The sequence below is a fragment of the Peromyscus californicus genome, unplaced genomic scaffold (genome assembly GCF_007827085.1).
Source record: "Peromyscus californicus insignis strain IS unplaced genomic scaffold, ASM782708v3 Scaffold_4__1_contigs__length_199733344, whole genome shotgun sequence".
NCBI lineage: Eukaryota > Metazoa > Chordata > Mammalia > Rodentia > Cricetidae > Peromyscus > Peromyscus californicus.
The window spans coordinates 121,437,594-121,559,978 of record NW_026294562.1 but is presented as its reverse complement, the minus strand read 5'-3'; the positions used below and the strand labels follow the sequence as shown (position 1 = coordinate 121,559,978).

At 49.2% G+C, this 122,385-nt stretch overlaps 7 protein-coding genes across 20 annotated transcripts; 4 read left to right on the top strand and 3 right to left on the bottom strand.

Moving 5' to 3' along the window:
- The first annotated feature begins 3,047 nt into the window (after positions 1-3,047).
- Positions 3,048-27,011, top strand: Vps33b (VPS33B late endosome and lysosome associated). 2 transcript variants are annotated; one of them, XM_052714540.1, is made up of 23 exons: positions 3,048-3,460; positions 7,824-7,904; positions 8,250-8,311; positions 10,155-10,204; positions 10,513-10,580; positions 14,485-14,530; positions 17,182-17,276; positions 18,556-18,660; positions 19,036-19,132; positions 19,344-19,421; positions 19,604-19,677; positions 20,070-20,156; positions 20,309-20,399; positions 20,625-20,699; positions 20,915-20,979; positions 21,085-21,139; positions 22,009-22,055; positions 23,887-24,019; positions 24,927-25,000; positions 25,759-25,860; positions 26,038-26,095; positions 26,218-26,334; positions 26,671-27,011. In XM_052714540.1, the coding sequence occupies exons 1-23, from the start codon at positions 3,365-3,367 to the stop codon at positions 26,748-26,750; spliced, it is 1,836 nt and encodes a 611-aa protein (XP_052570500.1). In that variant the 5' UTR covers positions 3,048-3,364; the 3' UTR covers positions 26,751-27,011. The 2 variants fall into 2 exon arrangements, with proteins under 2 accessions (XP_052570500.1, XP_052570499.1); XM_052714539.1 differs by having other exon boundaries at positions 26,038-26,113.
- A 117-nt stretch (positions 27,012-27,128) lies between these two features.
- On the top strand, positions 27,129-53,562 carry Prc1 (protein regulator of cytokinesis 1). 6 transcript variants are annotated; one of them, XM_052714532.1, is made up of 15 exons: positions 27,129-29,443; positions 34,082-34,214; positions 34,680-34,802; positions 38,493-38,726; positions 38,803-38,973; positions 42,380-42,529; positions 42,802-42,949; positions 43,803-43,939; positions 45,998-46,093; positions 47,079-47,225; positions 47,407-47,517; positions 48,861-48,971; positions 50,345-50,521; positions 50,850-50,891; positions 52,517-53,562. In XM_052714532.1, the coding sequence occupies exons 1-15, from the start codon at positions 29,382-29,384 to the stop codon at positions 52,586-52,588; spliced, it is 1,914 nt and encodes a 637-aa protein (XP_052570492.1). In that variant the 5' UTR covers positions 27,129-29,381; the 3' UTR covers positions 52,589-53,562. The 6 variants fall into 6 exon arrangements, with proteins under 6 accessions (XP_052570492.1, XP_052570497.1, XP_052570494.1 ...); XM_052714535.1 differs by lacking the exon at positions 27,129-29,443 and adding an exon at positions 29,450-29,715; XM_052714537.1 differs by lacking the exon at positions 50,850-50,891 and having other exon boundaries at positions 50,345-50,444.
- On the bottom strand, positions 47,298-62,737 carry Rccd1 (RCC1 domain containing 1). 7 transcript variants are annotated; one of them, XM_052714551.1, is made up of 9 exons: positions 62,009-62,737; positions 59,144-59,465; positions 58,610-59,006; positions 58,401-58,522; positions 55,830-55,928; positions 55,382-55,552; positions 54,646-54,675; positions 54,150-54,311; positions 47,298-47,409 (listed from the first exon to the last, which is right to left on the bottom strand). In XM_052714551.1, exons 2-8 carry the CDS (start codon positions 59,310-59,312, stop codon positions 54,160-54,162), a joined length of 1,140 nt encoding a protein of 379 aa, XP_052570511.1. In that variant the 5' UTR covers positions 59,313-59,465; positions 62,009-62,737; the 3' UTR covers positions 47,298-47,409; positions 54,150-54,159. The 7 variants fall into 7 exon arrangements, with proteins under 7 accessions (XP_052570511.1, XP_052570507.1, XP_052570510.1 ...); XM_052714547.1 differs by lacking the exon at positions 47,298-47,409 and having other exon boundaries at positions 53,831-54,311; XM_052714550.1 differs by lacking the exons at positions 47,298-47,409; positions 62,009-62,737 and adding an exon at positions 61,762-62,002 and having other exon boundaries at positions 53,831-54,311.
- Positions 62,738-62,849: 112 nt separating this feature from the next.
- Unc45a (unc-45 myosin chaperone A) lies at positions 62,850-78,069 on the bottom strand. Of its 2 annotated transcripts, XM_052714530.1 has the most exons (20): positions 77,963-78,069; positions 77,626-77,787; positions 77,383-77,419; positions 76,908-77,083; positions 74,823-74,915; positions 74,201-74,368; positions 73,704-73,872; positions 73,038-73,208; positions 71,686-71,857; positions 70,137-70,437; positions 67,730-67,824; positions 66,968-67,109; positions 66,468-66,608; positions 66,127-66,254; positions 65,880-65,946; positions 65,354-65,467; positions 65,012-65,127; positions 63,867-63,984; positions 63,605-63,760; positions 62,850-63,452 (listed from the first exon to the last, which is right to left on the bottom strand). In XM_052714530.1, exons 1-20 carry the CDS (start codon positions 77,966-77,968, stop codon positions 63,195-63,197), a joined length of 2,790 nt encoding a protein of 929 aa, XP_052570490.1. In that variant the 5' UTR covers positions 77,969-78,069; the 3' UTR covers positions 62,850-63,194. The 2 variants fall into 2 exon arrangements, with proteins under 2 accessions (XP_052570490.1, XP_052570491.1); XM_052714531.1 differs by lacking the exon at positions 77,963-78,069 and having other exon boundaries at positions 76,908-77,226; positions 77,626-77,703.
- A 3,101-nt stretch (positions 78,070-81,170) lies between these two features.
- Hddc3 (HD domain containing 3) lies at positions 81,171-82,749 on the top strand. Its single transcript, XM_052714556.1, has 4 exons — positions 81,171-81,291; positions 81,589-81,644; positions 81,756-81,996; positions 82,296-82,749. The coding sequence occupies exons 1-4, from the start codon at positions 81,180-81,182 to the stop codon at positions 82,424-82,426; spliced, it is 540 nt and encodes a 179-aa protein (XP_052570516.1). The 5' UTR covers positions 81,171-81,179; the 3' UTR covers positions 82,427-82,749.
- Positions 82,750-82,806: 57 nt separating this feature from the next.
- LOC128095509 (uncharacterized) lies at positions 82,807-94,809 on the top strand. The gene is given in 3 exon segments (XM_052714528.1): positions 82,807-82,920; positions 84,298-88,630; positions 88,633-94,809. Coding segments are annotated over 2 exon segments (5,361 nt in total). The 5' UTR covers positions 82,807-82,920; positions 84,298-87,061; the 3' UTR covers positions 92,425-94,809.
- Positions 94,810-95,103: 294 nt separating this feature from the next.
- Man2a2 (mannosidase alpha class 2A member 2) lies at positions 95,104-116,642 on the bottom strand. The gene is made up of 24 exons (XM_052714529.1): positions 116,464-116,642; positions 116,094-116,291; positions 114,974-115,121; positions 114,015-114,272; positions 113,800-113,944; positions 113,509-113,680; positions 113,181-113,308; positions 112,825-112,998; positions 112,267-112,453; positions 109,780-109,957; positions 109,278-109,480; positions 108,945-109,127; positions 108,679-108,793; positions 108,394-108,461; positions 108,098-108,263; positions 106,962-107,198; positions 105,278-105,400; positions 104,879-104,993; positions 104,512-104,645; positions 103,824-103,965; positions 102,026-102,159; positions 99,003-99,197; positions 98,770-98,877; positions 95,104-97,750 (listed from the first exon to the last, which is right to left on the bottom strand). Exons 3-24 carry the CDS (start codon positions 115,103-115,105, stop codon positions 97,598-97,600), a joined length of 3,450 nt encoding a protein of 1,149 aa, XP_052570489.1. The 5' UTR covers positions 115,106-115,121; positions 116,094-116,291; positions 116,464-116,642; the 3' UTR covers positions 95,104-97,597.
- Between the last annotated feature and the right edge of the window lie 5,743 nt (positions 116,643-122,385).

Here is a 122,385-nt window from a genome sequence, read left to right as displayed (position 1 = left end):
GGGCTTCCTAACAATCAGCGAATCTATTGTGGTGGTAAGCACCGCCTTTTAGGCTTGCCATCTTACCCAGACCTCAGCCAAGGTACACAAACTTCCCCAATGACCTTTCCTGCTGTGTCCTGTGGTCTCAGATACTAACTCACTGGTGTTAGCATCATGTGGGGTTGAATACAATTCCAGTTCTGTATCCCCTGGGCAGTGGTTATAGGATGAAGAACATCACACTGAGTGACGTAGAGCTGTACTTTGGAGCACAGTTGCCATGGGTGGTGGAAGAAGAAACAGGTAACGAGGTTTCACTTGAACTGCAAAGGGCAGCCACAGAGGAGTGGGCACCTCACCAGCTTGGGTTGGCAGAATGGACACGGCTGCACCACAGAGGCACACTTCACTGCTCTAAGAAACGGGCAGTGAAGGCATCTCAGGGAACCTCTGTCCCCCAGTGCAGCACACATCAACCTAGAGAGGACGTGTGAGGTCAGGCAGAGGTCAGCATAAATGAGCGGAAGCACTGTATGAGCTCAGGCCTTGTTTTTTTTTAAAGTTTAACTTGTTTATTTTAATGGTGCTGGAGATTGAACCACCCAGTCTGTTTTATAAGTGGCTTTCCCAGTTGGTTTGTTTTTCAAACAGGATTCATGTCAAGTAACACTATTTTGTTGGTATGTTCCTTAAGTCTTTTAACCCTTTCTGGGGACTAAGGTAACAAATTCATGAGACTAGGGAAAAAGAAGCTGTTGTTAATATACCGTTCTGCAGAAAGGGATGCCAGCATGGAGAACAAGCAAAAATGGCTGGGATGCTGATTTGGTGCAAGATGGTAGTTTTTAAACTGACCATGAGAAATTCCTGCCCTCTCTTCCCCATAGGCTGTTTGGGATTCACAGTCTAGCATAGCCCCCTTCTTTCAAGTTCATCCTATTGTCTTAGGAGACAACCCCCCTTTTTAAAATTTATTTATTTTTATTTTGTGTGCATTGGTGTTTTTGCCATGGGTGTCGGAACCCCTGGAAGTGGAGTTACAGACAGGTGTGAGCTGCCTTGTAGGTGCTGGGAATTGAACCTGGGTCCTCTAGATGAGCAGTTAGTGCTCTCAACCACTGAGCCATCTCTTCAGCCTGAGGCAAAACCTTTTAGTAAGCAGCTGGAGGCTTGAAGCTACTCCCCTTTTTGTAGCTGACAGTAACTTTTTATTTATTTAGAGATAGGATCTGGGGAGCACCAGCTGTATTGGAACTATGTAGACCAGGCTGGTCTTGAACTCACAGAAGACCCTGCCTCTGCCTCTACCTCCCAGTCCTAGGATTAAAAGCAAGGGCCACCATGCCTGGCCTTCATAATGTATTTATGTATGTATGTATGTATTTATCATTTTTTGTTTGTTTTTTTTTTTTTTTTTTTTTTTGGAGACAGGGTTTCTTTGTGTAGCTTTGGCACCTTTCCTGGAACTCACTCGGTAGCCCAGGCTGGTATTTATTTATTTATAACTTATTTCATGTGCATTCTTATCTTGCCTGTATGTCTGTCTGTCTGAGGGTGTAAGATTCCCTGAAACTGGAGTTACAGGCAGTTATGAGCTGCTATGTAGGTGCTGGGAATTGAACCTGGGTCCTCTGTAAGAGCAGTCAGTGCCCTTAACCGCTGATCCATCACTCCAGCCCCCATAGTGTATCTCTTAAACCTTAAACCTTTATTGTAGAATAATCCTGCGTCTCACATCTTTTCCCCGTGGCCATTATTTTTGAGAAGCTAGGCCATTTGTCCCAGATGAGTTTCTGCTCTGGGTTGGGGGAGGGAGAAGTCCAGAGGTTGAGGTGGAGTCCTTGATAGCTCTCCAGTTTATCTTTTGAGGCAGAGTCCTCTGCTGAACCCCAAACTAGGCAATTAGGTTAGTCTAGCTAGACAGCTTGACTGAGGGATCCGAAGCCTCTGACTCCAGTGCTGAGGTTACTAAGGGGATGCCACGCCCACTTAGCATTTTTGTGGGTGCTGGGGATCCAAACTCTAGTCTTCACCCTTTATCCACTGAGCTGCCCCCCTACCCAGCTTTCCTTAACCCTCTTCTCCCTCCCTTCCTTCTTGGAGACAGTCTTGTGTTGCCCAGAATAACCTTGAACTGATCTTCCTGCCTCCATCCAAGAGCTGGGATAACAGACACCCACCGAGATGCCAGACCTGTTTTTTTTGTTTAACAAAGTCTTATACATTGCCCGTTTCCCCATACTTTCCTCATTTATGTATTTCCTCGGTCAATTCCCATATGCAACAGTATGGCCTACATGTCGAGACCTTGTCTCAAAAACAAAAACTATGTAAATAGCACCATACAGAAGTACTTCTGTGTTTTGCCTCCTTGATTTATTCTTTTGCAGCATGACTATGCCACAAGTTTATTCATTTTTCCCCCCATAACGGCCAATAACAAATCAAAACTCCGATAAAGGTCACAGCTGGCAAGCCTTGACTTTCATAGTCCAACATATTCATTCTTCTTCACCCTGCTCAAACTCACACCTACCTTCCACCACCAGGAAACCAAGGACTGCATAGTCGGAGGCTAGTTGACAGTTGAGACTTCAGCAATCAGTACTCTGCAGACTAGGCTTCGCCCGCTTTCCGAAACTTAAAATACAGGAAGGGCCCAATCTCTACTTGAACGGAACAAGAGTCTGTGTATTCTTAAAATGTATCCCTGCCTGGGATCTGGAGTTTGACGAATAAGCAATTAACAAGGCATAATTTCTTTATCCGAGGAAAACTCTGGTCACGAATGGGGTTGGAGAGCTCCTAAGCGGTCAAGAGCGTTCCCAGCACTCGCGTCTTGCAGCTCAGAACCGCAGCTTCAGGAGGTATGGTTCGCTCTTCTAGTTTCTGCAGGCACCCGCACACACATAGCATACATTCACACACGCACGCACGCACATAAATAAAAGTATACCTGTAAAACAATGTTAGCTCATCGCCTCCCGTTTTTAAATGTCCCTCTCCGGACGCCGTCCTCTCCCAGCACTCCCAGAACCGGACTTCCGGGAGGTCGAGGAAGTCGCTTTTCTCCGGGTTGGAGGCGGGGTTCTCCCGGCGCGTTGCCGAGTATGCGGCTGTAGTTGGGAATCCTGCTGACAGACAGTGGACTTGGGCGGAGCCCGGTGGCTGCCCGTCTACCAGGAGAGTCCCCTGACGTCTGCCCGGGAGGTGGTCATTCATCCCGCTAGTGCGGCAGAGGAGCGAGGGCCCCGCCGGGGTCCTGGGTCTCCGAGCCCAGGCGTGCAGGGTACCAGCCTGCGCTAACCCTGGGCTGTCGCTGGCCTTTTCAGAACAGAGGCCGTCCTTCTACTCTCACACCGTGGCCCAGGTGACCGCTCTCATGGCTTTTCCCCATCGACTGGACGCCCCTGAGCTTCCGGACTTCTCTATGCTCAAAAGGCTGGCTCGAGACCAGCTCATCTATCTGCTGGAGCAGGTCAGTGCCTGCCACGCCTGGCGCTTTTTACTGCGTCAACCATGTGGCCCTCGGTGTGACTTCTTTGCTGAGTCCCTCGGTATTTTCCTTGGAGCTTCCTCGGCAGGTCCAAAATGGGGCATTCGACAGGAAAAACCAAAAGAGTAGTCAGAGTTGCTTGCCACCTGACCAGAGAATAAATGGAAATTGCCAGCCTCCGTGCAAGAGAAAGACACACTTGTGCCAGGCATCACTGGAGATGGAAATACAGTTGAAATGCCTTTGCCGCTAGTTACATTCCAGTAGGTGCCCTATGAAACAATGACACCTAGGGTATTGGGTGGGAAGTGAGTGACTGCTAGACTTCCTGAGGAGTTCAGAATAAACAACAGCAGCAGAGGGCTTCGGGGATGATCTGTGCGTTTCCTGGAATCTGGAGTTTGAAGAATAAACATACTCTTTGGAGCAGGAAGAGCATGTTCCGTTCAGGCTTTAGGGCTGCTAGATGCTTAATTGAGACACCAGGGAAGGACTTAGTGTGAGTAGAGGAGAGAGCTATCAGAAGTGACATTGTAGGAGCTAGGAAGATAGTGCAGTGGTTTAACAACTGCCTATGCACAGTCCTAGGTTTTACCCACTGCACCCCATCTAAAAGGAAGTTACACAGTCAGGCGTGGTTATGCACACCTTTAATCCCAGTACATTAATTCATTCCCAGGCAGAGGCAGGCAGATCGCTGAGTTCCAGGCCGTCATTGTCTACAGAGTGAGTTCCAGGACAGACAGGGCTACACAGAGAAAACTGCCTTGAAAGACAAACAGACAAACAAAACTACACCCAGCAGGCTGAATACCCACACACATTTGGAGCATGCGGCAATACTTGACGTTTTTGCAATAGTGGTTTGTAAAGTGGAACAAATGGACAACATAAAGCCAGTTAGGAGAGCACTGGTTAAACTGCCCCCCCCCCCCCCACAAAAAAACCTGGTGGGAGTAGAGGTGAGAGAAAGTGGTGGAGTTTGGTTGTTGGCATTGTTTCTTTGGGTCTTACTATATATTCCAGGCAGGCCTCTGTCAGTACCTCTGATTTATCCTGCCAAGTGCTGGCATTACAGGACTTTACCAGCCCACATGACCTGTGATAGATTTGTAAGTTACAGTGAAAGAAAATTCAAAGACGTTGATTAGTTGTAAATGTTGAGGGAGGAGAAAAGTTTACTTGCCCTTTTAATCCGTGTTATTGTGAAAATAATGTTGCTACTGTCATTGCAGTCATTTGCTTATTGTTTGTGTTCATTAGCTTGGAAGGTTCTCAGGTTTAGGAATTGTATCTATTCTGCACTATATACCTAGCATTGAGCACTTAGCTTAGAGTCAGGCACATAGCATGTGCTTAATCAATATTTTGTGTCAACGTTGGACGAATGAAAAGCACACACATACAAGTGTAGTATGTGTAGACACAAAGATGCATACACATGTACAAATGAGTGCACACATACACACAAACATACATCTAGAGGAAGAGGCTAGGTGAGGGAGTGGATTGATTTAGAGCTGAAGTTAAGGTTCTAGTAGTGGAGGGGCTGTGGGTGTTCCTCACTGTACAGTTCCCCTCCTTTGGAACCCTGGTTCAATCGTAGCCCTGGAGAGGATGTAGAGGGAGAGAGAGAGAGAAAAGAGAAGAGAGAGGGAGGGAAGGAGCAGCTGACTAGTTGCGGGGGACTAGGATGAAACTTGGAATGTGAGAGAACCTCAGGGGACCCAGGACCATATGTTATTTCTCTTTTGTGTGTCCCATAATGCTAGCATAGAGATTTGCACATGAATGGGTCTCAACAAGTATGTGAAGAATAGAAAAGGTAAGTGCTAGAGAGTAGGTAAGACTAGGGATAGAAACTTAATAGTGGAGTATTGTGGAGGAAGAGGTAACTCAAGGTCACAGGGAATCTCCAGGCAATAATTCCTTCCTTGTACTAATTTCTATTTTGTGTGTGTGTGTGCGTGCATGTGGCATGTATGCATGCATGTTTACATGTGTATGGGTACTTACACATGTGTACATGTGTGGGGTGCCCAAGGTTGACATTAGTAGTCTTTCTGCATCACTGTTCACCTTATTCATTGAGGCAGATTTGCTCAGTTGAACCTAAAACTTGCTGATCCTAGGCAGCTTATGCTAGAGATCCGTTCTCTGCCTAGAGAGTGCTGGAATTACAAGTGGGCCACCACTCCCACCTGACGTTTACATGGTTTCTTCACACTTACAGAGCAAGTACTTTATCCACTGAGCCATTTCCTCAGCCCTGTCCTTTTTAATGAACACTGTCTTCATATGTGACTTTAAAATATAAGTATTCTCCAATATACAATACAATATAGAAAATATATTAAAACAAAACACTTCTAGCTGGGTGGTGGTGGTGGTGCATGCCTTTAATCCCAGCACTCGGGAGGCAAAGGCAGGTAGATCTCTGTGAGTTCTAGGTGAGCCTGTTCTACAGAGCAAGATCCAGGACATCCAGGGCTACGCAGAGAAACTCTGTCTCGAAAAACAACAACAAAACAAACAACAACAACAAAAACCGTGTTTACTCCTATCATGCCAGCATATGCAGTGTTAACTCATACCCTTCAAGTATGGAAACTATTTTTTCTTGTTTGTTTTCTGAAACAAGGTTCCTCTGTCGCCCTGGCTGTCGTGGAACTTGATCTGTAGCCCAGGCTGGCCTCGAACTCAGATCTGCCTGCCTCTGCCTCCCGAGTGCTGGGATTAAAAGCGTGCACCACTGCTGCTGCCACCACCAGCACCGCTCTGCTTGGAAACTATTTTTTGTGGGGCAGTGGGAGACACAGTGGGTAAAGGCACTTGTGGGGCAGTGGGAGACACAGTGGGTAAAGGCACTTGTATGTGCAGGCCTCTTGACCTGAGCTTGCTCCCTGGAAGCCACATTTAGGTGGAAGGAGAGAACTCCACAGTGTTGTCCTTTGACATCTATCCTACACATAACATGGCACACACGTTCACATACAAACATGCACACACATTACACAGCAGCATCTCATGTTTGTCTTCATCCATTTTGTTCACACTCCCGCAGCCTGAAGCACGTTCTCATTACTACATGCTTGGCTTCTTGGTCTGTTCCATTAACTTTCTAAATGAGTGTCTAACTCCAGTTTCTCATCTCTTCCACTTATTTTTATCTATATTGCACATCCCCCTAAAATTTCTGGCTGAGTTGTGCTTTAGTATACAAAAGTTTTCTGTTTCCCTTGTTCCTCTAAGGGTCAAGTCCAAACTCCCTGCCTACTGGCATTGGAGCACTGATGCCCAGTTCTAGTCAACTGTTCCAAACCATTTCCCACCATTTCTTCTGCGTCAGTATTATTAATTCTTGGTACTGCAGACATCTTGAGTGTGCTAATTCCATGTTGTAGGGCCTGTCCTGTGCACTGTGGGTGGCCAAACAGCATTCCTAACCTTTTTGCACTATATGCCCACCACCCTCTTCCAGATAACCCCGAATGTGTCCAGGCATTGTCAGATGCCCCCAGCTAAGAACTGCTGCTGCTATCTATGCATCATACGCACCTACCCAACTGCATTGCTTGCTCAGCTGTCCTCTCTACACCTACCCTTGTCTCCCTGGTCCCTAATTGATTGTTCTATAAACATCACTCTCAACTTTCAACCATATGTCAAGGCCGAGTTGAAAGGAACCTTCCAATGACTTAGCCCTTCCTATCGCTAATTGTGACCTCCTTCTCCTGTACAAACGAGAGAGCAGCATCCAGAGTGTTGGTGCTGGGATCCCGTGGTGGGTCTCATGCAGTTGGTGTGGGGAAGTGAGTACTGTCTGGGGTTTTCTTTTCTTTTTTTCAGGGATGGTGATTGAAATTGGGTCCTCATGCATGCAGCATACATACTGTAACATTGAGTCATACATCCAGCCCTGCCCTGATTGTTTAAGTTCTACATTAAGCATGTCATTTTTGTAACTAAAAGAAAAACGCCACTGGAAAAGTTATTTAGCAGTTAGTTAAGGGATTTGCAGGATGCAAGGTGGGATTTTGTTGAATTTGACTTGGTTAGTAAACAAGACACTGTTATGAGGCAAAGTAGAAGAGCTAGTAGGGAACAGAGACACTGACCAAAGTCACAATTCAGTGACAAGGAGTCAGGCCGAGGAAGTGAAGTATTTTCTATATGCAAAGAAGTGTCAGTCGTGAATACAGACAGTCAACGCGATGCTTAGCCAGACGCCTAATGCCCTTTCAGCTCAAGATCAAGTTTTTGTTACATGAGTGCCCAGACAAAGTTTCAATTGATGGGAGCTCGTGTGACCTATGAGTGATCAACCATGCTTTCTCTCCTTCAGCTGCCTGGAAAAAAAGATTTGTTCATTGAGGCAGATCTCATGAGCCCTTTGGATCGAATTGCTAATGTCTCCATCCTGAAGGTACCAGCCCTTTTCTCAGGGAGTCCTGTCCTCTTTCCTCTTGAAGCATGTTGTTGTTGTTGTTGTGTTGATGATGAACATAGCCGGTTCCTGAAGAATGATGCCCTTGATAGGGTAAAGACAAGTCAGCTCACCTGGGCAGGCAAGCAGGGACTGATGATGATGTTTGTGTTGTGTTTTGCATTTGGTTTTCCATTGACAGTAAGGGAGCATGGGACAGTGAGTGGGATGGTTGTCAGTGGAGCAGATTGACTTGTGGGATTAAAGCTTCAGGTGTTCCCTTCTTGTGTCGTGCTTGGGCTTTCACAACTCTTCTGTCCATTGTCTTGTCGGTTCTCTCTGCAGCAACATGAAGTAGACAAGCTGTACAAGGTGGAGAACAAGCCGGCCCTCAGCGCCAATGAACAGTGAGTGTTGGGGATTCTGTGGCCTCCATGCTGGAGGAGGTCCCTAGTGGGAGTCCCTGCTTGTCCTTGCCTGAGAACTGCGCCCACAGTGCCTGTGACATGGCCCAGCTCTGTGAATGTTGGCAGTATCACGGGCAGGTGTTAATCTTCCTTCTGCAGCCCCTCCCACTCTGTCCTCTCTCCTCCATGTTACTAGCTACACTAGAGTTAGTCCTTGTCCAAGCGTTGTCACTCCACTCGCAGACTCCTCGGGCGGCTGGAAGACGGCTCGGCCTCAGGAAGCGGGGGAAGCACCGCTGTGCAAGTCCAGGGATCTGGGTTCATCTCGGGAGCGCAGGGCAGGGGAGGGGAGTTCTGCTCTGCTAGCTGTCCTGACTTCTGCATCCGGGCCTGCACTCGCACACAGCAGTGATAAACGGAAATCATAAACAGAACCTCCAGGGTCAGTGCAGTGGCTTAGTAGGTAAATACTTGCCACCATGCCTGACAAGACAGCCTGAGTTTCACCCACATAGTGGAAGAAGAGAACCCACTCCCACAAGTTGTCCTCTGACCTCCACACGAGCTGTGGCACATGTACACACACACACACACACACACACACACACACACACACACACACACACACAAATAAGTGTTAAAAGGAAAAAAGGTCCAAGACTTCACACAATTTATTGGATGTAGTCCAGCTGAGCATCCTAGGTTCCAAGGCCTTGTTGCTTCCTATATAGTCTTGTTCCTCGTATGTCCTTTCAAGCCTCTGTTGACATGTGCTTCCACACATATCTCAGAATGTGCCGCTCCAGTCACTCTGCCTAAAATTCTCTCCTGTCCTTTACTTCTATAAAGCACACCAGGTCTTCAGGCCAGCCCTACTCTTCCACGAAGCTCCCTTCCAGGCCAGGTTTTTTAATTTTCTTCTCTAGATTTCCAGGGTATTTTGTGTTGTCCTGTCTACATGTCACGCAGTCACAGTCTGTTGTGCTGGAGATCAAACCAGGACTTTGAGCAAGTGCTCTACCATTGCACTATGTCTCCAGCCCTTTGATTTGTTTTAAATGTTTCCCAAACTTGAGTAGTGTATACTTTTCCTTAGAGGGAAAATCCATGCACACATTCCAGTTCCTATTTTTAGTACTTGATTGAATACACACACACACACACACACACACATACACACACACACACACACACACACACACACACACACACACACACACACAATTTTAGCCCATTGAATTACCAATTTTTTAAGAACAGGAACTCCTGGATCTACCATAGAGCCAATAAGACACTCATATCATCACATTGTACCTGTTGTAATGAGGAATGGCTTCTGTGGGTGGCACATGGTAGCTCAGAGATCTGTAGGCCTGGTCAAGAAGGGCAAATGAGCCGGGCGGTGGTGGCTCACGCCTTTAATCCCAGCACTCCGGAGGCAGAGCCAGGCGGATCTCTCTGAGTTCGAGGCCAGCCTGGGCTACCAAGTGAGTTCCAGGAAAAGGCGCAAAGCTACACAGAGAAACCCTGTCTCGGAAAAAAAAAAAAAAAAGAAAAGAAAAAAGAAGGGCAAATGAGTGCTGGGCTGTGGTGGTGCACGCCTTTAATCCCAGCACTCAGGCGGCAGAGCCAGACGGATCTCTGTGAATTCAAGGCCAGCCTGGTCTACAGAGTGAGTTCCAGGACAGGCTCCAAAACTACACAGAGAACCCTCTCTCGAAAAACCAAAAAAAAAAAGAAGGGTAAATGATTAAAGACTTGTTTTCATTTTCATTTTTTCTTAGATTCTATCACCATCATCATGATTTTTCCTAGCTTTCTCCTGTTTCTTTCTCATCCACAGATTGTGCTTCTTGGTCAGACCCCGCATCAAGAATATGCGCTACATTGCTAGTAAGTGAGCCGTGGTACTATGTGGAGCTAAGAGCAGGGAAAAGGTGGGCAGGTTAGAAGCGCCTTGGCCATAAGGACCCTTTGATAAGAAAAGACCTGCTGCGCATAATGGTGTACATTTATAATCCCTGCACTTGGGAGGCCTAGGCAGAAAGAATCCAAGTTGATGCTGGCCTGTGCTACAAAGCAAGATCTTGGCGGGGAAGGGTAGGGAGGGGGCATCAGGAAGGGCAGAGTAGTTCTGCTTCCTTGTTTCTTGTCTAACAGATGGCCCATGGCTTGCTGGGCTGCACTCCTTCTCTCTATAGATCTTGTCAATGCTGACAAACTGGCGGGCCGAATTAGAAAATATAAAGTCATCTTAACTCCTCAGAAGGTGAGTTTGGATCCTAGAAGGAGGGGGATATGAGAGTGAACCAGGAGGAAGGCTTATTGGGGAGACATGAATAAACATCTACTCACCCCAGATAGGGAACTGACAACAGACTGAAGTATGGATACACCAAGTCCAACTTGGTGAACCAATGAATTTTATTGGAGTTATTTACAGGGGTATGGGAGGGGTAACTTACAGGAACAGAAATGACTCAAAGACAGCTGCATCTTTACCAAAGCCCACCCCTAGCATGGGTGACAGTCACAAAAGCTAGAAACCTGGAGTGTCTGCAGGCAGCTCAACAGGCTGGAGAGTATCCTTTTCAGGTGACTCAGTTGGTCTCTGTTTCTTCCATGGAGCTGGGCTTGGCTGAGACTGACTCGAGGTAGTCTGTATTGCTTATAAACTCTTGGGAAGGGAGGGTCCTAGTGAATTTGATCAGTTTCAGGGACTTCCTGAAGCTATTTTGTTGTTTACTCATTGTTTTAAAGAGCTTCCCTGGAGGACTGAGTTTCAGTGTCAGACGAAACTATTTATGCAACAGGACTGGAATAAGTGGCCAGTGGCATGCTGTCTTTTCCTTACATGTCTGTAATTATTAAATAAAGGGTCTGACATCAAACTGCCCCCAAAGAAAGCATTGTGGAATTGTGAATTTTAAGAAGTGACTTCTGGCCAGGTGGTAATGGCACACACCTTTAGTCCCAGCATTGAGGCAGAGGCAGGCAGATCTCTGTGAGGTTGAGGCCAGGCTGGTCTGCAGAGTGAGTTCCAGGACAGCCAGAGCTACACAGAGAGACCCTGTCTCAAACAACAACAACAAACAAAAAAAAAGTGACATCCATATAGCTTCCTTTGTAATCTCTCTCTGTGTCTTTATGGGGGTTGGGACGGGGATGGTAGGGTGCTAGAGGGTCTAATCAAGGTCTTGGGTATGTTAGGTGATCACTCCACCACTGAACTATATCCCCATTCCTAAATAGTTTGAATAGCTTTATATGTTTGAGAAAGCTCCTGTTGTGTCCCTGCCAACACACATTCCTGTGTAGTCGTACATGGTACTGTTTTCCTGCTCAGTGTTTGCTCCCTGATTCTGTACTCTGTTCCACGTTTGTTTTGGTTATCCCTGGATTCTTGTCCTTAACCCTCTTCATGTAATACACACACACACACACACACACACACACACACACACACTTTTTTTTTGAGATATAGTCTATGTAACTCAAGTTAGCCTTGCACTTGCTCTGTAGCTGATGACCTTGGACTCCTGACCCTTCTGCCTCTGCCAAGTTTGGAGTGCTGGGATTACAAGTGTGCACTGCTGTCCCTGACTCCTCCTTATATATATTTTTTCTTAGATAAAGCTTGACATTTCGGGGGGATAGGATCTTACTGTATAGCCTAGGCTTGCCTTGAATTTATGATTCCTGCCCAAAATGCTGAGTTTACAGGCTTATCACATCATGCCCACCTCAGACCATTTAAATACGGTACATTGCCTCCAGGGCCAGATCTCAACATCTCACTGTGTCCAGAGGCCTCATGGGTGTGTCCTAAACAGAACTCCTTACTCCACCCACCTCTCTCCTCTGTGATTTCTGGAACACTTGCATGTCATTCTTCATAGTTGTCCCAGCACAACTCTTCCCCCAAAGACAGCTAAATGCCTACTCCTTTATAATGTTTTCCCTGTTTCTAAGGGAGATGGACAAGCATAGTCCATCAGTAAATTGGTGAAAGAGAAATGAAATTTGGGCTGCATGGTTCTAGTGGTCCATTTTTTAAAAAAATTTATTTCTTTAAAAAATAGGTTTATGCTGGGCGGTGGTGGCGCACACTTTTGATCCCAGCACTCGAGAGGCAGAGGCAGGCGGATCTCTGTGAGTTCAAGCCCAGCCTGGGCTAAAGAGTGAGTTCCAGGAAAGGTGCAAAGCTACACAGAGAAACCTTTTCTCAGAAAAAATCAAAACCAAAAAAAAAAAAAAAAAAAGGTTTATTTATACACATTATGTATATAGGTTCTGCCTGCATGTATGCCTGCATGCCAGAAAAGGGCACTCGATCTTCTTATAGATGACTGCTAGCCACTATATTTACTGGGAATTGAACTCAGGATGTCTGAGCTATCATCTCTCCAGCTCTCTAGTGGTCCATTCTAAATTGATGAGTTTGGGTATCCTATCTTGTGGACTCTGTGATTAATAGCCTCACCATTGACTGTCTCAGGTTATTTCTATTCCTGTCATGAAATACCTGAGACTGTAATGTATAAAGACTTACTTTAGTCCATGTTCTGTAGGTTTAGGATGGAAGGGGTATGTCTGGCGATGGCTGTCTTGCCAGCAGAGTCCTGTGGTGATGCAGACCCTCATGTGGTGAAAGCACACCCATGTGCTCTGGTCTCTGCCTCCTTTTGTAAAGCTACCAATATTCAATCATGGCGCCTCCACTCTTGTGACCTTACTTAATCCTAGTGAATTCTAAAGACTTTCCCCTGAACACCATAATTAGATTAACTTTACACTCTCTTAATATCTCACAGCAGCGATTAATTCAACAATGGGCTCTCAGAGGATGTTCTCACACCTTATTGAAACCTTGGTGCCGACTGTAGATGAACTCCAGAGATGGAAGAATAGGGCCAAGGGTGTAGCTTGCTAGTAGAGTGTTTTACTAGCTTGTGTGAGGCCCAGTTATTTTTAAAAATGATTTATTTATTGTGTGTGTATACCACACTCAGGCACATGGGGATAGCAAGTGCCATGGTACTTGAGTAGGAGTCAGAGGCCAACTTTTGGGAGTCAGTTCTCTCCTTTCACCATGGGCCTAGGGATCAAACTCAGATTGTTAATCTTGCTGAGACATCTCACTGGCCCTTTTTGTTTTTGAGACAGAATGTCACTAATTAGCCTGGATGGCTTAGAGCTTACTATTCAGCACAAATCTTCCTACCTCAGCTTCTTGAGTGCTGAGATTACAGGTGTGTACCACCACTCCCCACTGAGGCCTAGGTTTGATTCCCAGTATTGCCATTCAAATTTTCATCGATGTGACAGATACACCTGCAAGAAAGTTTAAAGGAAGAAAGATTCTTTTTGGCTCTGGATTTTTAGAGGTTTCAGTCCATGGTTAACTAGCTCTATAGGTTTTTTTTATTTATTTTTTGTTTGTTTGTTTGGTTGGTTGGTTTTGTTTGAATGTTTTTATTTTTTGAGACAGGTTTTCTCTGTGTACCCTGGTTGTCCTGGAACTTGCCCTCTAGACCAGGCTGGCCTCAAATGCAGAGACTCTCCTGCCTCTGCTTCTGCCTCTGGAGTGCTAGGATTTAAGGCATATCCTTAATCATACCAGCTCTATTTCTGTTGCTTTAAGCTGTTTACCTCCTGGTAGCCAGGAAGCTGAGAGACGGGAAGTAAACAGGGTCCCACAATCCACTTCAAGAACATGTCCTTAGCCACCCACTTTCTCTAACCAGCACTTGGGAGGCAGAGCCAGGCGGATCTCTGTGAGTTCGAGGCCAGCCTGGGCTACCAAGTGAGTCCCAGGAAAGACGCAAAGCTACCCAGAGAAACCCTGTCTTGAAAAACAAAAAACAAAAAAACAAAAACCGTGTGCAGTTACACCACCTCTGTTAGTCTATTTAAATTTTGAATCCATTGGTAGATTAAGTCTTTGATTAGGTCAGATCTAGTTTAGGTCAGATCATGATTTAGCCATCTCTGGAGATACCCTCACAAGATACACCTAGCAGAGTGCCTTACCAATCTTTGGATGTCTCTCAATCCAGTCAGGTTAACAGTCCAGTTTACCATCACATCTAGCATCAGAAAAACAGGGAAGAACAGAATCAAGTTGTTAGTAATCCCATTTCCTAATCAGCTAATTGACTTTTCTCTTTCAGTTTTATGCATGTGAGATGGTGCTTGAGGAAGAGGGAGTCTATGGAGGTGAGAGGAACTGAATGTGAGTGAAGACAGAGAACACATGAAGAAAGAAATAACTCCTGCTTTCCACTTCCCAGCTCCCTCTCTGGGTCCTACTCCTGGTGGTCTAGTGAGAAGTTCCTGGGAAGAAGCTTGGGAGTAGGACCCAAATGAGAACAGCATGGGAAGCTGGGCCTAGAGTAAAGAGGGTCCAGCTGCTGCTTCTAAGATTGCCCCAGACTCCTCAGCATGGCCTGCTGTGTCTCCCACAGTCAGACTCTGTCCTCTCCTTTCCTTAACTTGTCACCTTTTCACTCCCGGGACTTTGTGCTTGCTTTCCCTCCTGCTTAGACGGCCTCTACCCTGAGAATTTCCTCACCAAAGTCTAACTCACTTTCTAAGCTCTACTGTTACTGTTAGGGAGGTATTTCCTTCTGTAGCTCAGGTATTACTGGTGTGTCTGGACAGGATGTTCCCACATTTTCTTGGCCTCTTAGCCAAAGGATTGAAAATAAGGGCTGACATGTATCTGTAAAAGAAGCAAAATTACTTAATTTGGAGTTAAGTGATAGTACATATTATAAAGGGATACATGTTGAGATTGGCAGCCATCTGCTTGAGTGAGAGTACTCAAGGTCCCCAGGCTAGCAATGGCTCTCTTTCTCTTTTTGAGGCAGGGTCTCTATATAGTCCTAGCTCTCCTAAAACTCACTATGTATATCATGGTCTCTAACTCACAGGGATCTGCCTGCCTCTGCCTCCTGAGTGCTGGGATTAAAGATGAGAACCACCACACCTGGCCTGTGATCCCTTTTTATGGGGTCTAAAGGAAGGAAGGGCTGGTAACAGAGAATCATAGTTTGGGTGATTCCTCATTTTGATTGATACATTAAGTCATATATTTATCTTTTCTATTGCCCAAATCTCTTCCCATAATTTTTCTAATTTTAATCATATGCAGTCCCAATTATGCATAAACATAAGATGGTAAAGAGGAGAGTCTCCCTAAGAGGTCACTTGAGGATGTAGTTTAAGCCAGATCAGCCCTTCTATTCTTTGTACCTGATATATTGGAAATACACTTGAATAAAAACTGTCTAAATTTGATTGTTACTACAGGTGGAGAAACCTATAATATTGTTTAGAGATGGGAATAGGTGTAATCCAGTGCAGGTGGAAGTTTGACGGGGCTCTGAGGTTGCTAAGTTCTGAGGAGACATTGGACAGGAGTGTGTGTGCATAGTATGTGCAAGCTAAGGAACTAGGCTGCCAAGTTTATAAGGGCCAGGGGAGCTATACATAAGCAAAACCAGATAGAGTCTCAGGCTAAACGCTCCTATGCTTGCCTGCTTTACAGGCAGTCCTTGAGCTTGTCATCTTGCCCCACTTTCCTGCATAGCTGGTCTTACAGGCCTGTGACATTAGGCTTGGCCTTACTTATTTGAAGTACTGGGTATTGTATAAAGGACCTTGTGTATGCTTGACAAGTGCTCTTCCACTGAGCTATATTATGGCTTTTTTTTAACTTTTTATTTATTTTTTTGGAGTCAAGTGTCTCTCTATGTATCACTAGCTGGCCTTGAACTCAGAGATCTATCTGCCTGCCTCTGTCTCCCAAACACTGGGATTCAGGGTGTGTACCATCATGGCCGGTCTCTTTTACTTTCTTATATTGAGTCAAAGTTTCACTGAGTTACTTAAGCTGCCTTTGCACTCACTCTATAGCTCAGACAAGTCAGGAAATCATACCTTTACCCTTAGTTATATTTGTGCTCATTGGTGTCCTGATTTGTTTTGTGATGAGACTAGAACCCAGGGGCTCATATATGCAAAGCATGTATTCTACACCACAAGTCCAGGGCTTGCTAGTTTGCTTTTTTGGGAAGTACAACTATAATAAATACTGTGTAGGTGGAGTTTTCCTGTCCCGCAGCCACTCTCTTATAATATTAATATTAATTACAAATGCTCAGCCGATAGCTCAGGCTTGTTACTACCTAACTCTTGCATTTAAATTAACCCATATTTCTTATGTCTGCTTTGCCACATGGCTTGGTAGCTTTTTTCAGTACAGCATGCCCATCTTGTTCTCTCTGAGTCTCTTGGCAACTCTCTCTCCGCCCCTCTTCATCCCAGTATCCTCAGTTTGATTGTCCCACATAACTTTATCCTGCCTTGCTATAGGCCAATCAGCGTCTTTCTTAGCCAATAAGAGTAATACATATTCACAGTGTACAGAAGGATTATTCCACAGCAATATTGTATCATAATTTGTCTGCTGCATTTGTCCACCACTAGATCATAAATTCCAGAAGACTGAGAGGGAGCCCATTTTGTTCACCGCTGTCTCCCCAGTGCTTGATATAGTCCTCCATGTAGGTGAACTTCAGTGTTATCTGCTCAGTTATAAATGCAGATGAATGTTTTCTCAACACTGGTTCTTGACCCCCTAATACAAACCGCTACTTACCACACTGCATTGTGAGCTGCTGTGTACATGTCTTCTTCTGTGACTGCACTGGATACTCCTTCAAGGCAGACTCTTCCTTACTCTGAGTCTCCAGCACTAACTGTAGTAACCGGCATAGAGCAGGCACCCAGTATTTGTTGCATGCCTATAGCAGAGCTTCATTTAGTGTGGAACCACATAAGGCTGATGTTCTCTGTCTCCACAGATGTGAGCTGTGATGAATGGGCCTTTTCTCTGCTGCCTCTTGATGTAGATCTGCTGAGCATGGAACTGCCGGAATTCTTCAGGGATTACTTCCTGGTAATGCAGGGCCCTTGAATCTTGGTATTGAGATGTATGGGGTCCAGTGGACCAGAAGTATTGACACATTTTTCCAATTCATATAACTTATTATGAGTGACTGATTTCACAGTGGAAGACTGCAGCTTGTTTTGGATAGAACTTCTGTCAGGACTCTCAATTCATTATTGCCGTGGTCAAACACCTGAGAAAGCCCCTTACGGGAAGAAAGATTTATTATTTTCTCTCATGATGTCAGGGGTTTCAATCGATCCTGTCTGAGAGGGCACAGCAGAACAACTCAGGATGGCCAGGAAGAGAGAGAGAGAGAGAGAGAGAGAGAGAGAGAGAGAGAGAGAGAGAGAGAGAGAGAGAGAGAGAACCTGCATTAGCAGGCTTTCTCCTGTTCCCCTTATCCTGCCTGAGGACTTACCTGGTCATGTATGGTCTGTTCCTCCTCAGGGCAGTCTTACCATGCAATTATCCTCTCTGGAGACACCCTCACGGATATACCCCGGGTTAGCTTTACTCTGGAGACATCCTCACAGATATACCCCGGGTTAGCTTTACTCTGGAGACACCCTCACGGATATACCCCAGGTTAGCTTTACTCTGGAGACACCCTCACAGATATACCCAGGGTTAGCTTTACTCTGGAGACACCCTCACGGATATACCCCGGGTTAGCTTTACTCTGGAGACACCCTCACAGATATACCCAGGGTTAGCTTTACTCTGGAGACACCCTCACGGATATACCCCGGGTTAGCTTTACTCTGGAGACACCCTCACAGATATACCCAGGGTTAGCTTTACTCTGGAGACACCCTCACGGATATACCCAGGGTTAGCTTTACTCTGGAGACACCCTCACAGATATACCCAGGGTTAGCTTTACTCTGGAGACACCCTCACAGATATACCCCGGGTTAGCTTTACTCTGGAGACACCCTCACAGATATACCCAGGGTTAGCTTTACTCTGGAGACACCCTCACAGATATACCCAGGGTTAGCTTTACTCTGGAGACACCCTCACAGATATACCCAGGGTTAGCTTTACTCTGGAGATACCCTCACGGATATACCCAGGGTTAGCTTTACTACGCTCCTAGGTGCTTTCCACTCCATCAGGTTGACTGTCAGGATTAACTGTCACAGGAGTCCATAAAATGAACTTCTCCCGCATTCCCAGACACCACCATTCCACTCCAGGGCATCTAGGGCTAGCCGTTCTCCACTGTGTCAGATGGGTTGACAGGGGTCTTTGTGGGTCTTTGTGGCCCATGTGGTCTCTGCAGGAAGGTGATCAGCGTTGGATCAACACTGTGGCTCAGGCCTTGCACCTTCTCAGCACTCTTTATGGACCCTTTCCTAACTGCTACGGCATTGGCAGATGTGCCAAGGTAAGAGTGCCAGCAGAGCTCTTGTCCTTAAAGCCCATTTTCTGTTTTCTTTACCAACAAAGATGATACCTAGGCATCTATGGCATAAGGAATATTCATTTCCTGGCTTTTATGTCCCAGAATGGTTGCCTTAAGAGGAAAATCTGTGTGGCCAGTAGATAAGCAAGAGCTTCTAGGTCCCACTCCTAAATCTGTGTCTCTGGGGCAGGGGAACGTTTTCCCCAGTGCTGTGGGAGGGTAGAAGTGAATGGGGGTAGAATAGGCTTGTATTCCTCACAGTTGACCCCTTCTTGGGGACAAGACAGGATGCCATGGGAGGTATGGGGCTCCTAGAGGACCTGGACTCAAAATTGAGATTGTCTTGGGCTCTGGTAGATGTCCTATGATCTCTGGAGGAAGCTGGAGGAGGAGGAGGACAGTGAAACCAAAGGTCGAAGACCAGAGATCGGACACATCTTTCTCCTAGATCGAGGTAAACGTTGCCCGGTACGCTCCCATCCTTGGGTCTTAGAAGGCAGGAATATGGACAATGTGCTGGCAAAGTTGGGGTCCTAAAGTTAGGGCTGTTAATTTCCATATTGGTTATGAACATGGGCACTCGTGGGAAGTTCTTGAGCTGATATTGAGCAAACTGAATAGAAAGCTGGTCTGGGGAATCTTCATGGTTGGGATCTTGGTTTCAGACATGGACTTTGTGACAGCACTTTGCTCCCAAGTGGTTTACGAGGGCTTGGTAGATGACACTTTCCGAATCAAGTGTGGTAAGTGCTATGATCCCCTGCATCTTGATAAAGTGGAAATGACCCCAGCCTCTGGTGACTCCCATATAGGGCAGTACTTGTAGGGGAGAGTGGGGACCATAGGAGACCTTTAGTAGGGATCAGAAATGAGTAGGAGAAGACCTCAGTGGAGGTCCTAATAGCTGTCCTCTCTGCCCTCCAAGGGAGTGTCGACTTTGGCCCAGAAGTCACATCCTCCGACAAGAGCCTGAAAGTGCTACTCAATGCTGAGGACAAGGTGAGGGTACAGGTGTAACGGTATTTACCCAGGACCACTGCTACACAAGGCTGGGCTCCCGCCCTGCACACGAGGCCAGATCCCTGGGAGGTTCACCTATCAATTAGGATCAGACTCAAACCAGGATGGTGGTACCCACCTGTAATTCTATCTTGGAAGATGAAAACAGATAAAGTTCAAGGCCAGCCTTAGCTACATATGACTCTTTCTCAAAATCCAGAAATGAAAAATAGCCCGAAAGAGTAGATCCAGAACTGAGTAGGTGGACCTGATACCCACTTTGTATTACCAGCTCAGCTCTGGTCATGCTTTGGCTGGTACTGTACTCATGAGCAGGCTGGGGCTGTTACTCTTCTGACACAGTCAGTGGGTCCTGTCTCGTTCTTTCACAGGTGTTCAGTGAGATCCGTAACGAGCACTTCTCCAATGTCTTCGGTTTCTTGAGCCAGAAGGCCCGGAACTTGCAGGCTCAGTATGATGTAAGGCTCCAAGCCCTGCTCCTCTCTTGGGCTTCTTTAGCATTCCCTTTCTAATCCTATGACAGGCCTCCTGTGTCTGCTCATGGATGGGTAGCAGCGGAGGGAGATGGAGGTTTCTCAGGGGGTGCTGACCTTTGGGGACATCTCCACAGCGCCGGAGAGGCATGGACATAAAGCAGATGAAGAACTTTGTGTCCCAAGAGCTCAAGGGACTGAAACAGGAGCATCGCCTGCTGAGTCTCCGTAGGTGCTAGCCTGGGGGTAAGGGAAGGTGACTGCATGGCCTCCAGGGGAATGCTGCTGAAGGCCATGACCTTCTTCCAAGAGCAGACTCTTGCTCTCCTGCAGACAGCCTCATTGGTTTAAAGCAGGAAAGAGTGCCTATGGGTTTTCCTCCGTGAGGTCTCAGTTCTGGCAATCAGGGACTGTCCTAGAACCAGGAAAGTCAGTGTTTTATCCTTTCTGCAGATATCGGGGCCTGTGAATCAATCATGAAGAAGAAAACTAAGCAGGACTTCCAGGAGCTCATCAAGACTGAGCATGGTAACTCAGCCTCTCCAGGTTCTTCTCCTGCTCCTACCCCTCTGGCTTCTAGCCCCCAGAAAGATGCTTTCTAGCTCTCTCCAGCTGACAGTGCTGGGTTTGTAGCATGCTGGGGGTCCCCTTAGCTCCACCCACGATGGAGAAAGAGATAAGGAGACTGACAGATCTGTGCCAGGCTGATCCCCAGGAATGGGCTGTTTTCTGATCTCTCACAGCGCTGCTGGAGGGCTTCAACATCCGAGAGAGCACCAGCTACATTGAGGAGCACATAGACCGGCAGGTGAGCGCGTGTGCTGGGAGGCGGCGCGTGGGGTTCCTAAGTGGGAGAAAGAAGACCGTGCACGCGTCCTGAGTGTCCCTCTCCTTGACCCTCCTCCCTCTGCAGGTGTCGCCTATAGAGAGCCTTCGCCTCATGTGCCTTTTGTCCATCACTGAGAACGGTGAGCCCAGGGGGAGAGATTCGCCTCGGCAACCAAAGAGTGGATTGTGAAAGACAAATTTCAGCAAACAGGATTTTTTGTTTTTGTCGTTTAATGAATTCATTTTCCTATAAACGAAGCTTTCCTTGTTTGGGGTGGATCGTCAGCAGGTCCTAGGGGACCTTACTGCTCAGCTCTCAACTGGACCACCTTCAGTCCACTCCACGGTGCCCGTCACATGTTAGGTTTGCAGGCGTCTCTCTCCTCAGTCCATTTGACCTGTCTTCAGTAAGGTTTCCTGATAAAACTTACTCTAGGACCAGGAAAAGTGACTCCTTAAAAGGAAGTCATTCCAGAAAGTGCCAATTCTGCACCCTTTCACGGCAACATGCTTTACTCTTGACCCTTCAGTGGTCAATGAACCACGCTGCTCTCTACCTGGAGACGCTCTGCTTCTTCTGGGTCTCCTTCCTCGTAGCTGGAAGGCCAGCTTCTTACCGCTCTGGAGAAACATTTGAAACCTTTGGAACTCTTCACTCTCTTGTTTCTCAGTAGCTGTAAATCAGTTCCAATCCCTGTCGCTTAGCTGGAATGCACAGAGTCCTGTCTTTCTCCTGTCCCAGCTTCAGATTCTCCTGATGGGATTTGTGGTTGTGATCATTCAGTATGCCTTTCTCAGAGATCTTCCTTAGAACACGACACTGGGCTTTACCGTTTAGTAAGCAAATTAAATTAAATTAAGCAGTCCATTTGGAATCAGCTATGTCCTCTGCAGGGGTATCACAGTCCAGCCTCTTGGTTACGGTGCCATTTGATTGGTTTGGCTGTCCCCTTCTGGAGTCCTCGACTGGCCTTTTTTTCTCATGTACCTGCCTTCTTTTCTGTTTTAGGCTTGATCCCCAAGGATTACAGGTCCCTGAAAACACAGTATCTGCAGGTAAGGCTGGGAGGATATAATCTTTCTTTCCATTTAAAAAATTACATAATGCAGCCGGGCAGTGGTGGCACATGCCTTTAATCCCAGCACTTGTGAGGCAGAACCAGGCGGATCTCTGTGAGTTCGAGGCCAGCCTGGTCTACAGAGTGGGTTCCAGGACAGGCACCAAAACTACACAGAGAAACCTGTCTCAAAACCTCCCCCCCCCAAAAAAAATGACATAATGCTGGACAGTGGTGGCTCATGCCTTTGATCCCAGCACTCAGGAGGCAGAGGCAGGTAGATCTCTGAGTTTGAGGCCAGCCTGGTCTACAAAGTGAGTTCCAGGACAGCCAGAGCTGCAGAGAAACCCTGTTTTCAAAAAACAAAAAACAAACAGATAAATTATTTTTATTAGTGATGGAGAGCTGGCTCACAACCATCTGTAACTCCAGTTCCAGGAAATTCAACAACTTCTTCCGACCTCTGTGGGCACCAGGCACACGTGGTACACATACATTCAAGCAAAACACTCAGTACACATAAAATCTAAAGAAAAATATCAAAACTATACTTATTGATTGTGACTCTGTGTGTGTGTGTATGTGTGTATGCCTGTGTGTGTGTGTGTGTGTATGCCTCTGTGTGTGTGTATGCCTGTGTGTGTGTGTATGCCTCTGTGTGTGTGTGTGCCTGTGTGTGTGTGTATGCCTCTGTGTGTGTGTGTGTGTATGCCTCTGTGTGTGTATGCCTCTGTGTGTGTGTGTATGCCTCTGTGTGTGTGTGTATGCCTCTGTGTGTGTGTGTATGCCTGTGTGTGTGTGTATGCCTGTGTGTGTGTGTGTATACCTGTGTGTGTGTGCCTCTGTGTGTGTGTATGCCTCTGTGTGTGTGTATGTGTGTGTGTGTGTGTGTGTATGCCTGTAGAGATCAGAGAAAAACTTTGAAGAGATGGTTTTCCCCTCCTTTCACTGCGTGTGTGTATGTGTGTGTGTGTGTGTGTGTGTGTATGCCTGTAGAGATCAGAGAAAAAGTTTGAAGAGATGGTTTTCCCCTCCTTTCACTGCGTGTGTGTATGTGTGTGTGTGTGTATGCCTGTGTGTGTGTGTGTGTGTGTATGCCTGTGTGTGTGTGTGTGTGTGTGTGTATGCCTGTGTGTATGTGTGCGTGTGCGCCTGTACAGACCAGAGAAAAACTTTGAAGAGATGGTTTTCCCCTCCTTTCACTGCCTCTGTGTGTGTGTGTGTGTGTGTATGCCTCTGTGTGTGTGTCTGTGTGTGTGTGTGCGCGCGCGTGTGCGCCTGTAGAGACCAGAGAAAAACTTGGAAGAGATGGTTTTCTCCCCGTCACTGCCTGGGTCCCCAGGGATCAAACTCAAGTCACCAGGTTTGGCAGCGAGCACCTTTGACTGCTGAGCCATCTCCACGACTCTGTGCTTCTGCTCTTAAGAAGTTTCTCCCAGCCAGACAGTGTGGTGCATTCTTTAATCCCAGCACTCGAGGCAGAGGCAGGTGGATCTCTGAGTTTAAGGCCAGCCTGGGCTACAGAGTGAGATCCAGGACAGCCAGGGCTACACATAGTGACTTTGTCTCAAAGAAAAAAAAATAGTTTCTGCTCCTTTTTTTTTTTTTCAGAGCTGAGGACCGAACCCAGGGCCTTGCACTTGTTAGGCAAGCAAGCGCTCTACCACTGAGTTAAATCCCCAACCCTTCTGCTACTTTTTATACCTCTTCATTATTGCCACACAGAGTGGACACTGCAGGATTCCTCCCCTCTTCTCTGTGTCACTAACAGTACTGGATGTTTTGTGAACAAACACCCAGTAAATGACTGACTTGCACATTTCCTTTAGAGCTATGGCCCTGAGCACCTGCTAACCTTCTCCAATCTGCGTCGAGCTGGGCTACTAACAGAGCAGGCTCCGGGGGACACCCTGACAGCAGTAGAGAATAAAGTGAGCAAGCTAGTGACTGACAAGGCTGCAGGTAAGCCTCCATCTCCCCACCCCTGGGAACTGCTCCTTTTCTTACAGCAGGGGGAGCCCTCTGGGATGGAGAGGATTGGGAGAGATGATTGCATGGCAGTTGCTACTTCTGCTAGTAAGAGCAGTTTCCATACACTGCATACTGTCTTAGGGTTTCTGTTGCCGTGAAGAGACACCATGACCACAGCAACTCTTATAAAGGAAACATTTCATTAGGGTGGCTCGCATACAATTTCAGAGGTTTAGTACATTATCATCATGGCGGGGAGCATGGCAGCATGCAGGCAGACATGGTGCTAGACCTGAGAGTGCTACATTTTACAGGCAACAGGAAGTTGACTGAGAGAGACACTCATCAGTATCCTGACCATAGGAAACCTCAAAGCCCGCCCCCACAGTGACACACTTCCTCCAGCAAGGCCGTACCCACTCCAAAAAAGCCACACCTCCTATTAGTGCCACTCCCTATGAGATTATGAGGGCCAATTACATTCAAACTACCACACATACTTAGCATGTGCTGACGTTTGACATATGAGTTCTCACTTAATCCTCCAAGAGGTGTTTTTTCCCTTGTTTTTCTTCTAGAGAAACTGAAGCTTAGGGAAATTGACTTGTCCACGGTCTCTCAGTACATTAGGCTGATTTTATTCTGAAGTTGATGCTTAACCTAGAAATTAAGGTCACCTTGTATACTACATTGAGTGGGCAGCTGATACTCTGTAGGAGAAAAACAGTAGATGAAGAGAGGTATGCTGAATGTCTTGATCAGTTTCAGGGAACTGTGGGGAGTGATTTCAGTGGCAGGAAAGATGGGACAGGGCATTGGTGTACCATTCTTTGCTACCTTCAATGGTATTGTGAATCTGTAGATGTTAGATGGAACCTAGCTCAGATTTCTTCCCTAGGAAAGATCACTGACGCCTTCAGTTCTCTGGCCAAGAGGAGCAATTTTCGTGCCATTAGCAAAAAGCTGAATTTGGTATGTGGAACAAGACTGGATGGGAAACATTTCTATTCTTTTTTTTTTTTGGTTTTTCGAGACAGGGTTTCTCTGTGCCTTTCCTGGGACTCACTTGGTAGCCCAGGCTGGCCTTGAACTCACAGAGATCCGCCTGCCTCTGCCTCCCGAGTGCTGGGATTAAAGGCGTGTCATTGCATTTTTTTTTTTTTTTTTTTTTTTTTTGGTTTTTCGAGACAGGGTTTCTCTGTGTAGCTTTGCGCCTTTCCTGGAACTCACTTGGTAGTCCAGGCTGGCCTCGAACTCACAGAGATCCGCCTGGCTCTGCCTCCCCAGTGCTGGGATTAAAGGCGTGCGCCACCACCGCCCGGCGTGTCATTGCATTTTTATGAAGGTCGTTGGTAACTTTACAGCACAAGCTTAATTTGATAATGAGACAAAGCATAAAGAACCACTGTTTAATAAACATGTAACAGACCTGTCAGTGCAAGAGAACATGGGAAGTGTGGGTTCCCCTGCTCGCTCCCTGTGATGGGGCTGAGGGAAGAACTGGAGAAGAACCCTCTGTGCAGCGCCTTCCCAGGGAGCAGAGGAACCTCTAGAGAGAAGAGGCAGGTATTTACTACAATGGTTGTCGTGGCTCTGGACTCCACTTTGTCAGGACCTTTGCTGGCCCTCAGAGTTAAAATGTGAACTTGGGGTGTGATGCTTTTATCAGACCTTTAAGAGGTCAGAGTGCTGAGCAGTGACCTGCCTAATGTGGTACCTTTGCTCTCTAGATCCCACGTGTAGATGGGGAGTATGACCTGAAAGTGCCCCGAGACATGGCTTATGTCTTCAGTGGTGCCTATGTGCCTCTGAGCTGCCGAATCATTGAGCAGGTGACAAAGAATCACTTGGGCTTCTGGTCCTGTTTCATTCTGTATGCTTCCTCTTGGTCCTTGGCCGATCCCAACTTTCACTTCCCATGTAACTAGCAAGAAACAAGAGTCTTGCTGCTCTTGGTTTCCTTTGCTATACTTGGTATGAGAAGACAGAACCAGTGTTCTGTCTCCTAGGTGCTGGAGCGGCGGGGCTGGCAGGGCCTCGATGAAGTGGTGCGGTTGCTGAACTGCGGTGAGTGTGCATTCACAGGTACGTGGCTTGCGAGTGGTGCGGGGGTCCAAGAGCGGTGGGCTGGACACGTCACCCAGGACCAGCAGGTGAGTGAAGGTGGGAGTCCACTCTGACCCTCACAGACATGGCTAAAGAAGACAAGGCTTCCAGTGAGTCCCTGCGCCTCATCTTGGTCGTGTTCTTGGGGGGCTGCACATTCTCAGAGATATCAGCCCTGCGGTTCCTGGGCAGAGAAAAAGGTAAGAGACAGAGCTGCGTGGGTCCTGGGGACAGATGCGCTGCAGGGAAGGCTCTCCTCCTGGCTGTGGTACCACTTGCGTAGCCTTGCTTTGGGCTACCATCACAGGAGGCAGGGGAGCCCAGACCGGTCGGGCATGGTACATTATAGTATTCCCATGCTTTTATCTTTCTGTTTTTCTACTGGGGACTGGATCTTACTGTTGCCCAGGCGGGTCCAGATGTTTGTGTCTGTAAACTTACATTCTGATCCTGGGGTACTGTGGAACAGGTGGGCTTGCTCTGCTGGGGCCTAAGATCTGCTTTTAGTCATGTCTGCTGCTTGTCTTGACTCTTAGGGTACAGATTCATCTTTCTGACAACAGCCATTACAAACAGTGCTCGCCTCATGGAAGCCATGAGTGAGGTGAAAGCCTGAAGTTTTCCTGGCCAGTGTTGAAGTCATTCCTGAGTGTGGACCCCACTGGGATGCTGGTGTTTGACATCATTGATAGAAAAGTTCTCTAGCTGTACTGCTCAGAGCTGGGCACTTCGGAGAACAGGTCTGAGGAGAGGGTTCATGTCCTGTCCCCAGGATGTTGTTTATGCAGTATAGCCCACGCTGCTAAGAAGGGAGAAGTAGCCTTTGCTAAATCCTGTTTGAATATTATTGTAAATAAAGCCTCTGTTCTCAAATGCAGTATCAGTGTGGTCCTAGACACACTCCCTTCTTTTCACAGTTGGCTGTTCTGAGGGCTTCATATGCTTCATGGCCTGGACTCTGGGCCGACTGCAGTTCTTCCTTGTAACAGTCAACTAGCTTGCTCTGTACCAGAGTGTAAATGTGTAAAAGGAGGGTAGATTCAGTGGTCAACAAATACCTTTCTTTTTCTAAAATTCTGTGGTTCATTACACTTTTCTGAAAACAAATTTGTTATTGTTCTAACTTAAAGAGGCACTTTTTTGTTTGTTTGTTTGTTACTTTTTTGAGACCTATACAAACTAGGCTGGACTTGAACTTGGGGTGATCTTCCTGCCTCCCAAGTGTTCTGATTATAGGTTTATATTACTGTGCCTAGTAAATAAAATGTTTTGTTTCTTTCTGATGCCCAGGCACGGTGGCTTTCTGTAATCCCAGCACTTGAGAGGCTGAGGCAGGAGGATCACTCACAAGTTCAAGATCAGCTTGGGCTATGTCGTGAGTTTCATACCATCCTGGGCTACAGAATGAGACCTTGTCTCAGAAAAACCACCAGGCCAGGCTTTGTAAGCCCTTGATAGCACATGTCTTTAATCCCAGCACTCAAAAATCAAACAAACTCAAATCACCAATAGTAAAACATGGTTCTAGGCTGGGCGGTGGTGCTCTCCTTTAATCCCAGCAGTCGGGAGGCAAAGGCAGACAGATCTCTGTGAGTTCGAAGCCAACCTGGTGTACAAAGCGAGTTCCAGGACAGCCAGGGTTGTTACACAGAGAAACCCTGTGTTGAAAAACAAAAAAAACCAAAAACAAACAAGCAAAAAAAAAAACAAAAAAAACACCCCCAATGGTTCTAGAGGTGAAACAAAGTGTGTGTTTGTTGGTATCTTAACTGTAGCTGGCCTAGAATCTCTGTAGCCCAGGTTGGCCTCTAACTCACAGAGATCTGCCTGCCTCTGCCTCCTGAGTACTGAGATCAAAGGCCTGCGCCACCATGCCTACTCATGCTGTGTTTACTTTTAAAGAAAAAAAACAAATGATGGCCTAGGGAGATGGCTCAATAATTAATGGTGCCTGATAACCTGAATGGAGCTCCTAGAGCAGGGGTTCTCCGCCTTCCTAATGCTGTAACCCTTTTACAGTTCCTCATGTTGTGGGGACCCCCAGCCATAAAATCATCCCATTGCTACTTCATAACTGTAATCTGGCTACTGTTATGAATCATAATGTACATATCTGATATGCAGGATAGCTGATATTTGACCCCTGTGAAAGGGCTGTAGACCCACCTAATGGAAGGTGAGAACAGAATCATGTAAGTTATCCTCTAGTCTCCATATACTACCACCCCTATAGACACACAAATAAATTCAATAAATGTAAATATTTATTATAGAAAAGGCAATGATGAGACTTTATAGATGGTACAGTTGACCAATATAGAAAAACAAACAATTTCAGTTATAATTCAGTGTAAACCAAACATGATAATACCTGATTGTGTTTTGTTTTGGACCTATAAATAGAGCAGAGTGGTTTAAAAGCACATTAGTATTCATTACTGCTGTGGATAACAGAGATACTCCAAATAAAGCTTGGTGGAGACGACAGGATAATAAATACAACATCTTTGGGAGTGTTTGGCAGTTACACTTTTACAAATCATTTCAAAGAAAGTAACAAAAAAGAAATTCATCTCAGCTTTACTTACAAATTTTAGTCTGAGTAGCAAAATGCTTCACTTCAGAGATCCTACCACACCAGGATATCAGGTAATGTAACCCAGGTGCAGTAGGGAGCAGCTAATGATCAGTGGGAAGAGAAGGCCACACAAGTACTTCGATGGTGGGTTCGAATTGTGAAGTTTCCCTAATTACCTAAATTCCTATAATTTGTAAGAAAAACAAGGCCTACCTTATTCCCATTTAGTCAGAGCTTAATTAGGCAAGTAAATCATTTAATTTTTTCATGTAGCCCAGACTGGTTCATCATCCTGTCTCCTAAATTCTGGAAAAGTTACTCAAATCTTTTCAAGTTTTTTCTTCAGTATAATGATGCTCATTATTAACAGGTTTGTCTTAATGATTAAATGTGATAAACTTGTCTACAAAGGCACCAAGCCCAAGGCTTGCTTTCTGTAAACTTTCCTGCTAAACCCTGCTCCTCTTGGGACGTTGGAAAGTAACGAATTGTTGAGCTGTTCTGGCGGTCTCCCTAGTCACCTCCGAGGAAGCACAAAATTTTGAAAGCCAACGGCGCCCGCCGGGTGGGGCTCGGGTGACATCATCGCTCCCCACGCTCCGGTCTCCTTCCCTCCCTGGCTTTGAGGCTATAGCGGAGCCATAGAAACTAGAAGACATAGGTGTACGCATGCGTACAGCGAGGCCGGCGCGCTGCCTTTCCAAGTGTTTCCCACGCCCAGGGCGCTATCCGTAGGTACTCGGCCCCAAGGCCTAGGCAGGAGCGCCGGTCGCGAGGGGCGGGACAAGAGCGGGGTTCCGTGAGTGGCGGAAACAGGAGCCAATTGTCGGACAGCTCCGCCTCCGGCTGGGTTTGAATTCCGCGGGGTCCAACGGCTCGAGAGCTGAGCCGAGACCTGGCTGGGAGCGAAGGCGTCCGCGGGTGGTTACTGTCCTCCGTCCCGCGTGAGGGAGGTGGAGGGTCTCGATTCTTGGCTGCTTGGAGCGTCCGCCATGAGGAGAAGGTGCGGGTCTCTTAGGGGAGGGAGCCGCTATTGAGATGCGGTGCGGTACAAGGTTCGAGAGCCTGCGTACGCCCGGGCTCGGGCCCCCACGTCTGAGGCTGGGGGCGCTGGAAGCGGGGCTCGGGAGAGGAGCGGGGCTCGGGAGGGGAGCTGGGCCCGGGGCGACCAGCGGGGCGGGCGGCGAGCGGGACAGCGCAGGCTGGAGGCCCGGGAGGGTGCGTCTCAGGCCGGGGCGCGGCTGGCGGCCGAGCGCAGGTGCGAGCGAGACCCGCGGCTGGAGCAGCCTCGGGTTGCGGCCCCGCCGCCGCGTCTCAGCTGCAGCGTCTGTCACCAGCCGCTCCGTGTAAACGCTGAGCCTGGAATGGTGTTGACTCCTCATTTCTCTAAGGCCGGCATCTCATTGATGGGGAGGTGGAACAAGAAGATTGCCTTGAGTTTAACCTAGGCTACGTAGGAGGCCGGTTCAAAAAGCCGTGAAGTTTTAACTGTATTGTTTTTCTTCGCGTCTGCCCTTTGGTGTTAACCGTCTACTTGAACTGGAAGATGGCTTGATTTCCTTGCAAGTTAAACTCAAATTACGGGTTTTTTTCCTGATCGTTTTGAGATGCACAGGCACTGCTTGGGAGTGTCCAGTTTGAAATCGGACCAGAACTGAATGCCAGTTTTCGCACTTGTAAAATAATATTGGTGCGAAGGGCTCTTGTGCTGAGGCTATACAAATGCCTTCTGAAGGTAGTGGGAGAAGTACTGTGAGATTTAGTATTAGCTTGTAGTTACTGACTTTGTAATTTGTAAGAGCCTTGGTTACGTGATTATTGATTTTGATCATATTTTTTACCCCTAGATACTTGACCTCGAGAATGAGAATAGAATGCAAACATTTAATAAATAGTATTGTGAATACAAATTCAGTACAAGGCTAAGGATTCCAGATAATCTCATCTGAACGACATTATACTTAAGCTCTTCTGGGGTTAAGATAATGGTGCTTTATGAAGACTATTGAAACTCTAAATGACATCTACAGGAAACTAGTATTCAAAGTATGTTTGGTTATGATGACCCTCACCAGTAATCTACAAATTTCCCGAGGCAGGAGAATTCCGGACATCCTGCACTATATAAAGAGGTCCTGTCTCAAAACAGGAGACCCAAACAGCTGGCACATATCTATACTCCCACTACTCTCTAGGGAGGTAAAGGCAGGAGGTTCTAGTTCAAGGCCAGACTAACATATGAGACCCTGTCTTTCAAAATGTGTGTGTGTGTGTGTGTGTGTGTGTGTGTGTGTGTGTGTGTGTGTGTGTTTTGGTATGGGTTGTTCAAGCATCTTCTGATTTTTTTGTTTGTTTGATTTTTGTTTTTTTGAGATAGGATTTCTCTATAGCTGCCCTGTCTGTCCTGGAACTCACTCTGTAGACCAGGCTGGCCTCAAACTCACAAGACATCCACCTGCCTCTGCCTCCCAATTGCTGGGATTAAAGGCGTGAGTCACCACGCCCGGCATGATTTTTTTCTTTTTAAATTTCAAGGCAGAGTCTTATTGAGATTACAGGAAGGCCACACCATGGCCAATGCTTTGCATTTGTTTCAGTTGGATTTGAGGTCCTCGACTTTGTGTCAGTTATTTCTTAAAAGATTTTTTATTTTGTTATTTATTTATTTGAGGAGGCTTTTTTTTAAAGATTTATTTATTTATCATGTATACAGTGTTCCGCCTGCACGCATCCCTGAAGGTCAGAAGAGGACACTAGATCTCATTACAGATGGTTGTGAGCCACTATGTGGTTGCTGGAACTTGAACTCAGGACCTTTGGAAGAGCAGCCAGTGCTCTTAACCTCTGAGCCATCTCTCAAGCCCTTTTTTTTTTTAAAGATTTTTTTAATTTTATTTTTATTTTAAGGACACATTTGTCTGTGTGAGGGTGTTGGATCCCCTGCAACTGGAGTTACAGACAGCTGTGAGCTGCCATGTGGGCGTTGGAAATTGAACCTGGGTCCTCTTGCAGAGCAGGCAGTACTCCTAACTGCTGAGCCATCTTTCCAGCCTATTGAGGAGGCTTTTTTTTTTTTTTTTTTTTTTTTTTTTGGTTTTTCGAGACAGGGTTTCTCTGTGTAGCTTTGCGCCTTTCCTGGAACTCACTTGGTAGTCCAGGCTGGCCTCGAACTCACAGAGATCTGCCTGGCTCTGCCTCCCGAGTGCTGGGATTAAAGGCGTGCGCCACCACCGCCCGGCGAGGAGGCTTTTAAAACAGGGTCTCTACACAGCCCTGGCTGTCCTGGAACTCACTATGTAGACCAGGCTGGCCTCAAACTCAGAGAAATGCAACTGCCTCTGCCTTCAGGGTGCTGGGATTAGAGGTGTGCACCATCACATGTGGCCCCTTTTTTGGAGGGAAGAGTCTTTTTAATTATGTTTACTTGTATGGATATTTGCACATGAGTACAGGTGTCTAGAACCAGACTCAGGTATTCTGGAAGAACAGCAATTAGTGATATTCTTAGAGACATATGCCACTTATTTTCTGATTTTGCATATGAGTAGGGTAGGGGACATTGTCCAGGGAAGATGCAGGAAGCTCTGTTGGCTGCAGCCTGGAGGGGTTGATAGGTGGGAGGATAAGGTAACTGAACTGTTTTCCTGAGGAGAGTGTGAAATCTTTGGGAGAGGTGAGCATGTTCTCAGGGACTTGGGTCAATTTGTTTTTTTCATAGAAATCCAGCTGTCATGGAGATTGGCTAGTGGAGTGGACCTTTAAGACTAAGGAGAAAGTTATTTTTAATGAGATGTTGATACCAGTTTTGACATGGCTAGCTTTTTATTATCAAAGTGAAGTGCAAAAGGCATGCTTCTTTAGGGAAGCTCCTTAGCTTCATAGAAATTGTATTAGTTGCCTTAATTATTAACATCTCTAAGATGAATGGAGTACAGTAAAATCTTTACCTTGAAAAATTGTTGGATTGGCATGCCCGTCTCCATTTTACATGCTATGACTAGTGCTTCTGTGACCACGCACTATTCTTCTTTTTTGGTTTATCGAGACAAGGTTTCTCTGTGTAGCTATGGCTGTCCTGGAACTCACTCTGTAGACCAAGCTGGCCTCAGATCCGCCTGCCTCTGCCTCCTGAGTGCTCTGATTAAAGGTGTGTGCCACCTGGCTTTTTTTTTTTTTTTTTTTGAGACAAGGTAGCTCTTGCCACGTACCCCAGATCCTCCAACCACTTTAAAACCAAACCAAACCAAGGTCTCTGTATGTAGCCCTGGCTGTCCTAGAACTTGATATGTAGACCAGATAGATGAGCCTTGAGCTCCCTGTCCCAAATTAGCTTCCTAAGTGTTAGGATTGCAGGCATGTACCACCCAACATTTTTAAATGAGTGTACCAATTTAGACAACATATCAGGAATGTGAAAATTTATTCTTTCTTACATATTTACCACCATGTGATGATGTGATGCTATGTTTATTTATTTATTATGTACATTGGTATTTTTTCTGCACATATGTCTGTGTGAGGGTACCAGATCTGGAACTGGACAGTTGTGAGCTGCCATGTGGGTGCTGGGAATTGAACCTGGGTCCTCTGGAAGAGCAGCCTGATGCTCTTAATTGCTGAGCCATCTCTCTAGCCTGTAATGATATCTTTTAAATTTAGCCTTTCTTTGAGTTACTAGTTGTAATTTCACAATCAAGCTGGGTGTTGTAATCCCAGTCCTCCGGAGACTGAGAGAAGGCTCTTAGGTTTAAGGCTACTCACGCCACATAAGTGAGACCTGTGTCAAGTCATCTTACCCAGCCCTTGCTTTGTTTTCTTTTTTGGTTTCGCAAGACACGGCTTCTCTGTACAGCCCTGCCTGTCCTGGAACTCACTCTGTAGACCAGGCTGGCCTTGAACTAGAGATTCACCTGCCTCTGCCTCCCAAGTGCTGAGATTAAAGGCTCTCATTCTATTTCCCAGGTTGGCCTCAGTCTCTCAAGTGCAGGCTTTAAAGGCACAAGATACCATGCCCAGTTCTTCGTCATCTGTTTACGTACAAGCTCTTCTATTAGTTTATTTTACCGACATTTTGTTTGGTTTTTCTTTTATAAAAGGATTTCTGATTCAGTATTATACTGCCATACATAGAATCATGGGTCAAAGACATTAGGTCTTACCAAGAATGAATATAATAATTTTGCTTCTTTGGCATTTAGAAGGCACAGAGAATAGCTATGGGCTTATTAAACTACTATGCTTACACTGATTTGATTTTATTCTTAAGGCCACTGGGAAACTACTCAATTTAGCTCCTGACAATAGTGCTTTTAGTCTGGAGGCAGTGATGTTGGCTGTTATAAGGAAAATGGTTTTATATTGATTTTCAGTGAAGTGCTAGCAGAGGAGTCCATCGTGTGCCTCCAGAAAGCTCTGACTCACCTCCGGGAAATATGGGAATTAATTGGGATTCCAGAGGAACAGCGATTACAAAGAACTGAAGTTGTGAAGAAGCATATCAAGGTGAGTTCAGTGGAACTGGTCTCTGCGGTGAGACAGTAGGTAGGGATGTTGCTGCCTTTTTGAGATAGCAGACAGACTGATATTCGGGGCCTTGGAGAGGTGGCTTAGTAGGCAAAGGCACCTGTAACTCCATGATATAATCTGAAGGCCTGAGCTCAATCACCAGAACCCATATAAGGTATAAGGGGAGAATTAAGTCGTGAAGTTGTCTTTTCTCCTTCACACTCATTCCGCGGCGTTTGCATTCCTCAACCCCAGATCATGAGCACACATAATAATAAGTAAATAAATAATATCTGGTCATTCATACTGGGATTATCACAGGCTCTTCTTGGTTTTGTTTATTTAAAGCCCTTTCTGCAAAATTTGAAATTATGGGAGTTTTGAGATGCTAGTTGGTTTTGTTGTGTTTTGTTTTTATTCCCAGTGGCTCCAAACCTTTACCAACTGTTTTCTCTCTTACAGGACCTTCTGGATAGGATGATTGCTGAAGAGGAGAGCCTGAGGGAAAGGCTTCTCAAGAGCATCTCCATCTGTCAGAAGGAACTGAGTACGCTGTGCAGTGAGTTACAAGTGAAGCCGTTTCAGGTGTGGCAGCACAGCGTGCTGGGGGTTGGTTGGGGTCTGAGATGGAGGAGTACGTTTTTAACTTAGGAATGGAAATGGAAAACTTTCTTGTGGGAGGAGGGATAGATAGGAGAAAGGTGAGAGATAGTTACCCTATTGACATGGAACAGCTAATAGGTGATCAAAAACTTCTGCTGTATTTGAGTTTTATAGCTCATAATAATGTTTTAACTTTGAGGAAAAGGTAGGCACAGATGATCTTTGAAAGAGGGGGGTAGGCGGACATTGAAGAAATGGGTTAATTGGTAAAGTCCTTCCCTCATAGGCATGAGAACTGAAATCCAGTCCTCATAATCCTTGCATGGCGCACACCTTTAATCCCAGCATCTGGGAGGCCTAGGCAGGAGGATCTCTGTAAATTAAAGGCTAGCCTGGTCTACAGAGTGAGTTCCATCCACGACAGCCAGGGCTACACAGAGAAACCTTGTCTCGAGGGGCTGGGGGGCGGGGCCGGAAGAGCCAGATAACGGTGGCATGTGCTTGTAACTCAGCACTGGGGAGGCAGAGATAGGTGGGTCTCTGAGGCTTAAGCTTCAAAACCACTGAGAGAGCTTGTCTCCAAAAAGAAAACAAAACTAAAGACAAGGTAGTGGCTGGAGAAAGGTTCAGCAGTTGAGAGCATTTGCTGCTCTTACACAGGAGCTGGTTTCAGTTCCCAGCACATGTGGTGGCCTACAACAACCTTCCTGAACTCCAATTCCAGGGAATTCAGCACCCTCTTCTGGTCTCAGTGGGCACCAGGTTCACATGCAGTACACTTAGAAGACATGCAGGAGAAAAGCTCATGCCCTTATAAGTAAATCTTTAGAACAACAAACAAGGTGGACAGTATCCCCCAAAGTGGATCTCTGTCCTCCATCCATTCCTTCACATACATGTATGTGCTCCCATCCACCCCCACAGAATAAAGTGGGGCACATAGGAGGCAAGGATACCTAGTGATACAAAGAAAGGGTACCAGACAAAGTTCAACCTTTGTGGTTCTTTTAATCATCAAAAGCTGCATACCACTGAACCATCCAGAATGGTTCTGAAAAGCTGGGACATATAGGAGGGAGCTTTGAAAGGTGATGACTGGTTCTCATGTCCCACTTACTGTTACAGGAATACCTAACACCGGGGCCTATAAATGCAGTAGCTCTAGCAGTCAGACTGCCTTTTAAGGGTAAGGATAATTCATCCCAAGCAGACCATGACCTTAGAGTAGTTTCCTAAAATTAACATAAATGACAGGGATATGCCACATAAAGTTTCTCATTTTTTGTTTTGTTTTGCTTGGAAACTTTCAATGTGGAATTAGGTAGTTGAGAAGCTGGCAGTGCACTAGGGCATCCATCCTCCTTGAATATATGGCAAGTTTCTAACAATCCTCATGAAACTGTATTTGTAGAGCCTGTAATTACTATTCACCCTATTCCCTTGTTATCCACTAGGACTAGAGCAGGATCTACTAAATTGATTGTTACTGGTAAAGAGATGATTAGTGTAAGGATTCAGTTAATACGAACTAGATAAACCATCTTCTAGCTAACCAAAGGGAGCTTTCTGGTCCTTGTACACCTCTTGCAAAGCATCCTGGCACTTAAAACAGATTCAGAGAATAGACTAGAGTGGGTGGGAGCATAAAACGAGGACCTTTTGTCAAATTAATAGTTTCAGTTTTGCAAGATGAAATGAGTTCTAGAGTTAGTAATTGTGATTACACAGCTATATTTACAATTACATCCTAATAAAGCCATCATAAATGTAAAAAAATTGTACAGTTCCTACAATTCAATTACTGAAAATTGTAATTGGTTATTGTACACATGCACAGAACACATTAGCCTAGAGTTGGGCACTCATACACTAATGTCCCACTTGTGGATTAGTGCAATATTGTAATCTTATCACTGTGGATGTAGTTCAGTGGTAGCAGGTTTGACCAGCGTGATATCCTAGTTTTAATCTCTGGTATGGGCCAGAAATAAAGGAAGAGATCGGCCAACAAGATGGGTCAGCAGAATAACTTGTCATGTAAAAGAAGAGATCGGGCCAACAAGATGGGTCAGCAGAATAACTTGTCATGTAAAAGCCTGATGGCCTGAGATCAACCCCCAGAGCCTACATGAGGATAAGCAGAAAGAATCAACTTCATAAAGCAGTCCTGTGACTGTCATATGCATGTCATGGCAAAGTGTGTGTTTCCCAACTATCTACAACAGTAATACATTTATAAAACTATTTAGATTTTTAAAAAAATTATAAAGTTCTTAAAATATGACAGCTTTATTGTTTAGTGGTGTTTTTTTTTTTTTTTTTTTTTTTTTTTTTGAGATAGGGCTTCTCTGTGTAACAGTCCTAGCTGTCCTGGAACTTGCTTTGTGTAGACCAGGCTTGCCTCGAACCCACACAGATTCACCTGGCTCTGCCTCCCAAGTGCTGAGATTAAAGGCATGCGCCATCATTGCCCGGCAGATTTTTTTTATTTTTTAATTTATTGTGGCTGTGTGGATATGCACATGCCATTGGCATGTAGAGGTCAGGGGACAACTTGCTTGAGTTGGTTTTATCCTTCTACCATGTGGGTTCTGGGGATCAAACTCAGATTGCCAGGCTTGACATCAAGCCTTTACCCTCCGAGCCATCTTGACAGCCCTGGTCTCAGGGATGAACTGTGTATGTCAGTGTTGTGCCACAGTGTCAAAGGTTGACACATTTGATTGTTGCTTGGTGTGATAGTGAAGGCCTGGAATCTTAGCATGTGGAAACCTGAGCAAGTTCAAGGCCAGTAAGACCATCTCAAAAAAAAGTATTTCATAGTTTGTGTAATTTGAGTACTGGAATGAAAGTGAAAAACGGGCAATACAGATTCTGCTGAGCACATCCTGCTTTTGTCCAGTTGTGAAGATGAAAAATCGTGAAATATGTTGCTGAGTTGGAGATGTCTGTATTTAATATCACTGCACTGTACACTTAAGAGTGGCAGAGATGGTGCCGGGCGGCGGTGGCGCACGCCTTTAACCCCAGCACTCAGGAGGCAGAGGCAGGAGGATCTCTGTGAGTTCGAGGCCAGGACAGCCAGGGCTACACAGAAACCCTGTCTTGAAAAACCAAACCAAACCAAAACAAAACAAAAAACAACTGGCAAAGATGGTTCATAGGGTGATAATTTAGGAGTATTTTACCATAGTAAAAAATTGGAAAAGGAAGTTGGGCATGGTGACCCATACCTGTAATCTCAGCACCTGACACAGAGGTGGGAGGATCAGGACTTTGAAGTCTTCCTTAGCCACATAGTACAAGTCAAGAGATACAAAAGGCCCTGTTTGCCTTTCCCTGCTAGAAACCCTAGGTGATCCTCTTTACATCATTTTCCGTTGGCCATATCAACTACCTCGGGGTGTTGGTTTGTTGGTTTGTTTTTGTTTTGAGACAGGGTTTCTCTGTGTGATAGCCTTGACCATCTTGAAACTCACTTTGTAGGCCAGGCTGGCCTTGGACTCACAGATATCCCCCTGCCTCTTCCTCCAAAGTGCTAGTATTAAAGGTGTGAGCCACCACCCTGGCTTAAACTGCCTTGTTTGTAAATGTAAACACTTGTCCTTCGTGTTCTGCCCCAGTTTCCTTCCGTCCTTGGACCTTACAAGACTCCTATCTTATTTCACACAGGAAGAAAGAGACACAACTGTCTTGCAACTAGAAAAAGATTTGCGCACTCAAGTAGAATTGATGAGAAAACAGAAAAAGGAGAGAAAGCAGGAACTTAAGCTACTGCAAGAACAAGATCAGGAACTCTGTGAAATTCTCTGTATGCCTCCCTATGATGTGGACAGCACCTCTGTCCCCACCTTAGAAGAGCTAAACCTGTTCCGACAACGTGTGGCAACTTTGAGGGAAACAAAGGTATGCTGCCTGCATTCATTCTACCCTAAAATTTCATTTGGCGGCTAGGTATCTTAAAATAATTTGTTTATTTTAGGAATCTAGGCATGAGCAATTTGTCAACCTTAAGAAACAAATCATATTGTGTATGGAAGACTTAGAACACACTCCAGATACAAGCTTTGAGAGAGACGTCGTGTGTGAAGATGAAAGTGCCTTCTGTTTATCCCTGGAGAACATCGCAACACTACAGAAGCTGCTGCAGCAGGTAACGTGCTCAGGTTAGCTGGGACATCTCACTAGTGTTTATCAGTGGAGACCAACAGCTTTTCTGTGGTCTTAAATACGGTGCCAGTGTGAATTAAGAGAATAGCAACTGTGTGTGGGTGTGTGTGTGGGGTGATCCACACCTTTAATCCCAACACTTGGGAGGCAAGGGCAGGCAGATCTCTGAGTTCAAGATCTATGGAGCGAGGTCCAGGACAGCCAGGGCTACACAGAGAAACCCTGTCCTGAAAATCGAGAGAGAGAGAGAGAGAGAGAGAGAGAGAGAGAGAGAGAGAGAGAGAGAGAGAGAGAGAGAGAGAGAGAGAGAGAGAGAGAGAATAAGTGAAGACAGAGAATAATATGTAATATATCTGTTTGGTGTGTGTGTCTGTGTGTCAGAGAGAGAATAAGTCAAGACAAAGAACAATATGTAGTATCTGTTTGTTTGTTTGGTGGGTGTGGGTGTGTGTGTATGTGTCAGAGAGAGAATAAGTGAAGACAGAACAATATGTAGTATCTGTTTGTTTGGTGTGTGTGGGTGTGACAGAGAGCATGTGTCAAAGCTCAACTGCAAGTGTCATTACCAGGAGCTATCCACCTTAGTGAGACAAGTGCTCACTAATTAGCCAGGCTTGCCAGCCACTGAGCCTTATAGATCTGTCTCACCTTTCCTGTGCTAAGATGTAAAGGTAGTTGGACTTTCTTGGGACTGCCAGCCCCCAAATAATAACCAGAGACTATTAATTTTGAAAGCTTGGCCTTTAGCTTATTTTTGTTCCTAACTAGCTCCTATAAATTAAATTAACCTATTTCTATTAATCTATGTTCTGCCATGTGGCTTTTTACCTCTCTAACATTCTGTATGTCTGACTCCCTCCATGTCCCCCTGGCGTCTCCCTCGTGCTTAGATTCATCTTGAGTTCCTCTCCCTGTTCTAAAGTCCCGCCTAACCTCTCCTGCCTAGCTATTGGCCATTCAGCTTTTTATTAAACCAGTTAGGTGCCTTAGGCAGGCAAGATAAAATAGTGGCACATTTTCACACAGTATGATCAAATATCTTGCAACACTAAGATTACAAGCATATCCTACCAGGCTCAGCTTTTTCCGTAGGTTCTGGGGATTGAGTAGCGAGCACTTTATTGATTAAGCTATGTCCCAGCTCCTATTTTCCTTTTTTCAGTGGTAGAGATTGAACTTAAAACTTGTATTCTCTTGAATCCTAGACCCTAGACAGTGAGCCCAAACCATGTCCCTGACCTGGTTTTTCTTTTAATTTAGAAAAGAAGTCCAAACCACCTTTTGTGTGAAATAGAAATAAATATTCCTAGAATATTTCCAGAGGCCATAAGAATACAGCAGATGACAACTGATATTCATAAGGTCAACCCACCAGATGACTAACTCTCTGATGGAGGAACCTTGTCAAGCAATGCTTATGGGGCCACAGGACACTATGAATGTTGTTTTTCTTCTGCCTGTAATTTTCTTGTGTACTACCACAATTCTTCCTTAAAACAGCTATCGGATTTCCTCCCATAGCCTGTTGGTAGTGTGTTTTCCACTTATTGGGCACAATTATTTCTGTGGATTGACAGATTATTCTTATACTGTATAATTTTAATGAATAAAATATACTTTCATAGCCAGGCCTTCATTCCACGGCTTCAAGACAGCTGCATACAATTAGCTATTTTAAGACCTCAAAGCAAATTCAAAGTAGAGTATTTGCCCCTGCAAATGAATTCGTAAGATAAACCTTCACAGAAAATGCACAAGAACGAATTCCCAGGTGTCTAATTGTTGAACCAAGGTTAGGCATAAAGTAACCTTAGTACCAGTTCTTCAATTGCGAAAGTCTGGCTGATCACATCAAAGACAGAACTCCCTGTACAAATTCTCTCAGCAACCGACTCTCTGCACCAACTCCTAACCTCGTTTTTATGATACAAGACTCAAGGTTCAACCAACTAACTGTTTATGTTTAGGTCCTGAAATTTACACCAGTGACAGAATAGCAATTAATCAATTAACCAAGTCCAGAGAGAAATAGCTTTATGTCCAGCTGAACTGTGGGGAAGTTTTCACAATTAGCCAGGGCTGCAGAGGATAATCTAACCTCTAGCCTTGAACAAAGAGTCACAGGTTTCCTTCTTTGTGATCCAGGGTTGTACACAGGATAGGAAAATATATTTTTAGTTTTGGGACACTTTCAATGTCACTCTCCATTGGGAAATGCCGAGCATTAGGTGCTATGTGTCTCATGCCATTGCTTTACAGCCTGCACACCAGGGAGCCTGGCTGACAGCTGAGCATTGCCATGGCTACTCATTCCCAGCTGTGCCGGCTGCTTGGTCAGTGCAACATTCCAAGTCCTAGAGAAACCTCTTATGTGTTATCAGAATGGCTCTGCTTCTTATCATTTACTCAAGAAATGTAATGTGACCCTCAAAATGTAACTCTTATGTTGTCTAGAGCCTTTTGTTGGGAATAGATACAGTTATGTGAAGACAAAAGGACAGAGAGATTTCAAGAGAGAGAAATTTTTCAAGATGGAGTAATAAAGTTAGCATCAGAATGGGTGTGTTTTTTCCTACCCCTCAGATAGAAAAGTTTAGTTCTTGCCAACATCATGGATTTATTTTGCCAACCCTAGGTGTGGTCTTGGAGCAGGTTCTCTAAAGGCTGCAACAGAATATTAAACTGAAATTTCAGATGAAATAGCACTAGCCATTTTAATTATCCTAATGTTTAATAATAATAAAAAAAAATTAAATTTGAATCCTGAGCTGGGGATGGTGGCACATGCCTTTAAACCCAGCAAGCAGGAGGGAGAAGCGTGAATCTTTGTGAATTCTAGGCCAGCCAGGGCTACATAATGAGGCACTGTCTTAACACAACAACAATGGGCTGGAGAGATGGCTTAGAGGTTACGAGCACTGGCTGCTCTTCCAGAGGTCCTGAGTTCAATTCCCAGCACCCACATGGTGGCTCACAACCATCGATAATGAGTCTGATGCCTTCTTCTGGTGTGCAGGCATACATGCAGGCAGAACACTGTATACAAAATAAATAAATCTTCAAAACCACAAGAAGTCAATATTTGAATCCTGTTATAGGTCTGATACCCTAGGGCAATGACAGCCTTACAGTGTGTGTTTAGATGGCATGAAAACATGTCTCTTAGCACTCAATGTAAAAGTGTGATAGATAGCATATACCTAAACTATAATCCCAACACTCAGGAAGTGAAGTCAAAGCCAGCCTATGCTACATAGAGGAGATATGAATATGAATATATATGGATCTCATAAAAATGCTTTCCCTTCTCATGGGTCCAGACATTTTCCTGAGAGACTAGAAGGCTAGCCTTTGTGTTTTGGTGTAACCACTGCTTTTCTTTGCTCCAGCTCGAAGTGAAAAAATCAAAAAATGAGGCAGAGTGCGAGGGACTCCGTGCTCAGATCCGAGAGCTCTGGGATAGGTTACAAATACCTGAAGAGGAGAAAGAACCTGTGGCTGCAGTTATGACTGGGTCAAAAGCCAAAGTCAGGAATGCGGTGAGACAACCAATGGGTGTTGGGTAAATAGTGCTCTCTGAGCATTTCTGGGTCCAGTCTAATGTCCTTACTGCTTATGTCTTGGGCCAGCAAAGACAAGTTCTATTTAGGCACGTTTTGTGGGTATATTCCTTAGATTTCTGGCTCTTATAATGTTATAAAGTGTGTTGTTGATTTACTTCTTCTATACCTTTGTCCTGTAATTTTATTTAAACATGGAAAGGTAAATATGAAGGTGTGTTTATATATCACCTTTGTCTTTTCTCTTTCAGCTGCAGTTAGAATTGGATCGGTTAGAAGAACTGAAAATGCAAAACATAAAGCAAGTGATTGAGACAATCCGAGTGGAGCTGGCTCAGTTCTGGGACCAGTGTTTCTACAGCCAGGAGCAGAGGCAGGCTTTCGCCCCTTACTACTCTGGTTAGTACAGAGGTGGTGCTCCTCACGTGGTCGCCCTCACATGGAGGTCTTTACAAACTCAGCCACTCACCAGGAAGTTGTGCATTTCTACTTCTGACCAGAGAGAGCCAAGCCTTAAAAAAATCACTTTACTTAGTTTTCATGTCTTAAGAAAAGGCCCTAAAGCACAAAGTTTTGAGCAACTGAACCCAGAGACATAACAGCTAAATGCTTGAGCCTTTGTCTGAACTCAGGGAGTCAAGAAGAGTTTCAGGCTGTCTTAAACTGAACAGAGAAGTGAGGTATCCTAATGAAATAACAGATCTTTAGGTAGTTTATGTGTCGGTCGGCTGTGCAAGGCATAAAGGAAGAGTATGTAAAAAAGAAGAGACAATACATTTTGGAGAAATGTGCATTGATTTAGACCGTTTTAGTCCACCCCAGCTATTGTGGCTGGCTTTTATTCCTCTCTTCTTTTTTAAGGTTTATTTTTACTTTATTTACTCCTATGTCATTTTATTATAAGGTAGAAAATTTTCCATACTGTAGGGTTAGTTACTTGGAATACCAAACACTACAGCCGTGGTTCTCAACCTTCCTAATGCTGGGACTCTTAATACTGTTACTCAAGTTGTTCTGACCCCCTCCTCAACCATAAAATTATTTCGTTGTTACTGCATAACTGTAATTTTGCTATTGTTATGATTCCTATTATAACTATCTGATGTACAGGATATCTGATATGCGACCTCAAGGTGTCGAGACCCACAGGTTGAGAACCACTGCATTAAAGGCATTTGTTAAAAAAAAAAAAAAAATAATAAAAAAAAAATCCAAAACCAAAAAAGCCCATTACTGAACTTTTCTGTTGTAGACGACTACACCGAAAACCTGCTTCATCTTCATGATGCCGAGATTATACGGTTAAGAAACTATTATGACGTGCATAAGGAACTATTTGAAGGTGTCCAGAAATGGGAAGAGAGCTGGAAACTCTTCCTAGAGTTCGAGGTAACATCTTCTGTATTTCTCTAGAGTGAAATAAACCATCAGGAAAGCATGCCAGGTGTGGTAGCCCATCCCTGTAATTCTAGCGCTTGGGAAGCTGAAGGATTGTCATGGGCTCTACCCTCGCCTGGGCTTCAAAGTGAAAGGAAAAACATTACAAATAGAGAAGTCAGATCCTCGGGTAGAAAAAAGTGTGAGGCTTACATCCAGCTTGAAAGTTCCTCTGGTAATCTTACTTCGCTTGAAAGCAGAGAGAGGTCATAAACAGAAATGTAAATGTAGAGTCCCTGGTTGACACGCCTACGTTAGGAGAGGGAATAAAAGAGGTTAGTGCCCCCTGCAGTTATTATTATTTATAGGCTGTACCAATCAGGCACTCTGTCAAGAATACTACTGATTACCTGCCCCTAGTTTTGAGTAGCACATCTAATTTATGTTATATACTCATTACTGTGTATATGTTAGAAAATAACAAAAATGAAAAGTAAAAAAGAATAGTTTTTTTTTTCTTTTGATGATGCTGAGGATTGAACCCAGGGTCTTATGCATGTTCTACCATTCAGCTACCTCCCCAGCCCAACATCTGGCACTTTGTGACAGTGCTGGGGATTAACCCAGGCCTTCCCCTCCGCTAGCTGTAAGTGCAGAAGTCAGTGGGCAAGCAAAGGCACCACATCAATTCCTGAGTTCAGGCCTCCTTGCATCCCTCCACACATCCTCTATTCCATTCCATTTTAACTTAAAAAAAAAAAGGTCTCACTCTGTAGCTCTAGACAGCCTAGAACTCACAGAGATCTGCCTGCCCCATGAGTGCTGGAAATAAAGGCTTGTGACAGCCTGCCAGCTTATAACTCTCTCATCTCACATTCAAACAGAGAGAGCACTGGTTACTTTTATGTTTTAAATTATAAGGTAACAGATGAGAGGGGGCACACCAGGCCTTCCCCTTCCCCGAGGATCTACTGGCAATGGTTACTGAGGGAGGGAGAGACTTCTGTTAAGTAGTGTAGCTATTGGAAAGTTGCCCCTGCTCCTGTAAATAACCCTTTACCTATGATTCTGTAAGCAACCCTCACTGAAAGCTCTTTGGGTCACCCCCTCAAAAACAAGTAGTAGGAAAGGGACAGTTGGCGGGAGGAAGGGAATCGGCAGCAGCATTGGGGAGGTGACGAGAGAGTAAGAGGTTGAATGTGAACAAAACACATCACGAACATGCATGAAGACATGGAACTCAGCCGGGGAGCAGCGGTGGCGAAGCAGGTGAGTTTCTGAGTTCAAGGCCAGCCTGGTCTACAGAGTGAGTTCTAAGACAGACAACTAGGGCTAGAGTTACACAGAGAAAGGCTGTTTTGAAAGAAAGGAAGGAAGGAAAAGAAAGGAGAAAAGAAACTCACAATTATGTATAATATATGCTAAGAAGTTTTTTTGTTGTTTTTTTTAATGGAAATGCTAGTTTTCCTGATTCCCCAGTGGATGACCTTATATATGGCAGGGAGTGCCCATGGCCTAGAAAATTACTGGTTCTCACTGTTGAGTAAACAAGAATGCAAAACTTATAAAATCCTTTAACATACGCATCTGATGATAATTGGTGTCTATGATAGGTTTCTGGTTTTGGTGTGTTACATGGTATATGTATGTATAAGGGAGCACATATGTACATGTGCAAGCCAGAGATTATTATCAGGAGTCTTCAGTTGCTCCTCTTTGTTCTGAAACAAGGTTTCACTATGGAGCTCTGGCTGCCCTGGAACTCGCTGTGCACACCAGGCTGGCCTTGAAATTACAGAGAACCGCCTGCCTCTGCTTCCCGAGTGCTGGCTTCTACCTTATTTCTTGAGATAAAATCTCTCACTGAACTTGGAGCTCCTAAATTAGACTGGAGAGGATCCTCCTGTCCAACAGTCCCAACCCCTGAGCACTGGGATTACTGGCGTGCACTACCACATGTTGATTTTCCCTTGGGTGCTGGGGACCTGAACCCTAGTCGTCTTGCTTATTCAGCAGGCATTCTGCTGTGTCATCAGCCCTCTAGGTTTGACTCTAATGTATTGTTCACAGAGAAAAGCTTCAGACCCAAGTCGGTTTACAAACCGAGGGGGAAATCTTCTCAAAGAAGAAAAGGAGCGAGCGAAGCTCCAGAAAACACTCCCTAAGGTAATTCTGGTTGTGAGACCTTATTCTTTCCTTTTCAAACATAGGAAGAACAGTCAGTATGTATTGGGCCTTTAGTGTAGCAACTGAGTATCAGAGTCTGAGTTTTCTAAGGCTGCCACAACTAAATACGAGACTAGTTGGCTTAAAACAGAAATTTATCTGTTTATACTTCTGCATGCTAGAAGTATGAGCTCAAGGTGTTTTTGAAAGATAGGGTTGGGTCTCTCCTGACTTCTGTACTAGACTGGAGCTGGCCATCCTCTGTTCCTGTGTCTTCACATGGTCTTTCCTCTGGGTCTCTGTCCTAATTACTGCCTATCCTGTTGGATTAGGTCCTACCCTGATGACCGTATTTGAACCCATTTACCTTCTTTAAAGATGTTCCAGATGAGAACAGTGAGGTGTGGGTACTAGGGTGCGCATTCACAGTAAAGACAATTGTGTCTAGAGCATAAGCAGACTTAACAAAAGTGTTGTGCACTTTATTGTCCTCTGTTTAGTAACAGTACTAAATAGCTTTTGACCTCTGCCAGACACTATTCAATGGTGTTTCATTTATTCATGTCATTGTCCAGTACCCCTATAGGTTAATATTATTTCCATGTGTAGAGATAGGGGACTGAGATAAGTGCAACTTACCCTCCTTTACTGCTAGTGAAGAGGTTGACTCCATATTGAAACCCTGATAGTGGGTGTGCTCCCATAGTCTTGTTCATAATACACCCTGTCTAGATAATGTTGATATTCCCAGTGCTGCTTCTAACTTTAGGCATCAAAACCGCCATTTTCAGACTGGGTCCTTGCTTTTTTTCCTTTTTGATGTCTAAATGGACTCTAGTCTTTGATTTCCATTTACTCCAACCTACATTCATGTGGATTCAGCTGTCAGAAGGTTAATGACACTGGGAAAGAGTCTTTCTTTGGGATAATTATTTCATTTGAGTAAAGATTTGAAGTAAATAACAAGTCCTTGTTTCCGGGCCAGCTGGAGGAGGACTTGAAAGCCCGGATTGACAAGTGGGAACAAGAGCAATCAATGGCATTTGTGGTGAACGGGCAGAAATTCACGGAGTACATTACAGAACAATGGGAGTTACATCGGCTGGAGAAGGAACGAGTCAAACAGGAGAGAGTAAGTTGTGCACACAGTTTAGGAGAAGAAGATAGCACTCGGTGGGTGGTCCTGCACCCTCCAGGGACCGGGGTTTACTCAAGACCAGGTGGACTGCGGCAGCTTCTCCTACCGCAGCCTGCAGATCTGTACCGGGGTTTCTGGTCCTGCTGTCTTATGGGCATGTCATTGTTTCACCCAGCAACTAAAGAACAAGAAACAGACAGAGACAGAGATGCTGTATGGCAGTGCTCCCCGGACACCTAGCAAGAGACCAGGAGTGACTCCCAGCAAGCCAGGCAAAGTACGCAAGGTAAATCTATCTCTTGCTGTTGCTGTTCATGAGGGTGTAGGGAAGCCAGAGTTCTTTGCTTTTTATTGCCCTTTGTCCTGCTAAGAAGGTAAAAGAGTTTCTCTTTCTAGGCTGGGTCTATTTGAGAGGGTATGGGAAAACATTCAGAGTAGCAGCTTATAGTGACAGTCGAAGAGTAGCCAGTTCTGCACCAGTTACTAAGACCTTGGATGAATAAACCCATGGTGGCTGATAATTGCCAGCAACATTCTGTGGTGAAGTTTCAGTCATCATCCAAAGCTAGGCAGTAATGGCACACAGCATTCTGGAGCAGAGGCAGGCAAATCTGTGAGTGAAGGCCAGCGTGGTCTACAGAGTGAGTTGTAGGGCAGCCAGGGCTACACAGAGAAACCCTGTTTCGGAATACTTAAAAAAAAAAAAAAAAAAAGTTCATCATCTGTAATTTTAACAGGTAGTCACGGTACTAGATTAAAGATACCTTCCAGGCTTTTAATAAATGCCTCTTAGAGTGCTGGATGGGATTACAGATTTGAGCCACCACACCCCAGCATGCTAAGCATTTTTAAAAATTAAGTAGAGCATATGCAAGGCCCTTGGCTCAATCTTTACCATTAAAAAAATTTTCAGCTTTTATTTAGTATAATAAGCATGCAGTAATAACATGTGCACTTTAATATGTTTTGACAAACATAATACTATGGAACTATCACTATAGTGAAGATAAAAGACATATCCATGGCCCCAAAAGGTTCCTAGTGCCATTTTGCTAGGGTCTGAGGATGGAGGAAGAGAATACAATCAGGAATTTACTCTGTCACAATGTTGCATTTTCTAACATTTTATACAAATAGAATCATGCACTATATTTTGTAAGGTTTCTTTCATTTATCATGTTTCATTCATCTATGTTGTATGTATTAATAAGTGATTCCTTTTTATTTTGGGCAGTATTCTGTTTTGTGCATATATAATAATCTGCTTGTCCAGTCACCTGTCAAGGGATATTTATTTCTAGCTTTGGGCTGTTAACAGATAAAACTGCCATAAACATGTATAAGTCTTCATATGGATATATGCTTTCATTTCTCTTGGGTAAAATGTTTGGGTCGGATGGTACATGTCTTGTGCCATAAGTAGTTATATAAGTTTGTAGTTTCATCAGGTCTAAATAGGTTTTGAAACATTTCTTCAATTTCCTTAAAGCTGTGCAGTATTATGCACAGCCAGCGTTACTGTGGAAGCTCCTTCCTGGACACTTGATGCTCTCTTTCCTACAGGGTAGAGCTGAGTTGTTGGGAAGGCTGATGTTGTTAACCTCCCATCAATAAAGTATTTGTTTTTAGATGAACACCACCACCATGTCCAGTGCTACACCCAATAGCAGCATTCGGCCTGTCTTTGGTAGAACAATGTACCGTTCACCTGTATCCCGACTACCTCCTTCTGGCAGCAAGGTTAGTGTATTCTGTACAAGCATATCCCTGTTGCCATGTGTTTCCTAGACGTCCTCCTCGGCCTGGTCTCTTAAGATCACAGTTTGCTGATCATTGTGATTCTGAGAGTCAGGCCAGAGCCAGAGTCATTAGACCAGGGCTTTTGCTTTCTTTAGACAGGGCTTCTCTGGCTGTCCTGGAACTCCGCTCTGTAGACCAGGCTGGCCTTGAACTCAGAGATTTGCCTGCCTCTTCCTCCAAAGTGCCTAGGACTAAAGGTGTGCGCCACCACTGCCTGGCAATAGCTTGATTTATAATCATTAACGTTGACTATAATTAGAAATAGTACAAGATTACAGAAGTAAGTTTAGGGAACTTTCATTTGTTGGAAATTCTGCCCTAATTAAGCTAAAGTTCAGTAATGATTTTTTTTTTTTTTAATGAAATTCAAGTCAGCACCTCAGCAGTTAAAATAAAAAGTTCTAACAATACACTCTAAGGACATATTCATTTGATACTTAAGTGAAAGGGAATTATGGTAGGAAAATATTACAAGTTTGTTTTCTGTAATTAAACCATCATGTTCCTGTAACAGCAGAGCTCTATGTAAAGATCCTGCTGCGGTCTATGCTGTAAGCGGTCTTGAATCAGCACTAGTCCGACAGCATTTGTTGGCACAGTGTGATAGGACATGCCAGTTCCCAGCGCGTTGTGTTCGGAGCAGAGGCTGCAGTGGACAGTACACGTGTAACTGATGCTGGGAACACCTTCGGTTCACGAGACACTGACTCTGAGTCAGCTTTGCTCACACTCATTCAAAAACCATTTCATTACGGAGTTCTTCATGACTCCTCCTCATGTGGGTCATGACCCACTGTTTATGAGCTGGGCTTTAGATAATGGTCAAAGATGAGGGAACAGTCACCAACCCTACTGACAGCATGGGAAGGATTGGGTTTGCTGTTAGGTGGCTTCTGGATAACTAGACCCACTGAGAAGTAGGAACTTTGATAAGAAGTACAATTCATGCTGGGAGCTAGGGGTTTCATAGGTCAGTAGTCACACAGCTTGTGTTCAACAGGCCAAGGCTTTGGTGCCCAGCACATTTTTATAAAGCTAAAACTGCACGTTTTGTTTTGTTTTGTTTTGTTTTGAGACAGGGTCTCTCCATGTAGCTCTGGCTGTCCTGGAACTCACTAGGTAGACCAGGATCTCAGCGATCCTCTTGCTTCTGTTGGGATTAAGGTGTACACCACCACACCTGAGTTAACTACACCATTTTTAAGCCAGAAATGTAGGATTATAGGCATGAGTAACATAAAGGCAGCACCGGGTTTTGTGTGAGTACATCATTCTAGGGTGATAGATAATGTGGCTATCTTTCTTCTGTGCAGTCAGTAGTCACTTCTATGTGTTCTGGAAAGAAAACACCTAGAGCTGCCCGGCTCAGGGCCAACAAGGAGAACATGGAGCTCAATGGCAGCATCCTGAGCGGTGGGTACTCTGGCTCGACCCCCCTCCAGCACAACTGCAGCATTAAGTCTGTTGCCAGCACCTATTCTGAGTTTTCGGTAATTCACCTTTTCTGATATCTACCAGTCTCTGGGGAGCACACAGTTGGCAGAGCGGGTATCTTCCCAAGGGCATCCAGGATATTCAGTCAGGACAGTGAGTGACCTGAAGGCTGAGAATCCCTTTCCTGCCTTGATCATGGTAGGGTGTGGGTGGCTTAAGGGGGTGTACAGGAAGGAAGTTGATGTCAGCAGCTAGACATTTGACCTGGATCTTCTGCGTAAGCTGTACCATCCATTCCCTGGCTGCAGGAGGTAACCTGCTAATGACCGCCCTGGTGCTCTCTTGATGGAGTTCTTGGTAATTGTCTTAATTCTTTGTTCTTAGAAGGACCCGTCCCTCTCTGACAGCTCCACTGTTGGGCTTCAGGTCTGTATGGCAACCCCTGCATGTCCCACATCCCCTTTCCAAACTGATCTGTCACCTGCTGGCTTCATTTCCATCGGGGCACAGTATTACACTAACCCATAATCTCAGCTGTATCAACATAGAACCTTAAATAAAAACCAAACCAAAACAACAGTAAGGAAAACAAACAAAAACAAGAATTCCTATTACAGGCTTCAGAAATAAGTATCTGGTTTCTAAGTCCAGTAGACTGATATGCTGGCTAACAAGAAAACATGTTCAGACTTGAATTGGATTCTCAGCCCCACCTATGATTATTTACATACATATATATGTATGTATGTATAATGTACCTATTTACAAAAACAAAGAAATTAAAAAGGAATACCTGGCCCCACCCCCAGTTGTGATATCAAAGGTCTAGAATGTGCTAGAAAGAGTAAAGCCCCCCTCAAATGGGGATGGGAACCCCAGCTGTGTGCTGCTTATACTGAGGCTCTTGGCCTGTGTGCTGGTTATTTCCTGGAGTATATACCTTACTAACCCACAGGGCTGTCGTCCCTGTCTGTCTACATAGGCTGGCCTACACTCACTTCCTCACCTCCACTTCTACCAGTGAGCTGCTAATGTGTGTGGAGACTGAAATGCCCTTGTCACTACAGTGGTCGTTAACTTCTATCATCCTGCTAACTGCAATGCCTTTCCCTTAACCATCTGCTTTCTCTTCCCTCAGTATCTCACCAGTGAGAGGTGAAGGCTGCCCCTTAACCCTTTCGGGGATACCAAATTAAAGCTGGGACTGCCTCCTTAGTGCCACAGGGAAGGGAGTGAGATCTAAAATGAGCATGGCCAGTTTGGAATGTTGAAACTCTTCATGTTCTGGCCCTTCTTCCCAGTGACCTGGGTGGTGGTATTTCTATCAGAAGAAATGGGTGTATGGAACTCTTGTTGGCTGATTGCTGAACGATCCAGCTTTCCTTTTTTTGCTTGCTCAGCCAAAGCCCATTTTGAGGCTTAAATGTACCTTCACATTCATCTACCTCTGGCTAAGCCTGGAGGGTTTCTTCTGCATCAGCAACTATGGTTGACAGACTCCATGGGGCAGCACCAAAGCCACTCACTCAGCTGACCTAACTAACCCGTCTTCCTCAGTGACCATTCTCTTCTCTCTTGTTCTGTCCTTTGCTTCTCCACCATGTACTCCAGCATGAGATCAAATCACCAGCAGGTTACAAAGCCCTCAGCCCCCGGGATTGGTAGATAAATGGTCTGGCCCTTGTTTTACAAAGGGATCAAGAAACCAAAGCTTAGCATGTGCAAGGCCCAGGGGTTCTATCCCCAACAGGAAGAGGAAAATAACAAAAACAACGGTTTCTTGCTTGGCTAAACTATGCAAGTAACTGAAATAAGGGTTTCTCTTCAAGTTCTAAGATTGGACTGGTTGAGGATGAGAGCGGGGCCTATGTGCACATGTTCTGGGCCGTGACTAACAGAATGGTGCTCAGAGTTTCTCAGTCTGTTCCCAGCACAGCTGTGCTAGGAGCTCTTGAGGGACACTGCCCTGGGGGCTTTGTGCTAACCTTAACCACGTTTGAGTGCAGGGGCATACACTAGTGCTCTCCCTGATGATGTTTATCTTTCAACAGCGAGAACTTTCAAAGGCTTCCAGATCTGATGCTACTTCTCGAATCCTCAATTCAACCAACATCCAGTCCTGAGAATCCTTGACCAGTTAGCCAGCTGTGGCTTCCTAGGCCTAGACTGGACTGACTGACTTTACTATACAGGGGTGACTATAGTTTTTCTGCAGTTTAGGTATGTTTGAAACAACCTTGGGCAGGTTCTGTGTGTACCTAACTTAAGATGGAGTACAAGAGATGAAAAGCCTTCATAGGTGTAGTAGGTCCACAGAGACACCTTAAAAATCTAGTTATGACTGTTAAGTACAAATTTTAACATCTGGTACCTAATTTTTTTCTCTACCCCATAATTCTACTTAAAGAATGATCAAGGGTCTGTCTTATTACATTACTGTATTGAAAAATGAGAAAATGATTGTGCCCAGCCTTGGGGTATGAGACAAGCAATTCTGGCTTGTAGACTTGGAATTAGCAATTAACATCTTTACCAAAAAAAAAATTTTGTTGTTGTTTAGGGACATTCAATTAATGCTGTAGCTGTGGTAGCTTTGATTTTACCCTGAGGCCTATGCCCCTCGCCCCGCACTATCCCAATGAGGATTTCTTGTGTTCCAGCATTTGAGATGGCTTGACCTGCTGCCAAAGAGTAGCAGTAAGAGTTGTGTGTATGTAGAGTACAATCTCTTTATGAAGTGTGTGTGTGTGAACACACATGCTTGTCTGACCTGTTGAGTTTTCTCCAGGCTCCATCCCTGTGCTCACTGTGCCTAGGTCTATTATTCCTTGTAGTTGACAACCACATGGAGAGGCTGGGGGGGGTCATTTTGTCATGGACGCCAGCAACTTTGCACATCTGAAAGGAAGTGTTCCTGCAGTCACATCCAGAAGATCACTACTCTTCCCAAAGCACTATTATTTATTCTCTGCCTGTGCTAGTTCTGTCAAACATTAAATGACTTTCAAATCTGTGTCAGCATGCTGTCTGTTTACTCAAATATATATGTTCTCCTTTTAAATATATTAAAATAAAGTGCATTACCTTTCAAAAACTACATGTTGTTTTTTCTCCAATGGTTGTTTGATCTATTGATTAAAAAACACTGAAGAGTATTTCTCATTTGGGTAAAATACCATTTTATTCACATATTTTCATGTTTCGATATTTTCTCATTTTGCAAAAACTATTAAAGCTTCTGGGCCTAGGGTAAAAAGCTCAGATGCTTGTCCAGCACATAGAAGGTCTTGAGTGTTTTTTGTTTTGTTTTGTTTTTAAATCCCTGGCACTGCTCCAAAAAATAAACATTTATATATACATTCAACTCTTTCATACATGCTTCATAAGATTTGTCTTTATCTTGGGGAATTTTTTTTTTTGGAGGGGGGGGGGAACGTTTCGAGACAGAGTTTCTCTGTAGTTTTGGTGCCTGTCCTGGATCTCGCTCTGTAGACCAGGCTAGCCTTGAACTCACAGAGATCCACTTGGCTCCGCCTCCCAAGTTCTGAGATTAAAGGCATGCGCCACTGCTGCCTGGCTGTCTTGATTTTTTTAAAGTCATGCACCTTCAATTCAAGGCAGGGGGATGTGTGACCTTGTCTCTAAACTTAATGTTTGCATGTGCTCATGACAGTTCCTGCTCACCCAGGCACTATCAGAGTTTCTCTCTTTCCATCGCATACACATAGGTATTCCAGGGTCCACAGGTGACAGCCCTTACTTCGAGTTGTTTCTCTGCAAAGTACTCCACACGGCAGGGTCGATCCAAACTGCTGCTGTCCTTGTGGCCAAGCTGTCCATATTTACCTAAAATGAAATGAGCCCTTTCTCTGATAGGCCCTGCTACTTTTCCCTCCGGAAAGAAGCCAGCCCGGACTGCTGTGTAGGGCTGTACCCAGTACCCTGCTGAGGATGGTGGCAGGGACTCCTCTAGCTTCCCTGCTACCTATGTCAAGATGGTCAGAGGCACCTCCTTCCTCTGCTCTCTGTCCCCATCCAAGGGAGACACGTGCTTCTCAGTCCTCTTCCCATTCATCAGGCTGAAGCTCCTACCCCCACTAGTTTGTGTGGCTTTTGTCACCTGCTCTATATTCTCAGGTTCTTCTTCCCCTTGGAAGAATCACAAAATCTTTTTACTTACCCCAGCCCCAGGTATAAAGTTCTCCTGTTCCTGCAACCAAAGAGACAGTAAGGAGCTGCACCACTGTTCTGCTACTGGCGAGACACTACTTGGTCTGCACAGGCCATTGATGACATGCTGTAATTCTGATATGTGCAACTGCTATCGCATTTGGGGTAGTAAAGGACCCAGTTCAAAAAAGCTTAACTTCTAAATATCAACAATTGACCTCGGTGCATGGAGTCACACACTCTAGACTGGGCAGGTTTCCTTCTAGAAGGAAGAACCTATTGGGTCTGAGGCTATGGAGCTGTTAAAGATACACAAGTAACCTTTTTATTTATTTATTTAGTTGATAGTTTTAAACAGTCCTACCATATAGTCCCAATCTTTCTACCTCAGCCCAAGGATTAGGATTTATGAGTTTGCCACCATGCCCAGCATGAACGTGAGGCAGCTGATCATAAAGCTATATATCGAAAGATGCTATAATATGGTAGTTTTGTTTAAAATGTAGCTCAGTAATTGGCTTGCTTAGCACGAGATGCCCTAGATCCAATCCCCAGCATACAAAGTGCAATGGCATGAATCTGTAGTCCCAGCTACTCTAAAGCCTGAAAGAATCGCTTGAGCCCAGGAGTTTGAGACAAGCCTGCATAATAAAGTGAATGATGGGCAAGACAAAGTTTTGGTTTTTGCAGCCCCCAGCTAAAGAATGAGATGGAGTACTGCTCCATCCTGAGCCTATCCCACTCACGTGTCACCACAGCTGTGTGTCGGGATCCGCAGCTGGCCTTGACAGCGTCTGAGCCCATGGGAAGATCCAGTAGAGCTGGGAAGGGCTGGATGGCTATGAAGGGGGCAGGAGCTCCACCATCAGCCATAGCTGCTTCCTCTCCTTTGAGACAACCTTCATTCAATTCTGCGACTTTAGAATGGTTATAATGTTTAACATTGGGGCATGGAGATGACCCCCATCCACACATTGCGTCTTCCTACAGTAGCTCTATTAAACACTTCCTCTAGTCCCGGAGCCAGTGCCCAACCCTTACTCAACAGACCTGTGGGTTGTGCAGTGCCAAAACTGGCATCAGCTTCCCCACAGCAATGAGTGGTATCCAGCAGTTACCAGGATGAGTCATGCTCCTGAGCACCTGCAGCTCCCTGTCCAGCACACAGTAAAGAATCCTAGAGATTGACCTTACTTTTCCCGCTCACTGTCTTCTTGTCTTCTGCCAGGCTCCTTATGGGCAAGGCCAGCTGCCCTGACTCATTCCAGCCCCAGATATAAATATCCCCAGTTTCTGAAAGAGACCGAGAGGATCCATGAAACAGACTGTGAAACCCATCTACCTACATCCTCTAAACATCCCCACTACCAAAATTCCTAGAGACAAGAAAAAGCTACCCTGCCCAAGTAGTCCTCCAAACAAAGATGGCCCGCTACCAAGTCCCAGCAGCTTTCTTGTCTTAGACTCCCTGCCCATACAACACCTTTAGTCACACACAACCTCCCTTTTTTTCTTCTTCAAGCAGCCTTACTATGTACCTCTCTGGCTGGCCTCAAAGACTCTACCCTCTCCCTGGATGCTGGACTACAAGCACCACCACCATGCTCAGCTTTGCTATGGAATAGTCTTTTTGTACACTGTAAAGATGTGTTGTTATCACTGGTTTAATAAAGAGCTACATGGCCAATAGCTAGTCAGGAAGAGGTTGGGCAGGACTTGTGGACAGGCAGAGAGCTCAGGGATGAAGAGGGCAGAGTTGCCAGGAGATGTAGGGAGAAGCAAGATGAATATACTGTGTTGAAAAGTAGTGAGCCATGTGGTAGAACATAGATAAGAAATATGGATTAAAGTTGTAAGAGGTAGTTAGTAACAAGCCTAAGCTATCAGCTGAGCATTTATAGTTAATAAGCCTCTGTGTAGTTATTTTGGAGTTGGCTGGTGGGACAGAAAATTAGCTACACATCTTTTCTTCCCACTTCCCCTTCCTTTCAGAGATGAATCTCACTATGTTACCTAGGTCGGTGTCTAACTCCAGCTTTAAGTTCTTTTGTCTCAACCTCTCTAGTAGCTGGGACTATGCGTGAGCACCCAGTTTAGTCATCCTTTAACTCCCTTGCTAGACCAATTCTACTTTTTGTTTGTTTGTTTGTTTGTTTTTGTTTTTTGTTTTTCGAGACAGGGTTTCTCTGTGTAGTTTTGAAGCTACAGGATCTCGCTCTGTAGCCCAGGTTGGCCTCGAACTCATAAAGATCCACCTGGCTCTGCCTCCTGAATGCTGGGATTAAAGGCATGCGCCACCATTGCCCAGTGCCAACTCTATTTTCATCCTTTTTTTTAAAAAAAAGTCTCTGTGAGTTCAAGGCCAGCCTGGTCTACAGAGCTAGTGCCAGGACAGCCAGGACTACAAGAGAAACCCTGGTTCGAAAAACAAAACAAAACAAAAAGTGAAGTCAGGGCTGGAAGCTGGAGGCAGGAACTGAAGCAGAGGCCACGGAGGAGTGCTGCTTGCTCCCTCTGCTTTCTTACTGCACCCAGGACCACCTGCTCAGAGGCGGTAGAGCCCCTGTAGCCATTTCAATCCTCAATCAAGAAAATGCCCCTACAGACTGACCTACAGGCCAATCCAATGGCCAATGTCAATCGAGGTTCCTATTTCCAGATGTCTCTAGCTTATGTCAAGTTGATAACACACTAATCAGGACACATGTCTAAGATTTACTAACACTACTTGGGAGGCAGAGGCAGGAAGATGGAGTTGAAGGTCAGTCAGTTTGAGGCCAGGCTGGCCTTAAATGAGACTTTGAACACAACATTCACTAAGAGTAATTTTACCTCTTTGGCAAGCACAAGGTCTCAAGCTCCTAAACCTTAGGTGTGAAACTTCCCTTTAGGCCATTTTCAGCCCTCTGTCCTCTGTCTTCCTGCCCAGGTTGGACCCCACTGCCACCAAGGCCTAATATATGAGAACATTGGGGTATTAAAAGCCCCAATCAGAAAGATCAGTAGCAGCCAGGTGGTGGTGGTGCACGCCTTTGATCCCAGCACTCAGGAGGCAGAGGCAGGCGGATCTCTGTGAGTTTGAGGCCAGTCTGGGCTACAAGAGTGAAGATCAGTAGCTTCGGGGTCTGTAAAGATGACTCAGTGGTTAAGAACACTGGCTGCTCTTCCAGAGAATCTGGATTCAGTTCCCAGCTCGCACATGGCAGTGAACAGCTGCTTGTAACTCCAGCTCCAGGGGACCCAGTGCCCTCTTCTGGCCCCTCTGGACACCTGCACAGACATTCCACCCATCTTTTTACAAAACAGCAACTTATCTATACTCTCTCTGCCCCAAAAGCCCAGGAAATGGCAGTACCACCATATTGGACCCACACAGCGTCACACCGTCATGGCTCCCTGGGCATATGTAGCCCTCTCCATTCTTTCTTTCTGGCTGAGCTGTCTCTTAGCAGTTCCCCTGGATGAGTGTGCTTCCCTTCTGGAGTATTTTAGAAAGCAGCCTTGGTAGCTAGCAGATGGATGGGTGTGGTAGAGAGCCCAGTAACAGAAAGGTAACAACTACAGTAGTCAAGGTATAAGAGGGTGGTGGAGACAACTGGCTAAATCTGCAGATACTGAAGAGTCAGCAATGATTGGGCTGGGTTGAGCTTGGAATGAGGCCTGTGCTAGACTACCCATAAACAAAACAAAACAAAACAAAAACCAGAACAAGAGGAAGGAGTGGCCAAGATCGCCAGCTTGTTGGAGAAGCCCCAGGTCACTCACCACTCACACACACAGAGTGCCAGCCACCTGCGGCCACCTCAGCCATCCGCAAGCCTTGTAGTGCTTCTAGCAGCCTTGGCTCCAGCTCCGCCTCCAGCGTCCCGTGGCCCAACTGTCCATGCCTGATCACGGGAGTCCCTGATCAGCTACAGGTACATTCAAGAGGCCACCTCCGGAGCATCACCTAATCACACGCAGCTGGTCCTCACCTGCCTCCACCCCAGGAGAACACCTGGCCCGCTTCGCACAGCAGCAGCACATGCTCGGCACCCAGCTCCAGCTGGCGCACCCGCAGCTCTGGGGCCAGAGGCTGGCAGAAGGGTGGCTGCCGGTTCACATAGGCATGGGCACCGGGCAGCAGTGGCAGGGTGCCCGCCCTAGCCTCACTGCTGGGTTCATCTTCCCCTTGGTCCTCTGCACCAGAAACCAGGTTCCGGACCCAGAGGGGCTCCCCCTGCAGTGCTGAGCCTGGAGTCCAGGCCTGCAGCTCTGTGCCGGACCCGCCCTCGTCACGCAGCACCACCAGGAGTTCCTCTGAAGCCCAGGCATCCCTACAGCCACTTGCTGAGCCGCTGACGGAACCCGACAGCTCCGCCCGGCCTCCACCTGCATGGGCAGAGAGTGGCGTGGGACACGTGCCAAGGACCTGGGGAAGGGTGCAGTTATGTTGCCAGACAAAGGGTGTAGGATATTTCTGGGTGTACAGGGGACAGGCCCGGAGTTGGGGTTGTGAGGGTACTCACGGGTCACCAGGGCGGTGTAGCTCCAGCTTGGACTCACTCGGCAAATGTCATCACCGGCACAAAGTGGTTCAGGACTGTGCACCGAATGGCGCCCATTCCCAGAGCCCAGCACTTGCCCAAAGCCGCAGAAACCAAAGCCAAACCAGGTCCCATGTCGTTCCTTGGCCATATTCACGCCGAGCCCTCTGTGGGCGGCCACCTGGCTGGCGCCTGGGCTACAGGATGGGAGGTTAAGGCTGCAACCCCAGGAGATGCTTGCAAACAGGACACCTCAGGAATGCAGGCTAGTCTGGCCTTCCGAGGGGTGCTGCAGCTGCAGTATCTGTAACACAGGGACCGGATACCATCTGGATTCAGTCCCCCTAAGCACAGAGGCAATCGGTGTCCATCCCACTACTGTTCCCTGAGCAGAGCTTTGGCCAAAGGTCCCATCAAGTGTGTGACTGTTGACTGTCTGGAGCTGGTCATGTCTCCTACTTTTGGCTCAAATCCAGTGTGCCACTGTAAGAAATATTTAGTAATAGTCTTTTCTATCAAACAGTATAAAACTGGCATCCAGGGCAAGGAATTCTTAGGATTTTTGTTTGTTTGTGACAGGGTTTCATTGTGTAGCCCTGGCTGTCCTGGAACTCACTCTGTAGACCAGGCTGGCTTCGAACTCACAGAGATCGCTTCCCTCTGCCTCCGAAGTACCGGGATTAAAGGTGTGTGCCAGCACCACCTGGCTACGATTTATTATTTTTATTTTATGTGTTTGTGCGTGGTGTTCCTAGGGGGCAGAAGAGGGCGTCAAATCCCCTGGTACCGGAGTTAGGATGGTTGTGAGCCATCATGTGAGTGCTAGGAATTGAACCCAGGTCTGCAAGAACAGCAGTGCTCTTAACCACTGGGCTCCCCACCCTTGATTTGAGACAGGCTTTCACTAGGCAAGCCTGTCCTAGAACTCAGTAGGTAGAACAGGTTGGCTTCAAACTCAGAGATCTGCCCACCGCTGCTGAGATTAAAGGCGTGTGCTACTACCTCATCACCTGGCCTGGAATTCAGGTCTTTTTATCTCCCTGTACTTATAAGACTTTCTGGCAACCGGTTTTTTTTTTTTTTTTTTTTTTTTTTTTTTTTTTTTTTTTGGTTTTTCGAGACAGGGTTTCTCTGTGTAGCTTTGCGCCTCTCCTGGAACTCGCTCGGTAGCCCAGGCTGGCCTCGAACTCACAGAGATCCGCCTGGCTCTGCCTCCCAAGGGCTGGGATTAAAGGCGTGCGCCACCACCGCCCGGCGTGGCAACCGGTTTTTACTACTCCTACCCTCCACCTCTAGTAAACCCTTTGTTTACTGAAAGTCCCATGGCTGCATTCCAAGAAGTCAGTGGTCTGGGATCAGTAACCCTTTTCTCCTTCCTCCTTAATTCCCTGTGGGCCAATTCTTGTAAAACTAGCGTGTAGTGGTGCACACCTTTGATCTCAGCATTTGGGAGGCAGAGGTAGGTGGGTCTCTGTGAGTTGAATTCCAGGCCAGCCAGGTCTACAGAGTGAGCTCCAGGGCAGCCAGGGCTACATAATAGACCTTGTTTCAAAACAACAAAAAGTCCAGCCAATGAAGAATATTGTAGGTCAGACCGCAGCCAAGGTGGAAAAGACAGTCCACCTGGGTTAGAAGAAAACCAAGTGCATTTCTTGACTCTGTGTTCCGCTCTTCCCAGCACAAAGTCTGCCTTGTCCAGAAACTTCAGTTGAAGTGGTCTCTTTCTTTGTGTCCCAGAACTTATTTCTAACACCACAAAGGATATGAGAGGTAGTTAAGTGAGAGATTAGGATCCAAGCCTCCGTGTTCCAACTTCCCAGCCTTGAAAACTTTATCCCACAGTCTTGAATCAAATTGGCTCCATTTTACTGTAGACTCCCAATCACACAGCAGGGGCGGAGCTGAGCCTAGTCCCATGGATTTATAAGTCTCTACCCAACAGGCAGTGGAAGGAGAGCATTACCCCACAGCCCTGGAACCTGCGTGTGCATGCCTCTTAAGCTGGATCCTATTGCACTGTTTTTACAAATCGGGTAGGAAGCCGGGCAGTAGTGGTGCACGCCTTTAATCCCAGCACTTGGGAGGCAAAGGCAGGTGGATCTCTGTGAGTTCAAGGCCAGCCTGGTCTACAAAGTGAGTTCCAGGAAAGGCGCAAAACTACATAGAGAAACCCTGTCTCGGAAGAAAAAAGGGGGAGTGGGGGTGGGAACAGCGTTACTTATATGTACTTTGCAGAATTGTTTGCGATAATTGCAAATCAAATTTTTAAGTGGTAAGCTTATTAAATACAACAGTATTTAGTGACGAAAATGACCATTGGCCCTTACGGGTTTCAGAGGCATCTGGACAATTTCCACTGGCCCTTACTCAGTCTTTTACTCTTTCAACAAACCTTTATCGCGCCTTTCCTTTGGCTTAATGAAGTGGCTGTGGGCCCCAGGGAACTCACGCTGAATTGGGGAGACAGACAGTCGCATGGTTCCGACAGCAACGTCAATTCATTCGACTGGACCAGAACTTTACAGCCACTCTCAAGTCTCTTAAATCAGATCTGAGACCACAGCTCCTGGACCCCCAACCAACAGAACCTTTGACCTTACCCATGTCCCTGTACCCTCAACCCAGTAGGAAGCCCTTTCGGCGGGAAATCTCGAAGGAAACAGGCCAGCGCATTGGAACGCTGGGCTCCGGGATGGACCGGCAGGGCAGAACGTGTTGAAAGGCCCGCACGCCAGGCAAGGCAGCCATTGGATACTGCAGCCTCTTCGGAGCCAATCGCAGGCGCGAGCGGTGACGTCACCGCTTAGGGGGCGGGCGCCCGGACGTGCTCACCGGCGCTGGGTTTACCTGTCTGCCCGCGAGTCCTCCGCCGAGTCAGTGCGGGCCGCTCCCGGGAGTGGGCGGGCACCAGCGGACGCGGTTGGAACCACTGAAGGAATACTCATGAAGACCCGAGGGAAACGGCAGGCGAGGACCAAGCCCTGACACCCGCCATTCCCTTCGAGCAAGGCGGGAGGTGATTCACCACAGAGCAAGCCCAGGACTGTTGCCCAGACCGGAAGAGGTCGTGTTAGTGCCTTCACTGATTGGCCCAGGCGCTGTCACTCACATCTACTGAGCCAATGAGCTCCAATCTCCAGCCTCTAAGAGGTTGGTGTCCCCGGCTAGACGGGAACCTGTTGGAGCCACGCCTCTTCTTCAACCAGGCACAGCTACAGAAAAATTGATTTTCCCTGAGGGAAGCAAGCGCACACCAAGCCAAATGCCAAACACTGCCTGACTGGAGGTCACGGAAAACTCACAGTATCACGACAGATGTATCCAGGGATCAGCATACAGTACTCGACCCTAAAACTGTTTATCTCGAGAACACTGGAATTTGATCAGTGTCCTAGCTTTAGGCTTACCCTTCCACCAGGACTAAGAACTCAAGCCGGGTATGGTGACACTCTTTGCAATTCCTACTACTCTAAAGGCTGAGACAGAAGGGTTGTCAGTGTGAAGCCAGCTTGGGCACCCGTATTGAGACTCAGTCTCCACTATAAAGTTACTCAACGGGCCCTGGGGTGGCGAACCACCGACTTCCTTCTCTTGCAGGACAGCCCTCTGAAGCACACTTGCCAGGTGCACAGCTACTGCTCCAGAGCCCCCCACCCTCAGCAGACCCTCCTACACAACAAATATGCGCTTCTGTTCCACACGGTTTATTAGAGGAATGTGCCTGCTGGCAGGCTCTGGTGGTGCTCACGGCTTGTGAGGATGCTGCGGTGCCCTTCTTGACGTCCATAATCCACAGGCTTGAGTTGGGATGCACTTCTCCATTCCCAGCTCTCTACAGATACAGGGCCCTTCTGAGTGCTGGCAGAGCAGGGCTGTGTGCTGTGTGATCTCTCAGCACGGAACACCAGAGTGCAGCTGGGGAAGAGAGGCAAGTGTCCGGCATCCCAGCCCTGTTGGCCAGAGCTGCTTGTGTGCTGGCTCTCAGTGCTGCGGTGGGTGGCAGATGCATGTGCTGTGGGCCCAGGGCCAATCCTCACTCTCCATCCTGGTTGGGCTGGATCAGTCTATATTCCACTGCTTTCCCCAGGCAGGCTGCAGCAACCCTGGAGACTGGGCTCTCCTCACCCTTGGCCAACACTGACAGGATCTCCAGCACCTCGCTCTCCATCAGGGTGCTGGCAATCTCCTTGGAGGCCTCCACCATGTTTAACACCACCACAGTGCCCCGGTGTTGGAGCTCTTGGTTGGGGCTTAGAAGCAGGGCCTGCAAGATCTCCAGCCAGTGTGTGGTCTGTAGGAAATGGCAGGTGTGAGGACCCAGCAACAGGCTCAACTCAGGTAGACAACACACCTATACCCCAGGAACCCCCTCACACAACAGCAATACTATTATGCAGGGAGTGGGAGTTCCCTCATCCTCCCCCACTAAGAACAGGCACTAACCACTTGTGGGATGCGGCTGCAGAGTGAGGGCCGCATGGAGGTGAGCATAGCCAGGCCGCCGGCAGCAGCCCTCCGCAGTAGCTCATCATCCTCTCCACTGTACAGCACCAGCAGCTTCAACCGGTCATTGCCCTGGGCTTCAAAGAGATCCTGCACCTGTGACCAGATGGAAGAAAGGACCATGCCACCGGGGCACAAAGCCCAGTAAAAGAACAGGGCCCTTTGCATCCCTGTCATGGAGACCACCTGGACCAACCCTCACCTCTTTGCTCATGGCCAAGTTACACATGCACTCTGTGGCTGCCCGGCGGATCATTTCATGTTCCTCAAACATGTAGCCCTCGATCATGGGCACGGCCTTCTCCTTCAGGATCTTCTGTCTGCAGGACAGAATTGGAAGGGTCTGCATGGCCAGCATCTCCACAACCATAACCCGCCACCTTATCCCCATGTAACTGAGCTCTGAGCTGAGGTATTCCCCAAGCAATGTCCCAGTTATGAAGTGCGGTGCTTTCTAGACTTCTGGCCTGGCCTAGGAATGTTAGGCATGCTGGAAATGAGCAGAGCAGGGTGGTGGTGAGGAGGATGGCTGTGCAAACATCAACCATTTGAGCACTGAACCTGACCAGGCTGCTTGAATTATTCCACCCACTACTCATCATAACCCCATCACCTGATATTCACATAATCCCATGATGCTTGAATTATCTTACTCAATGCTCACCTTATTCCATGGTGAAAGTGTAGGTGTGGTTACCATAGCTATTTCGCCAAAGGGGAAACTGGGCTGGGAGGTGAGTAATGTGTTCAAGGTCACAATTAGTAATAACAGCTAATGCATGTTGACTGTGATTACTGCTAGGGCAGGTACTTATGAACTAAGGGCTTTGGGAGGGGGGCTTCTGAGACAGTTTATAGCCTAGCCTAGCCTAAAACTCACAGCAATCTTCCTCCCTTGGCATAAGCCACCACACCTACTTGTGCTTACTAAAGTCTTTTATATGCGTTTTTACAATGAACTCTCCACGCTACTACTTCATGAGGAGAAACTGAGGCAGAATGACTTAAAGACTTGCTTAGGGTCATACAGTAAGCCACTGAGTGTCAGCAGTCTGGGGAGAAAAGGGGGAAGTGCAGGGCACAGTCAGGGCCCCAGAACCTAACTGCTTGGGCTTCTGTATGTCCTGGGTTTAGGGAGCCAGATTTGAACCCCTGGCAATCTGCCATCAGAGCCTACAGTGCTCACCCTGCCCCTCCCTGGTACCACCCTTGGCATGGCTCTTCATCTGTATGTGACAGAGGAGTTATTGTGAGGCACAAACAATGACCAGGAATTGTTTTCCAAACTGTAGAGTGTACAACCGGGGCTCACCCAAATCCCTACGCCAAGCTCCCATGGGACCTTACCTGAGCCTCTCACTGATCCCTGCCAGGTTCGTTAGGGCCATGAGCGCCTCAAAGTTCTGCAGTCCTGAGCAGTTGAGGTGTAACAGAGAGACAAGGGGCCGGACCACTTCGTAGATCTGTGACACACACCCCCATCAGTGCTCACTGCAGTGGCCCCCAACCCCACCGATCCACAGCAGGGGGCCCGCCCGAGACAGTGGCGCTCTCTATGGCTGTCCCCTACCCCAGGACTCAGCAAAACTGCCATTTTCCCATTGATCAGGAGGGGAATCCCAGGCCAGAGGCTGTCAGGACATAATGAGGAAACAGGAGAGGTCATGGCTGAAACAAGGAGACACATACCCGCTCACCAGGAAAGGTCATCTCCGGGTTAGAGGTGATGGTAAGTTTGGCAAGAGCCTGGGCTGCCTTTGTCTGCCCAACATCAGTGCCTTCCAGGGCCAGCGGGAGCAGAGCCTGCCGGAACAGGAACAGTCCCAGCCCTGTTAATGCCCAGCAGGGAGTGTAAGGTCCAAGTGTCAACCCTGACGGCACCGTCCGTCTTACTCTCCTCGGTCTGAGAATACTCCCAGCTCAGACTCTTGCTCACTCTGAGGCCTCTCGTTAAAACTGCCCAATCTCTTCCTCAACCACCTATTAGGTTCTAAACATGGGTTGTGCTGGGCCCTGGGGCCACAGAGGAGGCAAACTTAGGATCTTTATGGGCCCAAAGTACTGAGGGACTCTGAAGAGCCTGTCCACATCAGCATCACTCCACCGGCAGAAGTTCCTGCTGGTCACTAGAAATGTCCCCCAAGGCCAGCAGCCACTGAGTCATGTTTTATAGGTGGATGGCTCAGGGTCAGGAAAGAGTCAGAAACCAGCTTACCTTGCCGCCTCCCTGGGCAACCACAGTACCTCGATCCTCCACCTCTTCCACCAAAGCCAGGAAGACCCTGCAGGGAGAAGACAAGGTGGGTGGGTGGGGCCCAGGGCTCTGGCAGGCAGGCAGGCATTCCATTCTCAAGCTCAGTGAAGCAAGGCAGCCAAGCCTCTAAGACTCCCCCAGCACAGGCCCCACCCCTGCAGGCACGCTGCAGGCCGACACAGGAGTTAGCAGAGGCAGGCTGGCTCACCTGGACAGCAGCTCCCTACAGGAGTTCGTCAGCACGGGACTCTCCGTCTTCACCATACACGTCATGGCTGACACCACACCCACAGCCAGGAGCTTCTTCACACGAGCCCGCACAAAGCTCGGCTTGTCCTGGGAAAGGGGGCAGTTTAGGAGGGGGCCGTAGCTGACTGGACAGGGAAATGTGGACTCTCCTCACAGCAGACACTGATGACCATGTAAACAAACAGCCCAGGCAGAGCTTGGAAACCGCCGGTTTAAAGGAACGCTTTCTGCTGAGGATGAATCACCCACTCAACTGCCGCCCAAAACAGGTACCCCCAGGCCCTCCTCGTGGACCCGTACCTTAGGATGCTGCTCAGGAACATGCTGCTTGGCATACTTGGCCAGCTCCACCATCTTGGGGTCAGGCTCCTCATAGTCGTAGCTGTTGGTGCAGTTGACCAGGGCTGAGGCCACCGCAAAGAGCACGGACCTCTCCTCGGACTGGCCAGGATGGAGGGGCATTCAGCAGGGCAGTCCCAGCAGAGCGGCACGGAGGAGTGCCGCTGAGCAAAGCCAACCCCACAGCCCCACCTGGAACCTAGGGTGACGCTGGGAACCTGCCCCAACCCCAGACTCAGAGCTCACAAGCCCGGCTCTTAACCACCCCCCCCCACCCCCCCACCCAACCCTCACCCCCAGGGCAACTGTGCTTCCAGACACCGCAGGCACCAAGGCCACACAAAGCAGCTAGCTGGCTCTGCCTCCCGGGCAACACAAGGGACACGTGAGACCTGCCAAAGCCTGGTAAGCTCCCATCCTAGATCCTGCCCTAGGCTAACAATAGGGACCCACAGAGCTACCCTGCTGAGCTGGAACAGGGCCTTCAGAGCAGCCTCATCCTCCACAAATTCTTCCTTTACATCGGCATCAAAGGTGAGGTAGGCCAGGCCTTCCACTGCCCAGCGCCGAGTGCCCGCGTCAATCTGGTCATTGCACAGCCACCTAGGGACACGTATGACGGAAGATGACCATCAGAGGTGGGAAGCAGGAGCCAGACATGGTGGTACATGCCTGGAAGCTCAGCATTCGGGAGGCAGAGACAGGAGGGTCACAAGTTCTAGGACAGCTTGGGCTTAGTGAGACCCTATCTCGAAAAAACAAAATCCAGAACAGCAAACAGAGGCAGGAAGGAGTAACCTGGACTAGGAGGAAAGCCAGGGGCTGGGCCACTGTGACACAGGATCTAGGATTTGCCTGAGAGAAAGCATACCCTGCCTGCGCTTGACAGCAGGAAACAAAGACGCTCCACCTTCCACCCACTCCCCTTCTTAAAAGCTGTGTGTGTGTGCACCTCTGCACATGCATGGAGGCCACAGGAGGGTGTCAGGTGTCCTTCTCTGTCTCTCTCTCCTCCCTTGGAACAAGGTCTCTCACTGAAGGAAGCCCCAGTGAGCCTTGTTTTGCCACACAGCAAAGGAGCTACAGGTGCCCAGCGAGCTACACCCAGCTTCTTAACATGGGTGTCTGAGGCCCTCCCACCTACACCCACTGAGCGCCTCTCCGGTTGGTCCCACACCCTCCCCCTCTTAAGATCAGCCTATAAATGGGGAAACACCACTCACTTCCGGCACTGCTTGGCCAGTTTGAGAGTAGAGCCTTCAGCAAACTGCTTCATGCTAAAGTCAGTCCCTCCAGCTGATCCGAGCTTACAGAGTCCCTGAGGAAGAGAATGAGACCAGATGTTTGGTGCCTAGGGTGGAGACAGCAGCCTGGCTCTTACCCGGCCCTCTGTCATGGCTCTTGGAGGACCACAAACCTTAATTAATCAACAACCTCTCCAGAGGCAACACATGGAAGGCTAGGCAATAATCATCTACTGAGGCGGCCACAGGACAGTGCCTGGGAGAAACTGACACATTGGCTCTCTCGTACACTGAGCCCTTTCTACACCCATTCCCATTCTATACTGCGCCCTTTCTACACTAATTCCCATCCTATACTAAGACTGTATAGGATTTTGTATGACATGAAAGGTTCTGTCCCTTTTATTTCATACAAAAAGCCCTTTGTAGCCAGGCAGTGGTGGCAAACACCTTTAATCACAGCACTTAGGAGGCAGAGGCAGGTGGATCTCGGTGAGTTCGAGGCCAGTCTGGTCTACAAAGTGAGTTCCAGAACAGCCATGACTGTAACACAGAGAAACCCTATCTTGAAAAACCAAAAACAAACACACAAACAAAAAAGGAAAAAAGAAAAAAAAAAGTCCTTTGTGCCAGATAGAGTGGTTCACACCTGTAATCTCAGCCCTTGGAAGGTAGAGGCAGAATAATCAGAAATTCAAGGCCAGCCTCAGCTCTATAATGAGTTTGGGGCCAGTCTGAGCTACATGAGACTCTGGCTCAAAAGAAAAAGCAAAGGCCACGAACAAGTACTTTAGCCATGGCCTAAATTCTTACAAGACAGAGAAACCCAGGACGAACCGCTGTGGAATAATCCTCTTGTACACTGTAAAGATTTGTCACTAGACTTGGTTTAATAAAATGCTGATTGGCCAGTAGCCAGACAGGAAGTATAGGCAGGGCCACCAAACTAAGAGTGCTGGGAAGAGGAAGGGTGGGGTCAGCAGCCGCCAGCCAGCCGCCAAGGAAACAAAACATGTAGAAAATGAGGTAACAAGCCAGGAACCACGTGGTAAAGCATAAGTAAGAAATATGGGTTAATTTAAATATAAGAGCTAGCTAGTAAAAAGCCTGAGCCATTGGCCAAGCATTTATAATTAATATAAGCCTCTGAGTGGTTATTTGGGAAGCGACTGCCAGGTAGACTGCCAGTTATGATCAGGCGTACAGGACAGAAAGCTCTACTTCTGGTTACAAAGAATTGCCTGTGCTGATTGGTTTCTTTGTTAACTTTACACAAACTGGAGTCATCTGGGAAGAAGGAACCTCACTTAAGAACTGCCTCCATCAGATTGGCCTGTAGAAAGGTCCAGGTGGCTGTGAGTGGTACCATCTCTGGGCAGGTGGTTCTGAGGTGTATAAGAAAGAAAGCTGAGCAAGCCATGAGGAACAAGTCCATAAGCAGTGTTCCTTCATGGTATCTGCTTCGGTTCCTGCTCCCAGGTTCCTTTTCTAATGTCAGCTGTGACATGAAATAAGCCCTTTCATCTCCAGCTGTTTTGGGTCATGGTGTTTATCACAGCCATCAGAAGCACACTAAGGCAGTGCCCATGGAGAACCAGCCCCTGCAGGGCTGGCTACAGCAGCTCATGATGTCTAGAAAGGTCCAGTTGGGCAGTTTCTGCTTTTCCATGGGCCTTTCTAACCAGCAATGGGACAGGATGAGATGTCCTGCATTCCTAGACAATCTGTACCTGGATCATCTCCCCACTTGATCACAAGCCCTTCAGTAGCCCTAGGGAGGCCCTGGGTACACTTTTGCCTACAGTGCCAAGATAAGCCCAGGAAACACCAGCTGACCAGTGCCCTGTCTGCCTGCCCACCCGGGCCTCCCAGGAGACACCAGCTGACCAGTGCCCTGTCTGCCTGCCCACCCGGGCCTCCCAGGAGACACCGGCTGACCAGTGCCCTGTCTGCCTGCCCACCCGGGCCTCCCAGGAGACACCGGCTGACCAGTGCCCTGTCTGCCTGCCCACCCGGGCCTCCCAGGAGACACCGGCTGACCAGTGCCCTGTCTGCCTGCCCACCCGGGCCTCCCAGGAGACACCGGCTGACCAGTGCCCTGTCTGCCTGCCCACCCGGGCCTCCCAGGAGACACCGGCTGACCAGTGCCCTGTCTGCCTGCCCACCCGGGCCTCCCAGGAGACACCGGCTGACCAGTGCCCTGTCTGCCTGCCCACCCGAGCCTCCCAGGAGACACCGGCTGACCAGTGCCCTGTCTGCCTGCCCACCCGGGCCTCCCAGGAGACACCGGCTGACCAGTGCCCTGTCTGCCTGCCCACCCGGGCCTCCCAGGAGACACCGGCTGACCAGTGCCCTGTCTGCCTGCCCACCCGGGCCTCCATCTCACCACTAGTGCTCTGATGCGGATGCTGTCCTTCTCGCTGCTCTTGTACAGGTCCTTGAGCAGAGAGACGCCGTTGGCCGTGATGAATGAGGCCCGCTTGGCTTTGCCGGCTGCGTGGATCAGCGCCTCCACGGCCACCAGCTGTTCTTCCTCCTGCTCAGAGGCACACAGAGCGATCACACTCTCCATGACACCGCTCAGCTCCAAGGCCCGGTTGCCAGCGTCGCACGGGCCCTGCAGGAGGCAGGACACTGTCTGGATGGCTCGCAGCTTCCCAGCCAGCCCTTGGCCCTCAAACCAGCTCCTGAGGGGCACAGAGTGACAGCTGTCATGCAAAGCACACAGAAGGGGCCTCTTGTTCCCAGCTCCTCTAGCTATACTGGGTGGGCACTTGGTGCTACTTGGCCAGAAACAGGCAGAAAAACTGCCAAAGGGAAGACTGGCCATTTTACCATAGCAATCACCAATTTCCATTCACTACCCTCTACTTGAGCTGCTATCATACCGCCAAGCATAGGTTCTTCTCACACACAGCGCCCTGCCCCATACCTTTCCTGCACTAAGATCCGAGGTCACCCTACTGAAAGTCATTATTATTGGTCACCTCCCCTCAGCTGTCAGCTCCTCAAGGGTGGACTATCACGGTTAGTTCATGGGTTAGAAAAGAAATCCAGTAAGTGCTCGACTCATTATTTAGCGTGACATATTTGTCTCACTATTGGAAAATCAAGGTAAAAAGGTCTGGGTGCAGTCATTCTGGAATAAGGAGGAGGTTTGGGGCCAGGCACAGTGACATACAACTTATGTCCTGGCTACTCTGAAGCCCAGGAGTTCTAGGCCAGTCTAGGCTACACAGCAAGATTCCCATCTTAAAACAACAGCGTGTTGCTGGGCATGGTGGCACACAACTTTAGTCCCAGCATTCTCACAAGGCAGAGGCAGGTGGATATCTGTGAGTTCGAGGCCACCCTGCTCTACAGAATGAATTCTGGGACAATGAAACCCTGTCTCGAAAAACAAACAAACAAAAAACAATAGGGTGTGGTTGTCTGAATGAGAATAGCGCTCATAAATTCATATATTTCAATGATTGGTCTGCAGTTAGTGGAACTATTTGGGAAGGATTAGGAGGTTGGCCTTGATGGAGAAGGTATCACTGGGGGTGAGCTTTGAGGTTTCCAAAGCCCACACCATTCCAAGTTAGTTCTCTCTCTCTCTCTCTCTCTCTCTCTCTCTCTCTCTCTCTCTCTCTCTGACTCGTGGCTGCCTCAACATGTAAGCTCTCCATTACTGCTTCAGTGCCATGCCTATCTGCTGGCTGCCATGCTCCCTGCCATGATGGCTATGAATTCTCCTTACCCTCTGAAACTGGAAGCCCTCAATAAACTCTTTTATGAGTTGCCTTGATCATGGTGTCTCTTCCCCGCAATAGCAAAGTAACTAAGACATGGGGTGGAGGTGCTGGGGATCACTCCCTCCACGCTGGAAGCCAGTCACTTTTTCGATGGCACCCCTGGCACCCTGGCAGCGGGAGAGAGGCAGACTCCCTCACCTGATGTAGTTCTCACAGAGTCGGTGGAAATTCTCCCTCTCGGCATCGCACTTCAGGTCATCAAACAGCTTGCTGAGGAGGATGGAGGCACTCATGCGGCTGTTTGCTGTCACTGTCAGCTCCCCAGCAGCGTCCTGCAGGGAGCCCCCCACCTCCAGAATCTTTTTCAGACCTGGAAAGACACACCATTTAGACAGCAGAGCACTGGCGCCACGCCCTAAAGGTAGAGACAGCCTTGGAGACGCAAAGAAAAGCTAGAGCACCTCTCTGTCAGCCCTGAAGGAAGGTCACAGAGTTCCAACAGTGGCATGGCGGTTGTGAAGCCATGGGGGAAACAGAAGCAGACTCCAAGGATCCCTGCAGAGGGCTGTCAGGCAGGGCCTTTGCAAGTCCTTTCTTATTTATCTTTTTGGAAAATGAGAAGTCTAAATCGCTATGTTATGATTTAATTGTCTTTTTCTCTTAATGTAGTAATAGTAATGCATAGTCACTAAGAGAAACTTCAAACAGGCCAATGAGATGGCTGAGCAGGTAAAGGTGCTTGCCCCCAACTCTGCTGACTTGAGTTCGATCCCCAGGACCCACACAGTAGAAGGAGAGAACCAATCTCTGCATGTTATCCTGACTTCTGCAGTCATAGTATTTGAACACACACACAGAGTGTGGGGGAGGGAATGGGGAAAAGAGAGATTTAATAAATAACAATGTCTTAAAAGTTTAAAATAGACGGGCGGTGGCGGCGCACGCCTTTAATCCCAGCACTCGGGAGGCAAAGCCAGGCGGTGAGTTCGAGGCCAGCCTGGTCTACAGAGCAAGATTCAGGAAAGGTGCAAAGCTACACAGAGAAACTCTGTCTCAAAAAACCAAAAAAAAAAGATATTGGGCTGGAGAGATGGCTCAGCGGTTAAGAGCACTGGCTGTTCTTCCAAAGGTCCTGAGTTCAGTTCCCAGCAACCACATGGTGGCTCACAACCATCTGTAATGAGATCTGTTGCCCTCTTCTGGTGTGCAGGGACACATGCAGGCAGAACATTGTATACATAATAAAGAAATAAATCTTAAAAAAAAAAAAAAAAGTTTAAATAAATAATGCAATTTAAAAAAAGATGACACTGCCTTTCAACTGACCTTCTTCAGGGCTGTGCAATGCACATGCATTTGTACAGACACACATCACACACACACACACACAAAATTGGAAGGTCTTCATGCTCCTTACAGGGACTATAAGACCGTCGGAGGGCAGTTCAGGACAAGCACACTGCCGTATACAGTTGCTACTTTTCTCAACACTCCCACAGAAAGGCAAGTCTCAGTCAACCACGCAATTTTTTCTAAACTATATCACCTACCTTGATCAATGACCCAGAGTGTGAGGCTGTTGTTAGGGTCCTTCGGAGATTTCCGGGGTACCATTTTAATGAGGAGGGTCAGGGCATTGTCACGGCCTTGGCTGGAGACTCCCACCTCAGTCAGTAGCTCCAAGAGGTTGCTGATGAGGACCTTCAGCTCCCGGGCAGGGTCTGGCAACAATACACATTGGTGATCAATGTCTACGACATTATGGGTTCAGTCCTCCACACCGAAGACAAAACAACACGACCGAAAATGTTACATTAGTGGGCTCTACAGTGACCAGCCCTGTGTGACTGCTGAACTCAGCAGCCAGAGAGACACAGGCAGAGGAGGCTTCCCTCCTGGGTTCTGAGCTCAGCTTTCTCCTTAAGCACCTTGGCTATCAGAATCCAAAGGAAAAGCTGGGCATGGAGACATAAACCTAGAATGTCACACACTTGAGAGGCTAAGGCAGAGGATTGAGAGTTCAGGTCCACGGTGAGACCTTGTCTCAGCAAAACAAAAGAATCTAGGGTCAGCCATCACCACTAAGCCCCACTCCTGAACAACCCGGAGCTACAAAGTTCATCCTGTAAGAAGTAGCCGGGCGGGTTCAGCTCCATCCACCCCCTCCACAACAGTACCTATCATCCAAGGCAGATGCCAGACCTGCTTCCACTTACCCACGATAATGGCGCCTTCTTTGCCCCGGAAGCCTTTCTTGACGCCTTCCTTGAGGGCGTCAACCATAACCTGCAGCAAGTGGCAGGCCGCCAGCGACACGGCCTGGTTTTCCACACCCAGGATGGAGACCACTCTCCGCGTTCCCAGGACACTCAGGGTTGCCACTGTCTACGGTGGGAAAGAATCGGACAGAGGCTTGGTTGGTAAAGGGCGGCCACGATGGTTCCTAACGGTGAGTGAGTGAGTGTGGCCAGAAAGTGAGCAGACACCTGAGTAGATGGGCCAGCTCCAAGAGAAAAGGAAAGTAGGTCTGGCAGTATGACCTGGGGTCGCGCCATGCTTCCTGTCAGAAAGGATCTAAGGAAAGCATCCCGTTTGGTAGTGGTGGCATACAGCTGCAATCCCAGACAGAGACAGGAAAACAGCCAGTTCTAGGACAGCCAAGGCTCCAGACAGACAGACTGAAGCAATAACTGGACCTCTCCACACCACCTACCCGCGACTGGTGCTCAGAGCAAATGCCGACCAGTGTGCGCAGGGCTGCCAGCATGAGGTCGGTCTCTCCCGTGTCCAGCAGCTGTTGCAAGAGCTGAACCCCATTGCTCCGGAAGATCTTCTCAGCTCCTGCATCCTCTCGGGCCAGTACCACAAGGTTCTGAGAAGCCTACGCCAAAGGAAACACATGGTAATGCTGACACTACATACATCCAAGGGCAGGGCAAGAGGAGTCCCTGAGCTCTGGACCTCACTGCTTCTCCTTAGCCAGCCAGGAATTTCACGCCCTGGAACCTCGGCTTCCTTCACTTCAAGTAGAAAGGAGAGCCGGGTCTCACGGGAGATGGGTAGAGTGGAGTCCCTAGTGGGGCTTGAAGAGCGAGGACAGCACCTCAGTCACACGGTATGCCAGCTCCTGGCTCCACGGTGGCCACCGGGGTGCTCTGTGAACACTAGTCTCTTTCCTGGCTTTACACGAAGGACCCAATCCCCAACAGCTTATGCAGGAGGCATGGCCTGAGGCTCAGCCTACAGCACAGCAGGCCAGCAGGACTCCTGAGGCCCATACTGGTAAGCAAAGGGGTCCGTACGGAAGCCCGAGAGGCTCACTCCAGGGCCTGTACCTTCTGCTTCTTCTCTGTGCCTTTCTCTTTGGGGTCCAACAGTATCTGAAACATCTGTTCCACTTTGGCATCTGTTGAGGACATGTACCGCACCTATGACAAAGCACAGAATAAATCATCTTTCTTGGCCAGACATGTCGTTTTTCCCATGAGTCCTCCCTGGCTCTCCTCCCTGGGAGGCTCAGAACACAAGGCCAATAGCTAGGAACCATGGCAGGCAGGAAGAGACTTGCCAGGCATCTCCTCCTGAACTTCCCTGGGCTGTTTTCCTCTCTGAACTTCTTCCTGCTTGGGCAGTTAAGCCTGCTGATGCTAAAGGAAGTGCCTTCAGCAGGGGAGGCATCTTGTCAGCCATAGGAAGCCCACTCACAGTACTGTCAGCTATACTACCGCAGCAGAACGCGTAAGCAGGCTACCATGGCACTGGACTTGCCAGCAATGTACAAGAGACCAGGGAGGTTGTGAGGTCGTTGCTAACACTCCCTTTGATGCCTTATGTGTGCATGCCTGCGTGTGTGTGTGTGTGTGTGTGTGTGTGTGTGTGTGTGTGTGTATTAAGTCAAAGTATTTTTTTTTGTTGTTTTTTGTTTTTTGTTTTTCGAGACAGGGTTTCTCTGTGTAGCTTTGTGCCTTTCCTGGGACTCGCTTGGTAGCCCAGGCTGGCCTCGAACTCACAGAGATCCGCCTGGCTCTGCCTCCCGAGTGCTGGGATTAAAGGCGTGCGCCACCACCGCCCGGCAAGTCAAAGTATTTTTTGAAAGCCTCCTTAATCCCATTCTTTTCTTCCAATGTTACCATATTGGTAAACACTACATACACACACACACACACACACACACACACACACACACACACAGAGTCTTTTTTTTTTTTTTCTTTCCTTCTTTTTTTTTTTTTTTAAATGTAGACCAGACTGGTCTTGAACCCACAAAGATCTGCCTACCTCTGCCTCCTGAGCCCTGGGATTAAAGGTGTGTGCCATTACACTTGGCCTTTGTGTACATTTTTAACAGGCTTTGTGTGTGTGTGTTTCTTTCAAGACAGGGTTTCTCTGTGTAGCCTTGGATGTCTAGGAACTTGCTCTGTAGACCAGGCTGGCCTTGAACTCCCAGAGTTTAGCAGAGTATACCAGAGTTTTGCTGTACAACTTTGACAATATTTTTCATTGTTCTTACACATATTTACCCAATGTGCCCAGACATGATATACCATAGGTCACTCAGTGGTAACAGTACTTTCCTGTATGTATTACTGCATACTTCACTTTTCCATCCACCAAACGGCAGAGCCCTCTCTCTTTTTGATCCACTTTTCAAGAATGACAGCACTGACCTCATCTGTTTAAGTTTTTCTCTCCTCGCTGGGCATTTAGGCAGGTTCCAAGTTTCTCATACTATAAAGAAGACTGAAATAAAAGTCAGATGCCTGAAATCCCAGCACTTGGGAGGAAGTCAAGGCCATCCTCAGCTACACAGCCAAGTCCAGAACCAACCTAGGGTATATGAGACCTTGTCTTTAAAAAAAGTAAAAATAAAAATGTTTTTGGAAGCAGGAGAGTCAGGGGTTCAAGACCAGCTTCAGGTATGTAGTGAATCTAAGGTCACCCTGGGCTAACTAGGTTACAAGATTACAACCCTGACATGCATTACAGCCTAAAGGAGCCACACCAATCCACACCATCCCTAGCTGCTGTTAGAGTACACACACACACACACACACACACACACACACACACACACACACACACACCGTCCTTTTAATTTGATTTCCTCCAACAGGCTGAGCATTATTATTATTATTATTATTATTATTATTATTATTATTATTATTATTATTTTGGTTTTTTCGAGACAGGGCTTCTCTGTGTAGCTTTGCGCCTTTCCGGGAACTCGCTTTGGAGACAAGGCTGGCCTCGAACTCACAGAGATCCGCCTGGCTCTGCCTCCCAAGTGCTGGGATTAAAGGCGTGCGCCACCACCGCCCGGCTGGCTGAGCATTATTAATGCGTGTTTGCTACCAGCGGCTCCTCTACACCCTTGACCCAGACCCAGGCAATGTCCAACCTCTCTTCGATCTGTCACATACCTTCTCCTGAATCTGACCCCCAATGTTCCTCAGGGACTCCTGGAAAACTTTGTTCTTGGGCTCTAGGCTCACACATCTCTTCAGGTCAAGGACAGCCTGGTCCAGGCGGCCCAGCTTCTCTAGGGCTTGGCTTCGGCGATAAAGGGCTTTGACATCCCCGCCGTCCTTTTCAATGGCTGAGCAGAAACAGGAGCTCTGTCAGCACCCAGGAGGCCACCATCTCCAGGCAAGAGCAGGAGGGAAAGATCTTGAGGGCCAGAGGAAGGTGGGGGTACGAACGTGGAGCTCGGTGTTTCAGCCTCAGAAAAGGTGAGGGCAGCTGCAGAAAAGCAAAGGCCAGAGAAGTGGGAAAGCCAAGTAGAAAGACAAGTGTCTGGGACCAAAGGAGGAGGAAAAAGGGATGGCTCGGTGGTCCCGGAGTCCTTGCCCACCACAGAAGACCCCCAGCTCCCTATGAGGGCCCACACCCCCCTACCTTTAGACGCCTCTGACTCTGCTTTATTGTAATCTTCCTGTAAGAAAAAGATCGGGAGCCTGAGAGGGACTAATCGAGTAGCAATGGGCACCCTTGTTCTGCTGACTCCCCCACTTATCGATGCCCAAAGACATCTCTGGCAACCGTGGGTAGCGGCTAGGAAATGCCCAGCTCGTGCGCAAGCTGCAGCGGGCTAGGGGCAACCCCGGGCCCAGGTAGAAGCAACCCGACCCCCTCCCTCACCAGCTTGAGGTGGCAAGCAGCCCGGTTTCGGTGCAGAATGGCCTGGTCCTGGGGCGTCGCGCCGAGACTCAGGGCCTGGGTGTAGGCGGTCAGGGCACCCTCGTAATCGCCGCATTTGAACAGCTCGTTGCCCTCCTTCCGCAGCTGCTCGGCAGAGCTGGCCTGTGGAGAGAGAAAGGCGGTGGGCAGAGCCGCGCAGCCGGGAGAGGAGCCCGGTCCGGGGAGAGGGCTAGGATGAGGTGACGGCGGCCAGGAGCGAAGGAGGGATGTCACGGGAGGAGCAGTATGCACCCCGGGGACGGAAGATCGGGGCTCAGGAGTCCCTTGGACCACTCACAGTCATGGCGAAGCTGAGCTCCAGGGCCGGCGCAGGAGCAGTCTCTGGAGCAAAGGTGTGCCTGGGCTCGGGAAGATGCCGGGAGCTGCTCCGCCCCAGCGATGCGTCAGGGTTACGCCAAAGAAAGCGAGGCCAAGGAAAGGTTGCAGCGGTGCCAGGGCCGGGTGCTCGGCCGCATTGCGCAGGCGCAGGCGCAAGCGCAGGCGCAGGGACGCTGCTAGTCTGTCCCCACTGGGACCCGTAGGGGGCGCGCAGCGGAGGCCCGAAAGGCCGGGCGGCGGCTGCTGGCGTTTCGGCTTTCCCTCCGTCCCCGACCGCGGCAGAAGTGCACGAAATCTGCGGTCATCAGTGCCACCAGAAGAAGACTGTAGAAGCCCAGTGCAAGGAGCGGGCCTGGACCCCTGTGGGAGACGGAAGAGAATCAAGAGCGTACACTGGCTGCGACAGGTCAGGGGTTCCGGAGCCCAGAGCGTCGGAGAAAGCGCGGGATAAACACAGACTGCATACCCATATTTTGCGGACAAATTTGGGAGCTTGCAAGTATCTTGAAGACGAACGCAGCCAGATTCGGAATTAAACCCCCAAAGTACAATATGTGTAACCCATGGACTACAAGATCCTCTCTATTGGCACCGTACAAACCCTCAAGTCCCGCAAAACACACGGCAGCCTTGGTTACCTCTTACTCCTCCAGACTTGTTTGTAATCAGGGGTTACGTGGCTTCCTCTCCGCTAGTCTGGAAGCTACAAGCCTTCCACCGCAGAATTGAAGGACAGAGCCCAAGACACTGGGAGCACCCTGTCAGTGTGTCGTGCGGATCTGGGAGCAGAGTTCTCACCTGAGGATGGGTGGGGGTTGGAGAGTAGACAAGTTGACTTGGTACAGGGCCTCAAATTCGTCGCGGGTACAGCAGGAACCCCCGGCAGCCTGCAGGTGGCAACAGTAGGCTTCTTCGGGAGTGTCAGAGAGGCGGGGACAGAAGAAACCCGGGTAGTGGCGGCCTTCAGCGTCCCGTGTGGTTTGGCACAAATGGGGATGGTGAGCCAGTGCTGGAGAGAAGCAAGAAGTCTATAGAGAAGGGAGGTTACCCGCACCCCCTTCACCCGGTTCAAAGTGCAAAGTGGGGTCCAAGTCTCTTCACCCTTCACCACCAGCTTTCCCCGGCAGCCCAGATCGCCCTCAGAAGATAGGGGAGGTATTGTATACCTGAGAGGTCGGTGGGGTGGGCAAGGTTCATCCAACTAAAAAGCAGTAGCAGCCCCACGGATAGGCCAGTCAGTAGAGGCCCTGGACTCCTTCTCTGGAGGCCCATGAGAAGTTACCTCCACCTCAGCCGTAGTCCTAGGAATCCAGTGTGTGTCCTAAACCATGACCACCGACAATAAGTAACATGAAATTAAAGTCCCGAGACCCGTAGGGGTGGACCCTCCTCCATCACAGGCTCCTAGAGAGATGAGAACAACTGGATGCTTATCATCTGCTGGGAACTGTGAGGCCTCTGGCTCCAAACGGCCTACAATATCTAAGCAGAAGGGAGGACGGCTCAGAGGACTGGGGATGCCAGAAAGAAGTTGAGACATTGTCCTGAAAAAATAAACACATAAAGCCAAAAATGTTTCCATCTACCCATTCTCCTACTTCTAGGCTGCTACAGACACCTCAGGGATTCTGACCATCCCATGTTAGGCCCCAGAGAGCTGCGGTCAGCCTGCCCGGCGTCCCTCCATGCTACTGCAACATGGCAACCACCAAGCCTATCAGAGAGTCCTGTCATTAAACTCCCCTCTGAGCATCATCTCTCCAGCTGTGGGCCCAGACACAAAAGCTACCTGCCGGACTGGAATACGCTTAGCAGCTGGCTACCTCCGTTTCTCAGACAGTCCTTTGGGGAGACTCCCACGTCTCACTTACCCTTCATACTTCAGAGCTGCCAACACTAAGAAAGAGAATTTCCCCCAGAAGATCCAAAGTTCGCTGACCAGTAAAGAGTGAAGGGTGATTCTAGTGCCTAGCCAAGTTAGGCAACATTATGTTCCTGAGACAGCAGGGGCAAGACTCATCACCTCAGAGGCCCACAGCAGAAGTCTGGGGACTGAAGCAGGCTCCCTTATGGTAGAAGAGATTAATGCAAACAGTTTCTGTAGAAACAGCGCTGCCTCCCAGGAGCCTAAGTCTGAAGCAATTAGGCAGGACTTCTAGTTCAGGATCCAATTCTCCAGAAGGTCAAGACGTAGTGTCTCGTAGTGTCTCTAGGGCTCAAATGTAAGGCTCAGATGCCCATAGTAACAGGGACAGTCCCTGTGGGGAGGACTATGTTTGGAGAACTTTGAAAATGTTCTGGGCATCGAATGGTTGTAGACAACCTTTTTCTCCTCTGCCTCCCAGGCTAGATGAATTGGGCTTTCTCTATGGTCCCATGGCTACCTAGGTCTTCCAGCTCTGTACTCAGAACTCCTTGAGGCCATTACCTTGGTTCTTGTTTGTCTTCCTTCTCTCCACAGACTGTTAGTTCTCAGAGTGCCAGGATACTATGTTCTTGAGACTGGAGCCAAGTACACCCCACCAGCCATGATTATTAAAGGCTATTTTCTTCCTTCCTTCCTTCCTTCCTTCCTTCCTTCCTTCCTTCCTTCCTTCCTTCCTTCCTTCCTTCCTTCCTTCCTTCCTTCTTTGTTTTCGAGACAGGGTTTCTCTGCATAGCCCGGCTGTTCTGGAACTCAGAGATCCACCTCCCTCTGCCTCCTGAGTGCTGGGATTAAAGTTGTGCACCACCACCGCCAGGCTGAAGGCTTTCTTCTATGCCCAGGATCTCAGCCTTTGACGAACCTCCACTGAGACTCGGGACTTGCATTTAGACTATGGCAAGAGCCGGATAAAAAGCTGGGGGTGGCAACTCACACCTGTTGTGCTGGGGAGGTGGAAGCAGGAAAATCCTTGGAAACTAGTTGCCTTGCTAGTCTTGCTAAATACCTGAGCTGCTACAGTTTCAAGGAGAAACCTTGTCTCCAAAACTCAGGGGGAGACCCATGGCCGCTCTACGCCACACGCACACGCGCACACACGCACACACGCCTAACACGCAAGGTATGTGTGGTGGGGACAATAAATGACAGCTTGTTCGAATCAACGCCGTTCTCCGAGCCTCCGGTGCGCCAGGGGGCGCTGTAGCTGATCTGTTCGGACTCCGGGGCTTCAGTCTCCCGCGCCACCCGCGCGATGGGCTCCGAGGCAGCTCAGCTGCTGGAGGCTGCAGACTTCGCCGCTCAGAAACACCGACAGCAGCGACGGAAAGATCCCGAAGGGACTCCCTACATCAACCACCCTATCGGTGGGCCCGCCGGTTGGGAAGCAGTCCTCGCGGCGCGTGGCGGGGGGGGACTGGCTGGGACCGGAACACCAAGGGTGTACAAATTATGGAGCGCCTACTGAGTCCCAAGCTTTGTGTCAATCACTTTTCATGCGTTATGCCGCGGAAGCCTCACCAGGGGCAGCAGGCGGAATCGTCCCCTTAGTACAGGCGATATCCCAAGAGGGTTGACTTTCCAAGGTCACCCAGCTGGTGACGGGCTACACCTGGCTCTCCGCTGTGGCTCCGTCTAGTCTGACCTCTACTTTGCCCCGTCAGGTGTGGCCCGGATCCTAACCCATGAGGCGGGAATCACAGACATTGTGGTGTTACAGGTAACTTGACCCGTCTCTGCACGGAGGCGGGTGTGGGAATTGGAGTACTGTGGAACGATGGGTGCCCTTGGTAGGCTGCTGTCACTGGGCTGAATGGGAGCCTATCCCCAGGCGGCCCTGCTCCACGACACAGTAGAAGACACAGACACTACCCTGGATGAGGTAGAGCTGCACTTTGGAGCACAGGTTCGGGGCTTGGTGGAGGAAGTAACAGATGACAAGACTCTGCCCAAACTGGAAAGAAAACGGCAGCAGGTGGAGCAGGCACCCCACAGCAGCCCAGGGGCCAAGCTGGTGAAGCTGGCAGACAAACTATACAATCTGAGGGACCTGAATCGCTGCACCCCTCAAGGTATGCTCCCCTACTGCCTCTGAGGGGAGAGGGAGGGATGCCCAGCTTCTAAAAACACGAGTTGGTCAATTTCCCAGAAATAAAGGGGGGGTGGGGTCGGGGGTGGTCTTAGTGCCTCAAACTAAACCTAGAACAGTCTTCTTCCACAAAGTGGGAAAAGTTACTGGGTCATTGAGAAGCTGTCAGGTCGTTTCTTGAAACCCATCTCTGGCCTTGTACCAAAAGCCCTCCAGGACACGGGGAAACGCCCGTGCTGGCCTTGACACCACCTGGGCGGGTCTCTGTCCGCTCTTGCGCAGGATGGTCAGAACATCGAGTCCAGGAGTACTTCGAGTGGGCAGCCCAGGTGGTGAAGGGACTCCAGGGAACGAACCAGCAACTGGAAGAGGCACTAAAGCAGCTGTTCGAGGAGCGGGGGCTGACTCTTTGAGCCGCGCTTGGTGACATCCTGTGGCATGGCTCCAGAAGGCCCAGGCAAGATGGGATTCTTCCTGCAGCATTTCAGAGCCTCCCCGGCTCTCACATTCCCTCCCTCAGCTCATAACGTCTAAAAACGTCTGCATTTTTACTCAGCCGAGCCCCCAGTATGGGAATCAGATCTACCCATCCATCCATGTACTCACAGCCTTTCCTCAAGCCTTGGGTCTGTTTGCTATGTTTCCTGGTGGGACCTCTGGCCCTTCGGGGACTTAAGATCGCGTGAGCTTTGGTTTATAAGCCATGGAAAATAAAGCTCTTAGGGTAAAGCGTCAATTGCTGTTCCTCCTTCCCTGGTCTCCTGAGTGAAGCACCCACACGCTACATACGTGCTTCCAACTATGTGTCCCTTGCATCAGCTCTGTTAGGTTGAGAGCATCAACCCTTGGAGCATGGTGTCCTTATCACTGAGCTGGATTGTGTTGTTATGAAGGTCAGATGATGTAGGTGAGTAATCTGGAAAGCTCCCTTAACTCAGATAAACTGGGAAGGAATGCCACCACTTATGGCTGGGAAGAATAGAAATCCCAGTAACGTGGGAAGGCCTGGAAGACCTCAGTTTCCCATACACAAACTGCAGCGGTTTGCTCCGAGATTCACAGCCTATGCCCTGACCCTTAAAGATTGATGGTTTCCTGGGTTGCTAAGCGGCAAGAGCTTCCGGGGTACCCGGAAGTGGCCCTGACGTTTCCCCGCCCGTGGAGGTGGGTGGAGCCTGGAGGAGGCACAAAAAAAAAAAGACCCCTGGAGTGGTCTTGTTTGTTTGTTTGTTTGTTTGTTTTGGGGGGCGTAAACTGCTGAGGTTTTTTTTTTTTGGTTATATTTTTGTGCTTGTGTGTGCGCGCGCGCCTGCGGACGTCCCACAGCGTGGGTGTGGCAATCAGTCGACAACTTGGGGAAGTTGGGTTTCGCCCATCCTGTGGGGGTTCAGGATATCGAACTCAGCTTGTCAAGCCTGGGCGGCTGGTGTCTTTACCCAGTGATCTATCTCGCCTTCACCTGCCCCTTATTTCTTTTGATTTTTTGGGGGGGTGGGGTGGGGTGGGGTGCGGGGGGTAGTGGTGGATAGGATCTGACGCAGACCAGGCTGACATCCAAACCTCTATAATCCTGCCTCTGCTAGGATTATAGATTGCGCAACCATGCTTGGCCTCCACCGAAGGCTTCTTAAATTTCATCGGCCATTCAAAAATCTATAATTTTTACCCTGAAGCTAACGTTGAGCAGCACTTGAAGTTCCCATTCTTAGCAAAACAGCTGCCTGAGCACACACGCACACATCGCAGGGCAGGCGCTGCGCACCCTCTTCTGGTTCATTACTCTTTAAACCCGTCGGCCGCCCAAGGCCGGTCCTTTCGGCTTCCCCTTTGCCTTTGGCCTGGTGCGCAGCAGTCGTCGTGGTCGTGTCCCCGTCCGTCCCCCCCCCTCCCCCCCCCCGCCCCGTTCTCCGTTAGTCTAGCTGTTTTCTGCTCATATAGTTATCTCTGGCTGTCCAGATTTCTTTTTTTTTTTTTCTAATATCTCTAATAGACAAGCCTGAGTGTTCAGTTTTGGTCTTTGATGTTCAGAGCAAACAGGAAGGAGGCAGATAGGGTCTTTAGGAGCACTGGGGGTTTCTGCTTTCCTTAGCACCTTTGGGAGGGGCATAAATCAACACCAGGGCACAGTGAGCTTCATTACTCTGGACTATACCTTCAGACTGACTTTTTCTTTGCAGAAGTGGTCCTCATCTTTTGAAACATTTTTTTTTTTTTTTTTTCCCCCCCGAGAGCTCAGTGAAGTTGACCAAGGAGTCAGGGTGTTTCTTCTCATGCTGTTCCATAGGGCAAGTCTGCATGAAGAAGGTGTATGAAGACATTTTGCCCCGTGGCTTGTTGGGGTTTCCTTGACCCAGGCTGACAAAACTACCTCTGCCTGAAGCAAGCTTTTCCCTGAGTCCAGCAGATTCTTCCTTCCCCAAGGTGAAAATAATGTGCCTCCCTCTTTAGTTTTTTGAGACAGGGTTTCTTTGTGTATCTTTTTTTTTTTAATTTATTTATTTATTATGTATACAGTGTTCTATCTGCAAGCATGCCTACACACCAGAAGAAGGCATCAGATCTCATTACAGATGGTTCTAAGCCACCATGTGGTTGCTGGAATTGAACTCAGGACCTCTGGAAGAACAGGCAGTGATTTTAACCTCTGAGCCATCTCTCCAGCCCTTCTTTGTGTATCTTTGACTGTCCTGGAACTCGCTCTGTAGCCCAGGCTGGCCTCAAACTCACAGAGATCCGCCTACCTCTGCCTCCTGAGTGCTGGGGTTAAAGGCATGCGCCACCACACCTGGCCTCTTCCCTTTTTTTACAATGGCCATTATCTCCCCACACTAGAAAGGAGCCTGTATGACCTAATCACCTCCCACAGGTCCCACCTCTTAATAGTATTTCATTGAACTAACTACAGAGGGACACTCATATTCAAACTATAGCATGCAATGCTTACAAAGAAACCCAAGTGTTTCTTCCTCCAAGGGACTTTCTCCCCCGCCAGTATCTCTAGTTTTCAACTGTGTCACACTGTATGTATTAAGAAGTCATCATCACCACCCTACTTGGGCTTCCTGTGTTCAGGCTATCCCTAATCAACCAGGGAGTCCAAAGTCAGGAGCTGGAATAGACCCAGTTGCTCCTAGCAATCTTAGGATTTGGACTTTCCTTCCCACTGGGCCTACACAAAGCTGGCATTGTGGAAGAGCCTGTCTCTCCTCATTTCTCACTGTGTGAGACTTGCCCTTTACATTTTTGTGAGGAGAGAACAGTTTTTCAGAGATCTCTAGTTGAACTGCAAGCCTCACCCGTTCACTATATAATTTTTTTTCCTCTTTGTGTATGGGAAGGCAGTTTAGTTGGACAGCTAGGGTTTGAGATGGGGTCTCAATGTTGCTCAGGCTGGCTCTAAACTCCTGGGCTCCAGAGACTCCTGCCTCTGCCCCCAGGGTAGCTGGAACGGAGGTGCCTGGCTTCACAAGGACCTTCGTAGTAATCACTACGGCAGCAACCAAGCTGTTGCAGTTCAAGTTGGAGATGCTGTTGTCCAGGAATTCCTGCTTCTCTTCATGCCCTGGGGAAGGCAGAGCCCGACCCTATGTGGGCCTGGACTCTCCCTGCAAGAGGATGAAGCGCCTCATGCTTGCCCGCCTTTCTCTCTCTGCTTCTAGCTAGACACTCTGCCCTTTCCTCTTCATGGAACTGGATGTGTTTCAATGAGGAAGTCCTTCCCTTTCTGGTGATGGAGGTTGTTTTGTTGTGTCCTGGTTCTACCTTAGACTGTTATCCTCACACCAGTAAGGCCTCAGTGCCAGAGCTCAGGACAAGGGCCGCTGCTTGCCTTAAAATAGTAAGCACTCAAAAAAAAAAAAAAATAGTAAGCACTCACTGGGCCGTTACTGAGACCAATTCGAGTCAGGTTATGGTGGCATGCACCTGTAATCCCACACTTGGGAGGCTGAGGCAGGAGGATTTCTGTAAATTGGAGGCCAGCTTGTGCTACCTGTCTTAAAAAACAAAACAGAGAAAACAAAAACAAAAACAAAACAAAACAAAAAACAAAGGAAATTCTTTGGCCCTTACTCCCAGAGATTGGTCCAAAGCTATACTAGGAGTTGGCTTTTTTCCTCCTGTGCTCTAGAGCAAGCTTGTTTCTTGTTCTTGATCCAGTTACACACGGCCTTGCCTGCACATCACTGCCACACCTAGACTGAAGAGACAGCCCTGTTCAGGACAGGACAGGGACCTGCATTTTCCAGAAGCCACTCTGCTGACTGTGAAGGGCCCCAGCATACTTGCTTAGCCTAACGCCATTTTTGAGCAAGGCCTGAAAAGTAACTAGAGGTCAGAAAAACAACTTGTACCCTGGATGAGAGCCAAGTCAGCAGGCGTGTCGAGCTCGGGGAAAAACCACGAGCTGTCCTGAGTTTGAACCTGGCCTCATACGAATCGTCCAATCAGAACCCTGTAAACTATGTTTCCTGCTTCTGTACCCGCCCTTCCGCTGCCCAACCATATAAAAACCCTCCACTCCAGCCCGTCGGCGCGCCAGTCTCTTCAGCCTCTGGAGGGACTGTATCGCCCCGGGTACCCGTGTTCCTGAATAAAGCCTCTTGCTGTTTGCATCTGACTTGTGGTCTCGGTGTGATCTCTGGGCGAGGGTCTCTCCAGAGGGAAGACTCCAGACGGGGGTCTTTCATTTGGGGGCTCGTCCGGGATCGGAGACCCCCGCCTCGGGACCACCGACCCACTGTCAGGAGGTAAGCTGGCCGGCCACTGTCTGTCTGTATTGTCTCAGTCTGTTTATTTGTCTTTCGTTTTCGTCGGACGTCCTAAGTCAGGTCTGAGTCGGTGGGGGCTGAAGGAGCTGACGAGCTCGGACTTCGCCCACCGAAACCCTGGAAGACGTTCCACGGGTATCTGAAGTCCCCTCTGGGGCACGGAAAGTCCCCTCTGGGGCACAGAAAGTCCCCTCTGGGGCACGGGAAGTCCCCTCTGGGGCACAGGAAGTCCCCTCTGGGGCACGGTTTTTCGGGGCCACCCACGCATCAGAAGGATACATGGTACTGGCAGGGGACGGAGAATTCAAACACTCCGCGTCCCCATCTGAGTTTTTGCTTTCGGTTTTACGCCGGAGCCGCGCAGCGAAAAATTCTGTGGTCTGTCTTGTCTGTTTGTTTCTCGTTGTGTGTCTAACCCTTCTTTATTTGGAGACCATCATGGGACAGGCTGTCGCCACCCCACTGAGCCTAACCATGGACCACTGGTCCAATGTTAAGGCTCGAGGAAACAATGAAGGTGTCATTGTCAGGAAGAAGAAATGGATCACCTTCTGCGAGGCCGAATGGGTCATGATGAATGTCGGCTGGCCGCGAGAGGGATCTTTTAACCTCTCTCTTATTTCGCAGGTGGAGGGTAAGGTTTTTGCCCCTAGCCCTTATGGGCATCCCGACCAGGTCCCATATATCGCCATCTGGAGATCACTGGTCGAGAACCCATTTCCATGGGTTAAGCCTTTCCTTCCCCAGCCCCCTCCAGTCTCTGGGCCTTCTGCGCCCCCCAACCCGGACTCCTCCCTTTACCCCGTGCTCCCTCACAAGGAGACTCCTAAGCCTCCAGTCCTTCCCCCAGACCCCAATACCCCCCTTATAGATCTCCTGACGGAGGACCCACCACCATATCGAGCCGGACCACCTGGAGAGCCAGCCGAAGCGGCCCCAGCCGCCGCCCCGGTGGCGGCGTCCCCGGCCGTGCCCGTGGCAGATCCGGAAGTCACCTCGACTCGCAGGACCCACGGGGCTGGAGAAGAGGACGCAGCCCCGTCCCCCATTGCCGGCCGCCTCCGCGGCCGCCGGGATGACCCCCCTAATGAGTCCAGGGCCTTCCCGCTCAGAGAGGGGCCGAATCGCCAGTTGCAGGACTGGCCCTTTTCACCCTCAGACCTCTATAATTGGAAACAACATAATCCCCCTTTCTCTAGGGATCCTGTTGCCTTGACCGGCCTAATTGAGTCCATCCTAGTGACTCACAGGCCGACTTGGGACGACTGTCAGCAGCTCCTGCAGACCCTCTTAACAGTAGAGGAGAAGCAGAGAGTTTTCCTGGAGGCCCGGAAGCAGGTTCCGGGCGATGATGGGAGGCCAACCCAACTCCCAAATATCATCAATGCAGCTTTTCCCTTGACCCGCCCAGACTGGGACTTCAATACACCTGAAGGTAGGGAGCATCTACGTCTCTATCGCCAGTTGCTCTTAGCGGGTCTCCGAGCGGCCGCCAGAAGGCCTACCAATTTGGCTCAGGTAAGGAATGTGATACAGGGAAAGGAAGAAACACCCGCTGCATTTTTAGAGAGGCTGAAGGAGGCTTATAGGATGTACACTCCGTATGATCCAGAAGACCCAGGGCAAGCACCAGGTGTCATCCTATCATTTATCTATCAGTCTAGCTCAGATATCAGAACCAAATTACAGCGGCTGGAAGGTTTACAGGCGCTAGGGTTGCCAGACTTATTGAAGGAAGCAGAGAAAGTGTTCAATAAGAGAGAAACTCCTGAGGAGCGTGAGGAAAGGAGATGGCAGAAACAAGAGGAAAGGGACAAGAAACAGCATAGGGAGATGAAAAAGGTTTTGCCGCCGTTGTGTCTCAGGGACAGCGGAGAGAGGGAGATAAGTCGGGAGAGCAAAGGAGGCCACCCCTTGATAAAGATCAATGTGCTTACTGCAAGGAGAAGGGACACTGGGCCCGAGAGTGCCCCAAGAAGCCACAAGGACCCCGCCGGCCCAAGCCAAAGACCGTAGACCTCCTTAGTCTGGAAGACTAGGGGGGTCGAGGCCAGGAGCCCCCCCCTGAGCCTAGGATAACCCTCAAGATCGGGGGGCAGCCCGTGACCTTCCTGGTTGATACTGGTGCCGAACATTCAGTCCTAACCCATGCCGGAGTGCCTCTTAGCCGGCATTCTGCACTGGTGCAGGGGGCAACTGGAAACAGGAGGTATTATTGGACTGCCGAGAGAAAAGTCCAACTGGCATCAGGGCAAGTAACTCACTCCTTTCTGCACATACCTGAATGCCCCCATCCGCTGTTAGGACGGGACCTATTAACCAAATTGAAGGCACAAATCTATTTTGATGAGAAGGGACCGAGGGTCACGGGTCCTAAAGGAGACCCTCTACAAATCCTTGCCCTCAGTTTAGAAGAAGAATACCGTTTGTTTGAACCAGAACCCCCGGAGAAATCACCTGAGGAACTACAGAACTGGCTGAGAGAGTTTCCTCAGGCCTGGGCAGAGACTGGGGGCTTGGGGCTGGCACACGATCAACCACCGCTGGTGATCTCACTAAAGGCCTCCGCGACTCCCGTTTCAATTAGACAATACCCAATGTCACGGGAAGTTCATGAGGGGATCAAGCCCCATATTCGAAGGCTCCTGGACCAAGGGGTGCTAAAGCCCTGCCAGTCCCCTTGGAATACCCCTCTCTTGCCTGTTAAGAAACCGGGGACAGGGGACTACAGGCCGGTCCAGGACTTGAGAGAGGTCAATAAGCGGGTGGAGGACATACACCCCACGGTGCCCAACCCCTATAACCTTCTGAGCACCCTCCCACCGACCCACGTCTGGTACACTGTGCTAGACCTGAAGGATGCCTTCTTTTGTTTAAGACTGCACCCTCAAAGTCAAATGCTATTCGCTTTTGAATGGAGGGACCCAGAAAAAGGGCTTTCGGGACAGTTAACCTGGACCCGGCTCCCTCAGGGCTTCAAAAATAGCCCAACCCTCTTTGATGAGGCCCTACATGCAGATCTGGCCAGATTCCGGGTCGAACACCCAACCCTGACTCTGCTCCAGTATGTGGATGATCTACTCCTGGCGGCCAGGAGTCGAACCGAGTGCCTGGAGGGCACTCAAGCCTTATTGGCCAGACTTGGACAAAAGGGCTATAGAGCCTCAGCCAGAAAGGCTCAAGTATGCCGAGACAAGGTTACCTACCTGGGCTACACCCTGAGCGGGGGGCAAAGATGGTTAACAAGAGCAAGGAAGGAGACGATAATCTCCATCCCCCCTCCTTGGAACCCCCGCCAAGTTCGAGAGCTCCTGGGTACGGCTGGGTACTGCCGCCTTTGGATTCCTGGCTTTGCCGAACTGGCAGCCCCATTGTACCCCCTCACTAAACCAGGGGCCATGTTCCAATGGGAGGAGAAGCATCAGAAAGCGTTCCAACAGATCAAGAAGGCCTTACTCGAGGCCCCGGCTCTGGGTCTGCCAGATCTAACCAAGCCCTTTGAGCTGTTTGTGGATGAGAACTCAGGTTTTGCCAAAGGGGTACTGGTGCAAAGACTGGGACCTTGGAGGAGACCTGTAGCGTACTTGTCCAAGAAATTGGACCCGGTGGCTACAGGATGGCCATCATGCCTCCGCATGGTGGCAGCCATTGCCGTATTACTTAAGGATGCCGGGAAGCTGACTCTGGGACAGCCGTTGACTGTGCTGGCCTCCCATGCAGTGGAGGCCTTGGTCCGACAACCACCGGACAGATGGCTTTCTAACGCCAGAATGACTTACTATCAGGCCTTACTACTGGACTCAGACCGGGTAAATTTTGGGCCGACAGTTTCCCTTAACCCTGCTACCTTGCTGCCACTGCCTAGCCCCTCCGAGGAGCATGACTGCCTCCAGATTCTAGCCGAAGCACCTGGCACCCGCCCTGATCTGAAGGATCCAGACGCTGTCTGGTACACAGATGGGAGCAGTTTCCCGGAGGAGGGGGAACGCAGAGCCGGGGCAGCTATAACCACCGAATCGGAAGTGGTATGGGCATCGTCACTCCCGCCCGGGACATCGGCCCAGCGCGCAGAACTGATTGCACTCACCCAAGCTCTCCGGATGGCAGAAGGTAAGAAGCTCACAGTTTATACTGACAGCAGATAATACTTCGCCACTGCGCATGTCCACGGGGAAATCTACAGACGGAGAGGCCTGCTGACGTCCGCGGGTAAGGAAATCAAAAACAAAAAAGAGATCCTAGACCTCCTAAAGGCCCTGTTCCTCCCGCTCCAACTCAGTATTGTCCACTGCCCAGGGCATCAAAAGGATGACTCTGCGGTAGCCAGAGGGAATCGGCTGGCGGATCTGACTGCCCGAACAGTGGCTTCCCAGCCAGCAGGGAGCAGCCAGTTGATGGCCATACAAGAACCACAGCCTGAGAGAGACCCCGTGCCCTATAGCCCAGAAGACCATGAACTAGCAAAGAAAATGGGGGCGGACTGGGAACAAGGAAGACAAGCATATATACTAGGGGACCGGATGGTCATGCCAACCTCCCATACCCGATACATGCTGAGATTCCTCCATGCATTGACCCATTTGAGCAAAAACAAGATGAAGACCCTATTGGACAGAGAAAACACCTGGGCAGTGCTGCTGAACCAGGATCAGGTACTCCAGCAGGTAACTTCTACCTGCCCAGCCTGTGCTCAAGTCAACGCAGGAAAGGTTCATCTAAACAAGGGGGCCCGCCAAAGAGGCCATCGTCCTGGTGTTCATTGGGAAATAGACTTTACAGAAGTAAAACCCGGACTCTACGGGTACCGGTACCTCCTGGTCTTCGTGGACACTTTTTCCGGATGGATCGAGGCATTTCCAACCAAGAATGAGACGGCTAACGTGACAACAAAGAAACTGTTGGAAGAAATCTTCCCCAGGTATGGGATGCCTCAAATATTGGGGTCGGATAACGGGCCTGCCTTCGTCTCTCAGGTAAGTCAGAAGGTGGCCAAACTATTGGGGGTTGATTGGAAACTCCATTGTGCATACCGCTCCCAGAGCTCAGGACAGGTAGAACGAGCTAATAGAACAATCAAGGAGACTTTAACCAAATTAACGCTTGCAACTGGCACTAGAGATTGGGTGCTCCTACTTCCCTTGGCTCTCTACCGAGCCCGAAATACTCCTGGCCCACACGGCCTAACCCCTTTTGAGATCATGTATGGGGCCCCATCTCCTGTTGTAGACTTTCTCCATCCTGATATTTCCTCCTTTGCTACCACCCCTACTTTAGAGGCACATCTTCAAGCTCTCCAACTGGTGCAGAGGGAGATCTGGAAGCCCCTGGCCAAGGCCTATCAGGAGCAGCTAGACAAGCCGGTGGTGCCCCACCCCTTCCAGATCGGGGACTCCGTTTGGGTCCGACGACACCAGACCAAGAATCTGGAACCACGGTGGAAGGGGCCCTACACTGTCCTGCTGACCACCCCCACTGCACTCAAGGTCGACGGGATTGCTGCATGGATCCACGCCTCGCATGTGAAGGCTGCCAGGGAACCCGACCCAGCAGGATCCAGAAAGTCAACATGGACAGTGCGCCGCACACGAAACCCCCTAAAAATAAGGTTGGCCCGCGGCTCCTCCTCCTCCCCCTCCTCTTAATCTCTGCCTACCCCCAGGGGACTAGGGCGGCAGAGAGCCCGCACCTAGTTAAGAGGCTCACTTGGCAGGTTATCTCACAAACTGGGGAGACGGTCTGGCAAACGGCCGCCCTTCACACCCCCTTCACATGGTGGCCTAACTTGCATCCAGATCTCTGCCAACTAGTAGCAGGGTCAGAGGACTGGGACATCCCTACCACTGACCCCATGAACCCCAGAGCACCAGACGTCTGTCAGGATGGTAAGGGAACTTGCAAATGTAGTGACGGGAGATATGGATGTGGTCACCCTGAAACCAGAGCAGCCCTGTCACAACTATCCTTTTACGTCTGCCCCCGGGATGGTAGGGACAGAAAGATGATTAGACAATGTGGGGGTTATGAAAGTTACTTCTGTAAAGCATGGGGATGTGAAACAACTGGTAATACCTATTGGGAGCCTTCATCCACTTGGGACCTCATTAGGGTAAAAAGAACTACCCAAAGAGAAAGCCACTCATGGCGTCCTCTTACTCAAGGACGTTGTTGGGGAACTGTCACGTCAGGAAGAGATAACACTTACTGGAAAGGGGGGGGCCCTGTGTAAATTTCACCTGCAACCCCCTGAATATATCTTTTACTCAGAAGGGAAGGGAGATAACACAAGACTGGATTAAAGGTAAAACATGGGGACTTAGACTTTACATGACGGGATGGGACCAGGGAGTCGTGTTTACGATTAGGCTTAAAATCACGGAGCCCTCCGCCTCTATAGGTCCCAACCAGGTTCTCTCTGACCAAAAGCGCCCCTCTTTACCCGCTCCGGCACCCCCGAGGGCTACCCCCCGACCCAATTCAGCCATTCGACCAAGCACGGCTCCGAATGCTACTGTAACCCCAGTCACCCTCCAGCCACCCAGGCCCGGTACGGGAGACCGGCTATTGAATCTTATAGAGGGCGCTTACTCAGCCCTCAATGTTACCAACCCAAATCAGACTCAGGAATGCTGGTTATGCCTAGTCTCCACACCTCCCTATTATGAGGGGGTGGCCGTAGTCGGAAGCTTCACCAATTCTTCTTCACCCCCGTCAGGATGTGCCTCGACACCTCAGCATAAGCTCACAATCTCCGAGGTGTCAGGACAAGGACTATGTCTGGGGATAGTACCCTACACCCACCAACACCTGTGTAATCGCACCCAGGCACTTGTTCCAGGACCCCACTATCTCGTGGCTCCCAACGGAACTTATTGGGCCTGTAGCACTGGACTTACACCATGCCTCTCCTCCTCAATACTAGCCAACACGGCCGATTATTGTGTGCTCATAGAACTGTACCCCAAGATAGTCTACCATGCACCTGAAGATATCTATGCCCGATATGAGACAGGGGTCCCCCGTATAAAAAGAGAGCCAGTCTCGCTAACCCTGGCCCTGATACTAGGTGGATTAACTATGGGAGGAGTCGCTGCCGGAATAGGCACAGGTACCACTGCCCTCATGGAAACCAACCAGTTCAGACAACTCCAGGTTGCCATGCATACCGATATCCAGGCACTGGAGGAATCCGTGAGTGCCTTGGAAAAGTCACTCACCTCCCTGTCTGAAGTAGTTCTGCAGAATCGGAGGGGATTAGACCTCCTCTTCCTGCAGGATTGGGGGTTATGTGCCGCCCTTAAAGAAGAATGTTGCTTCTATGCGGATCATACTGGGGTGGTGAGAGATAGCATGGCTAGATTAAGAAAAAGATTAGAACAAAGACAAAAACTCTTTGAAGAACAGCAGGGATGGTTTGAAGGATGGTTCAGAAGGTCCCCCTGGCTCACCACCCTCATCTCCACCCTTATGGGACCCCTTCTGATTTTATTGCTCCTTCTGACGCTCGGGCCCTGTATCCTAAACAGACTTGTCCAATTTATCAGGGAACGCGTTTCTACTATTCAGACCTTGGTATTGACCCAACAATACCAACGACTCAACCAGGTGGAAATGGAGCCACATCCCTATTCTTCCCCATGAATGGAGGATTCCATTCCGAGATAAGAAAATGGGGGAATGAAGGGCCCCAGCATACTTGCTTAGCCTAACGCCATTTTTGAGCAAGGCCTGAAAAGTAACTAGAGGTCAGAAAAACAACTTGTACCCTGGATGAGAGCCAAGTCAGCAGGCGTCGAGCTCGGGGGAAAAACCACGAGCTGTCCTGAGTTTGAACCTGGCCTCATACGAATCGTCCAATCAGAACCCTGTAAACTATGCTTCCTGCTTCTGTACCCGCCCTTCCGCTGCCCAACCATATAAAAACCCTCCACTCCAGCCCGTCGGCGCGCCAGTCTCTTCAGCCTCTGGAGGGACTGTATCGCCCCGGGTACCCGTGTTCCTGAATAAAGCCTCTTGCTGTTTGCATCTGACTTGTGGTCTCGGTGTGATCTCTGGGCGAGGGTCTCTCCAGAGGGAAGACTCCAGACGGGGGTCTTTCAACTGGACATCATGAACAATACTGCCCTAAGTAATATTTACACGTGTAAACACCAGCCGAGCACGTGGTACCTACCTGTGAGCCCAGCATGTGGGCGGCAGAGGCAGGAAGATGACAAGTTCAAGGCCAGCCTGGTTCTCTATGGCAAGTCTGGGTTAACCAGAGATACATTGCAAGACTCCCCCACTCCCCAAACACTTCTGTGTGATTAACTTTACTGCACATCTAAGACCTTCAAAGAATATCCTTTATTCTGTTAATTTCCTAGGGGTTCACAGAGTCTCCCCTATCATTTGACTACAAAGCATATACCAGCAAATAACACTTGCTGTAACAGTGGCTTCATATTCTTTCCTAACGTGTTTAGGCGGTCAGGACAAACTTCCACCTACACTTGTCCACAGCCCAGGCTCTGTGCTAAGCACTTCCCACTCATTATCTTATTTCTTTCAGCAAGACATGACTGGAATCCATGTGGCCTGAGACCGGCTGCATGTACTCTGGAGGGCTGCAAGAACTCAGCCCTGTCACTAGTGGATCTTTGGGTGACTGCTGGGCAGGTCCTAGTGGCGTTCTCTGAGGAGCCAAAGCAAGCTTTCTCCTGCAGGGACTACTTACTACAAACACCTACCTGCACAGTTGTATTTTAACCTGGTTCCTAGAACATGCTTTCCATTTTTTTGTGGCAAACCCATTTTTTAGTCTTTCCCTCTATCGTGTGTTAAGTTTTCATGTTGTCTAGAAAAGACCTTCCTACATCAGGTATAAAAATATATTTTCTCTCCGGGTGCAGTTGCACACGCCTTTAGTCCCAACATTGGGGAGGCAGAAGCAGGAGGGGGTCTCTGTGACTTTGAGGCCAGCTTGGTCTACAGGTCTACATAGTGAATTCCAGGACAGCCAGAGCTACACAGTGAGGCCCTGTCTCAAAATGTGTGTGTGTGTGTGTGTGTGTGTGTGTGTGTTTCTTGAATTGTTTTGTTTTTTCCCTCTAGACCTAGTTTTTGGGGAACTGAGGTAGAGTTCTAACTAACAGATAGCTAGTTGTCTCAAAGAACTATTTATTAAATAATCCACCTCCCCCACCTCCCTGCACTTGAAATCACACACACATTTCTGTGTGCCTGGGTCTCTCCGTGTTGCCCATCAGTCTCTCTGATCTGATCATGATGACTGAACTCATGCTGGCAGAGTCCAAGCCTTTGAGGACGCTGCCGTACCGTGCCTTGTGCCCACCTTGGTACCACCAGCATACATCACCACTGCCTTTCAGAACTACCTCACTCCTCATCCTGTACTCTCCTAAATGAATGGCAGAACTGGCAGAATTCCAAAAAGTGCCAATCTCCCTGGAATTCCATTGATTTTATGGGCTGATTTGGGAAGGAGCATGTACTCAGGCAACTCACAGAATGCCCTGCTGGGTCTTCAGCTGACACTGATATCTTAGGTAGCTTATGGTTTAAAAACAGTGGCAGTCATGATTCTTCGTCTCCATCTGAACTGAGGGGTGGGTGATACCATGACTCTGCTACATAACAGCATGCCCCCGGCTAGTTTCTGACTCTCAGGGGAGCACCTGTGTTGTTTGGTTCTTCACTGGTGACAGGGACCTTTATCTAGACTATGATGCTTCTTTCTTGTCCTGGCTTACTAAGTCTTCATGAGAGATGGAGTTTCACTTTTACCAACCCTCTTTCACCATGTATAGACAAATTCTCTATTAAGTGAAGCTAAAATGAAGGCTCATCGAAGCATACAGTCTCCTAATTTTGTCTCCATCCTCTTCGTCCCACGCACCAGGAGAGTAATATTTCTGCAGATGGAACAAAGATTAACCTCGAAGCCTTCCACTGGACCCAGCATGGGTACCTTCCCAAGGTGCCCAAACACAGGGCTCTTGGAAGCTCCGTTTCCTTTCTAGGGAAAACTTAGCCAGGAACCCCACGATAGGAACTTGTGAGGAGAGTGGTGTGTGAGCTGAAGAGGCAGGAAGGGTGGGAGACACCTTTCACCCCCGCCACAAATCCACACATCACAAATGACCCGCGCAGAATGGGGGTGGGTTCCCGAAGTGTTCTCTGGCCTCTGGCCTTGATTTAGAGTCTCGGCAAGTCCTTCCTGCCACCCAGCAGTCACTAGCCAGGACATACAGGCCCAGTGGCACTTTGAGCAGAGGCAGAGAACAGAAAGCAGCAAAGCCCTTCAGCTCTTGGGAGAGGCAGGGATCCTTCCGCTCCTCTGCTCCACTAACAATGGGTCCTTCTCCCCCTCTCCCAGAAGCACTTTGCCCCTGTGCCTCATACCAGGACATGTGGGGTCTATGTCACCATAGGACCCCCGAGCTAGCTCATAACTGCAGTCTCCTGGCTCTGGGCTGCTCCCCCTCAGCCTCCTTGACCTCCTCCGTGTGCCCCCACTCTTCCTACGTCCCATTTTGGGAAAAGGATGGGAGCCTGAGGCTGTGCCCCACTGGGCACCCACTCACAACCCAAAGAACCTCCTCTCCCTTGTCTCACTGGCCTCTGCTCACCACAGATGTGTGGGCTGCCCCAAACACAGAAGCAGCAATAGACAAGGCAAGGGACAATGCTCAGTCTGTCACAGTTCCAAGAGGCAGAACGGGATGTGATACTAGTGTGACTTGTCCAACCCCATCTTGGTGTCGAGAGGTGGTCTCTGTGGATGAACTTTCTCTTCAGGCCACAAGAAGCCCTACCCTAACCCAAGCGGAGGCGGAAGGTGCCAATCTCCATGGGCTCCACAAAGATGTCCGTGCTGTTGGAGGGTGAGGCCAGAGGGTACAGCAAAGTCAAAGAGGTTGGCTGCAGGAATACCACATCCAGGCCATGGAAGAGGCTTCCCAGGGCCAGCTGTGAAGAGAGAGGAGGCCGGCTGAGCTGGGCACTGCCAACACTGGGGTAAGTTCTTCCTTACATTTTTTTTTTTGAGCTGAGGATCGAACCCAGGGCCTTGCGCTCTGCCACTGAGCTAAATCCCCAACCCTCCTTACATCTTTTTGAAAACAGGGTCTCACATTGCAATCCAGGCTGCCCTCGAACTCACAACAATCCTTTCTCAGTCTCCCGAGCCCTACAATGACCCCTGGCATTCCCTCAGATCCTTAGGGAAAGCAGCTGAGCCAGTGACACACAGTTGCAATTCTTGGGAGGTAGAGGCAGGTGCCTCAGGAGTTCAGCTCGGCTTTGGCCACACAGTAACATTGTATTCAGCCTACATAAGACCTTGTCTCAAAAATAAAAATAAGAGCCAGGCAGTGGTGGCACAAGCCTTTAATCCCAGCACTCCAGGAGGCAGAGCCAGGCGGATCCCTGTGAGTTCGAGGCCAGCCTGGTCTACAGAGCGAGATCCAGGACAGGCAACAAAAGGACACAGAGAAACCCTGTCTCGAAAAACAAAACAAAACAAAATAAATAAATAAAAATAAGATAAATATAAAAAGTAAGAAGGCAATGACCTTAGGAAAGCAACAAGCCTCAGACAGGCTTTGTTGCTGTCTGTCCAACAAGCCTGTCGGGGCTCCTCAGTGTAGGAACTGTTACACCAAGCTGCGTTTGAGAACAAGTCGCCAGAGCAAGCAAAGGCCAGGGGACACCGTGAGTCATGCTTTGAAAGGCACAGTGAGTAGTTTTTCATTTCTCAGGTTTCCCTCTTCGCTCAGTACAGGGCCCTCCCGTGTTCTTGTCCGGGCCCAGCTCAGCACTGAAAACCACATCAACAGCCTCCCCTTTGTCTCTGGGAGTCCTGCGGTTACACCTGCTCCTCTCATTCTGCTGCCAACCCCAGCCCAGCCTCCCTCTAAGCTCTCAGCTCTGCTCCCGGGCTTCACTGTCCCGACAGGGGCCCTGCCTCCCATACCGGGCCTGCTCACCTTGCCTTGGCTTGTGGTACAGTTGAAGCCCAAGTTCTTGGCCTCAAGGCCACAGTCAAAGCCCTTGCGGTGTAAGATGAGGGCAGCATCAGCTGAGGGTGAGGTGTCCTGGAAGACAGTCAGGGGCAAGAGCAATGGAGGTGGGCAGCACTTCTGCCCAGAAGGCAAGGCTGAACAGGGAAGAGGGGGCGCAGAACCTGGTGGTAAGGTTTAGCACTCACTGGAACATTTACCTCAGATGCGAGCGTGCGGAGATTGAGCAGGTGGAAGTCACAGGGCAGCGGAGAAGCCAGAGGGTGGAAAGAGCGCAGAGTAGGGCTGGTGACCTGCCTCTTGGCCACAGGCAAGGCGAGTGGAGGCGTGCTGAGGTACATCGAAGTCAGGTGGCTGAGGAGGGACGGGTAGCTGGCAGAGCGCTCATCTTGGACCTGCAAGATGGACCCAAAACACAGGTGAGGGAGCAGCGCCAGGCTAAGGGGTGAAGCAGGAGAGGCAGGCCAGATCCTTTGAGAACAGCTTTCCTGGGTCACCTGGACTCTGGCTGCCTGCCTCCAGGCCCCGAACCTCCAACCCTTCCTGAGTGGCTACTTCTCATGGCACTCAGCTCAGAGAGGGCTGTGCTACTGGGCTCGCTTCTGTGTCTTCTTTAACACGATCATGCTGTTACCCCACAGAGAGGAGCAGGCATGCTCAACAGGCAGACAGGCTTCTCACAGCGACAGTGTTCTAACTATCCCATGTCCGGATGCCACCACATCCGCAGCCAGCCTGCCGCTCAGGTCCACCAGCTCAAGCTGGTAAGACCACTCCTCAAGTGTCCCCCAGGATGCCACATTCACAGGCTTACATGGGACTTTTCTCCACAGCCACTCCATTTCTCTATGCGGATCCCGGACCCTGGCCCCACCTTCTGAGTGCCTCCCTTCAAGCCCGGGCAGGGCCTGTTCCTCTTCCATGTTGCTTTGCAATGTCCTCAACGCAGACTGCCACTCCAACTCCATTCTCCTGCCCTTGGCTTAGTTCCAGTCACTAAGGCCTCCTGTTCCAACATCTTAAAACTGTCATCCCTACTTTGTCTCCCCACAGCCACACTGCTGCTTGCGGTCCTGACAGCTGAGGGCAAACCCTGACAGCACCCCTCCCTACTCAGGTCCTTCCGTGGTCCCCAGATCTCTGCAGCCTGCCCTGGCCCTCCCTTCCACCATGCCCTAGGCCAGCACTGGTTCATGGAGTTTTCTGATTAACAAACATCGTCTGTCATGGCTTCTGTGATAGCTACTGACCACTTGGGACCACAGGGGGCTTAAATGTCATTTAAAAGACAATTTATTAGTATTAGTTTGTGTACGTGTGTGTGTGGGGGGGGGGTTGCCTGCATATAGTCTGTGCACTTCATGTATGCAGTGCTCCTGGAGGCCAAAAGAAGACACTGTGTCCCTTGAATTGGAATTAGAGATGGCCCTGAGCTGCCCTATGAGTTCTGGGATCAAACATGAGTCCCCTGGAAGAGCAGTCAATGCTCTTAACTACTGAGCCATCTCTCCAGCTCCCTATAATTTGTTTTTATTCTTTATTGTTCTGAGACAGGGTCTCACTATGTAGCATCAGCTGCCCTGGAACTCCCTATGCAGACCAGCTTTATCCTCATAGAGATCTACCGCCTCTATCTCCTGAGTGCCAGAGTTGAAGACCCGTGCCGCCCACCACACCTGGCCAAGGAGTGTGGCTGGTGTGAGTGAAAAACCTCAACTTATTTCATCCTCATTCATTTGAGCAGCTACACGTTTAAAAAAAAGGGGGGGGGGGCTGGAGAGATGGCTCAGAGGTTAAGAGCACCAACTGCTCTTCCAGAGGTCCTGAGTTCAATTCCCAGCAACCACATGGTGGCTCACAACCATCTGTAATGAGATCTGGCTCCCTCTTCTGGCCTGAAGGGATACACACAAGCAGAACACTGTATACATAATAAATAAATTAAAAAAAAAAAAAAGCAAGCCTGGTGGTATACTCCCATAATTCTAACCCTTGGGAAACAGAGGCAGGAGGATGAAGGCTAGCCTGGGCTACATGAGACCTTGTCTCAAAAAAAAAAAAGCAAGTAAGTAAACAGCCTATGTAACTGGGTGGGCATGGTGGCATGTCTGTGCTCTTAGCTACTTGGGAGACTGAGACCAGAGGCTCATTGAACTCAGGAGTTCAAGGCCAGCCACAGCAACAGTGAGGCCAAAATCAAGGTTAACCAAGGATAACCCTAGGTTATCCTTACTACATCAAGAGGGCAGCCCAAGCTTCATAAGACCCTGTCTGACACACACACACACACACACACACACACCCCAAAACCAACACCAACCTAAAACCAAAACTGGACTGGAGACGTAGCTTAGTGAGTGGTAGAGCACTTGCCTAACATGTACAGAGCCCTGGGTTCAATCCAAGTACCCAGAAATGGCCAGGACACGTGGATGGTGGCTGCCATGCTGGCCAGCACTGCTTTAGTCTAAAATCACAGCAGGTCTCCCTTCCACACCATCATGGCTGCCTTCTACTTTGTGCACAGTTCCCACTCACCAAAGCTGAGCCTGGTGACCGCTGTTTCAGGCAGCGTCTGTCACCTCTTCAGCCCATGCTGCCCTGGCACCACAGGCCCAGTGAGACCCCACTTCCACGCCATACGCAGACACTTAGACCCTGCTCACTAGTGGGGTCTGGGGCAGCAGCACATTGGCCCACATCCTTTACTTCCCACAGCATAGCAGGGGCTCGGCATCTACGTGAGGAGTAAGGGACTAAGCCACCTGCAGGATGCTAGGCAGCAGACTCAAACTACAGGGCTAGCCTGCTCACCCTAGGCCACCAAGGCCCTCGCTGACCCTTACCTGTGGGCTCCTGATCGTGTTGCTGGAAAAGATCAAGCCCCTAAACATGGTTGCCAGTTTGGAGAAAAAGCCAGGCTGGTGAGGCAAAGAAAGCCGAGAGATGAGCAGGGTTATGTCAGGGTTAGGAAATGTTCAGGCTGGGGAGGGGAGGGGGAGATGAGAGCACCAAAGACAGAGGCAGATGAACATGACAGGGTAAGGTGACAGGGTGTGGCTGGGGAGGGACTGCTAAGCTGCATGAGATGGGTCAGCAAATGCCACAGGCCTCCTGCCTCAACGCGGGAATTAAGCTGTGCTGTCTGCCCCTTGCCCTCTGGCTACATTTGGGAACCCACAAGGCCGAGCCTACACTAGCTCACAGCAGGCCCAGATATTACCTCCTGGCTCACGGTTCGCCGCTCTAACAGGAGGCGGAAGCGGTTGCAGGTGATCTTGTTGTCTTTGAGCCCTTGGCCTAGACCCCGGTTGTCATCCTGCATCAGCCGTCGGTCCAAGATCACCTCCAGCTGGCCTGCGGAAGGTCGACAGTAAGCTCCAGGCGGCCAAACCCAGGGCTAAGCAGACACAGACCTTGGGAGTAGACTCTCCACCTCAGGGACTCAGGGAAAGGCCAGTAAGCTGAGTCCCTCAGAAGAGAGAATGATGGACTCCTGGTACTGGGAGAGCAGAGTGGAGAACAGGAGACCTAGAAAGGGGGTGCTGACCATGGCAGTTGACCTATGTGACCCGGAAGTAGGTCTTGGGCCCTGGGCCTAAGCAGCAGGAAGCCTCTTGGGGACAGGCCACACAGAACACTGTCAACAGCAGATGGAAAACTGAGAGGCCTGTCTGTCACACTGCTGCAGGCCCTCATCTGAGGTGGGCTGGCTTTCTCAGGCCGGACAGACTCAGGACTGACACATGCTCTCTTGCTGCTGCTCTACCTGCCATCAACTAGAAGGCCCAGCAGTCCAGACAGGCGTTGCCTGTCAGAAGCAGGCTATGGCGAGGACAGGCAGAAGGCATGTGAGGTGAGGCTCAGCAAGGCCTCCAATAAGAGACAGGAGGACCACCTCTGTTTCCCATTTGAATAGGCTTGGGGGAAAGGTCTCATTGCAGAGCTGAGGGATGGGAGGAAAGAAAGGCTTTCACCACAGTAACCCACAAGAGCTTTCCCCCAGAGGGCCAATTCTCCCTTTCATCTCCCAGTCCTTACTCTGATTTCTGTAGTCTCTGGCTTTGTACTCTGAGCAGACAGGAAGCGATCTCCAACCCTAAAATAGGTTCCTTGCATAGAACATAATCATTCCTTAATGTCCCATGTCCCAGAGGGGCAGACAGCTGACTGAGCAAGGACAATGGGCTGTATTCAGGAGTGTTCAGACAGACAGATCCCAAAAAATCCTGGCAGCGGATAGGAGAGGAAGCAGGCTCAACACTCACCAGCACTGTGACATAGCCTTGATCTGGTTCAGCCCTCACCAGCTCTATACCCCATAGACAGACAGACCTCTAAGGCCATAAAGTATGCTCATTTTGTCCCAAGGCTATGGAGATCCCTGGGGGTGGGGGTGAGCTTTCACCTTGTGCCTGCCAACTTCTCACTCCTCCAGTACTGAGGAGGGAGACTCACCCCTTGCTCACGCCACACCAGAGTTCCATCATAGAACCTGTCTCCAGACAAAGTCTTAGAAGATGCCCAGACTGAGCTCCAATTTAGGATCCTACCTCAGCCTACAAGGAGCTGGGGTTACATGTCTGTGCTACTCTAGGCCTAGAAACCTTGGTTTGATTAGTAAGAATGTCAGCCTTTCTTTTCCTGACCATTAAGAGGAAATATGTATATTTCTCCTTTCCTAAATATTACACTGTAACCACCTGCCTGGTAGTGGTGCACGCCTTTAATCTCAGCACTCAAGAGGCAGAGACAGGAGGATCTCTATGAGTTTGAAGCCAGCCTGGTCTGCAGAGTGAGTTCCAGGACAGCCAGGGCTCCACAGGGAAACCCTGTCTCGAAAATCAAAAAGAAAAGAAAAAAAAAGAGCTGCATCCCTCACTGAGAATAACCCTTCCATACCCATCTGCTTCTCCCAAGTGTGACTGACAGGAGCTGTGGATGGCTCACCCCCTTTTCAAGCTTTGGGGTGGTGGGGTCTAGAGAGAGGGGAGCAAAGGGTAGGCTGGTTTCCCACTCACCGTCAGAGAGGCTGGAGACACCCAGGGCCTGGGCAGTGTGCAGTGTGAGGCGCCTCTGTCCATCTTGGATGTAGGCCATGACTGGCATGGGGTAAAAGTTAGCCTGCAGGGGCAACTTCTTCAGATACCGCCGGGGCTGTACCTGCAGGGAAGAGTTCAGAGCCAGCCAGGAATGGTGTCGGACTTGTGTTCTGAAGGCTGCTCGGTGTGAAGGCTTTCCTGGCTATTTTTGTTTTATTTTTTGTTGTTGTTGGTTGGTTTTTTGAGACAGGGCTTCTCTGTGTAGCCCTGGCTGTCTTAGAACTCACTCTGCAGACCAGGCTGGCTTTGAACTCAGAGATCTACCTGCCTCTGCCTCCCGAGTGCTGGGATTAAAGGCGTGCAGCACCACCACTGCCCAGCTCTATTTTTTAAATTGTGTGTATGTGTATAATGTGTGCAAATGTGTGTGTGTGCTACAGCACACACGTGGAGGTCAGAGAAGACTCTGTGGAATGGGTTCCCCCCTCCACCTTCATCCGCGTGCCAGGAATTGAACTCAGGTTCCCAGGCCTGATCAAGAGCCTTCACCCACTGAACCATCTCACTGGCCCTACACTTGCCACTGGTCCTCGGCACACCCCCGCCCCCCACAGCACCTGTATGGGAAGGCCAAAGCAGTCTAAGTTCCTTGGGGCCCAAGAAGTACCTGAAAGCCATTGAGGTCTGTGAAGAAAGTACCCTGGCTGTCAATGTCCGTGTGGATGCGCAGGGCCAGCTCCTTGTTCACATAGTCCCTGATGTCTACCAGGAATGCCATGTCCAGAGACAGACCCTCTACCCCTAGACACAGGGACAGCCAGAAGTGAGGCGAGCCAGATGTGACTATGCCCAGGGAAGCTCTACCCACCCTCCTCCTCCTGGGAGCTCCCAGGGCAGTGGTGATTGGATTTTTCCCCAGGAGTCAGGCATTCCATGTCAAAGGACACACTACTTGTCAACAGCGATGGGGCAGAACAGGTGCCAGCCTGTGGACCTCACACCTGCTGGTGATCGTCCCCACCCGCAGGGCTCACCTGGCAGGTTGTATAGGCGAACCACTTGGTGAAAGTGCTCGTAATATGCAGACACCTCCGAGAAGAATGGGCCTTCGGTGACGCGGAGCACAGGGGGCTTCTTGGGGACATAGGGCTGGAAAAAGAGCAAAGGCCACTGAACCCACAGCACAGAGGACGAAGTAACAGTACCAACCCAGAGTGGGACAAGAGAAGTCCTCGGCCCAGGGCCCTGGCCTGACCACCTGTGCTGAGCAGGCCTGAGCTATGGTTAAGACCACAGCCCACCAACCTCCACAAGGCGACGAACAAGGACAGCAGGGCAAGATACAGGAAGCAGTGAGCACTGTAGGGATGCCGGGTCCCTCCCAGGCTCTCCCCATCCACCAGGCCCGGCAGGCTCTGTGAGGTGTCAGCTACCTTAGCCTCGCTATCAGGCAGGAAGAGGTAGGCTCCACTCTTATCCTTGGATGTGCGGGTGCCATAGATGAGGACCTTCACCTCCATCTGCTGTTCCTGTTCCTCATCCACCCTTCGGATGCTCTGCCAAGAAACACAGCCCTGACCCCTGGCCCCACACCAGCACGTCAGGTCTCCCCCAGGAGGGCATGGACTGACTTCCCCCAAGGAGCCAAGCCCGGTGCTACGGTTGGGATCTTAGCTGTCCACCATAAGGCCTGTGTGTCAAGGGCTCGTTCCCAGACTGCTGCCACTCAGCGAGGTAGGGAACCGTGGGCTCTACCACTTCCCTTCCCTTTCTACCTTTTCTTTCTTTTTTTTTTTTTTTTTGAGACAGGGTTTCTCTGTGCAGACCTGGCTGTCCTAGAACTCACTCTCTAGACCAGGCTGGCCTCAAGATCCGCCTGCCCCTGCCTCCTGAGTGCTGGGATTAAAGGTGCGTGTCACCCCCGGCCAGCTTAGGCTGACCTTAGCTTCTGATCCTCCTGCCTTTGCCTCCTAATGCTGGGGTTACAGGCACGTGGCACCACACTCAGTTCTAGCCAGTGCTGGGGTTACAGGCACGTGGCACCACACTCAGTTCTAGCCAGTGCTGGGGTTACAGGCACGTGCCACCACACTCAGTTCTGGCCAGTGCTGAGGACCAACCCAGGGCTTCTCAGAACAGACTGCTTATCTAGCATGCCTCTCCAGCCCCACCCACCTTTCTTTTTTCTGAGACAGGGTTTCTTTGTGTAGCCCTGACTGTTCCAGTCCCTTTTTATCTGCCCCCCATCTCTCTCTCTCTCTCTATCTCCCTCTGTCTCTCTGTCTCTTTCGAGACACCGTCTCACTATGTAACTCTGGCTGACCTGGAACTCACCATGTAGACCAGGCTGCCTTGAATTTACAGAGATCCGCCTGTCTCGGTCTCTCAAGTGCTAGCATTAAAGGTGTATGTGACCAAACCCAAGTTCTTTCTTTCTTTCTTTCTTTCTTTTTAAAGATTTATTTATTTAATATGTACACAGAAGAGGGCGCCAGATCTCATTACAGATGGTTGTGAGTCACCATGCAGTTGCTGGGAATTGAACTCAGGACCTCTGGAAGAGCAGTTGGTGCTCTTAACCTCTGAGCCATCTCTCCAGCCCCCAAGTTCTTTCTTTAAACATTTTTGAGACAAGGGTCTCGTGTAGTCCAGGTTGGCCTCAAACTTGCTATGCAGCCAAAGATGACCTTGAACTTCTGATCCTCTTGTTTCTGCTCCCTCCACTGCTGAGATTACGGGTATGCACCACAACACCCAACCTCTCTCCTGCATCCTGGCTGTGAAGTAATTTACTTTCCTAAGGTGTGCTCCCTGCCTTGACATGCTGCCTAACCACAGGCCCCAAAGCAGTGGGTGTGCCCAACTGTAGGCTCAAGGCTCACTAACTGTGAGCTGAAATCGACCTCCTCTTCTTTACAACTCACAGATACAGTAGCGGATGATTAACACACTCAGCCTTGCCACGCTGTTAGCTTGACAGCTACACATGCTCACTCCCAAGTCACTGTGAGTCAGGTGACAGGAGGCACATGGGGCCAGGAACAGCGGTACAAAAGCCCCCCTGATGCCCATGCCCTCCTCTGGTCCCTCCCCACCACCCCTGGCCTGGCCCTTTACCTTGAGGAGCCCAGTAAGGCCGGAGAACCAGACCTGCATGTAGCGATTGCTGATGGCGAAGTCACTGGTGCTGGAGTCTATGACACGGAGAGGGAATGCTGTCTGCCTGCTGATGGACAGCTTCACACCATTCAGGTAGACACGTACAGAAGACGGCAGCGTGTAGGGCCCATCGAGATCTGGCTGCAACTGCAGCACACCCAGACCCAGGGCTGGCAGGCGGATGGGCACCGACACCTGGGAGCCCAGAGGCAGAAGGAAGCATGAGCAGAGGAGCAGCCGTCCAAACAGGCCTGCTCCCTTCATCCTTGACCTCTGCATTCTGTTTTCTGAAGCTAAGTGTGGAACCTTACACTTCTATCTGGAAAATCCTGTCTGCTTTGGGATCCTGGTTCTGAGTTGTCATTCTGCACGCCTGTCAGCCAAAGGGCACAGCACTCAGTTGAGAGCCTAGGGTCCGAAGCAGGCTTCACATACTATCTGAGCGACCTTAGGCAAATAACTTAACCTCTCTGGGCCTCTGCTTCTGGAAATGACGACTGCATCACTGTGTACACTCATAAGAGTCTAATGAAAGCCAGGAGTGATGGTACATCATTGTATCCCAACAGTCAGGAGGTTAAGCAGAGGATAGCAAGTTTGAAGACAACCTGAACTACACAGTGAGGCCTTGTCTTTAAAAACAAATTCGCAATGAATTGAATATCTAAGTGCTTCAAGCAGCACTTGGTATGAACTAGATCTGAACATTTATTTTTCATCCATATCACAGATGAAATCCATAATAAGTCAACATAATAAATTATCATTAGAAGCTTGTGTCCGAATTAGAGTTAGAGACCAGGTTGGGGAGCAGGCAAGACCCCGTCACAATGAAGTAAACAATAAATATTGGATGAGCAGCTGAGGGCACTGTTGCTGCCCTCTGGACTATAATTAGTACCACAGTGTCCTCACCATCCTTCTAAGGATACTCAAATCCCCAGAGTGACTATCCTTTGGGCAATACCTCTCCCCAAGCCACCTGCCTCCATCCTGGGGAGAAGCAGAGCACAGCACAGGAGTGGGAAGCAGGTGTTGATGGCGAGTGAGGCCCCAGGAGAGGTACTGAGCAGGGAGCACTGAGCCTGCCTCACCTGGTAGACATCGGGGACCATGTTAGTGGCCGAGCTCCAGTGCACACTGATCTGCACAGACAGGGGCTGGCCCTCCTCTGAAAGGACTCGCACCCTTGGGGAGTTGACCAGCAGGGTCACCACACTGAGCCGCTCTTGTTCCAGTGAGTTAAACAGCACCACAAACCTGTGGGTAGAAGGTGGGCTGACCCAGGAGCTTGCTGCAGCGGTGGGGCAGGGGCAGCAGCCAGAACCAGGGCGCCCTGCACTGTGGGGAGTGGAGGGTACCCCTGTGAACCTAGCCAGGCCTGGCTTACCTGGGTGAGGAATCCAGCTGGATCACTGTGCGCTCTGGCAGGGCATCGTGACTTAAACGACTGTCGTCCTGCAAGGACGTGGGCAGGAAGAAAGAATGATGGCGGGGCTCAACCTCCTCTGCACCCCAACCTGTCCAGGCCATGAGCCACCAACTACCTGAAGCATGGACTTTGCACCCCAAAACAAAGAAGGCAAAGGAGGAACGGTACCCACTAACAGCAGCTCTTGAGGTAGTACCCACCCACACCAGAGCATCTCTCAAGCAGATGTCGGAGGGGGCTCACCATTTGGAGGAAGGGTGTCCCAGGGTCAAATTCGTAGGTCTCCTTGTCTCCCAGAACCAGATAGTGAGCAGCATTGATGATGACCTGCTTCAGGCTCACCAGGGACCGCAGCAGCCTGTGGTGAGCAGGAGAGAAAGCTGAGAGAAGATGGTCATGGGGAAGGAAGCTGTCTGCCACGCCAGCAAGACCAGCCCTCAGCAGCCTACCCACCAATCACGCGCATATCCTCTCTTTGAAATGATGAGGGACAGGGGGGTGGCTCCTACCTGACCCCATAGTCTACTACCACCGCCTCCTTGGCAGTTCCGGTGATGGCATCGTGGTGCTGGAAGAGCCCCAGTGTGCGGCGAGCTTCCGTCAGAAGAGCAAAATCAGACAGCGGGTACTGGCCAGCCAGTCCAGAGCGGCGGGCATGAGCCACAGCCAAGCTGTATAGAACCTCTGCCCCACTACCCAGAGAAAGAAGTCAGAGCCTTCCTGTTCTGTTCAACCTTCTCCAGGGGGCCACCACACACTGATGGGGTCCTCTCTCGCTACCCCGCCCCTCCTACACCACCAAGGTTAACTCTCACTCAGCAAGGGGAGGTGGCAGTTCTCACCGCAGGTGGGCTTCTAGGACTCGGTCCAAGCTCTTATAGAAAGGCCGGGAAGTGTAATAGCCTGTCCAGTAGTGGTCCTCCCGGTCAGCATAGGAAAAGAAATCTCCACTCAGCACAGGAAACCCTGGAGGCCGGGCACCAGGCTCCACTCCCGTCCTCTTATAGAGAGCATCAAAATACTCGGAGAGGGTCCCGAACTGGGCCTGTGGGGACCCAAAACAAGCTTCCATCAATTACAGAGCCTCCTGGGATCTCTGGCCACCATTCCACAATGCTGCAGGTGTGGGCAGGGGTGAGGACTTTGTCTAGCAAAGGGCGATAAATCTGTATGTCCTGCTCTTTTGGGCCTAGCAAGAGCTGGGGGACTTGGGAATGAATTCTGATCCACACAGGAACCTTGCCCAGGATTGGGAACGACCTGGAGCCCTCAGCAGCAGGGCTGGTACAGGCAGGACCGGGCCGCAGCACTATAGCCACAGATCCGTCTGCACACGCCTCCCACCTGCACATGCAGCTCAGGCTTGCTGTTGAGGAAGTCAAAGAGCCGCTGGTAGTTGAAGAACTGGGCATCCCACTCCTGGGGCTTGTCATACCGGAAGTCATCGCCCAGCGGCACGAGGAGGACATTGCTTCGGAAAAGCCGGGACTTCTTCCGGTACTGATCCAGGAGCAGGGCTGCCCTGGAAACACAGAAGGTCACAGGCCCAACATGAAGTCCCAGACTTAAAAAGATCAGTGAGGAAGCTGGGGAGGTGGCTCAGTGGATAAAATACTTGTCACGCAAGCGTGAAAACTGGAGTTTGCCACCCCACCCCCAAAACCTGTAAATACCAGTGGGCATGGTGACCTGACTGTAATCTCAGAGCTCAGAAGGTGGAGACAGGCTCCCCAGAGCAAGCTGCACAGCTAGATGAGCCCATACTGGAGACAAGCTCTGGGTTCAGCTTTTTCAATGAATAAGGTGGAGAGAGACCAAGGAAGACTTCTGACATCAATGTTGGGTCTCCATATACACTCACAGACCTGCATGTGCGTCCACAAACGTGGGCTCACACACATGCAAACTATGCCGGGTGACATTCATTTTTAACTCTAGCACTTGGGAGGCAGAAGGCAGACAGATCTTTGTATGAGGCCAGCCTGATCTGTATCGCGAGTTTCAGGCCAGTCAGGATGACATAATGAGATACTGTCTCAACAAAAGAAAGAGAAAAAAAAATTCCTATGAAAAGCTAGGCACAACGCGCAATGGTGGCGCACGCCTTTAATCCCAGCACTCAGGAGGCAGAGCCAGGTGATCTCTGTGAGTTCGAGGCCAGCCTGGTCTACAGAGCAAGATTCAGGACAGGCGCCAAAACTACACAGAGAAACCCTGCCTCAAAAAAACAACAAAAACAAACAAACAAAAAAGAAAAAGAAAAAAGAAAAGTCAAAAAGAAAAGCTAGGCACAGTGGCACATCCTTTTAATCCCAGCACTTGGGAAGCTGAGGCAAGAAGACTCCAAGTTTGAAGCCAGACAGGTCTACACAGAGAAGGCCTGCTGAGTGTGGCAGCATATGCCTGTAATCCCAGCACTTTTGGGGTATCAGTAGTTCAAGCCCATCCTCACCTACACAGCAAGTTCAAGGACAGCCGCAGCTCCATGAGACTGTCTAAAGCCCCCATCCACACATGAGGAATGCTGCCTGGCTTGAACTGTATGCAAACATTTATTTTTGTATCCACATTATCTACCCAGCAGAGTCTTACAGCATGTCATTAGAGCCTTTTTCCTGCCAGGTACAGTACCATGTGCCTCCAATCCCAACACCTGGAGGCTGAGGCAGGAGGATTGTTGCAAGTTTGAGGTCAGCCTGAGCTACAGAGTGAGTATTGGGCAAGCCAGAGCTACATGGCAAGACCTTGTCTCCAAAAAGGAAGAGAAAAGTAGCTTTTCTGGTGCGTGCTTGGACCGCAAGCCTGAGTCACTGCCACTGCTACTTACTATATTCTCAACAATTTAGCTAAGGTGGCATTTAGATCAACCTTAACCAGCACGTTTGCAGGGCTCCAATTTTAGTCACAGTGATATCTTTGAGGTTCTTTACTATTCTCTTAGAAGGGACAGGTTTTTTTCTCAGAGGTTAGAGGCTCTCTGGCAGGACTGGGTAGATCTAAACAGGATTTGGGCCCGGTGAATAGAAGACCCACCTGCCTGACTTGGAGCTGACCCAGAGAACCTAAGTCAAATGAAGGACAGCAGCTGAAAGTTTGCAGGAAATGGTACCCACGTAAGAATTGTTTAGGGCAGGTGCCTGGCATAGTGGTGCACATCTTTAGTCCCAGCACTTGGGAGGCAATGGTGGCAGATTTCTGTGAGTTCAAGGCCAGCCCGGTCTACATGGTGAGTTACAGGACAGCCAGAACTGCATAGTGAGACTCTGTCTCAGAAAAAACAAAAAAAGAGTTGTTTAGGGTTGGGGATGTAGCCCAGTTTGGAGAGTGCTTGCCCGGCCTCACAAACCCGATTTGGGCATAAACCAGGCGTGGTGAGTCATGCTTGTAACCCAGCACTCAGGAAATGGAGGCATGTTTGAAGCCAGTCAGCCTGGAATATGAGATCCTGTCTCAAAAAGAAAAAAAGGGGGTGGGGGTGGGGAATGCCTCACAGTCTATTAGGGCATCAGAAGGCAGCTTCCCTGAGGAAAGTAAAAGCATTCTGGGAAGAAGCTAAGCACCATTCCCACTCCCAGGGAGGCAGATGCATGGCCTGAACTCTCCACCGGAGTCTACCCTTTTTTCCAGGTATGGTCAGCATCATGCAGCCCCGTGTGGCCCAGCCAAGACCAGAAGCCAGGTTTCAGTCTAACTCCTCTGAGGAGCAAAATGTCAATACCAGCTACCCCTTTCTCAGGAGACCGAGGCAGGAGGATTGAGTATTGCTGGGGCTACACAGATCAAAACCAAAACCCAACACCACCTTGCCCAAGTAGGGCTGACAGCAGATACCTGTCTGCCACATTGGCCTCTGTAATAGCCCTCGGAGGCACCTTCCAAGGGCAGTTGATGCGCCCACCCGGCAGACGTTTGAAATCAAACTGGCAGCAGATCTTGGGGTCAGGGCCACAGGTGTGTGGAACGTCATAGCTGTAGAAGGGCATCATGTGGCAAAAGATGTCTGTGCTGGAGTCTGGATCTACAGAAGGCAAAGACATACCATAGGGTGAGCCCCAGGCAGGCAGGGTTAGCCGCCAGACACAAAGACATCACAAGTGTGTAGATTCGAGTCATCCATAGGCAGCCCTGAGAGACAATGAGATTCTAGCTAAACTCAGGACTGTAGATATGTGTGGGCTGGGAATAGGACCCGGGGCTGCCAAATCCACAGCTCCTGCAGGACCATGTGCCCACAGAAGCCAGCAGAGGTCAGCATGACTCTCTCCTAACCCAAGACAAGAGTTGCTTCAGGCAGTCTGCCCTTAGGGACAATAGGGGTCCGATTTCTAATAAACCTCTTCCCCAGCGAAGACTACACTGCTATAATACCCATGCCCTCCTTGGCCTTACCCCACATCTGCCGCCACATGAACTCCAGGCTGTGAGTGGCAGCAAAGTGCTTCTTGATAGCATAATGCACCCTCTGAATCAGCATGCTGGTCAGGTTGGCACGGCGCAGCAGGTAAGGCATGGTGGAGCTGTGCCCAAAGGGGTCCACTGCCCAGCCCGAGCGAGGGGGTGCACCTATGCAGAGCAGAGATTTCAAAGGCCCTGAATACCTCGGGGACTGGCCTCTGGCTTCCTAGTGCCTGGGAGGCCAGCTCTTAAAGGAGAAACTTCCTGCCAATCCCTGTACCTCACAGCATCTTGCCACAGTGCTCAGGCCCAGCTCTGGGGCAGAGTCTAGCTCCCATGCCCGGACTTACCCAGGTTTCTCTCCAGCCACTGGTGTCCCTCGATGAGCTGGTCAATCAAGGCAAAGTAATGGGAGTTGGCCTCATCTGGCATCACCCACCCGCCTGTTGCAATCTCCAGCTGCCCGTTTCCCACCAGCCTAGGGATGAAGGCACACTTAGGATGTGGCAGGGACCCTTTGTTTGGTCCTGGCAGCGAGAGGATGACAGGGACTGCATGCATTGGCCTCCTCCAGCCAGAGAATACTCACAAGCTTGGCACCCACAGAATGAGGCAAGACCAACCCACCCAGCTGGGGCTTAGGCAATGACTCCCCCACGCCTTCCTAACCACCACTACCTTCGAACTGCTGCCTTTTTTTGGGCACTGATGTTGTCCCACCACTTGGCGAAGAAGGAGACTTCCGCCCAGAGAAAGCGTCGTCGGGGATCTTCCTGCAGCTTGGACACCATGCTGTTGAGGATGTGCTGGGTTTGTTCCATGTAGTACTTGTCAAAAGTCTTGATCCAGCCTGGGAGAGGCAACAATAGGGTCCCCTGAATACGCCGCACACTTCAGCCGCACCCCTCCTTATGTTCGTCCTCAGAAAGCCTGCCCCACACCCTGGCGCCGGGCCTGCGGGGCCTTCACCTGGATCATTGTGTGAGTGGGGCACCACAAACACCTGCAGGTCTTCAGCATCCCAGTCGTTTGGGCTGTAGGAGATGTCAAAACCTTGCCTCCACACGCCACCCTCCACATTGTCAAATGGCAAGTTCTCAGACACAGTTAACATCTGCCAGGGAGGAATGCGGCTCAGTGCCCGTCTCCGACAACACGAGGGCCCCGCCAGCTCCAGCTCTTACCTGGAGTTCTGGCTTCTGCCCCCTGCCCCCCAAAGCAAACTGGCAGTCCTGGGGGGAGACAGAGAAGAAGCTGGGCCGGGGCTCTGGGAGCACAGCCCAGGAGCCGTTGGCTGTGTGGTAGGGCAGCAGGGCTGGCGGGCCCTCTGCATTGGCTGTCAGCTCCAGCACGGAGTCCTTGATGTGGCTGATGATCTCATGGTTCTCCTCCAACAGTTGTTCCAACTGTTCGATCCGGTTCTGCAGCACAGAAATTTGGCTCTGCCAAGAAGAAGAACAGAAAGGAATCACTCCCGGCTCCCTCCCTGTCACCGGAAGAATTCCTGCTTGAGGTCATCACCTGATGCCTGACTGGCCTATGATTCCCCTGTCCTCAGGCCAGGTCAGACCATAGGCCTACAGGGATGAAGTGCTCCGCACATCACTCCTGCAGACTCCTATCCACTTGGCTTGGAAGTAGCATCACCCTGAAGCTCATGGGGGGCAGGCAAACATTTCATCTCACATGCCTGTGCTCAGTGACCTGTACTTCCTGTCTCAACATGGTGCTGGGGACGGCATTCAGCTTAATGGAAAAGAAACACTGCAGTCAATTAGCAGGGTCCGCCGAGGACTCAACTCTGTCTAGCAATATACAAGGCCACTTTTCTGCTGCTTCTTTTGCCACTGCTGCCTTTCACTTCCTGTTGTGGCTAGGAGCACAGCCCAGTGGTAGAGCGTGCGTTTAGCCAGCACCAGCCCTTGGGCATTCACCTCCAAAAGCAGGAAAATCTGTCTAGGAGCGTTCCTGGGCTCGATACGTAACTCACCTGCAGATCACGTAGCCTGCACTTGTGCCCAAGGCTCTAGGACTAATCCCTAAGACCATGGGGGAGGAGGGTGTTCTTGTCCCATACAGCTCTCCTGCTGGGGAGATGCCTGAGCCCAGGTGACCTGCATCTGGAGAACAAGGTGTGACTCACCCTAGGGAAGTTGCCACCATTCTGGTGTCTGGCAGGATCGTGCTGCACGCGGTCCAGCATCAGGTAGAGTGAAAAGACAGCTACACAGAAGATGGCAGCCCCGCACACCGTCACCTGCTTTTTCAACTTCATATCGACCCTACAGCACCTGGCCCGAGAGATACTGTCTGTAGTTCTGGCGTGCAAAATCCTTCGGTTGGCCTTGCGACCAAATGCCCTCTGAATTCCCAGGGAGCACTGATTTGTACCTGACTCTGGTCAAGAGCAAGGGAGCTTCCAAGAACCAAATCTTGGTTGAGACTCCCAGCACACAGGTAGCACATGTATCTGGGGCTGGTCCTGTAGGACAGGAGTTCTGTCTCCCCTCAGCCCCAGCTATAAAAACTGGCATGTGGGGGTGGGGGGCAGGTGAGATGGCTTGGTAGGTAAAAGCTCTTGCAGCCAAGCCTGACAACCAAGTTAATCCATTTGACTCACATGGCGGAAGGAGAAAGCCAACTACCACAAACTGTCCTCTGATTGCCACATGTTTTCTATGGTGTATAAATGTATAAAAATGTATATACATGTATAAACAAATGTAACACATTAAAAAAACAAAACAAAAAACAAAAACAAAAAACAGGGAGAGCAGAGCCCCGGCTCTGACCCACACTTCATTACAAAACCACGAATTGCAAACAGCTTGCTCAGGACTCGGCCCGCAGAGAATGTCTATCCAGGCTCCCTGGCCATGTGTTTGTTTGACTTAGAGGTACAATCACCGGCTGGAGAGACCGGCAAGCCTCGCCCCTCTGACCTCCTGAGTCAGACGGCTACTCAGCAGAAACAGTGCCTGGCCCAGATCCTGTCTCAGGAAGCACACAGAATGGATTTCTTCTTAAAGAAGAAATGCTCACGTTTCTACCACAACCCAGTGTTCGTGTTCTAGTATTCTCCCTGTCAGTACTGTGCAAAACTTCCAGTCCTGGCTTCCAGAGCGCTTGAAGGGACTCCTGAGAAGCCAGCGGCGAGACTCAAAGTCCCCAGGGTAGCGGAGGCCAGGCATAGCTTCTCGGTAACGGGGCAACTCGAGAGGACCCACAGTGCCCGCTGCCACCGCCCGCGGGTCCCCACTTGCCTGGCGGCGGAGGGAGGACGCTAGCTGCCGAACGCGCGTGGGCGGGACCGCGTTTTGGAGTCTGCTCTTCGGGCCCTGGTGCTGAAGAGCTCTGTCACCTCTCCCCGCGTCCTACTTAGCGCCAACTGATGCCGCTCAGGAGCCTCCGGGCAATATTTTTAGCCCCTGGAGATTGGGTCCGGGCCAAAGAGGGCGGAGCTAGGGAGCAGGAGCTGGGTCACGGTGGGGCAGGAACCTGCCGCGGGGTCCCCCCCCCCCAGCAGGCCCGCCCAGCCCCCTCCGGCCCTCGGAGCTCAGCGGGTACTCGGGGGCCGCAACGCCCGCGGCCTGCAGGCAGGAGTCATCGCCCGCACCCCGCCCGGCCCGTTACCGTACGCGGCCGGCCTCGGCGCCGCTCGGGACCCTGCCGGCCGAGCCTCGCCACCGCTGGCATCCCCGGGGACCGCAGCCCGCGCGGGGGCAGTTGCGCAGGCTAAGACAGAGGCCTGCCCACCCCTACCGCCCCTGCTCGGCCCCGCAGCCGCGCTCCCGCGGGGGCCAGGACCGCCGCGCGCACGCGCGCGCGCGCTCCTGCGCTCGCTCCGCGCTCCCGCCTCCAGCGGCCGCGGGGCCGAGCAGCGCGCCGGGCGGGAGGAGGCGCGCCGGGGGACCGCGCGCAGCCTCCCCTGACTCCGGGTCCCCGCCGCCGCCTCGCCACCCCCGCCCGGTTCCGCAGCGCCCTCTAGCACCGGGCGGGGCCGTCTCGGCCGGCTTCCCGCCGTGCCTCCCGCGGGGTGGGCACAGGGGTCCGCTATGGCTGCCGTGCTGCTCTGCCCAGCGGTTGGAAGGGCAGGGCTCGCGCGGCGGAACCCCGGCTGAGCCGCGCGACTTTTTTCCTCGATGTGGTCTCCCAGCCTGGCTCCGGAGGGATGTTGCTTGGGCAAAGGGATGCTGCCTCCCTCTGGGTACTGTGTGTTCCCGGTGCCTCTGGGTTTCCTGCCACTGAGGCTGAAAGGCACACCATACTGTTAATTGTTACTCCTTTATTGGGCGTATGTAGGAAAAGTTTAAAGCACCCCAGGAGGAAGGATGCCTTGGCCCCCCTCTACTATGTGAGGACACAGCTAGAAGGAGTCATCTATATACCAGAAAGTGCCCCCCCCCCCGCACATATATGCACACGCACACACCCCAATCTACTCATGTCTCACACTTTGCAGGATTGTAAGAAGTCAGTTGTTAAACTGGGTGGTGGTGGTGCACGCCTTTAGTCCCAGCACTAGGGAGGCAGGGGCAGGAGGATCTCTGTTGTGAGTTTGAGGCCAGCCTGGGCTACAGAGCAAGTTGCAGGACAGGCTCCAAAGCTACACAGTGAAACCCTGTGTTGACAACCAGAAGAAGAAGGAGGAGGAGGAGGAGGAGGAGGGGGGGGGGGAGGAGGAGGGGGGGGGGAGGGAGGAGGAGGAGGAGGAGGAGGAGGGGGGGGGGAGGAGGAGGGGGGGGAGGAGGAGAAGAAGAAGAAGAAGAAGAAGAAGAAGAAGAAGAAGAAGAAGAAGAAGAAGAAGAAGAAGAAGAAGAAGAAGAAGAAGAAGAAGAAGAAGAAGAAGGTTTTTGTTTTTGTTTTTCGAGACAGGGTTTCTCTGTGTAGCTTTGGAGCCTGTCCTGGAGCTTGCTCTGTAGCCCAGGCTGACCTCAAACTCACAGAGATCCACCTACCTCTGCCTCCCGAATGCTGGGATTAAAGGCGTGTGCCACCACTGCCCGGACTTGTTTATGGTATTTTGTTACAGCAGCTCAAACAGACTGAGACATTATCTTTGGACAGATTTGCAGCAGTGACTTTTCCTGGGCAAAGGATAAGCCCTGATATGATGGATGATGCTTGGCTTTTCCTCCAGCTCCTGGAAAAGACAAAGCAGCAGTTATGTATCGCTGAAACAATTTTTTAGTTAACTAGATATAAAATACAATCTCATTGTTTAACTCCCATTTTTTCTGTATCATCTTCAGGGCCATTTTTCTAGGGGTGTGTACCAGTTGGAATGTGTGGTGCTAAGATGTAGATCTCCACCAGAACATAATCCTCTGTAGCTGTACTTGCCCTGTGTGCAGGGAGATCTATTTCCCAACCTTTCTATTGAATTTTTCATTTTGGTGAGAAACTTTATTTCCAAAGACTCTAGTTTCTTTCATGGTTCTTCTTCTAATTCAGGTATAATTTAAAAATCCTTTGTTTTGTTTTTCTAGACAGGGTTTCTCTGTGTAACCCTGACTATCCTGGAACTAGCTCAGTAGACCAGGCTAGCCTCAAAGGCATAGAGATCCACCTGCCACTACCTCCTGAGTGCTGGGATTAAAGGCATGTGTGCCACCACCACCCGGCCTAATTTACAATCTTAAGTGTACATCTTGTTTTTTATAACTGTATATATTTTGATGTGTGTTCACAAATAACCTTAAATTTATTTTTTAACATAAAAACAGGTTATAATTCAAAACTCCAGGGTTATTTTATTTATTTATTTATTTATTTTTGGTTTTTCGAGACAGGGTTTCTCTGTGTAGCTTTGCGCCTTTTCCTGGAACTCACTTGGTAGCCCAGGCTGGCCTCGAACTCACAGAGATCTGCCTGGCTCTGCCTCCCGAGTGCTGGGATTAAAGGCATGTGCCACCACCCCCCGCCAGGCTCCAGGGTTATTTTAAACAGCAAAATATTTTCTCTGTAGAAAATAGTAAAAATGATAGCATTTCCCAATAAGCCCTTTTAAGACAAATGATAGCTGAATTATACATATAAATATTGATTAGATTCTGGGATACAGAAGAACCCTATCTGCATCTGTTCAGAGAGCTATGTTTTTTTTTCTGTTGTTGTTGTTGTTGTTTTAAAGATTTGTTTGCCGGGCGGTGGTGGCGCACACCTTTAATCCCAGCACTTGGGAGGCAGAGTCAGGCGGATCTCTGTGAGTTCAAGGCCAGCCTGGGCTACCAAGTGAGTCCCAGGAAAGGCGCAAAGCTACACTGAGAAACCCTGTCTCGAAAAAAAACCAAAAAAAAAAAAAAAAAAAAAGATTTGTTTATTTATTATATATACAGTGTAATGTCTGCATGTATCCTTGCAGGCCAGAAGAGGGCACCAGATCTCATTACAGATGGTTATGAGCCACCATGTGGTTGCTGGGAATTGAACTCAGGACCTCTGGAAGAACAGTCAATGTCTTTTCGGGGTTTTTTTGTTGTTGTTGTTTGTTTTTGTTTTTGTTTTGTTTTTTTTCGAGACAGGGTTTCTCTGTGTAACTTTGCGCCTTTCCTGGAACTCACTCTGTAGTCCAGGCTGGCCTCGAACTCACAGAGATCCGCCTGCCTCTGCCTCCCGAGTGCTGGGAGGTTTATTAGGGATGTGCAGTGGCAGCCTCTGAGTGAGAGCAGAAGGAAGAGAGAGAGGGGCTAGAAGGGCTTGCTTTTTATAAGGGAATCTAGCACATGCGCACAGGGAGAGCGCTCTACTCAGTAGCTACAGTGGTCACAGTGTCACATGCTGGCTGCTGCTGATGACATGTCCTGCTAGGTCCCCGAGGGCAGGCTGGTGTAAATGCCTGAATGCTAACATTCCTTCCTTTGGTTTATTATAAAAGATGAGAAAAAAATAGGAAGGGGGACGGCGAGGCAGGGATGGGGGCATCGTGCTCTCTTAGACGGCTTCCTGCTGTCTGGGGGTGTGGGGGTGTAGCTATCTCTGGGGTGCTGTTATTCTCACCATCCAGGCATATTTGGTAATCATGCACCTCCAGCTCTGTGGCTAAAGGTTGGTAGTCCTGTAACAATAGCTGATTGATTGTTTGATTAGAGAGTTTTGAATATGTCATTAGAGAAACATAGAGACGAAATTGATATAGCAGGATGTGGTAGAGTCAGGACAAGGAGAAGGAGAGGGGTCAGGAAGGAAGCATCCACTTCCATATGAGGTTCTCAATCCAGCAGAGTTGAGCATGGCTGACAGAGTGAAGCCTTATTCTTCTGGAACTGGGGACAAGGCGGTTGATCTCGGTGTCCTCTGAAACTTAAGGGAGCAGGGTCCTGTTGGGGTTAATGTGTACGAAGGAAAATTGCCTTGAGGTGGGGGAGTAAAGGGCTTGAGGTGGGACAGGGGAATCCAATGAGGGAGGCCCTCAAGCTTAGTGGTTGTCAGGGTTACAAGAATTACCTGGAAGGGGCCCTGCCATTTAGGGGAAGGGTGAGGGACGTTGGTCTGGAGGAGATGGGCAGGGGTTGGTGCACTGCCGGGGTAGGGAGTGGTCAGTGAGGTTCCGTAGGAGGTAACAGAGTCAGGGAGTGAGTAGGTGATCAGGGAGAGGTGAGGGTTTGGATGGAAGACTGAGGGTCAGAACTGGCCGTCCGTCCGTCCGTACATGAGCTCAAAGGGCGAGATGGAAAGGTTGCTTGGGGAGAGCCCATAGCCTGTGAAGGGCCAGCAGCAGGGCCTTTACTTGGTCAAGGTGAAGCTCCTGACAGTTTGACAAGGGTGTTTTTTTTTTACACTTATGATATTCATTAATTACACTCATGATATTAATTACATTTGTGGTATTCATTGATTACATTCGCAGTATTCATTCAATAACTATGATATTCATTAATTACATTAATTATATTGATTTATTACATTCATGATATTCTGTCCTGATACTACTGTCTGTTTGTGGGGCTTTCCCATCACACAAAACAGAAATTCTGTAGACAAGAGGTTTTTTTAAGGAGTGGTTAGTTCCTTCTATTTTTCCCGAGGACTAGGGATGGTATGGGATATGGAAATGCCAAGGAGTGCTGGGGGCTTTAGATAGGGTTTGAGAAATCTGGGAGGTAAATTCAGGACCACTGTCTGACTGGAGGGAGGTGGGGATTATAAATCAGGGAATGATCTCCTGTGGGAGGAGGTGAGAGATTGTCTGAGCCCTTAAGTTAGTGATGGGGAATGCTTCCCTCCACCCTGACAATATGTCCACCAAGACCAGAAGGTACCTAATTCATTTGACTGTGGGCATGTGGGTAAAGTCAAGTTGCCAGTCAGTTCTGGGGAGAGAGCCTCTGCCCTGCGGTATCTGGAGTTGGGGTCTGATATTTGACAGATCTTACAAGAGGCAGTAATAGCACTTAAGAAATTCAAATCCTAGGGGCTGGAGAGATGGCTCAGTGGTTAAGAGCACTGGCTGCTCTTCCAGAGGACCCGGGTTCAAGTCCCAGCACCCACATGGTGGCTCACAACAGTCTGTGGCTCCAGTTTCAGGGGACCTGACAGACATGCATTCAGGCAAAACATCAATGCACATAAAATAAAACAAATAAATTATAACAAATAAAGAAATGCAAATCCTCAGGGTGGCTGCAGGTGGACCTTGACAAGGCTTGGCTATTAGGATGGAAGAGCTGGTGTAGATAGGATGGAATTTGTCAAGTGTTGGTGGTGGTGACAGTTGGGATGTAGCTAAAGATGAACTACTGGTGCCTCTGCCTCCATCTCCAGCTTGCTGGAAGCTTTAGGCCAGTCTACCTCCTTTGACAGGTTCTCTGGGCACCACCTGCACATGATGCCTAAGTAACTAACTGTATCCTGTCGGGTAATTTTGTAGCTATGGTCGTGTTTAGGGCCATCCCATCTAGGGCTTTTGCGGTAGTTATTTTTCTGGTTGGATGACGATCTCAATATAACATTTTGGGTGGAATCTGTAGTTACTAGGTTTATTGATTGTGTAGCTGTGACAGGATGCATAAATAATAAATAAATAATAAAAAGGCATATTTATTTTCACAACTGGTGAGGAAGATATGGCAGAGCTGTGCATTTCATGGCATGTTGGACTGTGGTGCAGAAATAAGGACCCAATCAGTGGCTCAATCTTTTCCTCTTTCTTTCTTTCTTTTCTTTTTTTCTGAGACAGGGTTTCATGTAGTGTGAACTGATCCTCCTGCCTTCACCTCCCAAGTGCTGGGATTAACAGACGTGAGCCACTATACCCAGCTTGGCTTTTTTCTTGTCTCTGGAGCCCTAGTCCACCGGATGGTGGTCCCGCCATTCAGGGTGGGCCTTCTCTTCAGTCACTCTTCTTGGGAACAGTCTCACTGGTCCGCCTAAGGTGTACCTCACCAGTCTCTCAGGTGACACAATCCGATCGAATTGATAGTCAAGACCAGCCATGACAGGATCCCAGGCTTCTCTGTGTTAGCCTGTCCCCTGGGGGCAAATCTCAGGGGACTCCAGGGACAGCTTTGAAAAGGTCTTATAACTCAAGCTCATGCAAGCAAACTGATTTTCATC

Excerpts from the sequence above, each read along its gene's own strand:
- Vps33b (XM_052714539.1), top strand. The coding sequence starts at position 3,365 with ATGGCTTTTCCCCATCGACTGGACGCCCCTGAGCTTCCGGACTTCTCT. Across the intron at positions 20,400-20,624 it reads GCATCGCCTGCTGAGTCTCC|ATATCGGGGCCTGTGAATCA; the intron begins GTAGGTGCTAGC and ends TCCTTTCTGCAG. Across the intron at positions 20,700-20,914 it reads GCTCATCAAGACTGAGCATG|CGCTGCTGGAGGGCTTCAAC; the intron begins GTAACTCAGCCT and ends GATCTCTCACAG.
- Prc1 (XM_052714532.1), top strand. The coding sequence starts at position 29,382 with ATGCGTACAGCGAGGCCGGCGCGCTGCCTTTCCAAGTGTTTCCCACGC. Across the intron at positions 48,972-50,344 it reads TACCTCCTTCTGGCAGCAAG|TCAGTAGTCACTTCTATGTG; the intron begins GTTAGTGTATTC and ends TCTTCTGTGCAG. Across the intron at positions 50,522-50,849 it reads GCACCTATTCTGAGTTTTCG|AAGGACCCGTCCCTCTCTGA; the intron begins GTAATTCACCTT and ends CTTTGTTCTTAG.
- Rccd1 (XM_052714551.1), bottom strand. The coding sequence starts at position 59,312 with ATGGCCAAGGAACGACATGGGACCTGGTTTGGCTTTGGTTTCTGCGGC. Across the intron at positions 55,929-58,400 it reads GCACTCTGTGTGTGTGAGTG|AAACTGGGGATATTTATATC; the intron begins GTGAGTGACCTG and ends GGTCTCTTTCAG. Across the intron at positions 55,553-55,829 it reads GAAGACAGTGAGCGGGAAAA|TCGCAGAATTGAATGAAGGT; the intron begins GTAAGGTCAATC and ends ACCATTCTAAAG.
- Unc45a (XM_052714530.1), bottom strand. Across the intron at positions 74,369-74,822 it reads GCACAGAGAAGAAGCAGAAG|GCTTCTCAGAACCTTGTGGT; the intron begins GTACAGGCCCTG and ends CCTTTGGCGTAG. Across the intron at positions 67,825-70,136 it reads TCCGCATCAGAGCACTAGTG|GGACTCTGTAAGCTCGGATC; the intron begins GTGAGATGGAGG and ends TCTCTTCCTCAG.
- Hddc3 (XM_052714556.1), top strand. The coding sequence starts at position 81,180 with ATGGGCTCCGAGGCAGCTCAGCTGCTGGAGGCTGCAGACTTCGCCGCT. Across the intron at positions 81,292-81,588 it reads CTACATCAACCACCCTATCG|GTGTGGCCCGGATCCTAACC; the intron begins GTGGGCCCGCCG and ends TTGCCCCGTCAG. Across the intron at positions 81,645-81,755 it reads CAGACATTGTGGTGTTACAG|GCGGCCCTGCTCCACGACAC; the intron begins GTAACTTGACCC and ends GCCTATCCCCAG.
- Man2a2 (XM_052714529.1), bottom strand. The coding sequence starts at position 115,105 with ATGAAGTTGAAAAAGCAGGTGACGGTGTGCGGGGCTGCCATCTTCTGT. Across the intron at positions 109,958-112,266 it reads GAGGCCAATGTGGCAGACAG|GGCAGCCCTGCTCCTGGATC; the intron begins GTATCTGCTGTC and ends CTGTGTTTCCAG. Across the intron at positions 99,198-102,025 it reads GGCGAACCGTGAGCCAGGAG|GTCCAAGATGAGCGCTCTGC; the intron begins GTAATATCTGGG and ends TCCATCTTGCAG.